Source organism: Odocoileus virginianus, chromosome 9 (assembly GCF_023699985.2).
Source record: "Odocoileus virginianus isolate 20LAN1187 ecotype Illinois chromosome 9, Ovbor_1.2, whole genome shotgun sequence".
Classification (NCBI taxonomy): Eukaryota; Metazoa; Chordata; class Mammalia; order Artiodactyla; family Cervidae; genus Odocoileus; species Odocoileus virginianus.
In genome coordinates, this window is record NC_069682.1 from 38751536 (window position 1) to 38853024 (window position 101489).

Sequence of the window (101489 nt, forward strand, 5' to 3'; positions counted from 1 at the left end):
GTCGGCCTTGAGCATCTCTAGCTGCAAGAGCGCTTCAGGAAGCCCATTCCACTTTGGTGTGATGCAAAGTACTTTCGCACCCTTTGATCGCAGTGCTGGCAGAAAATAGATTTCCACTCGGACGTTTAGGGCAAAACCTTTCATGGAGGGAGATGCAGATGGGTGTGGGAAAACACACCTGAGGCTGTTGACACCCTAAGGCCGAGGAAGGGCTGTGTTCCTGCAGCCCCATGGGACCGGAGCCTCAAGGACAGACCCACTATGAGATGTGGTACCAGCCAGGGGTTAAGTTAAGGATGCAATCTGCAGGGCATCAACCAGGACTGGGACAGATGGGAGTGGAGAGCAGAGAGCAGCATCCAAGCAGCAAACTGCTACGTCCCTTCCTTGGTGCCCACTACGGGTTCCTGGGCATCTCCCCTGCTGCGGTCCTCATTTTGCATCGACCCATGATTCCCCCAATAGTTACTCTTAGATTCAGGCCAAGACTCACTTTCTCACTTTCCCCACCAGCTCTGGGTTCACGCTCTAGGCCTTGTGATGAAGCACAGGGGCCCCCACCCAACACACCCCACTCTCCACCGGGGCCCCTCGTGCCGTCAGCTGAAGTCAGACAGAGGGTATGGCACCGAGTGGGACCCTGCACTCGTCTCCCTGCAAACACAGTGGGATTGGGGTGGAAACCTTGGCTGCCCAAACATGTCTACTAACCACAGCACCCTGTGGACTCCTCTTGACAGTTGCTGATTCCACAAGTCAGGGACCGCCCAAGCCTGCCTCATTCCATCGACTGCTTGTGGTTAAAACTTGTTTTCCAGTTGACCACAGCCCAGCTCTCCCCACGCCAAGCTTGCATATCCACTTAACGTCTTGAGACCAGAACCAGAGGCCAAGGCGATTTCACCATCACTGCAAAATATATGAAAAATATGCAAAGTATCTGAAACATACAGAAGTCCAGATTTGCTCCACATATCTCAAGGGAGTCAGTTGCTTAACTATTGCAGTTGATGTTGGGTGGCCATGAGACCCATCACACCTGAATCTATCGGGCAGTGGCAGCTCCACTGATGCATTGTTCCAAACACAATGCCCCCGCTCTGTCACACAAAAGCTGAGGAGCCATGAATACAGGATTGGGAATAAAGGACCCTCTTAATCAGCACAACATCCCAGGCTGTGTGACTCTCCTACTGCAGAATCGGGGCTTAAAAGTACAGCTTTAAGCTTTTTATTCTGAAAACCGTATGACAATATTACAGACAGTGTTGAAAAATAAGAAGAGGCTTTGATTTTTAGTGGAAGTCTCTGACAATTCTTTTCCAGACACACATTGGCTACAGAAAGAAAGAACACCCCAAATCAGCCCCCTAACTCCACCCTGGGGGTGACGTGGGTTTTCCAGGAGCTAAGGATCAGTGAGTAAAAGCAGAAGTGGCCCCACCAACTGGGGACTCAAACCACAGCTGCCCCCGGACCCTGGAGAAGCGTGTGTCTCGCTCTGTCCCTCGGTCTCTCCCTCCCAACCTGTCCCCCACCCCCAGGCTCGTGCCTCCACGCAGAGGTCTAGTGGGACCCCGCCCCCCACCACTGAGAGCCAGCAGCCCCTGGGGGCTTGTGGGTGGGTGCCTTCAGGAGAATCTCTTTCCCTCACAACTCCCAGCCAAGGCCTCATCCTGGAGCAAACACAAGCCGTCCTGTGTTGCATCTGAGTTTCTGACCTGGGGTCACAGCAGCAGACAGTAAATGGTCATTGCTGTTTCAAGGCCAGAGTTTGGGGGATGTGTTGTGTGGCGACAGATAACTGCCTGGGCAGAGGGGAGATGGTCAACAAGCATCTCCAAGCTTTAGCTGGCCACTCCGTCCCTCTAACCTCCTCCTAGCGGCCCTTACTGACCTGCCGCTCTCCCCATACTCCGTCCCCTCTGCCTAAAGGCCCAACGTCACAGGCCCAATGCTTTCCCCATCAGTCTGCTGGTCTGTCTGTGGCTGGTTATGCCATTTCTTGCCTCAGCATCCCTGTGGCCATGGTCCCACCACCGGGTGTGGTCCAGGATCCCAATCAGAGGTGGCATGTCTGATGGAAGGCCTGAGGTGGGGCTCTGCCTCTGCACCCATCTCACCAGGGGGAATTACGATGACAAAGAAGTGACTTGTAGAAAAAGTCACCCCCTGGGAGGCTCCCCATACTACAGAATATAATTCAACTGCTCCAGCCTGACACCCACCACTCACATCCTCCAGCTTATTCCCTCCATCAGTGCCCCACCGCCCTGTGGAGCTTCAGCCAGATGCCAGCCACCCTCCCACCATGCCTCACCCAAAACACTCTTTCTTACCCCTTGAAATTCCCACTGCAGACAAGCTCTTCTACTCCTGTGAGTGGGAATGACCCAGTTAACCACGAGAACTCAGGGCCGATTCTTTCCCCAACCTCCAGTTTTCATTGTCCAGCTGCCTTGTAATCACCCATTCAGGTGCCCTATGGACCTCACACCCCAAACGGGTGAGCTGGGGCTCCCACGTCCTCCAAGATGGAGACCCCAAGCCCTCCCTCTCCTAGCCCATGAGGCAGTCCTGTCCACATGGCCCCCATGCGCACCTCTCCCATGGCCCCTTGGCCCCGTTTCTCTGCCAGGATCTCCCCCAGCCACCGTGACCTCTTTCCTCAACTACTTCAAATGTCACTAAGTTGAGCATCTGCCTTGGGTCAAGCACCAAGCTCCAGCCTGAGAAACAGGAGTGACCAAGACACCCACTGCCCTCCAAAAACTTGTCTGTACCTGGAACTGGTATTACCCTCGGGGCTGGTGAGGACTGCAAGGGCAGAGGTGGAGATGGAGGGGAGGGCTCCAGAAAACTCCATCTGGGAGGAGGAGGAGGAGGTTCGTGACGTCGGGTTAGGCAGGAATGGAGTTAAGCAGACCACCTAGCCTCTTGGCTCTAGGACTGGCATCTGTAGGAACCCTTGGCTCTGTCAGGGTCTCTCACCTTCTCTCTGCAGAGCACTCAGCTGAGACTTGGTCTCATTTCTTGTTATGTCCCCAGAGGACTTGGGAAGCTGTTTCCTTTCCACAGTCCCCCAAACATCTGTGAGGAGAACCCCAGCTGGGATCTGGGGCGTGTGTGAGGTGTGAAGGTGAGGAAGTTGTCAGCAACCAGGGCAACAGCTGAGCAGCCCTGGAGGCCAAGCCCACCTTCAGAGTGAGTGTAGCAGGAGCACCAGAGTGGTTATTGGGTGTTTCTTCTCCCTCTTTGTCTTTCCTCCTAAACTCCAGCCTATGGCACCTTTGGGGGAACACACCCCCAGGAGATGGAGAGGGTTTCCGGGAAGTGTGACCCCAAATCACAATAACTTCTCAACATCATCATGTTTAGTAGATGTCCATAAACTCTTGAAAAAAATATTTTAATGATTGTGATAACTTTATTTATTTACTTATTTTAAACTTTTTGTATTGGGGTATAGCTGGTTAACAATGCTGTGATAGTTTCAGGTGGACAACAAAGGGACTCAGCCATACTTACCGTGTATCCATTCTCCCCCAAACTCCCGTCCCATCCAGGCTGCCACAAAACATTGAGCAGAGTTCCCTGTGCTGTACACTAGATCCTGGTTGATTATCCATTTTAAATATAGTAGTGTGTACATGTCCATCCCAAACTCCCTAACTATCCCTTCCCCCATTCTTTCCTCCACAACCGTAATGTGATAACTCTAGAGTATGCAGTGAAGTCTTTTTTAAAATAATTGCTAAATATATAAAGCAACCCCCAAGAACTTCTCCAGTAGTCCAGTGATTAAGAACTTGCCTTACAAGCCAGGGGACGTGGGTTTGACTCCTGCTCAGGAACGAAGCCCGTGTGCAACTAGAGAACACCCCCACCACAACAGGAGAAAATCCGTGTGCCACAATGAAGAGCCTGAGAACAGCAACAAAGTTCCAGAACAGCAAAAAAAAAAAAAAAAACTCCATTATTTATGGCAAAAATCAGTAGTTTGTTAATCCTCACTCCAATTTTAAAAAAAGCAACCCCCAGATGTCATGATATGTCACCCCTAAATGTCTGTCATGAAGGGGTGTGGATGCAAGACGGCAACTCACTGAGATTGACTGGGGTCCCATGGCAACCACCTCTTGTGTGTCGAGCGGAGCATGTGTAGAGTTCTAATGAAGGTTTGTAGAAAGGCAGATGACCCCAGAGAGGATCCCGAGTGCCCAGGCGATGGGCGGCTACACCTGGGAGGGGAGCCACAAGGCCACACCTTTACCTCGTGTCTCAGGGGCCTGTTAGCGGCTCCTTCAAAGTCTGAAGTAAAGGGCCCAGGGGCACTTTCTGTGACACTGCCTGAGGCTCCATCACTCAGAAGTGCTCTTGCAAACCTGTTGGCCCGGAAGACACACCCCAACTAGACTGTCTGGTTGGCTCAGCGAACAGGTCTCGGAGAAAGCACCCTTTCCTGGCCTGGATTTGGGGTGAAGGTCCGATGTCCCCTGCTATTTAGGGGGAGAACAGGACCGCCGGAGGCGCCCGTGGACCCTGGCTGACCCACACAAACATGCTGTTCTTGGCGAACCCAAAACTCCTGCCTCTGCAGACTGCTCTCTGGATTGAGGCTTTTCATGCTCCGGTTCCAGGCTCAGTCCACGGGGGAAATTGCTCAAGACTCTTGAGCAAACTTGCAGAACAGCCAGAGGTCTGACAGGGACAGACCGCCCCCCACCCCACCCACCCACCAACAACTTCAACTTGAGCCACCTGGCGACAAAGGTGAGAAACAGCACCAGGTGCCACCTCCTGACCATCCTACGGGATCAGGGACCTTGTCCTGCTTCCTGGGCAGGCTCCCTAAGCACACAGCATTCTGCGAGTCACCAGCCCCGGGCCCCATGCCGGCCAAGCCCACTGCTGCACATCTCCATGTCCTGCCCTGTGCATCCCCTCTCCTCCTCCCAGACCGACTCTTCCACGGGAAATAGTCAGGGGTCTGGTGTGCAAGCAACAGAACATGAAGTCGAACAACTTAGGCCAAAAGGGAAATTTCATGGAAGGCTACCAGAGTTCAAGAACTGGACCGGAAGCTGAGAACTGCTATTTCACGTGCTTGCTACACTCAGGACCCCTGGTGGCTGAGAGGCTCCAGGAAGCCTTCCCAGTTGATGACCCCTGAACCAAGACCTGAGGATGAACCAGAGTGGCATGCCCACTTGCCCTGCCCACCATCGCTCCCAAGCTGGACTTTGTAACAAAAGAAAACCAGTCATGCAGGCCTGAAGGTGACTTGGGTGGCCTCCTCTGGTCTGATCTTGGAGGGGGATGGAGAGGGGAAGAGCACACTTTGGGGCCAGGAGGTGGGGATTTTTTGGTCTGAGACCCTGGGAATGACACCTCGCAGCTCTGGGCCCTGGTTCCCTCACAGTCAGGTAGCAGCAGTTCCCAGTGAATCTCAGGCCTGTCCCATTTCACACCCTATTCGGCCGCAGAGGGTCCAGGCTCTCCGGCCTCTGATGTCAGCTTTGTAGGATCATGGCCAGGTTTGCAGAGCCTTCGTCACAGCAGTGCCTATCTCCTGAGCACCTGTGGAGCTTCGCTCCTGCCTTGTGATCTCAACACTGAGGCTCTGAGCCTTCCAGCCCTGGACTCCCATTAACCTGGCTTCAGAAAGCTCTCAGGGGACCAGCATAGCCATGTGCCAGTAGAAGGGCTCAGATACCCCCAAACACACACACATACACACATACCTGGGCCCACAGGCTGTGGTGCACAGCATCTGTCCACTACACCCCTTATCCCCTCTGTAGCTATTCCTTGTCTCCTGCTGTTCACAAACCACTGCCACGGAAAGAGCCCTGCAGGCACCCCACAATCTATTCCCGGCCTCCCACACTATTTGGATGCTGGAGCGGGCCTGGGCTTTCATGCAGTGATGGTCCCCTCTTTCAACCCTATCTCATACTCAATCACTTGGTCCCCAAAGCAGCTGGGCCTTTGTCCCTGAATCACATGAGTCCTTGTCTTAGGAGCATCTTGGCCTCTGGCCTTGCTCAAGCCTGTCCACCGTGCTGAGTTCAGAGGTCATGCCCACTTCTTTCAGGGTCCCTGGGCCCAATCCAATCCCTCCTTCCTCCTCTGGTAGAAAATCAAAGCCCCAGGAAGAAGGGTTACAGGATCTGCTGGGTCCAGGGCAGGCTGAAAACCTAGCTCAAGGCCTTCTAAATGCAGGGCCCTGTGTGACGGCCAGGTCACATGCTGGGATGCTGACTGTGGACGGGCATCCACTGGCAGAGGAAAGGCCCCAGAACAGCGTTGGGTGCCATGCAGAGGGGGAACCGAGGCCACATCTGTGTGACCTGTGCACCTGCCCAGTTTCCTCCACTCACCCCTCAAGAGTGCTCAGCAAGTGGTCCCAACAGCTGAAGAAGGGAGGGAGGAGTTGAGAGACAGAGAATCAGAAGTGGGGCTGGGTGTTGATGGCTCCTTCACTTTTCCACTCTTCTCAACACAGAGCCATGTTGTGGAAAAGTCTCTGTGTTTATCATATATAGAGGTTGGAGGCACCCTCCTCTCCTAAACTTGCCAGGGGCTTGGGCCCCACCCTCTCAATTGACCTTCCGAAAGTATTCTGAGAATGGCCTCAGATTCCAAGACCTCAAAAAATCAAAAGCCTTTGACTGTGTGGATCACAACACACTGTGGAAAATTCTTCAAGAGATGGGAATATTAGACCACCTTACCTGTCTCCTGAGAAATCTGTATGCAGGTCAAGAAACAACAGTTAGAACTGGACATGGAATAACAGACTGGTTCCAAATCAGGAACGGAGTACGGCAAGGCTGTATATTGTCACCCTGCTTATTTAACTTACATGCAGAGTACATCACGCAAAGTGCCAGGCTGGATGAAGCACAAGCTGGAATCAAGATTGCTGGGAGAAATATCAATAATCTCAGATCCACAGATGACACTTGGGCGCAGCAAGGTCTGGGAGTTCAGTTCAGTGACTCAGTCATGTCCTATTCTTTGCAACCCCATGGACTGCAGCACGCCAGGCTTCCCTGTCCTCTTTCTCCTCCTGCCTTCAGTCTTTCCCAGCATCAGGATCTTTTCAAATGAGTCAGTTCTTCACATCCAAAGTATTGGAGTTTCAGCTTCAGTATCAGTCCTTCCAATGAATATACAGGACTGATTTCCTTTAGGAGTGACTGGTTGGATCTCCTTGCAGTCCAAGGGACTCTCAAGAGTCTTCTCCAACACCACAGCTCAAAAGCATCAATTCTTCAGTGCTCAGCTTTCTTTAGAGTCCAACTCTCACATCCATACATGACTACTGGAAAAACCATAGCCTTGACTAGATGGACCTTTGTTGGCAAAGTAATGTCTCTGCTTTTTAGTATGCTGTCTAGGTCAGTCATAGCTTTTCTTCCAAGGAGCAAGCATCTTTTAATTTCATGGCTGCAGTCACCATCTGCAGTGATTTTGGAGCTCCAAAAAATAAAGTCTGTCACTGTTTTCATTGTTTCCCCATCTATTTGCCATGAAGTGATGGGATCAGATGCCATGATCTTAGTTTTCTGAATACTGAGTTTTAAGCCAACTTTTTCACTCTCCTCTTTCACTTTCATCAAGAGGCTCTTCAGTGCTTCTTCGTTTTCTGCCATTAGGGTGGTGTCATCTGCATATCTGAGGTTATTGATATTTCTCTCAGCAATCTTGATTCCAGCTTGTGCTTCATCTAGGCTGGCATTTCACATGATGTACTCTGCATATAAGTGACAAAATAAGCAGGGTGTTTCACTCAAGTTTTTCTGCACAACGTTATAGAAAAGTCCAATGAACTTTTGGCCAACCCAATACTTTGTTACAGCAGTCAAGCTGACTAATACCTCACCCTTCCAGCCTGAGTCTCCTCCTGTATAAAATATCAACACTCATAAAACCCCTCTCACAGAAGTGTTGTGGGGGTTTTCGGATAAGGCCATACACAGATGGAAGCAGTTATTCTCTGAGACAGTAAAAACAGCTTCTCACCCAGAATCTTGAAAAACAGTTTTCGGTTTGGAGCATCCATTTGCCTTCCCTCCCTCCGAAAAAATCTCTGCTATTTGGGAGCTGCCATCAGACATGATCCTGACGGTGAGCGATGATAAGTCTGCAGTCCTTCTACACAGTTCTGATGATGCTACACAGCATCATCTGACTTGACTTCCAAATCACAAAGTTCATTCCTAAGCAATGAGCATGGGCTGGAAGAACAACTGAGAGAATCCAGAGCTTTGGGAAGATCTTGGGCTGTTGGTGGGGGTTGTGCCAGCAAGGATCATCTGTGGTCCAGCATGCCCACCGTCGTCACCATCAAGCCCTCTTCTCTGGGACACCTTTTCCTCTTTTTCTGGGAGGCAGCAGACCTCACACTGGTGGACTATTTCTTTGAGCTCACCTTCCAGGATGGCTCTGCTGCTACAGGAGGGCACAGGGCATCCACTTTCCCAAAGGTTTCCAACACTTCCTTCCAGTAAAGAAAAACCCAAAGCCCCTCAGTGACCCACTGCCAAGGCACAAGAAATATTCTTGGACTTCTCCACGTTTTCCTGGGTTTGCTCTAGAGCCGCTTTGTCATCACAGGCCTGAAGCCACAGAGCTGAGCAGACGTGCGGGCAGAGGCTCTTTCCAAAGTCTGGACCACACTCGTGTGGCCGTTTCTTGAATAGCAGCTCAGAATTTAAGGGCTGGAAAGTCCATCTGTGAGGTATGGAAATCAGGAGTGCAGTCAGGTCTGAACTAACTGCCGGGGGGCGGAGAGGTGGGGTGGAAAGTAAAGCCCAATTCAAGGTGCTAAGATCACAAGAGACACAAGAATCCTGGGTATGGGCTGGGGGGTCATTGCCATCAGCAGAATCTAGTAGGCCTCCGCTTCTGGGGACTTCTCCCCCAGCCTTCACCCTGCAGCCCCTCGGAGACCCATCCCCCAGCACGTCCTCTGGTCAGGAAGACGGTCACTGCATGGTCGCTGCTCCAGCAAGCCCTGGGACTTAGTTACTAATGAAAACCCAGGCCTCACCCATCCTCCGAAGCAGAAAACGAGGCCAAGGCTCCAGCATCTGTGAGTTACAGATGCCCTCCAGAGGGTCCCGATGCCCATGCTCTGTTAGGTGTGTTTGAGTTTTTTGCTGTCTTTTGCTACTGCCGCAACACACCTGGACCCCAAGGGACTGAGCCCGCAAGCATCAGGAGGACCCCCTGCAGACTCCGCAGGATGATTCATGTTGAGGCAGTCCTGTCTTCTCATTCACCGCTGGGGCTGGGCTCCCCCAGCAGCAACCCCAACAATCACTCCAGTGCGAGAGGAGCCCCCAGGACAGACATGCTGGGCGAGGGGAGGAGTCAGCACACGGGGTGTGGTGAACAGGCCAGCACTGAGGGTGATGGAGACGATGCAGGCAGCCTCAGAGATGTCCCTCCCAGGGCTCAGGAGCTGGGCCATCAGTCCTCCAGCCCCTGTGTGTCATGGTTGAGGGCGGCTCTGGGGTGTTTACCCCCGGGTATACTGCCGCACCCTGGATGAGGCTGGAGTCTGTGGCTGGAGGACCCATATCCAGAAAGGACAGCATGGAAGCCCCCATCGTCAGCTCCACCAAGCTTCCCTGGGCTGCCAGGGAGAAGGAAGATTCAGAGACTCTGGTTCCTTATTCAGTTTCCCCACGTTGGCCGAGGCATCTCGAGTTCCCTCTTCCCCTGGACACCTTGTCATCTCCAGATGGGGCACTGCCGCTTCAGACACGCATCTCCACTGATTCTGAGCCTTGTCAATTCTTGGACCAGAAGGGTCCCTCCACAGGTGACCAGATGCTGTATGGAAACACCTCAGAGGGAGTGAAGTGGGGCCCAGGGGACAGGCAGTTTTACCAGGCCACCTCCCCCTGACGACCTCACACGGATGGTCAGCTCACTGAGAGTGGGGCCCAAGAAACACTACATTCTCCCCGGGGTGGTCAGCTCGGAGCAGCTGTGGCTTAAGGAAGGACACAGCCAGATGACCCAGCTGGGCATCTAGGAGTGGTAACACTGGCACCAGTCACCTCACAGGCCCACCACCAAGGGGTGGCCTGTGAAGGACATGGAGTATGAGGGTCACCACCCTCTTGCAATGCCTGCCTCTTCAACTCCACTGTCCCCACCACAGCCAGGGGTCCCCCACGTCAGACGCTCCAACTAACTTCCAAGTGCCCGAGGGCTTTTCCAGAACTTGGTGCCAGGAAACGACACCCTCCCGCAGCCCGGGATCCTCAGAAGTTGGATGCAGATACCCCAGCTCTGTCCCCTCTCTGGCCTCCAAGGTGGGACTGTTACCTGAAAAACTGGGTCCTCCTCTTGGTGGGTGTCAGGCCAAAAGACACACTCAAGCCAACGAGTGGGAGGAGGAGGGATGTATTACTTGCAGGAAATAAAAAGAACACTGGGGGTCTTCCCCAAAAGAGTGTTTGCCTGGCAGTGAGAGTGGGTACATGTGTGTTCGTGAAGGGGCTCAGGCAGGAGAATTCAGCACAGCATTAGGGCAAAGGTTGACAGAACCCAAGCTTTAGTTGACTGCAGTCACAAGAGTCAGAAAAGTCAACATCACCATCCTTGAGGTTCACTGGAGTGGGAGTCTTCACAACTGGTGTCCAACAACTCCACACAATGCTTTCTACCAGGAGATGGTGTCAGGCCTCCCAGGCTAAGGGCTCAGTCAGGCAAAATTCCCCAGATGCCAGACACAAGTCCAGGTGGTCACCTGTGCTTCTGACCACTGGTTGTAGATCAGAGGTTCCTACGAGCCCCCTCCCCCATGCCCTCAGGCGGACTTGCTGGAGTGACTCACAGAAATCAGTCCTCACTAGACCACTGCTTTATGAAAGAATGTTACTGTCCCCACTTCCTGAGTTACATTCTTTCATAATACATGGCAGGGGTCAGAGAGGGGACAATGCATTACAAAAGAATGTAACTCAGGAAGTCAACTGGAAGAGATGCTGAGGGCTGGATGAGGAGAAAGGGCGGAGCTTCCCTGCCCCCTCCAAGCTCACCAGCCTCCTTCTTCTGGGTGTTCATCAACCCAGAAGCTCTCAGGATCCCATCCTTTTGGGTACTTCAGTTCAGTTCAGTTGCTCAGTCATATCCAACTCTTTGCAACCCCAAGGACTGCAGCATGCCAAGCTTCTCTGTCCATCACCAAGTCCCAAAGTTTACTCAAACTCATGTCCATTGAGTTGGTGATGCCATCCAACCATCTCATCCTTTGTCATCCCCTTCTCCTGCCACCTTCAATCTTTCCCAGCTTCAGGATCTTTGCTAATGAGTCAGTTCTTTGCATCAGGTGGCCAAAGGATTGAAGTTTCAGCTTCAGCATCAGTCAAAGTTTTCTGAATGTTGAGCTTGAAACCAGCTTTTTCACTTTCACTTTCATCAAGAGGCTCTTTAGTTCTTTGCTTTCTGCCATAAGGGTGGTGTCGTTTGCATATCTGAGGTTATTGATATTTCTCCTGACAATTTGATTACAGCTTGTGCTTCATCCAGTTCAGCATTTTGCATGATGTACTCTGCATATAAGTTAAACAAGCAAGGTGACAGTATACAACCTTGACATACTCCTTTTCCTATTTGGAACCAGTCTGTTATTATGTACATAGGCATGATTGGTTCAATCTTTGGTCATTGGTGATTGAGCTCAACCTCCAAGCTTCTCCCCTCCTCAGAGGTCCACACCTGGGGCTGAAAGTTCTACCCTCTAAACCTCTCATCACCATGTTGGTTCTTTTGGAAATCAGCTCCACCCTTAGGTTTGATCCCAAAGTCAGCTTATCAACATAACAAAAGGCAAATTTACTGTTCACTTAGGAAATTCCAAGGGATTTAGGAGCTCTGTGCAAGGAACAGGATGAAGAGGAAATCTGTACCTTTTATAAAACCACTGCAATGATGTAAAGTAATTAGCCTCCAACTAATAAAAATAAATGGAAAAAAATAAATAAATAAATCTTGGTACCGTACCTGCCCTGTCTCAACTCTCCCTCCCCTACGCTCCCACACCTCCCACACCTACCACCTTCACTGCATCCCTGTATCCACTTCCTGAATGATCCAGATCAGGACACTAGCCACGGACCAACACTTTGTACACCGTGAGGGAAGATGCTAAGACGCAGAGGAATCAGATAGTCCTGAGAGTTCTGACTGTAGCGGACACAAGCTACAGTCCCATCAGTTCAGTTCAGTTCGGTTCAGTCGCTCAGTCGTGTCCGAATCTTTGCGACCCCATGGAATGAAGCACGCCAAGCCTCGTTGTCCATCACCAAGTCCCAGAGTTTACTCAAACTCATGTCCATTGAGTTGGTGATGCCATCCAATCATCTCATCCTCTGTCGTCCCCTTCTGCTCCTGCCTCCAATCTTTCCCAGCATTAGAGTCTTTTCTAATGAGTCAGTTCTTCACATCAGGTGGCCAAAGGACTGGAGCTTCAGCTTCAGCCTCAGTCCTTCCAATGAATATTCAGGACTGATTTCCTTTAGGATGGACTGGTTGGATCTCCTTTTAGTCCAAGGGATTCTCAAGAGTCTTCTCCAGCACCACAGTTCAAAAGCATCAATTCTTTGGTGCTCGGCTTTCTTTACAGTCCAGCTCTCACATCAATACATGACTACTGGAAATGACTAGACAGGGGCTTGCCTCATAGCTCAGTTGGTAAAGAATCCACCTGCAATGCAGGAGACACTGGTTTGATTCCTAGGTCAGGAAGATCCACTGGAGAAGGGATAGACTACCCAGTCCAGTATACCCGGGGGCTTCCCTTGTGGCTCAGCTGGTAAAGAATCCACCTGCAATGTGGGAGACCTGGGTTCAATCCCTGGGTTGGGAAGATCCCCTGGTGAAGAGAGAGGTAATCCATTCCAATATTCTGGCCTAGAGAATTCCATGGATGGTATAGCCCATGGGGTCGCAAAGAGTCGGACACAACTGAGCGACTTTCACTTTCACCTGACTAGATGGACCTTTGTTGGCAAAGTAATGTCTCTGCTTTTTAGTATACTGTCTAGGTCGGTCATAGCTTTCCTTCCAAGGAGTAAGCGTCTTTTAATTTCATGGCTGCAGTCACCATCTGCAGTGATTTTGGAGCCCAAAAATATAAAGTCTGTCACTGTTTCCACTGTTTCCCCATCTATTTGCCATGAAATGATGGGACTGGATGCCATGATCTTAGTTTTCTGAATGTTGAGTTTTAAGCCAACATTTTCACTGTCCTCTTTCACTTTCATCGAGAAGTTCTTTCTTTCTTCTTCACTTTCTGCCATTAAGGTGGTGTCATCTGCATATCTGAGGTTATTGATATTTCTCCCAGCAATCTTGATTCTAGCTTGTGCTTCTTCCAGCCCAGCATTTCTCATGATGTACTCTGCATATAAGTTAAATATGCAGGGTGACAATACACAGCCTTGATGTACTCCTTTCCCGATTTGGAACCAGTCTGTTGTTCCATGTCCAGTTCTAACTGTTGCTTCCTGACCTGCATACAGATTTCTCAAGAGGCAGGTCAGGTGGCCTGGTAGTCCCATCTCTGTAAGAATTTTCCAGAGCTTGTTGTGGTCCACACAGTCAAAGGCTTTGGCATAGCCAATAAAGCAGAAGATGTTTTTCTGGAACTCTCTTGCTTTTTCAATGATCCAACAGATGTTGGCAAGTTGATCTCTGGTTCCTTTGCCTTTTCTAAATCCAGCTTGAACATCTGGAATTTCACAGTTCATGTACTGCTGAAGCCTGGCTTGGAAAATTTTGAGCATTACTGTACTACCATATGAGATGAGTGTGATTGTGTGGCAGTTTGAGCATTCTTTGGCATTGCCTTTCTTTGGGATTGGAATGAAAACTGACCTTTTCCAGTCCTGCAACCACTGCTGAGTTTTCCAAATTTGCTGGCATATTCAGTGCAGCACTCTCAGAGCATCATATTTTAGGATTTGAAATAGAACTGGAATTCCATCACCTCCACTAGCTTTGTTCATAGTGATGCTTCCTAAGCCCACTTGACTTCGCATTCCAGGATGTCTGGCTCCAGGCTAGTGATCACACCATCATGACTATCTGAGTCGTGAAGATCTTTTTTGTATAGTTCTTCTGTGTATTCTTGCCACCTCTTCTTATTATCTTCTGTTTCTGTTAGGTCCATACCATTTCTGTCCTTTCTTGTGCCCATCTTTGCATGATATGTTCCCTTGGGATCTCTAATTTTCTTGAAAAGATCTCTAGACTTTCCCATTCTGTTGTTTTCCTCTATTTCTTTGCATTGATCACTGAGGAAGACTTTTTTTTTCTCTCTCCTTGCTATTCTTTGGAACTCTGCATTCAAATGGGTATATTTTTCCTTTTTGTCTTTGCCTTTCATTTCTCTACTATTCACAGCTATTTGTAAGGCCTCCTCAGACAACCATTGTGCCTTTTTGTATTTTTTTTCCTTGGGGATGGTCTTGATCCGTGCCTCCTGTACAATGTCATCCATAAGAAAAAGGAAGCTCCAGGCTAGTCTGGCTATGATCCAGTGGCCCAGTGGGAGACACCAAAGCAGGTGGGAAGCTTATGGGACGAGCGTGGGCAGTACCGCTGGAGAGAGCTGTGCTCAGGGGGCCACGTCTGGTCCTCCCTGGTGACACTTTCCCTCCTGGGAATGCAGACCCTCCAGATCACATCATCCACCATCACCCCTGGTCCTGGTCGCGGCTCCAGACCCCCACCTCCTCTGCTCCCTCAGAGCCTGTACTGGTCTCATGGGGTGCTCTAGTACCCAGGACACAGCTTCAGGCCGCAGATGATCAAACTTTCATCTGGGGGCAATTTCAGAGATAAGGAGGGTGCCATTTCGGACTGTGGGCAGCTCCTTGAGGCGGTGTCACTAGGAAAGGCCTGGAGGGGCTTTGTCTTCAGGGTCCCTTTAGCGGCAAGTGGCCCACCCAGGTCATACAGTTGTGAGGTGCTATTCCAGAGGCTTTCCTCGGGCCTCTGTGCGGGGCTTCAGTGGGCCTCCGAGAGTGCTGCACAGACCACACAATCCTCAGTGCATCCCAGGGGACCAGCCATTTATTTGTTCAGGAGTCTGCCACCTATCAGGGCAGTTGGCAGGGAGGCATATGTCTGCCCTGAGCCACACCAGCCCCAGCAGCCCGACCAGAACTGGAGGGTACATTTCTAAGGCAGCCCACTCCCAGGACTGCTTCCTCTGTAGTTCTACTGTTCCTCTCTGGGGTGTGTGTGTGTGTGTGTGTGTGTGCGCGCGCACACACACACTACACTCCTGCTCCCCTTCTCCATCCCTACCTCTCTCTTGCTCACACCTCCCCTCTGGGCTCCTGGTCACACACAGCTCCTAAACTAATGGACTTCTGTTATCCCTGCTTTCCGAGGACCCCCAGAAAAGACAGGTCCAAAGTGACCTTCCAGAAATGCAGTCCCAGCTCGCTCTGGTCCAGCAGCAGTTAGGATGATTCCTCCAGTGGTAGGGGTGGGGGTGGGAGAAGGGGATAGCTACCCACTCCAGTATTCTTCCTTGAAGAATTCCATGGACAGAGGAGCCTGGTGGGCTACAGTCCAAGGGGTTGCAAAGAATAAGACATGACTGAACAACTAAAATTATGTTTGTTTATGCTCAATTTTTAATAGTTCCTCTAGTGGGGGGGGGTGAAGGGGTGGGGGGGTGGTAGGGGGGAGAGAACAGCACATGATGGTGCTGCTCATCCTGTTTTGCAGGCACAACTGCCCAGCCTTCACCATGGACCATGGAGATCAGATCCAAGGAGATCAGATCCAAGTCACGCAGCTTTACCAAGCAAACAAACGCCATCAGATCCTGCAGCAGAGAACTATGCCGATAAGGGGAGCAGCTCAGTCCCGGGTTTACAGACCCAAGGATACCAGCCTGTCTTCAGAGCTGCCAGCGGCTCGGCACGTCTGACCAGCTGCGTCCTTCCTCCCTGGACAGACTCCATGAGGCAAACAGGCCACTGGCTCCATGGTTGTTCAAGCCAGACTCATTTTCCAGAAGGCGCCCATGTGGTTTGGTGACAAATCCCACCAATTTGTCGGTACACTTGTTCCAAGTTTAAAAGCCAGTTGTTGGAAGGATCATTGGCAAATAAGGAAGCTGTTGTCAATGCAAAATGTCAAAGCACACCAATGATTCCTGGATGCTTGCTTTGTGCCTGGCCCTGGGCTAAGCACTGACCACACCCTCTTCCAGTCGCACCTGACCGAAGGAAATGAGGACATTACTCTCCCTCTTCTACACGCGAGGCACTGAACCTCAAGAAGGTTAACTCACTTGCACAATCACTCTGCTAGTGCAGGAAGCCACACTAATTAACTTACAAGCAGGTTTGTTTACAGGCTTCCCTGATAGCTTAGTTGCTAAAGAATTCACCTGCAATGCAGGAGACCCAGATTCAATCCCTGGGTTGGGAAAATCGCCTGGAGAAGGGAATGGCTACCCACTCCAGTATTCTTGCCTGGAGAATTCCATGGACAGAGGAACCTGGTGGACTACAGTCCATGGGGTTGCAGAGTAAGACACAACTAAACAACTAACACTGTGTTTGTTTATGCCCAAATTTTAACAGTACTGATAATAAAGGGGATTTACTGACTCTTGAAACTAGAAAGCCTAAACTTCAGGGTTGATTTGGTTCCCCAAACAGTCATCAAAGTCTGCTTTCTCCCCCTCTTTCTGGTCTGCCTCATGGTACAAGGGTGCCCCCCTTGGCATAGGAAGATGGCTGGAGCAGCACCACCACACATCACGTGTCCAGAAGGAAAAAGAGAAATAGCATCTTTTCCAAAACCCCCGGGAAACTCCTCTAGGTTCAGCGGCCCTAGTCAGGCAGCCCACCACCCCAGAATTGCTGCCTTAGAGCCAGGAGTGTTTCTAACTTTCTAAACTCAAGAAGCACCGGAGAGTATAAAACAGGCTTGCTTGCAAGCCTACTAGAATGTTGTGGAGCAATGATTTGAACTCTGCTCATTCAAACAGTATTTACCGAGCCCTTGCTGTGGATCAGGCACAGTTTAGATGGTAGAGACTAATCTGAAAGCTCCCGACCTCCCATCTTCCTGCTGCTGGCGGGGCTGCCTCTCAGGATTAAACTCTGGTTTTCATCAGAACCTAGTGCTGGTTAAATATCCTCCCGACCAGTGCTTCTAGGACTGAAGAGGCTCTGTGACTCCAGGCTGTCACTTAATTTCTGTCTCTCGACCTCCTAGTTTATAAAATCGGGAACAATGATGTCTCCCTGAAATTATGAGAATGAAATGAAACGGGTTTACAAGGGAAACATACGAAAACTTAAAGGCGACATCCAACCCAGTGGGCATGCAGGAGGTCAACTCTCGTTTTTATACTAGTGATGCTGGGATTCGGAGTTTTGTAGATTAAATCCCAATTTCACTGGATCGGGTTTTGTAAAGACATTGTCTTGTGAATACGGTTCCAAAGACACTAGTTCAATTCAACGTTCTACTCAACCTGCAACTTATTTGTTTATAAACCACATTTTTCACTGGGGTGGGGGGGCGCGGGAGCCGACACTGAAGAGCCCATCCACTTTCTAAACCGGTCCTGAGCTCTGAGAGAAACCGTTTCGTTAGGAAAGCAGGCAAAGAAGCGCCCTAGTTGTCAAGGTGGACACACCCAGAACAGACGACAGGGTCAGTTAACGCCTGCCTGGAGGCTTCCGCGCAGCCGCGAGACGGCCCCAGAGCATTACAACCCCCCCCTCCACCCCGCCCAGAGCCAGGGACCTGCGAGGCTTCGTCCAATCAGAGGCCGCACCTAACCTCGGACCGGCGTCTATAGACCAATGAAGACTCGAGCGCGCGGTCTTCTGGGAACGTGCCTCTCCCGGAAGCTGCCCTTCCCGTGCCACACTTAGGCGGGGCTAGCCTTACGGTCGTCCGCCCCACTGGCTGGAACGGCTATCCGTCGGGCGGCGGAGGCGGAGCCGGGCGCTCGAGTCTGCGCGTTTCTGGCCGGCCGCGCGCGGGAACCCGCAGAGGCTCTGGCTGGACCCGGCAGGTCCCCGGAGGGAGGCGTGCGGCGGAGGCGGCTCTTCCCGGCCCGCCTTGGGCAGGCGGCAGAGAACCGCGGAGCCTCGGCTGGCCCGGCCTGCGGTCACAGGGGGCTCCGCGTAGCCGCGTGAACGGAGCCGCCCACGCCGACCCTTGCGGTGATTTCCCCCGCACCTGCCCGGCCAACTGAGGCCCCCGTTGACCCGGTCATCTCCCGCACTGAGCAGGGCGGTCACTCCCGCGCAGGTAGGTGCCCCTGCGCAGGTCGGCGCTCCCTGGTCTCGTAGATGAACCCCGCGCAGGTGAGATGATCCCCGCGTACGTAGGAGGTGCCCCACCGTCCGTGGCCCCCGCATGGCGTGGATGCCGCCTGGTCTCGCCGCGAGTCTGGGGCGGTCGCAGCCCCGCAGAAACTACCGCTCCCTGAGGACGCCCGGGCGGGCAGCTGGTTGAGCTGCGGAGGCCCGAGATGCCTGTGATCGGCTTGGACGCCGGCTGATGGGGGCTCGGCTAGGGGCGAGGGGGTGGTGTCCAGCGAGGGAGACGGGCCCGGAGTGGGAGGTTACAAACTGGCCATCCTGGAACCCTGCGCCCCCAGACTGGACCCCAGAGAGGCGGGAGCCGGTGAAACGACCGCGCAGTCCCGGCAGGCAGAGTGTTCTAGTAGAGGACAGATCAGGGGCGTGTCCACCCGCGACCTCGTCCACACTTGGGTTTTCTTTCCTCGTTGCGAAGTTGTTACAGTAACGCTTCATCAGTTCGCGGTGACCATTGAATGACGAGGTGTATATAAAGCTCTGGGAAGTAGAGTTTGGAGCGAGTGTTTACGAGGCTGGACTTGAGGCCCCACCCCCGCCCCGAGGGGGTGGTGGGACCCGCGTAGTCGCCTGGCCCTCAGCGCTCTTTTCAAGGCCGAAGCTCTCCCCGCCTACCCCGTCTTCCTCCTGGCCAGTTCTCCACCTTCCTCTCCCTGACTGCCTCTTATCCTTGCCTGGGATCTTATCTCTTTCATAAGCTGTTTTTTTTTTTTAAGTTAGACACTCCCCTCGGCTCTCGTAAAGAATCCGCCTGCAGTGCAGGAAATAAGAGATGCGGGTTCGATCCCTCAGTTGAGACGATCCCCTGGAGAAGGAAATGGCAACCCACTCCAGGATTCTTGCCTGGAGAATCCCATGGAGAGAAGAGCCTGGTGGGCTACAATCCATGGGGTCGCAAAGAGTCGAAAGAACACTGCTGAGCATGCAGGCACAACGTTGAAATGAAAAAAAAAAAAATACTCAGTATTTAAGTTTGTAAATCTAAATGCATCCAATATTTTAGTAATGTTGTCCTCTGTTGGATTTTTGTGTAGTGAAATATTTTAATCAGGCAAAAAAGAATACAACTACAATAGTTATTGTATACTCTGAAAAAAAAAAGCAAATAATTTTTCCTTATGCTTTTGGACCTTTTTTTTTTTTTTAAGGAAATGTTTCATTTTGGCTAAAGCTGAAATTCTTCCTTGCTGTGACCACCCCCTCACCCCACAGAGTCTCTTCCTTCTGTCTGTCCTTTCTTGGCTCACGGGACTCCCCTGTGCTCCCTGGAGCTCTTGAGTCTTCGCTCATTCCAGTCAACTCCAGCCTTGCTCCTTAGATAGAGCCCATAGTGAGAACTGTGGCCACCAGTATTGGTCCTGTCCTGTCCTCACGACATTTGTTCTTTTGCCCTGTTAGGAAACCCACCTTCTCTTCACCCTCCCAGGCCCGGTAGGTGAACTCATGATAGATCGGCCTTCACTGGGCCACTGTTCCCTTCTCCAGAGTGTGGTGTCTTGCACCAGACACATGAGGGCAGTCACAGCTGTTCCACGCTTCCAGGAAAAAGCAGCCTTCCACAGTCAGTTGTACTACAGCTTATAAAATAAGATTGTTAAAATTCATAGTAATAGCTGTCATTGCTGACCGTGTGGGTCTCAGGCTTTTTAACTGAGTGCGTGGTGTCCCCTGCTTCCTTTCATCCTGCGCTGCAGTCATGCACAGGTAGGGATGTTCCTGTCTCAAATGAGCAAGCTGGGGCCCAGGCGGACAAGGCGTCGGCAGCAGGGTGCGCCTAGAAGTTCGCTTCTCCACAGTGGGAGGACTGGTCCCTTGTGGAGCGTGATGGTCATCAGCATTCACACAGGGTCTCTTCCACCTTCCAGCCCCCTCAGGTACAGGAGGCACCTGGGCCAAGGCCTCCCTTGGCGGGGCCAATGATGGCGTCCGTGGACTTCAAGACCTACGTGGACCAGGCATGCCGCGCGGCTGAGGAGTTCGTGAACGTGTACTACAGCACCATGGACAAGCGGCGGCGGCTGCTGTCCCGCCTGTACATGGGCACGGCCACCCTGGTGTGGAACGGCAACGCCGTCTCTGGGCAAGAGTCCCTGAGTGAGTTTTTTGAGATGCTGCCTTCCAGCGAGTTCCAGATCAATGTGGTAGACTGCCAGCCTGTCCACGATGAAGCCACCCCGAGCCAGACCACAGTCCTTGTGGTGATCTGTGGGACAGTGAAGTTTGAGGGCAACAAACAGCGGGACTTCAACCAGAACTTCATCCTGACGGCACAGGCCTCACCCAGCAACACAGTGTGGAAGATCGCCAGCGACTGCTTCCGGTTCCAGGACTGGGCCTGCTAGCGGGGTGGCAGGACACCCCAGCCTGAACCCTGGGCTCACTCAAGCTTGAGGGGCCCCTGTCTGGGCATACAGTTGTTTGTCACAGCTGCCTTTTTGAAGTAGTAAAATATTCTATTTTTCTATTTGCCCAGTAGAGACTCTGGTTCTGGAAATTCTGATGAATAAAAGTTCATACAAATGTTGCTTCTTTTCCCCTTGGCGGATGTGTTTGGGAAATACTGGGGAGAGGGGCCCAGGGGAACGAGGGTTAAAGCTGCAAGGCCAGCAGAAGGTACCGCAGAGACTGAGATCCAAGGCTGAGCACCTGCCCCAGACACAGGTGTGTACACAGGTGTACCAGAGCCACACTCAGCCCGCACACAGAGGACACCCTTGGGACTCTTCGAAAATCACCAGGCACACATCTTCGTTGAACTACTCCTGAATCTCAGAGGGTGGGCCTGAGCGTTTTTGGCCTTTTACAAAAGCCCCCTAGCTGTCTATTAATAAGAGAACTCCCTACCTAGGTGGCTGGACCAGCACTGGGACTTCGCACCTTTGCTGGGAGTTACATAGATGAAAACAGGTAAGATACCTGGAGTTAGCTAATAACTGCTTGTAAACAAGGAAGCTCCATTGACTACTCCCTTACAAAGAGGAGAACTGCTTTTAAGAGGAAGAAGTACTGAGGTGGGGCCAGGGGGCATCAGAATTAGATGCTGGTTTTACTGACCCTGAGGACCAACTCACCCCATTTCGCCAAAAAAATGAGCCATTTCCATCATCCTTTGATTAATAGATGAGCTCTTGGCGGACATGCGGCTTCCCCAGGTAAATCTGTAATCAAAGGTCGGGCTTGGGGGCTGTGGGTTAGGATTAGGAATGGGGGACTTGTGTAGGCTGCACAGATGGTAGGGACCTCTAGGCCTGAGCTATGGTGTCTTATCAGGGATGGCTGGGCAAGGTGGGCATTGCTGCCGAGTCAGGAAGGATCTCACTCCACTCTGATAGAGGAAAAGGGGCCTGACCTTGGGGACTGGACTGGGAGCTGGTGGGACAGAGGGACAGGGCAGGAGGTTGTTTGTTGGCTGCTGCACAGAGGGTGGGGGGCAGCGGCAGCCTGTACTTCAGGGCAAGCCCCGGTCAGTGTACCAGGCTGAGATGCAGGCCTGAACACAGAGCCCCGTGAGTGTGTGTGGCAGGTGGGGTGGGGGGTGGTGGTAGGGTGTCTCAGATGCCTGATCATTGGGCCTCTGGGAGAAGCCAAGCAGAGTGGACAGGGTCCTCAGGACTCAGAATTGCTAGGGGAGCAAGAACCCTCCAGTGTAGGAGGTCTGTTTTCTAAGGCCAGATCTAAGCAGTCTTGGGCTCCCCAGGTGGCGCTAGTGGTAAAGAACCTACCTGCCAATGCGGGAGATGTAAGAAAGGCGGTTTGATCCCTGGGTTGGGAAGATTCCCTGAGGAGGGCATGACAACCACTCCAGTATTCTTGCCTGGAGAATCCCATGGAAGAGAAGCCTGGAGGGCTACAACCCATAGGGTCGCAGAGTCAGACACAACTGAAGTGACTTAGCACACACAAACTAAGCAGTGCTGAGGCCTCAGAAAACCCACTCCAGTGCCCCAAGAGAAAAAAGATCCAGGTTCAGAGAAAGCCAACTCCTCTTACAGAATGCTCCCCTCCAAAGGCTTGTGACAGAAACTCAGCAATGACGGAGGTTGGTGCAGGGGGCTAGAGGTGCATCAACTTGGCTGAGGGAGGGTCCAGACACAGAGCCTTCTAACCCTCGAGGCTTTGAGGGGCTTTAGGTGAATGCAGGACTGTCTCATCTACAAGTGAGTGCCACATGTCATCAGGGTGCCCCACTGAAGGGCATCAGCTGCTCTCTGACCCAAGTCCAGTGAGGGCTAGGTCAGACATCACTTGCTCTGTGGGTCTTCGCTAGTGCAGCTAGCATGCAGGCCTGCACTTCAGTGTAGCAGGGGCTCACAGCCCCTCTGAAGGGGGCTTGAAGAGGCAGACCTGCCTGTGATACAAATATGAAAAATCTTTGAGAGTCTCTGAAGTTCAAATACTAGGTAGAACATTAACAACAGTTGTTACAGGCAGCAAGAACAACACCCCAAGAACAGCTCAAAATACTTTGCACTATTTTCAGCCCCATTTTACAAATGAGGAAACTTGCTTTGTGTTTAAAAAGATAAAAAGATTCCATATAGGCTTGCCCTATATGCACAGACCGCTGGAAGGATTGGCAAAACCGTTAAGTACGGCTGTCCTTAGGGACTGGGTTCTAGAGTTTTAACCCAGAGACAAGGCACTTGATGCCGAATGTCCTCGTCGATTTTCATACAATGTGCGCATCATGTTTTTTAAGTTAAAGCCTCATTTAATAATCAAGGCTGTTTTCACAGCCAGAAATAGGGGCATTTAAGTTGCGGACACCTCGAGGAGTGGCTTCCCCCGCCCCAGAGCGTCCCGACCTGAGCCTGACCCTACCAGTGAAGTATCCAAGTAGATACCACTTTGAAACATCCTGGATTCTCGGGGGGAAAAAAAGCGGGGGGGGTGGGGGGTGGGGGTGTGTGTTTTATTATAGATCACCACCTAGCCCTGTGAGAAGTTAGTCTGGAAACGCTGCCCAAATTTAAGGCAGGTGAAGACGTGCCTCATCTCATTGATGATAGAGCCCCAGCTGACCCAATACAGCTTGGCCTGGCCCAGTTGAACCGGATCTCGCAGTGGACCGTACAGCCGGACCGCGCTAGAAAACCTCTGCCCGGCCCCGCCGCCCCGAGGGTAGGACAGAGGGCCGGGCCCCCACCCTGAACCCAAACCTCGAGGCCACCAGCCTCAGGCACAGACGCCCGATCCGCCTCCGCCCACCCGCCGGCCATTAAGCCGCGCATCCCAGCGCACGAAGGGCGGCCAACAGCCTCACTGGCGACGTCCGAAGACCCAATGGAACCCGAGGCTCCAGCCCCGCCCCTCGTCAGCGCCGGGTGGGCGGAGTGGGCAGCTCCGGCTACCTTCCCTGGGCAGTTTAGAATTTGATGTGGGGAGCTGCTTAAGGTCTGGTTCCAAAGATTCGCTTTTAAATCAGATCATTTCCTGGGTAAAACAGCATACCTTCCTTATTCATTACAGTATAGTGAGGGTTTCCTCAAACATTTTTCCAGCTTTAAGTATAATTGACAAACTGTCTTAAAAGTGTACATGATGATTTGATAAACATACATTGTGGAATAATTACGAGTTCCATTAAACTCTTTTTAAAACGTTGTTTTAATGACTGCATAATAAACCAGTGCATGGATATATTCAGTTGTATCCTTTTGGGCAAGTAGGTTGTTTCCTAATTTTCACTAACATAATTACCTGAAAGTTGTTCATTCCACTTCCTCAGGATGACTACAGGGCGTTACATAGAGATAAATATCTATTCCCCTGAGACTGCATTTCCCATGCAAACTTCTGCTGCTTCACAGGTTGTGTTTAACTTTGGGTCAGTTTGTCCTATTCATTATCATTGCTTTGTCCTATTCATTATCATTGCTTTTTATAGTGATGGCTCTGCCATGCGTACATGTATGTGAGTTGTCCATTTGTATTTTGTTTTGTATTAAGCTGTTGGTGTTTCTTCATTTTCTAAAGCTTCTTTGAATAGCCTGCTGTAATTTCTACCTTGGAACCTGATCAGGTAGCGTTTCTAAAGGGAACTGAAGATAAAGCTTATAATAATCACATCCAGTTTCTTCACTTTAATCATTAAAGCTATTATGACCCTGAATAAAGAAGTCCTTTCAGCACTGAACACTAACCAACTTGGGTAGAACACAGAATTTTGGCTGTTTTCCCACATATCCTGCTTCTATGTCTACTTGGACTTTTAACAATTCTAAATACTTAATGTGCTCTTTTAAACACTTAGACTCTTTGTTAGTGACAAAGTAAGATTGCAATGGTGTTACATTTTATATGAACTTGTCCTATAAAAAGTGGTGCATCACCTATTTTGACATCTTGTGTTAAAGCAAAGTTGATTTCAAAATGTGTGTGGCCACATTAAATTTATCCAAATGTGGTGCTCATGATAAGAGGATATATGTATTTTTAAAACATACATGGCTTAATGGAATCTGAACTCTTCCCACAAATAAGGTGCTATTTGTTTGTATGTTTCCTATCTCCTATCATTAGCATGTACACTTTTCTTGGAAACATTTTATTTGGGCATATATCTTGAAGACTGAAAACTATTTTTTTAAACTATTGAGAGTTTTAATAAACAGAACATCATGCTGAAGACACTGTATGTGTAAAAATCCCTTGTTTAAAGTTGTTTCCATCCATCAGTGAGCATGTGAAGTTGGAATCCCCATGCACTGCTGGTGGGAATGGAAAATGGTGTGGTTGTCATGGAAAACAGGTTGGGGGTTCCTCAAAAAATTAAAAGAGAATTACCATATGATCTAGCAATTCTAGTTCTAGATACATTCCCCAAAGAAATGAAAGCACAGACTCAGATTCTTGTACACCAGTATTCATAGCAGTCACTGGCAGACCAATACCAGGAGAGCACATAGGTGAGAGATAGCAGCAATGTGGCCAGGCAGCAGGGCTGGATTGCTGGACTTTAATGGGAAGCCCCGCCATGTCCCCCCAGCACCTTAGAAACCACACTTTTCAGTATTCACTTTTGGATTCACGCAAACCAGACATGGAACTTCTAGGATGCTATTGATACTTAATCATACCCTCTCTGGTTCCCATTTGATGTCTACCTGATCCAACAAGAGACAGCTCTGTTCTGTAGCGGCAGAGGCATGTGGCCAGCACAGAGCTGAGTTATGGAAGTTCAATCCTGGCTGTCTTGCTCTCCCTGTGTGATCCTGGATAGGTTGGCCAACCTCCCTCTGCCTCAGTCTCCTCATTCATATAATGGGGGTAATAATACTACCCCCTCAGTTTTGTGAGCAGTGACTAACATCAGTAATGGGGGAATGGTGTAGTAGCAGCCCACCTTCTGTAACCATGAAGCATGCTCTGTTGTTATTATCCTGAGATTTGAGACCAGTTTGGGTGAAGTTGCTGGGAGGAGATCTGTTTGCAGGAGGAAGTCAGGGCCCCTGGTGATGGAGGAAAGGAGACTCCCAGGCTGGAGAGAGACTAAACTCTCAGGACTTGCACCTGGGCCTGAGACCAACCTCCAGAAACTGGGATGACTTCTGGAAAACCTCTTGAGAAGGAGAACAACTGTGGGATCCACTTCCTAGTGCACCTGGAGGAAGGAAGAACCCACAAGTGTGTGAGGAGGGCAGGGAACTGGCAGAGTCATCATGTTTTTTTAGCTGCAGTAGAAAGCAGAGATTGTGCGTTACCTACAAATCAGAAGCTAGAAAGTAGGGTGGAACAGATGGTGGAAATACTTATCTTGTTTGGGCTTCACTGTGAACAGAGGCTGGCCCATTTCCCCAAGGTCACGGGCTTCTGCACTGACTGCAGCCAGGGAGGGCAGGTGGGCACAGTGCCAGGTGGCAGGAAGGCCGTGTGACATGTGCCCTGTATGGAGGAAGCGTCGGGCCATGGCAATCTGAGCTGTCTTCTGCCACAGGACCTCCAGGCTCCCTGGTACTGGGCTCCTTCCACTAGTGACACTGCGATCGTCAGGGCGAGGCCTCCCACTCTGTGATGGACTTGAGCGCTTATAGTCCTAAACATGGAAGCTGAAGGATGATAAATAGTTATTTTCAATGGCTCCCATTCCTCCTGCCCTGACAACATGGAAAAGAGGCTGCTACCTAAGCTGCCCTTGCCTGGACCCTGGCATCCGGGCCCGCTACCCGGGTCCACACTACATCCCAGCCACTTCAGGCAGATGTTTTCCAGACTGGTACAGAGACAGTAAGAGAGGGCTTGTTCTAGACGAGGACCATGCAGAGGATCTGCCTCGTTTCTGGACGTTGTCTACACCGTGCAAACTGAACCAGAAGACACCGGATGAGAGGTCGGCCCAGGATATGCCGGGCCTCTGGGACAAATGAAGACAAAGGGAGGTTCGGAGCGGCGACGTGAAGCCTCCGGAATGGGGCGGGTGGGCGGGGGGCAGCCCAGGTCCCGGGATCGCCTGCGGACAGCCGAATGCGCGCACACGCCCGGGAGCGATGGCCCAAGTGCGAGGCTCGCGGGCTCTCAGAGCACAGGAGGCTCCGGCTCAACTCATGGCCGTCCGCGCGCCGGCTGCCCGCGCGCCCACAGCGACCCCAACCCCGACTCCGCCGGGCGCTGCCCAACTAGACCTACAGATTCCTGCGGCACGTGGCGGCGCCCCGCCCCCTCCAGGTACCACGCCCATCCTGGCTCCTCCCCACCGCGCCCGCCCTCTCCCGGCGCCCCGCCCTCCAGGCCCCGCCCCTCCGCCCCGCCCTCTCCCGACGCCACGCCCCCTCCTGGTTCCTCCCCACCGGCTCTCCCCCTTTGACCCCACCCACCAGACGCTCCGTCCCAAGCGGTGTCCCGCCCTCCTGCCGTCCCGCCCACCCGGCTGGGCCCCCCCCCCCCCATGGGTCACGTGACTCTCCTGGCCCTTCCCCCTCGCCCTGCTTCCGGCACAGTGTTCTGCGCAGGCGCAGACTCTACTTCGCGGCGGGTGACGCAATCCCGCGCAGCCGGCGGGGCGCGCGGCGGCACCGTGCGTCGGATCACGTAACTTCTTCGAACGGCTTCCACCGTCTCCAGTGCGTGCGCAGGCCCTCCCCTCTACCAGCTGGGGGCGGGGCCTGGCCTGACGCGGCCAATCGGCGTCACCCTCTCCGGCTCTGCGCCCCGCCCCCCGTCCGTCGGGCCGCCTGTCTGTCCGTCTATTAGTGTCCGGGCCTAGTCCTCGGAAGCACGTCTGAGGCGGCGGGTACGCGGCCAGCGGGGCGCGGGCGGCAGGCCTGGCCCCCGCCTCGCGCTCAGTGGCCACCCGCGGGCTGGGAAGCCGCCGAGGAGTCGGGGTCGGTTCAGCGGGCGGCGGGCTAGGGGAGAGGCGGCCACGGCCCCTGCGTCCGGCGGGCGCTGAGGGGCTGGACCGGGACCGGCAAGGCCGGCCTAGGGACCCGATCGCACCGGGGGGACGGAGGCCGGGTCTGGGCGGACGGACCCGACTGGAAGGCGGTGTGCTGGGGGGAGGCCCAAGTCTGGCCCGGCCGCTCTGTGATCGTGTCAGCCCGCCCCCACCCCCCGCCCCGCGAAGCCTACCCCGGGGTCGCCGGCCGGCGTGGCTGCCACCCCCACGGCGCCCTGTCCAGCCTCAGCCCAGGAGCCTCTGTGGCCGGAGGGGCTGAGGGCCCTGCTTCAGGTAGCACAGCTGGACCCCAGCGCTGTGTCCCCGATCGCTCCAGTGCAGTAGGACGGGCATCCGGGGGTGGAGATGCCGTGGATCGTCCGCTACTTTCTTGGAAGTTTTCTTCGTAGAAAGATATTTTCTTCAATCGGTTGTTTTCAAAGTCAGACAGGATTTGCTCTCCTAACCGTCGTGGCCATGTATTTTATCTGGTTTCCAGATCAAAGTGTTTGTGTTTTGGTCGCTAAGTCGTGTGTCCGACTCTTTTGCAACCCCGGGGACTCTAGCCGGCCAGGTTCCCGTCCATGGGATTTCCCAGGCGAGAATACTGGAGTGAGTTGCCATTTCCTCCTCCTGATGAAAGCAGCACACCTTATTTATTGTTGCTTTAAATTCTGTTTAGGGGGTCTGGGTCTGCAGGCAAATAACAATCACCTCGAGAAGCAAATCGTTGCTTTAACATATTTCATTAATAATAACTTTAGGGCAGCCTTAGTCTTTTTTCATACAAATGTCTCTGGAGGTACATTGGGACTTCAGAAAAAATGCTGAGACCTGATGTGTGACATGAAAGTGTACGGGAGGAAAGTTAGGTTTTTTAGGTCTTTAATCAGTTTATATCCTCTAAAGAACTGATGCGTAATCCTCACAATTCTAATTTCTTCTGCTTTGGAGGGTGCTCATGCATTAATAATTCTTGGTTTGTGTTCAAAGGTGTTTCTGGGAAGAAGCAACATGGAGAGTGGTGCGGTCCTGCTGGAATCCAAGTCCTCCCCAATCAACCTCCTGCATGAGATGCATCAGCTCCGCCTGCTGGGTCACCTGTGTGACGTGACCGTCAGCGTGGAATACCAGGGCGTCCGGGAGGAATTCATGGCCCACAAGGCAGTACTGGCAGCCACCAGCAAGTTTTTTAAGGAAGTGTTCCTTAACGAGAAGACTGTGGATGGTGCCAGGACTAATGTCTACTTAGATGAAGTGCAGGTAGCCGACTTCGCTTCGTTTCTTGAGTTTGTCTACACAGCCAAGGTACAGGTTGAGGAAGATCGGGTACAGCGGATGCTGGAAATGGCGGAAAAGCTGAAGTGTTTGGACTTATCCGAAACTTGTTTTCAGCTGAAGAAGCAGATGTTAGAGTCGGTACTTTTGGAATTGCAGAATTTCTCAGAGTCTCAGGAGGCAGAAGGGAGTAGCGGCTCCCAGGTTACCGCTGCTCTAGCCCCAGAGGCCTGGGCAGGGGTGGCCCCTGATGGCCCTCTGGCCAACGGGGTTGCCGGTTCTTTGGATCCCCCAGCAGAGAGAATCAGCAATGGCCTGTTGCCAGATTTGCCCCCGAGGAAGTCCAGGGAGAAGCCAGACAAGAGGAAAGAGGTGGCTAAGCCCCCCTACCCCAAGCTCAGAAGGGCCAGTGGGCGGCTGGCTGGGAGGAAGGTGTTCGTGGAAATCCCTAAAAAGAAGTACACTCGTCGACTCCGGGAGCAGCAGAAGAGTGCTGAGCAGGACATGGTGGACTGCGGGGGGCCCCAGGAGCCCAGCCCAGAAGCCCTGGAAACCGAGAAAGAAGCAGTCACGAAGGACGAGGAGGACAGCGGCGCCGGGGCAGGAGCGGAGGCTGTGCTGCCCAAAGTGGGGCGAGGGGAGGAGGGGGACGAGGAGGAGGAGGAGGGGGAGGAGGGCCCGGGTCGGCGGAGGAGCAACTTCCAGTGCACGCGCTGCGAGAAGGCCTTCCTGTATGAGAAGAGCTTCCTGAAGCACGTGCGGCTCCACCACGGCGTGGCCACCGAGGTGGTGCACCGCTGCGACACCTGCGGCCAGACCTTCGCCAACCGCTGCAACCTGAAGGGCCACCAGCGGCACGTGCACAGCAGCGAGCGCCACTTCCCGTGCGAGCTGTGCGGCAAGAAGTTCAAGAGGAAGAAGGACGTGAAGCGGCACGTGGTGCAGGTGCACGAGGGGGGCGGCGAGCGGCACCAGTGCCAGCAGTGCGGCAAGGGCCTGAGCTCCAAGACGGCGCTGCGGCTGCACGAGCGCACGCACACCGGCCACAAGCCCTACGGCTGCTCCGAGTGCCCGGCCACCTTCTCGCAGCCCTCGGCCCTCAAGACCCACCTGAGGTAGGCCCGGGCTGCGCCTTCCCCGGGTGGGCGTGGAGGCGTTGGCTGCCGGTGTGGTCCCCTCTCCCGGGAGGGGTCACTGTTTGGTTGCTCCTTCTCGAAGTCGGGGGCTGCTTCCCTCGTCTGGGTTCTCCCTGGAGACCCAGGGAGATGTGGGGATGGCGCTCCCTGGGTCGGGCCTGGGCTTATGGGGACCCCAGCCTCTCATTCAGGCTCAGGGGCCCCTCCCCACCCCTTATAGCCCCACCCCACCCCCCACCCCTGCTGAGTCAGGCCAGAGACCCCAGCCCCGTTCCTTTGGGACCCAGCCTGAGATCAGCCTGGTGGCATGGTCCCCCTGGAGACCTCAGTGGAGGGACACTTCTCTGGGCTTGGAGAGTGCCTGCCACCTGTCAGTCTGATAAGCTCCAGGGTTAGGACAGATAGGGATTCTGTGTTTTGATTCTGAAGTACAAGAAGGTGACTTTCAGTTTTTAAATTCCTTTCTGGTGCTCAATACTTGAAATTCAGACAAAGAAGTTTTCTACTCTCCCCGAGATCTGCCCTCACCCTGGGCCAGTCTGGGGGTGGTAGGTGGGTGTTCATTGTCCTTTTCCTGCCCCAGCCCGGCTCAGGAAGGACTCAGGAAACGCTGTGATGGTCACTCCGTCCTCGCCCTGAGATGCAGGGCTGACGTGTGTGCCCCGGGGACCAGCTAGCTTCACGTGTTAACAGTTCTTTCTAGACTGTTAGTTGAACTGAAAAAGGACAGTAAAGGTTTTGATCACATGGTTCTTTGTCAGTCTAGGTGACTGTTCTCAATGAGGCAGTTTTATAAATACCATGTGGTGCTATTGAGCATCTTAACCTATGGAGGTGCGGCCTCTGCCTGCATGTGGGGCAGCACTAACCACACAGTGTATTTCGGGGGCTCTGTGTCTGGCGGGACTTGGCAGTCTTGCCTCAGGCAGAGACTGACTTGGGGGTGAGAGTCCTGGTTCTCACTACCTTTCAGTCCTTCACATGCGGGCTCGTGGAGCAAAGTGTTTCTGCAGGTGAGGGAGGAGCTGGTGATGCCGAGTGAGCTTTGGAACACAATCTGAATTACTATGTTATGCTTTCAGAATTCACACGGGGGAAAAACCTTTTGTCTGTGATGAATGTGGTGCAAGATTCACTCAGAACCACATGCTGATTTATCATAAAAGGTGTCACACAGGTAAATATGCTGTTGTGATTGAATGTTTTTCCTGGCTGTAGAAGGGAAACTGCAGTTTATTAGTTTAGATGTTGCTGTCTGCCTGGGGTTCAGGTTAAAGCCCAGATTTGCTTTCTCATCTAGTAAGTGAGCACAAGTAAATTAATAAAATATGCCCACTGCCCCAGTGCCTCCAGTACTGTCTGCCCATGGCCATGACCTTTGTCATGTGTCTTAGTGTCATGGTCCTGTGTCTTAGGCATCCAGAGGTACCCTGATGTTTCAGCCCCAAGTTCCCTTTCCAGGACTCTTTCTGAAGGAAACTGCTCAGAATGTGGGGAAAGCCATATACTATTATCTCCATTCTTACTGTTTCTAATAATACAGCATCAGGAACAAATTGACTGTCCAGCCCCAAGAAAGTGGTTCAATAATCGGGTAAATCCACCCTGTCCCACCCTTAGCCTTTCAGCCTAAGGTCTCTGAATATTATGAAAAATGCCAGTGCTTGGTTGTCAGCTTGAGAAATGGACAGTGAAGCATACAGTGAATCCCAGTTTTACTGAAAATCTGCAGACTTAGAGTTATATGATGTGTTGAAGTAGTGGAACTATGGGGTTCTTAGAAGTTTTGTGGTATGATTTCATCAGGTGAGGGAGAACGTTTAAGCTCTCCATTCTGATTCTGCGCAGTGCTCCTGGGGTCAGAGCCCCAGCGAGTCCAGCTGCTCGGTACTGTGCTTATCATACTAGCCCAGTTCCTTCCTGCCTGCATTTAAAACTGTTTACTTCTCTGCACTGTCCTGTGAGCCTCAAGTTCAGATGGTGAGATAGGTGAGCCACTTAATGATGTGAACTACTAGACTGAAAAAGCAGTAGGGTCTGATGAGAGTAGGGGAGGGGAGGTCAGGTCACACTGAGGCATTCAGTTAGAATCGGTCATTTGATGGACATGCTAATATGTTCAGATTTTATTGAAGCCAGTTTTGGCATTTGAGAAATCAGGGCAAACCTAACAGCATGGAGGGTGGACGCCCTCCTGGTCCTCACCTGGCCAGGTGGGCGGGCACGGCTCCAGGACAGCCATGTGTGTTCACGGCAGACTCCGCTCCCTTCCGGAAGGGCTTCTGCTAGAGACCCACCGCAGCCCTGTGGAAAAGTCCAACTCTTCCAGCAGGCTGTTCTTGTTTGGGAATGACTGAATTTCCAAAATGTGAGCTGGCTGGACGTGCTCTTTCATCCTGATCTACTGGAATCTTTCTGGAGATTTCCAGGGGGCATTTCTACCAACTTTGAGCGGGTAGCAAGCACCAAACATGAGTAGATGTTTCCGGGTAGTTTTCACGAGAGAAGGTAACCCGCAGCCTGTTGGGGCACTTGGGAGGGTGGACCCAGTCCTTCCGCCTGTGTCACGTCTAACTCCTTGTCTCCTCTCTCTGTGTAGGTGAGAGGCCTTTCATGTGTGAAACGTGTGGCAAGAGTTTTGCTTCCAAGGAGTATTTAAAACATCACAATAGGATACATACTGGGTCCAAACCCTTTAAATGTGAAGTTTGTTTCAGGACTTTTGCTCAGCGGAATTCACTTTATCAGCATATCAAAGTCCACACAGGTATGGCTGGAGTGTTGCCAGAGATGGGAGGTCAGTATGCAAGAAAACATCTTGAAGGTTTTATTGAAAAATTATTTGTAATTTAACTTTACATTGTGTGACTTAATAGCATTTAAAAATTTCCTGAGTTTCTAGTTTCTCTGACAAACTGGAAAGGTCTGAACATGTGTATACAGATGTGGACATGTGAACGTTTTCAAACCTTCAGATTAGAATTAGGGGTGACGGTGTGCATGTCCTTTTGGGACACCACATGTGTGCATGGTCAGGTGTGACTAGAAAGTAGGTGAGCTGCCTGCAGCCATCGCGCCGGCTATGGGTGAGGCCACGGCCCCAGGGGCCCCATGTGGCAGTGGGGGGCGTGTGCTCCTGCGGCCCTGCTATGGCGGGGGCGGGGCGGGGCGTGCCGCCGTGTGGCCACAGAGCAATAGGCAGCCCCATGTCCTCCGTCCCTTCCTCTCAGGGGAGCGGCCCTACTGCTGCGACCAGTGCGGCAAGCAGTTCACACAGCTCAACGCTCTCCAGCGCCACCACCGGATTCACACGGGGGAGAAGCCATTCATGTGCAACGCATGCGGGCGGGCGTTCACCGACAAGTCCACGCTTCGGCGGCACACCTCGGTGAGCCAGGCTGGCCCTGGGGGCGCTGCTTCCAGCTGCGCGGCCTGGATGGCAGAGTGCCCGAACTTCTGCCTTGGGGCCCTCTGTCCGGGAGGGGGGCCTCTGCCGGCTGAGTCCGTTCTGACCAGGACCACGGTGAAGACAGGGGTCTGATGGGTGGAGAAGGCTGTTGGGCCCAATGACACATGGCTGTGAACCGGGGGTCTGCAGACCCTGGGCAGGGAAACGTGGGTGACCGCCGTTGTGCGCTTGCTTCACAGATCCATGACAAGACAACTCCGTGGAAGTCCTTCCTGGTCATCGTGGACGGCTCTCCCAAGAACGGCGACGGCCACAAGACTGAGCAGCCTGATGACGAGTATGCACCATCCAAACTCTCCGATAAATTGCTGTCTTTTGCAGAAAATGGCCATTTTCACAACCTGGCCACCGTCCAGGGCAGCATGCCTGCCATGCATGAGGACAGTCCCGCAGACCCGGCCTGCAAGTCTGACAGTCCTGTGGGGTCCCAGGACACACTGCTGGCCACTGCCATCAGTGAGCTTAGCGAGCTGACACCACAGACAGAGCCGGGCCCACATAGCTCTGCTCTCTGACCCACGTGGACTGGAGCGGGGTCACCTGCCTGGAGGGTTCCAGCCTGCACTTGCACGGGAGGGCTGGATGTGAGCTTTGTCAAGGGCCAAGAAGAACTGCAGGCAAAGAAGCGGGCAGGGATGGCTTCCAGTTTCCTGAACTGCTACTTGCATGTTGCTATCAAGTCATTTCTCAAGCTTTCCCTTAGAAATCCTGACCCGCATGACCTCAGTCACACTTCATCAGCAAACAAGGCAGTTAGCGTCGCCTCACTGACCTCTGGTGGCAGTGCCCTGATGCCCAGCAACCCTGACGCTCACAAGGCCACGCTTACTGCTCAGCTTCGTCATGGAGCAGAGCGCCAACCCTGCTCCCAGAGCTGTGCACCAGCTCGCTGCCTTAGGCTTTGTGTAGGTTTGTTTCTGATACTTTAAAGCTATTTTTCTACCAAGGTGAAAGAAAACTGGGACCACGTATTTATTTTCAGCTGTTTCTTTCCTGTCAAACTGAAGCCCATCAGAGATGCTCTGGGCTGAAGAGATGAATGACAGCACTTGGCCCCTGCCCCTGCTTGTAGGCACTAAACTGAATACTTGTTAAGTAGCTGCTCGTAGCACACATGCAACTAGGAAGTTGGTCATTAAAATGACATGAAGTGACTGTGGCCATCAGGTTTCCTTCTGAAAAACCCAATTAGGTAAAAGCTGTCCTACCAAAGACTAGCAGAAAACAGTGGAGTAGTTTTTGCAGAGGTATGAAAAAAGCCAGGGGCTGAGAACACTTGAAACATAGTGTAGTTATTTTATCCATAAGTAGCAATGCAGTGGTTGTGGCAAATCTAAGAACACAAGAGTATTGGTAGTTTTGCTAGACCTTTTTTACTTTATTTCTGTGATTTTCAGAAACCCAGTGTTTTCCATTAACCCGTGAGGAGCCTGACACAGGCGTTCCCTTGGGAGCATGTGTAGATTGGGCAGCAGGGACCAAGCACCTTGGCACGCTCCTTCCTCTTTGATTAGCCTTAACAGTGGACCACGGAACGGCCAGTCTTGTCTTAAATGTGCCTGTCTCACGCTGGCCACTCTTGCTCAAGTGGCATTTGCATCCCGCCCCGCCTGGTTCTTGACCCATTGGCAAGGGCAGTTCACCGTGCGCACAGTGCTTTGACTCACAGGTGACCCAGATCAAAAGCAAAGAATTCCTCTGTCACTAGTCGCTCTTTTTCTTATATCTTAATTTATTAAACTTGCTGTGAAAACACTCATTTTCTAAGAGAAAGGTACTTTATGTGTAAGTCCAAGATGGAGACACAAGTGCACAAAATGCCAGAGGAAGACCCAAGATGCTTTCTTCCCCATGAGATGCTGACAGTGCCCGGGGGGCTGACACAGGCCACACGCCTGCTCCTGGGGTACTGAGTCCCATGTCTGTCTCTTGCTATGACAGCATCACCCTCTTGTATTTACAGAAGTTATTTTCACACACGTTTTACTCTCAACAGAATGAACCTACCCACTGATGAACTGTTTCATGGGATAAAGTCATCTTAATAAGAAGGAATTTAAATAATAGATTATTTTGTTACCTACTGGAATTTTTGTCTTGAATTTGTTTTAGAGATTCTACAAAAGTTTTATGTGTTAATAAATGTTTGTTTTGTAAAAATAGTTTTGCGAGGCTGTTTATTTCCATGATTAGAATTCACCTTCTGTAGAAGTCAGATTCCTGATTGAAACAGGTAGTTGCATTTTCTGGTCCTTGGAGAGTCTCGCCAACTCTGTCTGCTGCACTTGTGTTCTGAGATGTGACTGGCCTGGCCCAGTGCACAGGCCCGGCCTTGTCATGGCCATGGTGAGTCTGCTCCACAGGGCCTCCTCTGTCTACGGTCACTTCTCTGTTTGCTTCTGGGGAGCAGAGGGGAGGGGAGGGCTGCTCCCTAAACCCTGCTGAAGGTGCATCTCAGGATTTGGGGACATTTCCGTTTCTCCCATCTGGGTGCTGTGTTGCCAAGTCAGTGTCAGCCCCAGACCCACAGGACATGCTACCCAGTTTTGCACCTTCTGGCCTTCGTGTGGAAGACGAAGTCAGCCCAAACTCCAAAGCTCCCCTGCCTCTGCCTTTACCCAAAATTTGTTGTACAGACTGAAAAAAAAAAAATTAGCCAGGTCTTACCAGCTTTCTTAAAGATGACCTTCACAGAAATGTGGTTTTGCCAAAGGTGGTCATCTAAACTGACCAATCTGAGTGTGAGTTACAATTTAAACTCCAACCTGCATGTTGCATGCCTTGCCACAGCAGGGACATTTTTGGAGACCAAAAGAGTGCCCGTCCCCTTTACTTGATGGTGTTCCTGTCGCTTAAGGTGAAAGGCGATTTGTCCACAGGCACAGGACCAGCTAGCACATCATCCCAGCTGATGCCTGGGAACTGCCCACTTCCCTCCACCAGCAAGGGACCGTGGGACCCTCCCCGAGGCCGGCAAAACCCACCACGAGAGCTTCTATTAGTACACAAAGATTCTGAGAGGCATCTGAATGAGAAACTAACCTTGAGGATCAACCATGGGGCAGAGCTCCTAAATGGGACCACCTGTTAGACCATACATTGTGGGTTGAATGATCTTTGAGGGACCTGAACAAGGCCCTGACAGCACCAAGTCAATGTGGCTCCGCCAAGATAGACCGACCACTGGCCTCCGCCACCAAGGGGCCGCTCCTCCCTGAACCTTGTTGTGAGCTCCCTGACCTGGCAGCAGCAAGGATGGGAATGCGGGGCCTGCAGAGCCTGGATGGCTGTGCCCACTGCCCGGAGACACCTTCCAGGACGAGAAGCCAGCCCTGACCTGTGCAAACCAGCCAGGAAAGACGTACCACGCTGCTCATAACTGGGACTTTATTTACTGCATAGGTTCACACAAAATACACTGACTCTGCGAAGGTGGATTTATCATCCAGGGTGAGTTTTCATAATACACCCTCCCTGACAGCCCTGGGGAAGAGAGTCCCAGGCCCCCGTGGAAGCCATGGGGGTTGACTCCGGGCATCTGAAATGCATGGTGTCAGAGGAAACAATAAACACACACACTGTGGCTACAGGGGGCACTGTCACACGTGGTCACAACTGTGCAAAGACACTGCTTCCAAATCATTCAATAAAAAAGTTCACACAAGCTATAAAAATGTTGCCACAAAAAGCAAAGCTTTCCCATAAGAAATTTTAACACTTTTGACAATGAACTAAACATGACTCGCTAAAATACAAAGACTGTAACATAGTCATTATATTTTGTTCATAAATAACAATTTATAAATGCTGGAAATCACAGCACTACCCACTCTAATGGAACGTTTCTAGGGACGAAGCCTGAAGCTGTTCCTGGGACTTTTTCCTTTTCATGTTCCAGTGGTCTGTTCTAGCCAGTACAATTATTTTTTCATGTGAAATATTAAAAACAAAAGCATCTTAACTCAGTCACTGGTCCTAGTGTTCATTTCAACACAACTCTGATGTGAAGAAAATCAAAGTGGCTCAGTCATGTCCGACTCTTTGCAACCCCATGGACAATATAGTCCATAGAATTATCCAGGCCAGAATACTGGAGTAGGTAGCTGTTCCTTTCTCCAGGGGATCTTCCCATCCCAGGGACTGAAAATGCTGCCAATAGTATTTCTCAAAACCCCAGGTCTTCAGACAGGAGTCTGTCAGGGGATCAGGATAAAAAGCTAATAAGCAAAACATTCAGTTTTTTCTTTACATGGTCAGACCACAAGTTTCCTTAACAAGTGGGAGCAGACTTTCCAGACCAGCAACAAAGTGCATGGCTGGCAGGAAGGGTTACTGTCCCCCTGCAGCCAGAGGACCCACGCTCCTCTCACCCACATGCTTCTGACAGGCTGGGCACTGAATCAGGTAGAGCAACAAAACCGCACTTCTCTTAAGAGTTTTTTTCCTAAGAGGTTCCGATAGGATGTGAAGAAGTACCAAGTGGGCGGCTCTGTTCCAAAATGGACCATAACCAACAGCCAGCTTTCTTTTAAGGATCCCAAACCTTTCAAGGAAAGAAGGAATCCTCACTGGACGCCAGGGGCCAGGGTCAGAGTACCCATGTCTCCTGGTCCACTGCAACTGCCCTATGGGCTGGGACAGAGCCACCACTGCCCCACCTCTCCACCAGCCCAAGCCGCACAGATGACCCCGCAACTACAGCCACTGAATCCTCACGGCTGCCCACAGGGCTGCTCCACGATCAAGCCTCTGCTGATCCTTCTCAGCCTCCTTTCTGCCACTTTCTCCTCCCTCCTAGTCGGACTTGTTCCCCATCCCCAAACCTTCCTCCCAGCTCAGCCCTCAACCTGGACTCACTCTCTGTTTCTGCCCAACGGCACCTTCAAATCCCAGTTGCTGGCCATCCAAAAATGCAACACCTTTCAAATACCAGTTAACATCTGACAGGACATAGGAAATCCCATTTATCTGTCAACGCTGCCATTACCTAGCAATAAACGCATATCGAACAAATCACTTAGAAGAGATTCAGGAAACAAGAGCACATCTAAGCACAAGGTTATTAGTACGTAACATAAAGGGCAGAAATTAAGTTCACAGGTCAATAGGGCACATGTATAAATCAAAACAATAGGATAGAATTCAAACACACCAGATAAAACAATCCATTGGCTAAGGGCAGGTCCCCTCAGAAGCTCACTGGGGCTCTTTCCCGACGGTGCAGTAAATGGTACTGTACTCAGCCCACCAAGCCCATCGTGTCCATTAACAGATAAAATGAATGACAGACAATTAAAAATGAAAATGAATGACATATAAGCTTCGACTGAGATAACCTCCCGGCTCTGCTGAGGATGTACACGAGGGGGCACACGGGGTGCCCTCTCAACGTGGGAAAGTGTGTGAACATGAAAGGAAAGGGATATGCCAGTTCAAACACCCTTCTGTGAAGGTGAAGCAAGGGTCCTGTCCCAACTAGAAGTAGACACTCCCTCCAGGAAAGGAAGACGCCTGTCTCTCCAAGATCTCACGCACGGTGCACTTGTGAGCTCAAGTTCACCTCCACACGGCCACACACGTCAGCGGGCCATTGTCAGGAAGCTCCCTCACCCCACCGCAAGCAGCCAGCAGGCCTGGCTGACCTGAGTTCTCACATGCACGTCAGCTACAGAACAATACACAAAAGCAGGGAAATGGGTCACTGGCGCTGTCAAAAGAATCACGAGATAACAAAAAGGATAAATAATTCTAATGAGGAAAGCCATAAATGCATTCCGAACAACCATCCTACACTAAACACACACGTTTAGAGAATCCACCAAGGTGCAAGTTCACAGAGAACATGCAAAGCATCTATTAGAACAACTGGGTTGGGTACGCAAGTCCAAGAAAAGGGACATAAAAACATGTGGCAAAATGAAACACGAGCTCTGCACATACTGAAATAACGAGGAGGAAGATTCTGAAGGAGTTCTTGGAAAACTCTGGGGACTCTGACAAGCGGGAGACAGCCCGTCACACACTCACAGTATGCACAGGAGCAGCCCACCCACCCACAGCACGGTGACACACATGGCAGCTTAAACACACACACACATTGTCAGGCTCATGTGCAACGAAATGAAGCCGTTGAATGGGCGTCCCACAATGATCACTGGCCCTAACACGAAATGAACGAGGACTCGGCGGCATGCCACAGGGACACTGCGCCTCACTTGAGGTCTCCATCCCCCTCCCCGTCCCCCTGGATGGATTTCTTGATGCGCAGCAGCATGGTGGTCAGCCACTGGTCCAGGCGGGAGATGGAATCAAACTCCTTCACCTGGTGAAGGGAAGAGAAGCAGAAAGTGGTCCATGGAAACATAGTCAAACACAGAATTACACCACACTATAAGATCATTCATTCTAGGTTACAACTTTCTTCATTAAGAGCTTTTTACATTGCCCTTATGCTAACATGCTATGGCAAAAATCCACAGCAGCCTTTGTAACTGGACAAAGAGCACGTTTAACGTGACAAAGGACATGAGCCTTTGTATAAGGACAAGGGGACAAGGAAAATTAATGTGGCCCCAGTCTCCCATGAACACAAAACACAGCTGCAGAGAGAGACCAAAAGGAAAAATTCCTTCAACTCATTTCCATGAGTCATTAAAGAATGGACTTTCACAGGGTGAAAACGGTTTTGTAGCAAAAGTTAAAGGGGGAAACTCGCTTCCCACCATGGCTTCAAAGCCAGGTTGAATGAATTACTTAAGGGCACTAAGAAATTCACTTTGATTCTAAACCTAAGATGAAAAAGATGGGAAAACAGGAAATTGGTGAATGTAAAAATTTTTTTCCCATTTTATGCCAAGAATATAACAAACTCTCACTGCTTTATTTTTATGTTTTAAATTTAACTGATTTAACTGATAGTACTTCTCATTTATTTATGGATCAGATTATTTCCATAGAAAATATCCAAATACATTTGTAACTGTATGTGATATATATTTGCCTTGCAGCTAAAGTCAGCTGAGCTCGTAGACTGTCTTAATTTAGATTCCACCAAATCTAAAAACATTTCTTTTGGAAAACAACACAGGTATAGCACAATAATGTCCAAATAGATGTTTAGCATTTACATGATGAAAAAGAGAAGTTGTATCTATAATGTAATCTTTCAGAGAACGCACTAAATCCCAAAGGGGAACTTACTGCTTCTGTGTAAGCTTCACTGTTCTGTTCTTCATGAGCTTCTAGAAGTTTCTGGGAACATAAATACAGAAAAATTATCTTGGTTGGCTAAGAAGTTCCATCTATGAGTGAATACTTTAAACAGTGAAACAGCCTTCTTACTACACTAACTGATGTTGCCAAATGACTTACAAAAATGGCGAAGTTTTCAAATACAAGAGGCACCCAGGTCAGAGATCCAGCCTTGTGCTAACATTTCTGATCCACCCAATTCAGAGCATGGTGCGCACCCAACCCTAATGGCATCTGAAGCCTAGCGTGCAAGAGCAGGACTCACGGCTTCACAGGGTTAAAACGTTGCTGGATTCCAATCCCACTTACTCACTTTCAGTAATTTGCATTCTCTAGAGTCAGTGAATGCTGGAAACATTTCCTCGTATTTCTCAAGAGCAAGCTGGAGAAGAAAACCACTTGTTAACATCTGAGTCACTGAGCCAGAAAATGAAGCTTTGATGTTCTATTAACATCAACACAATTTATTTACATCCTGTTTAATTGTTACACTCAACGTACACTCAACATCAAAAGCAACCTGTACTGACCAAATCTACTTATTTTGAATTTCAATTTCAGTTAAGAGTAAACTTCTAAACCAGTTTTCCTGAAAGAGACTGCTGTGGAGAAGGCCACATGAGACAGACATCATCGCCACACCTGCCGGGGCAGGCGTCTAATCTCGTGCTCTGGATGGATGCCGCACCTGGACAGCAAGGCCCAGATGCCAACCCTGTCCCCGCCTGCCTCCAGACTCCACTCTGCTTTTCACTTCTCCCAATCCTCACTCCAACTCCACTTCTGAGTTTAAAAAAGATGTGATTCTACTTTTCCTGTCTCCCCTCAGCCCCGATTTCTTTAAACCAAACTCCTGAATGAGGTGTGGCCCCTGGGTTGCTTTAACTTAAGAGCCTTGACAGCTGGGATTCCAGCAGCTGCAGGACAGCCAGGATGGGGTCAGGGACTCATCCTTGTCTTGTTTTTCATGGATGTACCGCAGTTTTGCTCCAGATGAGGGCTGAGCACCCGTGTTCGGGGTGAATGAAGCACATCAAAAGCTGTGCCTCAGGGTGCCTCACCTTGGCGTTCAGCTCATCCACTATGAAGTGGCAGAGGGCGGCTTTAAAGAAGTAATCCTTTGCACTGTACTTCAACAGAGGGTTATCCATGGTGTTGGCCCCAATCTAGGCAAGAAAGTGGGATCAGAGTGAAAAGGTTGGCTTTCCTACAAAAAGCATGCTGACCCTCACTGGCTCTTTAGCAAGTGCTCTCTCTGTATCTTATGTTAGAGAAGCTAAGAAATCCATTCTTTTAACCCAAAGTCATGTACCAGAACTGTTACTAGACAGGAAACAGTATCTGAAACATAAAGTGCTGAACCTGTTTAAAGCAACTCAGAATTCCATGTCCAGGAGGATCGAACAGACATGCTGTCTTCTGTCCCTCCTGCTAAGAACAACTAAAAGCCTTGATCCTTTTATAGAAAACTAATGTCAGGAGACTAAAAGGTAGAGCGAAGAGCAGATCAGCATGGGGCACAGGGCAAATGGCTGGGAGTTGCCTGCTTTTTCTTGCATAAATCCCTGACTTAGAACAGAGAAAGCCAACAACCCATAAATGCCAGTGGGTGTGGCAAAGAAAAAATAAAAAAGTGAGGAAATAGATGGAAGCCTGCTTTCTCCAGCCAGAGGACCAGGAGAGGAGCAGTGTACAAGACAGGGAAGGTTAGGATGGCACCTGCTCTGATCCACCCCACCCACAGCAATAAAAGCCAGAGAGAGACGGGACGGCCTGTCCTCCTGGGACTGGGCGGAGAGCTCAACCCTCCTGCCAAGGGAACCAGCTAGGAGCCAGTCTGTGCCCCCACCACAGAGGCCTTGGGTGCACCATGGCCTCCTAGGCTTGCACCATGCCTCCTAGAGGGAATGAGGTGTCCTCGCCTCCCAGCACGCCTGGCTTTACCATCACCTGTTAGGAACCAGGAGGGTGGGTGGGGAGCCTGGTCCTATCTATACCTGGCAGGAACAGGTCATACCCCTTAAGTGTCAAAGAAGACCAGCTGAGAGAGGAAGTTTAAACAAGATCCTGTCCTATAACACAATGTGAAAATACCCAGTTTTCAAGGAAAACTCACTTGCAATACCAAGAAAAGGGAATAACTCAGACTGAATGAAAAAGACCGGTAACTAATACAACAGTTCTCACACGGAAGAGATGTTAGAATTATCTAACAGATGTTAAAGGAATCCTCCTAAAATGTTTCCACCGGAAATTACAAAAGTGCTTGAGACCAGAGGGAAAACCCAAGCATCAGTGAAGTAAGAAAAAAAAATTCTCGGCAAAAACCCCTAGAAGATACAAAGAAGAAATGAGCAGAAACTTCAGAACTGAAATACATAATACCTGACATAAAAAATGGATGGGTTCAACAGCAGAACCCATGGAAGAGACGGAGGACTCAGGGAACTGATGGTAGACATTACAAATTACTCGGTCTGAACAGCAGAGAGAAGAGACTGAGAAAAGAGGAACAGAGCATTGGGATGTATGTGATGATAAAATAAGGCCTGACATCTGGGCCGTCTGAGTCCCAGAAGGGGAGAGAAAGGAGTTGCTAAAAATCACTTGAAAATATAGTAGCTGAAAATTCCCTAAATTTAGCAAGAAACATAAACCACAGATTCCAGAAGTTTAGTGACTCCAAATAGCATCAAAGCAAAAACACCCTTGCTAAGCCATAAAAACTTCTGAAAATTGAAGACAAAGGAAAACATTTTGAAAGAGACAGAGAAACACCACCACACCTCCAGGGAAAACAGCCTGAATGACAGTAAACCTCTCATCAGAAACTAAGCCAGTCATAAGGGCACATTTCTCAAGTGCTGAAAAAGAGCTGTCAACCCAGAATTGTATACCCAGGGAAAACTGTATATCCAGCTTCAGGAAAGAAGGGGAAATCAAAACATTCACAGGTGAAGAAACACCAGGAGAATGTGTCACCAGCAGACATACCCTAAAAGAATGGCAAATATTGCTGTCTAAGTAGAACAAAATACAGGAAGAGATCCTGAAACATTGGGAAAGAACACAGTAAGCAAGATATGGGAAAATACAATGGGCCTTTGTTCTCCTCTTCAGTTTTGTAAATTAAACTGGGTGATTGAAGTAAAAATTGTAATGGTGACTGGTGTGTTTCTAAAAGTGTATGGAGAAAATACTAAAGACAATTATATATTGAAAGGGGGAGGATAAAGGAACAGAAAGTAAGGTCAGGTTTCTATATTTCATTGGAACTGAAAAAAATGACATCATTACCCTGTGATACATTATGTAAATACAACACCTAGAGCAAACACTACAAAGGCAATTTAGAGAGAGATACTAAAAAATACTATAGGTAATCAAGCAACCCCTTAGAAGGCAGGAAAAAAAGAAACAGAAAAACAAAAAACACAATAAACAGAAAACAAAAAAATAAAATGGCAGACTTCAATTCTAATATGTCAATAATTACATTAAATGTGGATGGGCCAAATACACCAATTAAAAGAAAGTGGCAGAGTAGATTTAAAAACAAGACCTAACTCTATGCTGTCTACAACAAACTTACTTCAACTGTAACAACATAGGCAGGGTGAAAGAAAAAGAATGCATAAAGATATGTCATATACACATTAATCAAAAGAAAGCAGGAGAGGCTATATTTAGTAGCAGATAAAGACTTCAGAGCAAAGAGAATTACCAGAGACAGAAGGGGGCATTATATGATAAAAGGGCCAATGCAGCAAGACACAGCAACCCTAAATAAGTATGCAGCAAACAGAGCTGCAAAATAACATGAATCAAAAACTGATAGAAATGCAAGCTAGACAAATCCACAATGATAGAGACTGCAACACTCCACTCTCAACAACAGAAACAGAAAACCGGCAAGTATACGGAAGAACCCAACACTATCAACCACGAGCAGCTTATCAACATTTGTAGAACATGTCACCCAGTAACAGCAGCACCACAGAACATAAACTTATAAGGACTGAAATCACACAGACTGTGCTTTCCAGCCACAACAGGATCAAACTAGAAACCAAAAACAAAGATAACAGGGACATCTCCAAACACCTGGAAACCAAACAAAACACTTATTAAAAAAACCCAGGGAAATCAGTAAATTATTTATTGCTATGTAACAGAATGTACATTATTTACATTATTGTATGTAAACAATGTAACAGAATCATGACAGACAGTCAAAGCAGCACTTAGAGGGAAACTGATAGCACTAAAAATGCCCATATAACAAAGAGGAAAATCAGTAAATTAAGCTTCCACCATCAACGCCCTAAAAAAGAAGAGCAAAATAAATCCAAAGAAAGTAGAGGATAGAAATCAGAATAACAGAAGGATCGATGAAAATAGAAAAACAGTACAGAAAACCACTGAATTCTACCAAATATCTAAAGAATTAACATCAATTCTCTACAAACTCTTCCAAAAAACAGAAGAGGAATGAACTCTTTCTAACTCATTCTGAGGCCAGTTTTACCTTGTTACCGAAGTGAAAGACGTCACAAGAGAAATTAAAGATCAACAGCCCGTATGAATACATGATGCAAAATCCTGAACAAAATACTAGCACACGAACTCCAGCAGGCCTTCTGCTCGAAGCTGCGCAGACAGCAGCCTCACCTGCTCGAAGATCTCGATGGCCTTCTGGTACTGCTCCAGCTGGGCGGCGTACGCGGCCACTTTCAGCAAACACTTGTTAGCCGAGCTGAAACCAAGAACCAGGGCAGGGTGACAGTCACAAAGAAAAATGACAAGGCACCTTGGCGCACCTTCACTAGGTCCAGTGCAAGAGACTCCCAGAGAAAAAGCGGAGGTTTGCCTTTCATCACACATCACAAAACTGTCAGACCCTTTCATCACACGTCACACAACTGTCAGAACCTTTCATCAAACGTCACAAATCTATCAGAACCTTTCATCACACGACACAAATCTATCAGAATCTTTCACTGCATCACAAAACTGTCAGAACCTTTCATCACATGTACAAAATTGTTAAAACCTTTCATCATGTCACAAAACTGTCAGAACCTTTCATCACATGACACCAAACTGTCACAACTTTTCATCACATGACACAAAACTGTCAGAACCTTTCATCACATGACACAAAACTGTCAGAACCTTTCACCACACAACACAACAAATCTATCAGAACCTTTCATCACACGACACCAATCTGTCAGAATCTTTCATCACATGCCACAAATCTATCAGAACCTTTCACCACATGACACAAATCTATCAGAACCTTTCATCACACACCAATATGTCAGAACCTTTCCTCACACAAAACTATCAGAACCTTTCATCACATATCACAAAATTGTAAAAAAAAAAAAAACAATACTTGCCTGTTGGATTCCTCCCCCTTGTAATAATCAGCTGATTGTTCGTAATGGGCGATAGCCTGAAAACACACACGTTTTATTCAAACTACTTGTTTGAAGAGTTGCATTTACATTTGCACAAGTATTTTTCCTATAAAGAAACCCTTTTCAGCAGTACAACTTTCAAAACCCGGCTTGCTTTATTTTGGGAACACAAGAAAGCATGTGCTTCCAGAAAACTGGTGGCAGGTAGCTTGCTGTCCACCAGACTCTCTTCTTCCTGACCCCTGACCCAAATGCCCACCACCCCATTTCCCCAGGTCTGTGGCAGTCAGGGGCAGCCACGTGACCCATCCTCTCCAAGGGGATGTCAGCAGACACGCTGTGGCCCACCTCCAGGCGTGGTCCATACAGCTGACTCTGCAGCCTTCTCCAGGCCTGTCCCCTTCCTATGAGCTGTGACCACGTCTAGTGATGCTGGAAGCCATAAACTGAAGAAGATGGCAGCCCTCTGTCAGCCTGGTTCCCAAGTGGTGTCCCCACCACTGCCAAACCCTAAGGGGTGACAGAGCTGAGCTATTCCACTCAGCTCTATGGCTTGCTGCAGCAGCACAGACATTCCTACGAGACCTAGGGATCCTGTAGAATCAGGATGTTGCCTTCCATCTAGATGGGGATGCTGTGAACTGTCAGGTGGAGAGGAAACAGGCTGCAGTCTGGAGAGCTAGAAGCCCTGGTCATGTTGCGGCATAAGACACAGTGAAATAAAGCACCCAACGACTCAGAAAGCAGAACCCATGCTGCTGGAGCAGGAACTCTAGGGGAAGAGACAGGCAACAGTGCCTGGTTTTCAGCAAGGTTTCATAAGAGAGAACTCTGGAAATATCAGCTAGTTTGTAGGCAATTATACAAGGACAGAACCTCATAAGATTGAAAAGGCCAATGTCTTCTATACCCCAACTGGCAAGAGAAGCCAAATTGGCATTTTCAGCAGGGGTGGGCCAAGCGCGTCTGCAGCAGGCCTCATGAGGCACACAACGGCTTCAGGAGCCATTCCATCCGTTGCCCCCGGGGCTCTCCCACAGCAGCACAGAGGCCGCCACCAAGGACACAGGCGTGAAGAGGCAGGGCTGTGCCTGGAGACCTGACTGTGGATGGTGGGATTTCAACCCCACACACTTTATGTGCCATGCAATGTTCTTCCCACCAGTGGTCACAAAATGTAAGGACCGTCCTTAGTTTGTGGGCGTAAATAGGCAATTGATGAGCACACTCCTGCCTTAAACATCCAGATTCACCCAAGGAGTGGAGAGGAGGCGAGGCCTGATGTGGACTCGGGCCAGCAGCTGAGTGCCTGCAGGGCAGCCCCAAGGATCTGAGAGGGGGGTGTGGGGATGCAGGGGAACCCCATCAGAAGAGCCCTCCAGCTGGGGTCACTGGGAACCCCCCAAGAGCTGACTACAGAGCCTTGGGCCCTCTCCCGCAGGTGGTGGCAGAACGACCAGGGAGCAGAGCCACCTCTGGAGCCACGTCAGCCTCGACTGGACTGCAGGGCACCGGGGCCCATTTGTGAAGCACACACTTCTGTGTGGAGTCACGATATTTGGGGTCTACGGGTCAGCCATGCAGCCCTCCCTCACTAACACGCTCCCATACAAGTTTTCTGAGTATAACTGATAATAGGAGAAAAACTGGGAACAATTTAAGTGATTAAATATAATGGGCTACTGTGCTAAGATGAAGAATAATGACAGGAAGTATCAATATTAAAAGTTCTTTATGAAATAGCACATTTAAAAACAGCCATAGAACATATACCTGAAAGAAACACCTGGAATCCACTCCTTGGGAGCAGGGGCAGAGCCATCACACACACACACTCCCAAGGACTTTCCTCTCCCACTACCCTGTGAGCGCTGAGGGTAGGGAGGCCCAGTGCGATGCCTGTCACAGCAAGTGCTCAGCAAACAGGTGCTGAGCAGACAAAGGCAGCTGCACTTCACCGGCAGTCCTGGTTACGATACCACCAGGTTTTCCATGAATTTCTAACTAATCAAACATCGTCTCTGAATGGTCTGCATCCTCTAATGAGCACTCCTTCCCATTGTAATGATGGGATAAGTATGGGAAACAAGACCAAGTCACCATGCAGGGAACCAGGCTGTGTGCCCTCTCTCCAAGGAGGGAACAAACTACTCACCTTTCTGCTCTCACTGCCCAAAATCTGAGGAGCGGGGCTGGCCTGGAGCAGTGGGACTGCTGCTCTGCAGGGTGTGCCTGTGTGCTCAGTCGCTTCAGTCATGTCTGACTCTGCGACCCCATAGACTGTAGCTCTCCAAGCATTTCAGTCCATGGAATTCCCCAGGCAAGAACACTGGAGTGGGTTGCCACGTCCTTCTCCAGGGGATCTTTCCAACTCAAGGATTGAACCCACATCTCTTGCGCCTCCTGCATTGGCAGGAGGATTCTTTACCACTGGAAACACCTGGGAGGCCTTCAGGGATAATAAATATCAAAAGTAGAACACAACTATCAAGAACAACAGTGTATGTAACAATGAATCCAGACAAAATTATTACACTCTAATTTGGATAAAGCAAACACTATACTCCTCCCTGGGGAGCCTGATAAGCCACAGCATGCTGGAGAGCACTGGGCCCTAAAGACAGAGATGGGACTCCAGGACCGCGGTCACCACCAGGGCTTTACAAACAACACAGTGGCTGAGAGTCAAGCTCTAGAGCCCACTGTGTAGGTAAAACAGCCTTCAGATGAATCATTCTTTTAGAACCTACACCCTAAGAAGCCTACCCTACCTTATAGACACCTACCCTATGCTAACACAGACAAGAGAAACCCCGTTCTCCAGGGACCTGAACCAGGGCTCCTCTGGGTCACTGATCATCACGGACTGTTATCATATTAATGTTTTACTTGAAATCAAAGGAGAAATGTAAGTTTACAGAACTTCACACGTCCCTGTTCACCGGCTAAAATCCGAGTGAACCAGGGACACACTGTGGCCACATTAACAGGGAAGAAACTCACTCGTGAATGAATCAGACACAAGGTGCCTTAGTGTAACTGATTTTTCAAACAAATGTTGTGCGCCACCGACCCAATCTGAAGAGTCCCTCCAGGGAGGCAAGGGCAAGGACATTTCTAGATACAGGAGCCCAAAGTGGAGGCAAGCTGCTCCACGTGCCTTCAACCCACACCGTTGACACCCCTGACCCTGACACCCCCCACCCTGTCAGGGCCCATGAGCAACCTGCAAAACAGCAGGAGCACTAGAGGTGACGTGATGGGCTGCAGAAACTCCCGTGACAAACTGTCAGCATTGTTTAACAAAAAGAAAAACAGGAGTTCACCACAGATCAAATTAGCTGCCCTAAATCTTACAGAGACGCATGTGGTGAAGAGGCTGCCCGAGACCTCGCCCTTCAGACTGAAAACTGAACGCTAAGGTCAGGAGAGGACACAGCAGCCTTGGCTGGCCGGACGCTCTGCCCACCAGCACTCATCCTTCTCAGGACAGCTCAGACGCTACAGTAAAGACCAAGCCCGCTCCAGACACCCTGACCAGACAAGCATACTGGCCCCACTACTCCGGCTCTGCCATCGACTCTGCAGACTCAGAGTCGCAAAGACAGGCTCAAGACTGGGGTTTACCACCTGCTCCTGGGTCAGAGAAGACCTCCCCAGGAGACAGGGCACATGGCCCTGATGTGGTCAAGGTCTGAGGGTAGCCTGAGAAGAGTAGGGCACAGTACGACAATGGCCCAGAGACAGTCCATGACACAAACCAGTGAGTTCTGAGCCACGTGACCACCAGAGGCATCCCCGTGAAGTCAGACGGGGAAGCAGCCTGTCCCACGGCAGTCCTGAGGGGCGCCCCACCCGGGACCCCATCTGCTCTGGTGGGGAAGGCACCCTCGGCTCACTCAGCAGAGCCAGGGTCTCGGACACACTGGTATACCAGAGGCAGGCTCAGGCTGGAGTAGGGCACCCACTGCAGTGGAGGGAGACAGCGAGACGAGGGTGGTGAGCGGGCCGTCAAAGCGCCTGTAAGGAGGCCCTGAGGTGGGGGCTACGGGTGTGTCCTGGAGAAGGCGGAGGTCCCAGTTTTCATGAAGTGGCTGGGACAGTTTCCATCACAGTATCAAATGGGCAAAGCTCTGCCGGAGAACTGACGTGTGGGGGAAGAGCTCAGAGCAGAGTGAACAGCAGTCACAGGCCCTGAGGCAGCACACGCCTGACACGTAAGAGGCTCTGGAGTGGCTACCACACGAGGAACAGGGGAGCACAGCGGGGAGAGGTGTTGGGTGAGGAGGCGGGCCCCGTGGCTGTGAGTAGTGGAGAAACCGCCTGATTCACTGCTGATGCGGATAAGCTGCTGCCAGACACAGCACTTCATGCTGTGAAGCTATGTGAGCAGCGAGGATCACAGGAGCGAGGGCAGGGAGGGGATGAGAGCCCAGCCCCCAGGGAAGAGGAGCAAGCAGCCACGGCAGGGGTGTGAGCAGCAGGCAGGACCATGCTCCAGAGGCCAAGGGAGGTGAAACAGGAAGCAAGAGTGACAGCAGTCCGGGGAGGAAGCAGGCATGGGATGAAGGGACCTCTGAGCTCAGCGTCCACCACCAACAGAACCAGACATTCCTCCCTGATGCGTGCCTGCTGCCCACGGTGCTCGGTCTTATGTAAACACTGTCCCAAATCTGAGCAAAGGCAGCCTGGGGCCCTGGCAAGGGGTTTCCCTCCCGCCACCACCCGAGGTCTCCACGGGACCCCACCTACGCGTGCTTCCCTCTGCCCTTGCGTCCCCACCACAGGGGCGCCTGGGGTCCCCGCCCACCAGCTTCCCCCATCTGCGCACCTTCTCAATGTCCACCAGCTCTGTCTCGTAGATCTCTGCGATGGTGATGTGGTGCTTGGCCGCAATTGTGAACCTTCCCTGGGGAGGAAACACAGCGGTCACATCCCAGTTAACCGTGAGCCGTCTCAAGGCTCCACCCCACGGCCGCTCAAGCAAGGCAGGTCTTACCATGTCTGTGTAAATGTCGATGGCTGCATTTAAGCAGTTGATAGCCTCTGAAGCGAAGGCATTCAAGAGAAACAATGAAAAATCCATTCAGTCAGAGGGTTTGCTAAGCCTGTCTTCCTGGGGGCTTCTAGACCACTAATGGGGCTCCGCTGGGGCGAAGGGGAGGCAGGGTGGTTGATAAGAAGCAAACACGCATCTGCATATGCCTGGCCCCTCCACAAGCTAGTACACAGCGGCTGCAGCATCAGAGAGGAGGGCAGGGTGGGGAGGGGAGGCTGGCTCAGTGACACCTACCCTGATGCTGAGGACCTCATGGGGGAGCCTGCATCACGAAGACAGAACAATGGAGCCGGAGCCAGCAACAACACCCATCCACCTATCCACTAAAACCTGAGGGCAGCTCCTTCCTTACTGGTATCACATGTACGCAGTGATTTGGAAGACAATTACTTTTTGTACAGCGTTAGAAGAAGCTAACTTTCGGTGTACTAACAAATATCAACAGGAAGAAAAAGTCTAATAAATGAGAGAGCTCATGAATAACATCGATCTCCCAGACCAGTGAGCCTCACAGAACAGAGGCATGTACAGCGCGGGCACGCAGGGCCATGAATGCCCCCCTCACAGAGCAGAGGCGTTCACAGCTCGGGCACACAGGGCCAACAAGTGTCCACCTCACAGAGCAGAGGCGTTGACAACGTGGGCAGGCAGCTGGCAGCACCCAGGGCACCACTTCTGCTCTGGAGAGGCAGCAAAGCAAAAAGATCCAACGGAAGAATCAGGAAAGTAAGTAAATTAGTGACGATGAAAGCGATTTCCCCCAACCTGCCTAAGAAATATGGATAGTTGTGCCTTCAAAAATACAGGAAAATTGAAGAGCTACCCACAAAATCCCACTCAATACCCCTGCGAGGAATTTGATGCCCTTTTCCTCCATTTTCTGGACGCATTTCCATGAGCACACGCTTTTTGTGAACCTGAGATTTCAGCTTCCTGTGGTCCTTCAGTTGCCGTGCAAACATGTCCCAGTCACAGGGCCTCCTGGACGTCAGGGCTTCAGTGCCTGCACCACATGGGTGTGGCACTAAACGCTGATGTTCAGTAACTCTACTGTGCACTTGGGCTGTGCCCAGTTTTTCCCTTTGGAAATAAGCTACGGCTAATTCTTATACCACAGCCCTTATTTCAGTGTGAGACTGTCAGGAAACTTGGGATTTCTGTGTTAAAATGGGCTGCTGAAACAGGAGGGCAATCCCACAACCATAGGGCAAGTGTGGAGTGAGGGCAGGCCTTCAACTGCAGAGTGTACACTTCTCCAACTCAAAAACAAGGACATCTCTGGAGTAGGAAATGGCAACCCACTCCAGTATCCTTGCCTGGAAGACTCCAGGGACAGAGGAGCCTGGAGGGCTACAGAGTTTGCAAAGACTCAGACACGACTGAGCATGCACACAAGAACAAATAAAGTACATTTTTATGATATTAAAAAAAAAAAAAAAAACAAGGACATCTGAAAAACTTCACCACTTCAAATACCCAAGATCATTCTCTCCTCAAAACCAACACTTGGAAAAATGCTTTTTAAAATAGTCAGATAGTACTCGCTTTGGCAGCATGTATACTAAAAAAGTCAGATGAATGCTGTGTGTATAAACTGTTTGTAATTACTGGATTTTACGACCTCCCGTTCACTGCATCTCCACATAAACTATTCAGAAGTAAGGGAACGAGCCTCTGTTTCCCTTAGTGAGCGAGGTACACATTCATGACATTAACATTAGAAGACTTAGATACAGCTAAAGCTTATTTCAAAAAAACTGTCCACAATGCAGCATAGATGGTGTTTAAGATGGTATTGACAACAGGATAAATTTAACAGATTTTCTCCACAGAAACTTCAGATGATCAGAGTTAAAAATCTCCAAATCCACACCGTCTGGGAGTGCGTCTCCCTCCAGCAGCAGAACTCGCGGGAGGTCTGGGGGGTGTGAGGCTCACCTTGGGGGTCTGCCTTCTTGTAGGCGTTCCCGGCATCCACAAAGCTGGTGGCTGAGTCGTGTTTGCTCTGCAGCTGCATGTGGAGCTTGGCGGCCTGACAGAATGCATTTCCTGCAGCTGAAGACGACATGTGGGTGAGTCAACACAGGGGCAGCCACCCCCAGGGCAGCCCCGCTCCAGCCCACGCCTGCGGAAGGCCCCATCCTGATGGCGGCACATGTGCATGTGACCCAGTCACCTCTGGTGGCCACAAAGACGCCCGGGACCCAATGGGCCAGCAACAAGGGCCGCTCTTAGCCTCAGGCCTCCTTCCACACTGACTGTGCATTCAGTGTTCAGCTCCGTCCCCAGTGCAGGCCCCACACTGATGGGGCGTCTCCAAGAAGGCATGAGGCTGGGAGGGTCCATTTCCACGGACTCGGCTGGCAAAGCAAGAGAAACGGCTACACAAGAAGAGGCAGCACAAGCCCCCAGATCAGACCACCCAGCTTCAAGTCTTGCTCTGCACAGGACGAGAGAACGCCCCGGCACTTCTGAAGATACGGACCCACCAGTGTGGCCTGGGCCCTGCCAGTCTGAGCCAACGCTGGCCCAAGACTGGAGGTAGGACCAGAGAAACCTGCCCACCAGGCTTGACCCATACCTTTGTGGATCATGAACCTGGCGGCCCAGAGGAGGGTCCAAGCTTCTGCCAAGTGGTGGGCAGGCACCCAGGGCCTCTGGGCAGCTGGAAACTTTCCACCACAGTTCAGGAATGTGACAGCCCAAAAGCAGCTCTGATGAGTTGGGTCTCAGAAGTATGTAGCATCACTCGGACCTTCTAGGCAAAGTGCTCAGGACAGCATGGCTCCAGAAACACATTCACGTGCTGGCCATTTTCATAACCACATATATATCTGCCCTCAGAGCACCTGTGCTTTGCCAGGTTGCAATGTCATCATTTCTTTATAACTTAATCCTCCTCCTCCCACCAGTAATTTCATTTTTTGACAGTTTATCTATGCTGGCCATCCCAGAACCAATGGTGTTCCAGCCCTTCCTGGCTGGGGGTAACAGCATAGCACCCAGGCTCTCCCAGGCTGGCTCCACTTCCCTGGACAGTATTGAAAGTGCTGATTTGACAATTTCATGCTCCCACATTCCAAAACAAGCTGCTAGCTCACCTTTTCAACCTGAGCACTCACTCCAAACACCACTAACTTCCGTCTCTACCAATGTGGAAGTATCTTTAAAAGAGTATATTATCAAAATAAAGTTACACATCTTGTCAGACTCAGTTTCCTCAACTGTAAACATCTAATTCCTGCTAGGATGATCTCTCAAAAGCAGAGTAGCAGACAAATCAAATGAATTCTTTTATCCTCATAAAATAACTTTTAAAACTATAAAGAGATGAGATGCAGTGGTATCATGATCACCACCACAGCAACACGGAAACGATTTCAAAGAACCTAATTTTCTTTCAGTTTATTATTTCCTTTTTTAACCACTTTTAAAATTGAGGTATAGTAGATTCACAATGTTGTGTTAGTTTCAGATGTACAGCAAACTGTTTCAGTTATGTGTGTGTGTGTGTGTGTGTGTGTGTGTATTCATTTTCAGACTCTTTTCCTTTATAGGCTATTACAAAATATCTAGTATAGTTCCTTGTAATATATGGTAGGTCCTTGTTTATTTTATAAACAGTGGTATCTGTTAGTCCCAAACGCAAGGAACCTAATACTCCATAAAATACACTAAGCACCTTCCACTGTGCTGCTCACATGGGTCCAGGCCCTGCAGGCAGGGCAGAGAGAACGCACAGAAACACGCTGGCCTTCCAAGGTTTATGTGCCGGGGAGGGACAGCACATCATAAAAGCACAGACAATACAAATGAACAAATGGACTTATTTTTGCTAGATGGTGGTAAGGGCATTGGGGAAGAGGAGAAGGGGCTTCCCAGAAGAGTGGACTGCCAGGGATGGCCAGGAGAGACCTCACTAAAAGGATGATGACATCTGTAGAAGGGCCTGGAGGAAAACAGGGACCAGCCACACCCTACCGCGGGGAAGACAGTATCAGAGGGAGGGCACAGCACAGGCAGAGTCAGAGGAGGGAGCTGGGGAAGGAGTGGGCGGACAGAAGAGTCCAGAGTGAGGAGAGGATGGGAGACCAGTTAGACTCTGAAGGCCACCTTGAAGGATCATAGCTCTGCTCTGAGATAACATGACCTGACTAGAGATTTAACAGGGCTACGTTGATTTCTTCATTAAAACAAACAGGTAAAGTCAAGAGGCAGGGCGATATCAGCCTAGGCAAGAGATCACAAGGGTGATGGTGAGGATACACATATATCCCCTTCAGTTACATAAACAATAACGCTCCTCTGAAAGGAATTTTCAAAGGTTAGACCATCTGGTCCCAAGATAAAGGAAGGAAAAGGTCTTTTTAGATAAGATCACTTTTTACTTATTACAGGATCTGAACCTGGTTTTTCCAACAGTCATGTATGGATGTGAAAGTTGGACCATAAAGAAGGCTGAGCCCTGAAGAACTGATGCTTTTGAACTGTGGTGTTGGAAAAGATTCTTGAGAGTCCCTTGGATAGCAAAGAGATCCAACTAGTTCATCCTAAAGGAAATCAAACCTTAATATTCACTGGAAAGACTGATGATGAACCTGAAGCTTCAATACTTTAGCCACCTGAAGCGAAGAGCTGACTCATTAGAAAAGACCCTGATGCTGGGAAAGATTGAGGACAGGAGAACGGGACAACAGAAGATGAGATGGCTGGATGGCATCACTGACTCAATGGACACGAGTTTGAGCAGGCTCCAGGAGATGGTGAAGGACAGGGAAGCCTGGTGTGCTGCAGTCCGTGGGGTCACAAGGAGGTAAGACACGACTGAGCAACTGAACAATAACGCTGACAGGACCTGAACCAAAAAAAGAGGTGAACGCTGATCTTCTTTTCTCCTCTCTTTTAAAATACATTATAATTCAGGGGCAAAGGCACTTTGGAAACAGAACATACCTTTCTTATCTGTTTTAAAAAGAATTTTACAGCCAGAAAGGACCTTTCAGGGCCATTTGCACAACACCATCTACTTCATGGAACTGACTTGGAAACAAGTGGACAGATCGTACACCTTACGTTCACATGACTCGGCGTGGCAGACATCTCCACCAAGCTGGGAGAGCCCCGGGGGAAACAAACGCACTTTGGGAGGGAAAGGCCCCCACCTCAGGTCAACTGCAGGCTCAAAGGGCCAGAGACCCACATCCTGCCTGGTCAAAAGCCATGTCCACTTTCACTACAGAAAAACCCCTTCATGTAACCTCTTTATTCCAGGGGTAGAAGATGAATCTGCTTCTTGAATCAGTGTTGGAAAAGAGCCACCCTCTCTCACAATAATGAAAACAATTCTGATTTCATTTTGTGTACCTTCCCTGCATAAAAGTATTATGTTAGAAAATGAAGAGTCTGTCAGGGTTTAGAAGTAACACCCCCACTGCCTCATTTCTCAGGGGACCACAATCAGTTATCAGGGTAAGGTATGGTTAGAAAGTCTCCACCAAGGTTTAGCCAAAGAAAAGCAGGCATTCCTATTTATCTAACATTTTTTTCAGTAACTTTTATTTCAACTTTTACTCCTTGTACTAATTTAAGCACATGAGTAAACAGCAAAGGTTACCCTTCGTAACTCCAAATAATAGTAAGTCTTTTTAATTACCACATGCCCACTGTAGTAAGTATTTTGCAGACATTAAAGCAGACACGCCTTTATGCCTAAACTTCAATCAGTATTTCAAGCTTTGCTCCCTTGGATCAACAGCCCCCCTCCCCCACCCCACCCACACAGCCAGCAGTTTTTCTAAGGGGAAGGTGGACAGTCAAGTCCTTCTTCAAAGTGATTTTAAAGTTATTTGCCTGGAAAGCAAACAAACAACACCTTCGTACATACCACTCCAGTTCTTGGCCATCTTGAACATGTTCGCAGCTCTGGTATACATTTCACAAGCCTCTTCTATTCTTGTGTTTCCTCTGAGAAAAATGTAAAGACGAGGTTAAGTTTTACAGTAACAACCATCCACGTCCCTAAATACCCCTCAAGTAATGGACATCTACCAAGCACTTAGGACGTGCCAGACCAGCGCCAGAGAACCTTGCCAGCTGCTCAGACGGGACACTCTGATCACCCTTGCTGCCCCAGGTGAGGGAATCGAGATCTAAGAGAGTAAACGCCACCCTGCGAGCAGGCCAGAGCACTGAGACACAAACACCGCTGAGGCGGGACCCAGGGCCTACACCCTCAAGAGCATCCTTTCCATGCGTGTGGACAGAAGTTTTACTCGTCCCGAGGAATGAGAAGTATATTTTTCAGAGGCTGAATTTTGAAGGAAAAAGACGTGTTGACACTTTTAATGTCCAAGAGCTTAGCACTGTTTGTGTTCAGACTTAAAAGTAAAAACAAAACCCGAAGCAGGAGCAGCAATGCACCAGGCTGTTCAAGGACTGTAATACCTGACGAGAAAGGGGCCGTGGGGTCCGGCCCCCACCCTGTGGAAATGCACTCTACAACATCCCGTGGGGGGAACCTCACTGCTTACAGCGTTTTCACTGCACCAAGCTGAGGCCCCTACACCTGCTGCTCCTCTGTCTCGTGTGTCTACTCTATACACAAGAGAGAGAACCAGAACAAGATGGGCTCTGCACAACACACACCACACACCATGGGGAACTCCCAGTGGAAAACAGATGTAAGGACTAAGTGAGGGCGAGGCCAAGGCTGACTGCAGTCTGGAGGGGGGGCACCCCTGTGCCACGAAGCTTGCAGAGGGCAGGCACGGACCACGTGTGACTCTACCTGGGGCAGTCACCACTGAGAGTCTGACTCCAGACTAGTTCTTTAACTTCTTTGTGTCTCCAATCTTGCATGTGTAAACTGAGGGTAATACACAGTCTCTACCTCTGGGTTATTATGAAGATCAGAAGAAATAATCCACACGGAGTTGTCACTGTAGGGCTGGACCCAGAGTCAGTCAGGATGATCACTGTAACTAGATTCGTGTACTGAAGGCAGACAAACTCTGGAATATACACATCACCTCGTAAGTGATCTGCATCTAGAATATATAAAGAACCCTTACAACTCAATAACAGAAAGACTAACAATTCAAGTAAAAATGGGCGAAAGATCTGAATAGACACTTCCCCAAGGAAGATTAAAAAAAAGACATAACCAATAAGCCCTTGAAAAGCTACTCAACATCATTGAACATCAGAGAAATACAAATCAAAACCACAAATGAGATAGCACTTGACTCCCACCAGGCTGGTTAGAATCAAAAGCGAGGACTAAGGAATGTTAGGGAGGATGCAGGAAACTGGCCCCCTCATTTACTGCCAGTACAAGTGGCAAACTGTATAAAAAGCTACTCTGGGTAAGTGTGGCAGCTGCTCAAAAGGTTAAACATAGTTACTGTATGACCCCAAATTCTACACCAAGGCACATACCTAAGAGAGATGAAAACATCAGTCCACACACAAATGTTCACAGAAGCAATGCTTTTGACAGACAAAAGTGGAAACAACCCACATGTCCATCAACTGACAAATGATAACTGAAGGTGGTGCACACAGTGGAGCAGATCAGACAATAAAAAGGAATGACGGGCTGAAGGAAGCACTGACTGTGCTACAAAGCAGACAGCCTTCACGACATCGCGTGGAGTGAAGGGCCAGTCCCAGGGGAGCCCACCATTCACTGGAAAGGGCTGCAACAGGCTAGTTCTAGAGCTGGGAGTGCTGGAGAGAAATAGAGGGGGTAGGCAGAGCTTCTTTCTGGGGTGACGAAAACGTGCTAAAACCACTTGTTGTGATAACTACATCGTTTAGCGAATACGCTTAAAAACTACTCAACTGGACACTCTGGATGGGTGAAGAGTATAGTATGTGAATTACATATCAGTAAAGCTGTCTCTCTCTCCTCTAAAAAAATCCCCTGTGGGTGGGTATGTCATACAGCCAGGGACAGGATGGCAACAAACCACGCCAACAATAAAGGGGCAGAAGGAGCAAAGACTTCTCGCTCACACCTTCACGCTCCTTTTTCTTCACTTCAAAGCTACATTTAAAAAAAGCTAATTAGCAGAGGTGGCTGGCTGGTGGGATGGCAGAAGAAGAGGAGGATCCCACCTTTGAAGAAGAAAATGAAGAAATTGGAGGAGGTGCAGAAGGTGGACATGGTAAAAGACTTTTTTCTAAAGAATTACGGTGTATGATGTATGGGTTTGGAGATGACCAGAATCCTTATACTGAATCAGTAGATATGAAGACCTTGTCATAGAGTTCATCACTGAAATGACTCATAAGGCAATGTCAATTGGAAGACAAGCTTGGGTACAAGTTAAAGATATCGTCTTCTTGATTCGAAAGGACCCAAGAAAGTTTGCTAGGGTTAAAGACTTGCTTACTATGAATGAAGAATTGAGACGTGCTAGAAAAGCATTTGATGAAGCAAACTACGGATCTTGACACCTTTTGTACTTTCTGAAGCTTCATTATCTTCTGGGGAAACCATACTTAATAACTGTATTTTCCACAGTAAGGCCCTACCTAATACCTAACCATGTGAATGAAAAATGGAGAACCACAAAGTTTTCAGGCTTTATTTTCACGTTTTCAATTTTAGAGTGATATATGAGCCTTTAATTGCCTGCCATTACATTACCCTACTTGAATTACATATTAGATTTTAATGACCACATGTAAGTCAAAGTACCTTGGGCTTGCAAGCCATTCAGTTTCTTCTGACTCTTGACCATCTCAATGATGAATTAGTATTTGTGTACTTGTGCCATTGTAGGTTGTACTGTAGCTGTTTAATATGTGAAATCTAAATGGCACCTTTGACTTTGATAGCTAAGATGTGTTTCATGTATTTCTAAAGCTTTTAGACCACAGTAGTGTAAGTTATTAAAAGATGGTGAACTGGTTTGTGTTTAAGAAGAAAATGATATTAGAAAATACAGCCTTTTGTAGGAGTGTTTATTTGTCTTAAGACAATTTGTTTTAATACTCTTTAGATAACAAGAGTGATTTAATTTTTTATTTTTTGAGAAACTAAGAATTTCCTATAAATGGTTCTGTGTTGGAAGACATACTGGATTAAAAATCTTTGGGGTTTATAATATACTGTTTGTCAGGTTTTAAAAGAACTCATTTCCCCAGATCAGATTAAAACTTCTGAAAGTGATTTCAGTAGCAGGAATGGCATTGCTGAAGAAAGTTGATGGCAGATAAGCATTTGGGGTAGTGTTTTATTAACATATTTGTTAGTATTTATTTATTGTGAAAATGTTTACTTGACTAAAACCATGTGTGGCTATGGAAACCACTTTGTAGTTCAGGATATACAAGTTTTGTGTGTATTTAGCTCATTTTATTAGTCTTGCACTTAGCTGAAAGTAAGGACTAAAATTGCATTTAAAGGGATCACTGGATATTACTCTGTGAAACTGAATGTTTTGTGTGTCGCTTATAAGCATTATCTGTGAATCAGTACTTAGGAAGATTTCACTTTCTTAACCTATCAATATAGAGAATAAAGTATGAAAAATTAAAAAGATGAAAAAAAAATAAAAAAAAATAAAAAAGCTAATTATTCTGATGAACATTCCTAACTCAAGAAAGATTTCAATCTTAGCCACAGCTCCTTGAAGCTAACAAAGGGCTTGCCACTTTCTGTGTCTTATTTTTCTAAAGTGTACCAGGAATCTTGAACTGTAATTACAGTGCAATCATCCTTATTAGAGGTTTCCAAATAAAACTAGCTTAATTAAAATGTATTTTATCCTATTATTTTCAGAAGCAGGTTCAGCTAAGAATAACAGAACACCTACAACATGCTAAGTTTTATGCTGCTGTTTCCATGTGCCTTATGCCACCTTCAGTATTACAACGACCACAAAAGATGACATCTCCATGTTGTTGTTGTCCAGTTGCGAAATCATGTCTGACTCTTTGTGACCCTATGGACTGCAGAATGCAGCCTCCATATTACAGAAGGGAAAACACTGTACCTGGAGGTCAATGGCTTGTCATCCAGCCAAGGTCAGTGGTCGGAGCGGACACCTGATGTCAGGTTCAGCGATCTTTACAAAACTAATGAATGAGCTCTGAGAGACTCAAGACCCTCACCTCTCACTAAACAGAATCACCAGAAAAATCCTGACGTTAACAGCACCAGAGAACTCACATGTCATAAACAGACACAACTTAAAAGAATTCATGAAAAAATTGTCACCCTGCTTATTTAACTTATATGCAGAGTATATCATGAGAAACGCTGGACTGGGTGAAGCACAAGCTGGAATCAAGATTGCTGGGAGAAATATCAGTAACTTCAGATATGCAGATGATGATACCACCCTTATGGCAGAAAGTGAAGAGGAGCTAAAGATGAAAGTGAAAGAGGAGACTGAAAAAGTTGGCTTAAAGCTCAACATTCAGAAAACTAAGATCATGGCATCTGGCCCCATCACTTCATGACAAATAGATGGGGAAACAGTGAAAGACTTTATTTTTGGGGGCTCCATGCAGCCGTGAAATTAGAAGACGCTTACTCCTTGAAAGGAAAGTTATGACCAACCTAGACAGCATATTAAAAAGCAGAGACATTAATTTGCCAACAAAGATCTGTCTAGCCAAGGCTATGGTTTTTCCAGTAGTCATGTATGGATTTGAGAGTTGGACTATAAAGAAAACTGAGCGCCAAAGAATTGATGCTTTTGAACTGTGGTGTTGGAGAAGACTCCTGAAGAGTCCCTTGGCCTGCAAGAAGATCCAACCAGTCCATCCTAAAGGAGATCAGTCCTGGGTGTTCACTGGAAGGTCTGATGTTGAAGCTGAAATTCCAATACTTTGGCCACCTGATGTGAAGAGCTGACTCAATTGAAAAGACCCTGATGCTGGGAAAGATTGAGGGCAGGAGGAGAAGGGGACGACAGAGGGTGTGATGGTTGGATGGCATCACCGACACAATGGACATGAGTTTGGGTAGGCTCTGGGAGTTGGTGTTGGACAGGGAGGCCTCGCATGCTGCTGCTCATGGGGTCGCAAAGAGTCGGACACGACTGAGCGAGACTGAACTGAACTTGAACTGAAAAAATTTACTTTTAAGTCACTCCAAATGCCTACTGTCTTCTGTGAAAGTTGATTTTTGTGAATTTTAAAGAGAAGTATTTTTGACTGATTGTTATCCAGAGCACCTAGAACTGAGGGAGAAGATCCCTGAAAACAGAAACAAGTTTCAGTGAGGAGTCTACATTATAAGTGATACGGTACAGCACACGGAAGGCTTCCCGGGTAGCTCAGTGGTAAAGAATTTGTCTGCCAGTGCAGCAGATGCGGAAGATTAGGGTTTGATCTCTGGGTCAGCAAGATCGCCTGGAGAAGAAAATGGCAACCCACTCCAGTATTCTTGCCTGGGAAATCCCAGGGACAAAGGAGCCGAGCGGGCTATAGTTCGTAAGGTCGCAGAAGAGTTGGACACGACTTAGCAACTAAACAAAAACAGCACATGGCATTAACCTGCCAGAAAACATTAAGAAAATAAGGTTCTTACCAAGGAGGTCAAAATGCTGAGAAAATAATATTTAACTGCAGGCTGGAAAAATTTGATTGCCTGACACCCCACCTCCACCCCAGGTTCCACAGAGGAGGTGGGGTGAGAGCGACATGCGCACTCCACCCCGCCCCCACCACCCAGGAGCCCAGAACAGCAGAGCTAGGTCCAAGTCCCTGACTCTCCTCCCTGCCCCTTCCTGTTTAGGAGGGAAAAACTGAGCCTGGGAAAATCACAGCCTATTAGTCCAGACAGCTCAGATGACATCTACAAGCAGACAAGACTATTAGGCCTTGACTCATCCAAAATCCTGCATTTTCCTCGTGATGAGTGAAAGCTATCTGGAAGCCCCAGCAAACTGTAACTGAGCACGTGGACGGTGAGGGTGGGGAGGTACCAAGGCAAGAGCCGTGGGCACCAATGGCCCATGGTGCCTCTAACTGCCTGACTCAAATCGTTTGCTTTTTCACAAACCAGTAACAAGAGGTGTAGCTGCAAGGAGGTAAGCTTTGGAGTCAGACTGCGACAGACAAATGCAAGTATCCATCAGCTCCTGACCCTTTGCCCGCAAGAACAAGTGCAGCCCCCAGATCCATAGCACTCCCAGAGCAACCAGCAGAAGCTGAGCAGGGGGTTCAACCTCAACCACCATGTACTCTGCCTTGGATCCTGGGATTCCACCTTCCGAGAACGGCTCACTTTATTTGTATTTAACAAAAAAGAATCACAGATTCTCAAATGCAGGAAACAATCTGAGATGTTTAAGGACTGTCTGACCCAAGTATTTGCATTTAAGCATAACTTCTTGAAATAAAGTTACAAGAACAGGTACAGCACAGAAAGCTGGTGGGACTTTTATCACGAGGAGTCAAGTGTGACGAGGGGTCACGCTTCCTGTAGGGGGGAGACATGTATAGATTGGAACTTTTAGTAAAACAAACCGAGATACTTAAACATTACAAGGAAGCTAAGAATAAGAATTACTGGATAAACTCAGAAATGACTCATACACAACATGACTTGTCAAGGGAAACTTTTATATTTAATTTCAATCTTCATAAAACTTTAATTTTTTTAAACAAAATTTAATCATTGAGACCTGAGATTCCTACAGGACAATGGTAGCTACCTAAATACAAAAACACATCCTTGTATCTTCTGGAACCACACACATCAACAAGGAGTGGATGTAACCAACGGATTGGATCCACTCAACAAACTGGAGACCATTGAGTCAGAAGTCAACACGATTTCATTTAAGAAAGCTGGGGCAGTAAAAACCCTGAACCAGCAGAGCTAGGGGCTTCCCAGGTGGCGCTAGTGGTAAAGAACCCCCCTGCAGGAGACATAAGAGTCGCAGGTTCAATCGCTGGGTCAGGAAGATCCCCTGGAGGAGGGCATGGCAACCCACTCCAGTATTCTTGCCTGAAGAATCTCATGGACAGAGGAGCCTGGCAGGCGACAGTCCATAGGGTCACACAGAATCAGACACAACTAAAGCGACTGAGCATGCACGCAACACAGCTAAGGAGACAGTCCCTGCTACCAATCAGGAGGGGAGACTTAGACACAAGACAGGGTGCAGCAGGGTCCCACAAGTGCAGTTCACAGGCAGCAACACCCCTTTAGACAGGGCTGCAGTGTGGGATCCAGGAGGCAAGTATGAGACCTGGAGGGCATGGGGGCCTGGAAGGGGGGCCTGGCTAGAGGTGTCAGGCTCCAGAAGATGTGCTTCTGGGGGAGGGAAGGAGAGAGGAGGCTTGGCAGTTAGCGAAAGAAAGCAAAGCTGGGAATAAACTCAGGTTTTGGGAAACAGTGGAGGCAGAGCTGGAGTGGCAGCAAGCCCGAACCCACCCCCAAAATCCTAGGCATCAAGGAAACCACACCAAGGTATGGACAGAAGACGCTGCAAAGGTTAACATGCGTTCAGGAGAAAGCACACTTCCAATGCTGGCCCTTCCCCAGCTGAGAGGTCTGCAGTAGACCCTCCCTCGTGACGGGCCTGGCAAGGGCACCACCTGAGCTCGCAGTCAGGCATGTGCTCACTGACACACTCACAATCATTCTGGACCAGACACTCACTCTACCTTCATGTTCAGTACTGTATTCAAGGAATTATATGAGACAGTCAACACTCTACTATAAAACAGGCTCTGTGCTAGATTGTTTTGCCCAACTGTAGGCTAATGGAAGCGTTCTGGTAGGCCAGGTAGGTGTGTTAAACACATTTTCGACTTACAATGGGTTTATGGGGACATAACCCTACTGTAGGCAGAGAGAGACCTATACAAATACCTGAATCCCCCTGACACACACACAGCCTGAATAGAGGGGTAAGTAGAGCACGCTCACTGACTGGCACACAGGTAGGTAATGCGTGTTTCCCAGAGCAGACAAAACACTAGATTCCCAAGTAAGGAAATCAGGCAAAGGGTACTAAAGAAGATTCTCGGGGTAATAGCGTACTCCTCTTGTGACAAGACAGCACAGACGACCCCTGCAGCTTCTGCTCCCACTCCCTCCCTCCAAGTCAGCCCTGGTCACTGTGCCCGGACTCGATAAGGGAGGGAAGCTGCCCTCTCCCTGGGGCCGGGCAGCACAGGCCACGTGGCCACAGGCATCAGATAATCCTCTTACCTAACATAGCCCCAAAACAGGCAATCACAGTAACAAGAAAGCAAAGACTGCTACCCTGGCATTAGATGAGGTAGAATTTGGGCTCAAAAGTATCAAATGAAATAGAGAAATTCACTTCATAATACTAACGATACAATTCAAATGAAAGTATACTGGTTGTGAACATCTAGGCACCCAAACACAGCAGCCATCTTTCTTTATAAAGCAAAAATCACAGGAGCCCTGAAAGCCAAAATAATCTTGAAACAGAAGAACAAACTGGAGGGCTCACACTTCCTGATTTCAAAACTTACTGCAAAGCTATAGTAATCAAAACAGTGTGGTAATGGCAATAACAACAAACATACAGACCAGTTGCCCATGAACAAATCTTTGCATTTATGGTCAAATGATTTTCAACAAAGGTGTCAAAAATATTCAACAAGGAATAGACAGTCTTTTCAACAAACTGTGCTGGAAAAATCAAATACTGACTTGCCAAAGGATGAAGCTGGAGCCTTACGTATGGTGGTGGTGGTGGTTCAGCTGCTAAGTCGTGTCTGACTCTTGTCACCCCATGGACTGTATGCAGCCTGCTAGGCGCCTCTGTTCATGGGATTTCCCAGGCAAGAGTGCTGGAGAGGGTTACCATTTTCTTTTCCAGGGGACCTTCCCCACCCAGGAATAGAACCCAGGTCTCCCACCGTGCAGACAGATTCTTTACTGACTGAGCTATGAGGGAAGGCCCAGCCTTATGCATGAAGTGAAGTGAAGTGAAGTGAAGTCGCTCAGTTGTGTCCAACTCTTTGCTACCCCATGGACTGTAGCCCACCAGGATCCTCAGTCCATGGGATTTTCCAGGCAAGAATACTGGAACGGGTTGCCATTTCCTTCTCCAGGGGATCTTCCTAACCCAGGGATCAAACCCGGGTCTCCCGCATTGTAGGCAGATGCTTTACCGTCTGAGCTACCAGGGAAGCCCTGCCTTGTGCAAAAATTAACTCAAAATGGATCAAGGACCTAAATGTGACACTTAAAACAGCAAAAACTCTTAAAAGAAAACAGAGAAAAAGCTTCATGACACTAGATTTGCCAATGGTATCTTGGATATGACACTAAAGGCACAGGTTAAAAAAGAGAGACAAACTGAACTTCATGAAAATGAAAAAACTGTGCATCACAGACACTATTCATAGAGAAGACAGGCAACATACAGAATGGGAGAAAATATCCTCAAATCACATACCTGATAAGGGATTAACATCAAGAATATATAGCAAACTCCTAAAACTCAATAACAACAAAAAAAAGTCAATCCAAAAATGGATGGCCAATGGGAATTTGCTGTGTGGCTTAGGAAACCCAAACAGGGGCTCTGTATCAACCTAGAGGGCAGGGAGGTGGGAGGGAGTTTCAAAAAGGAGGGGATATATGTATACCTATGGCTGATTCATGTTGAGGTTTGACAGAAAACAGCAAAATTCTGTAAAGCAATTATCCTGCAATAAAAAATAAATTAATTTTTTAAAAAATGGGCAAAGGACTTGAATAGACATTTCTCCAAAGAACATATATGAATGGCCAATAGGCATAAAGATGCATTAATAATGAGGGAAATGCAAATCAAAGCTACAATGAGATATAACCTCAGACCTGTTAGAATGGGCATTATTTATAAAATACCAAGTGCTAGAAGGAAGCGTGTAAAGAAATTAGCATCTGTGTGCATTGTTGGAAGGAATGTAAAATGGTACAACCGCTGTGGACAACAGTATGGCAGTTCCTCAAAAAATTAAAAATGGGATTACTACATAATCCAGCAATTTCATTTTGGGGCACATACAAGAGAGAATGAAAAGCAGGATCTTGAAGAGATATCTGTACAATCATGTTCATGGGTGAAATGAATAATTTCCTTAAAAATACAATTTACCAAAACTGACCTCAGTAGAGATAGGAAGTTTAAACATTTCCAGGGGAAAAAAGAAAAGTATCAAGGAAACTAACACCAAAAAGCCCAACATGACTTCACTTAAGAGGATTTGATTTAAAAATGCAGAGACCAGAGCATGGGAAAAAAAAAAAGAAAAACTTAACAAATTCTTTTTATGAGGCCCCTGTGACATCAGTACTTCAATCTGAAAAAGACAGTGTGTATACACATACACACACTGTAAATAAAAGAACTTGAAATAAAATAATTTAGAACAGTATCCAACAGCCCATTAAAAAATTCATGCATTATAACTCAGGGGGTTATTCAAGGGATGCCAGGACAGTTCAGTATGAGGATATCCCTTGGTTAATGTACTAATAACTAAAGGAAAAAAGTCATGCTTACCTCACAGTTATCGAAAAGGCCTTAAAATATAAGTCCTTCATTCAATCCATAATGAAAACACCCATTAAAACCAGAATTGGCAACCTCCTTACTGTGAAAAACATGTATTTTAATCCAATAAAGTACTGATCTTTTAACTTGTTAGATTTTAATTAAACTAACATTCCCAAGATACTTTCTATTAATATTCAAATAGACATGATTAACATTCTGAAATTCTGCTTACAAAATCTCCTTACTGTGAACTCCTACGTATCACTCACCAAAAATTCTTAAGATACAAAAGTCCTGCTGATTTTATATGCTGATCAAATGAACTCAAAGTGAAAGCATAAAAATGAATTATAAAGTCTCCTTTAACTAGGATAATCCTCTGTCTTGGTTGCAGGGACACTCTTGGTTTATACCCATCTTCTTGGCATCTCAAAAATATCCCAGTTTGAACACTATCTTCACGGTCACTCTATAGCTCACAGATACGGGGAAATATCTGAAAAAAGTTTAAAGTAGAATTATATAAAGTTTAAATGCTATTTACATATAAAAGATAGTATTTAGAGATTGAGAAATCACGAAAATCAGAAGAAGATGCACTGTCACGTAAGCCATGCTACCTTCTTCATTTTCAGCAGAATCAACAAACAGTACCTAAATTAATAAGGTAGCAAAAGTATTCTAAAATTATTTAGAATCATGGTAGCAACCATCAGAAGAATCAAAAGGAAAGTTAAAAACAGTTATGTCTGCTGAGTAAGATTTAGGAGCATGAGCATTCAGAGAAAACTCTACTTTTCAACTGAAACCATTCTGTACTCCTTGCAGTTATTGCCCTTTCCTACCATACGTAGCTGCTACATTTACAATGAACAGGTATTGAAGGAAACACAGAAGAAAGAAACATGGATTCCCCTTCACTTTGTTACCTTTGCTCTTCAAATTAAACAAAAGAGCACAAGAAAACAAATCAGCATCTGTAAGGCATTCAGTGGAGTCCCCTGAAGTGCCAGGGAGGTGCTGGGCCACAGCCACCAAACAAGGTAGACCTCCAGGACCTTACACCCGCGAGCTGCAGGCCACATCAGTCCTGGTCCTCCCTACCACTGGTAAAGGACTCTGCACCTCACAGAGCTCACAGGAATGAGAGGATATGGTGAACGCTGCAAAAATGCAAACAGAGAAAGGCCAATCGTGACTATCATTTGATATACGGAATAACCGACACTAAAAATCAAAAAACCAAATGATTATAATATAGCTCTGCGCAGCACCTCATTCAATCCTTACAGCTCTGACAAGTAAATTCTTTCCCTTTCCCCATGAGAAAGCTAAACAAAACAAACAAACAAAAAAAACAGAAGCTCTGAGTATGATTTGCTTGGCCAGGGTCACCAAGCCAGTAAACTAGAACCTGAATTTGGCCTTCTTACATATATATATATATAAAACACACACACACACTCACAGAGTGTGTGTACATATTATTACGGCTCACATATAATATACATTATATATTACATAAAAATAGAATAAAACATATACATTTCTTACACTATACCACCTGTCTCTAAATCTGAGCTTAATAATAATTTTTTTTTTTTTAAGTTCAATCTGCATCTGAATATCTACTGTAACTGAGGTGGACCTAAATGCTTTACAAATGCCATTATATGTCCCCATCATAATTTGGCGAAATTTAAACACAGTCTTTGCCAAAATAAAGCTGAGTGAAAAATACTGATAATTAATGACCCACAATGCTTAAGAAACACTCCCAATTTTCACAAGTAGCTAAGAAATATAGATTCAGTTATTTCTGAGCAAACCTATAAGAGGCTTCTCAGATGGCACAGTGGTGAAGAATCTGCCTGCCAATGCATGAGACATGGGTCTGATCCTTGTGTGGGGAAGATCCCCTGGAGCAGGAAACGGCAACTCAGTTCCATATTCTTCCCTGGAAAATTCCATGGGAGCTTGGTGGGCTACAGTCCAGGAGATCACAAAGAGTCAGATATGACTGAGCATGAACACAACCCTATAGGGCCTTTCATTAAATTTACTTTGACACTGCCAGATTTATGGCTCTTTACAAGCTTTGAGCCTGGGGAACAGTCAAGAGCATGGGAAGATAGGGTTAACCACCCAGAACCTGCTCCCACAGTCAGTCTTAAGCCCCTCTCTTCCACAGGCAGTATTCCCCACTGTGGTCTCCTAAAACAGGATGGCAGAGACAGTACAGGCTGTAGAAATGCAAAGCCATCTTGCTGTCAGACCTAGGTTGGCTGACTATCAGTTCATTAAGATGGTAAACTAAAATTTGAAGTTAACTACAAAATTCAATAGCTCATCTTTGAAAACAAAATCAAAGCACAGCCCTTTCGGTGGCAATTTTGCTACACTAAGCTAAGCCAGCGAAGGAGTTAACTTTTAATTGAATTCCACGGACGACTCCAAGAACACATCACTGTTGATCTGTCTGTCAAGCAGCAAGACTGACCATCCTGACAGCGGTTTCTTGCAATGGCTCAGCAGGTCCTTTCCTGCAGGGAAATGCGGGCAAGGAACACAGACATCTCTCGGGTGAGCCTGGACTTGTGCCTTATGTACAGAAGAATGCATGACTGACTTCTTCATATTTTTGGCTAATTTTACTGAAAGCAACAAAAAAGAGTCACAGAAGAGCAGTGAGAAGGCGGCATTGCCACAAAACTAGCACAGTGTGTGGATCGACACTGAGCAAAGGGGATCCTCTCTTACACAGGTTTTAATCTGCAGTTGGGTGAAGCAGCCCCAGGCGTGAAACACCTGCAGTAAAGTAGGCTGAGCGCCTGTAACGACCACCAGAGCCCCAAACAGCATCACCTGCCCCAGCAAAGTGCCATCAGCTCTTACACAGGTGGGCTCAGTGACACCGATGACGCTCATGTGGGCCTGTGCTGTCAACTAAGGAGTCTGACATGCAGAGGGACTGCGCTGTGGTTTAAATAAAGGCAAACAAGTAGAGGGGAAAATTCTCTGGCTAAGGGAGCTAGAGCAGGGAGGATTAACACACGTATCCCAGCCCAGAAAGGTGAAGACAGGTGCAAGTGACGCCCGATGTAAGGTAAGATTCTGAACACCTAAAACTGACACAGAATCTGTCTTCCCATTGTCACTGACAAGAGAAACGAGACCTAGCTGTTGGCTTCAAAGAATTACATAACACTATTAAAGCTCAAAGAACTCTGAGTACCCTTCTTCCCCAAGCTTTTCCGGAGACAAGCATTACTAAAAACACAGTCCTCCATGGTATAAATAACCCTTATGTGGTGCAAAGCTCTTTCAAATATTGATATTTTACTTCATTAAAAGCCCCAAGGATGCAGTCCAAAAAGTCTGACTCTGAAATCCTGGCAAAGTCAACTTGATCTATTTGGTTCTCTGTTTCCTTGATAAATAACCGGGCCTGATAATTCTGATGAAGATGCTAATTAATAATCCTCATCTTTAAGATTAAATGTTTTACAAGCATATATTCATGGAACCTTCACTCACTTCTCCTACACTCATCTTATAGCACAGGGAACGGAGGCACGGAGGGGCTAAGGAACTTGCCCCTGGTCCTAGACCAAGGACAGAACACCGACCTGCTGGATCCAGGTCAGTCCTAAGACGCAATGACTTTCGTGCAAACTGAGGCTGAATGCTGAGGATGAAGTCTTCCTACAATGCTCCTCAACGAAACAGGTGGTCAACAGTCAAGAAGAAGAAGAAAAGATGTTTCTCTAAAGACAAAAAGCATTTCTAAAATCCTTTTAGGATTACTGGTTCAAGATGTGATTAAATTTCACAAGAAGAACAACGCAACACCTCTTCGCAGAAAGGAGCCAGAAGGGAGCATCCCTCTGAGAATCATCAAGTGCTGTCAGGTGCTTTTTTCTCTATCGATTACAGATTCTCTTCCAGCGAAGCGAATCTGGACTGGAAATGCTGTGCCATTAAGATCACCTCCCAGTTTGAGGTGCTATGACATTAAATTTTACTGGAATAAACTGTAATTGTTTTGTGAACCAGAGAAAGGAGTTACTGCTTGGTGTTAATTAAGGTCAGGTATTAAGACAGGATTCCTTATAGTACTGTCATAACTTTTAAAGGAGTACAAATTTGTAACTCATGGCTATACTCTAAACCATACATCACATGATAAATTTAGAAACCACCTGGGATAAATGCTTAGAGAGGTTCTTGAAGGCAGGAACCTTTATCTTCCTGCATCTTTGCATCCTATACTACACACAGCATGAAACCTGCATTTAAGCCTTTCCTGGAGATTATCAACACTGGTAAAATATCACAACTCAAACAACGAAGGTGGCAAAACAAGGAGATTCCGAAATGAATTTGCAAATGCTCTGGGTGTTGGCCAAGGGCCTTTCGCTTCCATAAGAAAATACAGAAAACCACCAGGAATTTTCTGCCTCCCTCATCCTAAACAGCTGAATCATTCACCTACTCAACCGCCCAGAATTCTTCCAAGAACTGTCAGTGCAGGCTCTGCTTTTTGGGAAGTCCGAATCTAAGGCCTTCCCTAGGAGGGGGCAAAAGAATTAAGTGGAAATGAACGGGATTTCCAAGAGACGCAGACTTCGAGGAGCTGCGTTATCCCTAGGTCAACCGGAGACCCTGGCTATCTCAGCAACCTCTGCTGAAGTAATGGCACCGGGTTGAGAGCACGTCCTCACTCACCCCACGGCTATTACCCGTGTGCTTGGCGCAAGGCGCGCGGGCACAGGGCGGCGGACTGCGGGCCGGGCGCAGGAGCCGGGGTCTGGGGCCCGCCTCTCCCCGAGCCTCACGCCCACGCGGGGCTCCCGAGAGGGGCGGGCCGACTCCAGGCGAAAGAACAAACAGGTGTGGCCGCCGCGGGATCATGCACACTCGTGCTCGGCCAGTGGGACCCGGGACTCGCCACCCGCCCGGCGAGGTCGTAGAAGATCTCTTAAGGGCATGTGGGGGACCCTGGGGTCGTCCTGAAGGGTTCTAGTGGGCGCGTGGGGGGCCCTCCGGAGATTCTAGGGGGCCCCTGGAGGGAAGGTGGGGGACTCCGGGGATTCTAGGGGCTCCCTGGAAGCAAGGTGGGGGGCTCCGGGGATTCTAGGGGGTCCCTGGAGGCAAGGTGGGGAACTCCGTGGATCCTAGGGCCATCCCTGGAAGGGTTTTTGGGTTTCGGGGATCCCTGGTGGGTGTGGGGGGTGCTCCGGGGATTCTAGGAGCCCCTGGAGGCAAGATGGGAGGCTTTGGGGATCCTAGGGGATCCCTGGAGGGCGTGGGGGGCCCTGCGGCGTTCTGGGGGCCCCAGGGGGAGCCGGGGAGACTAGGGGAATTTCTGGAGGGTGTGTGGGGATTAGAGGGTCCCCGGGGCGCTCTGGGGGCCGCCAGGCCGGGACGGAAACCCTCCCCAGGGCACGCGCAGTCAGGCGCTCACCCAAACAGCCCTCGGAGGAAGGAGTGAGAGGCCTTGACTCGCTTCTCGGCTTCGGCCATTAGCTGCACCGCCTCTCTCTCCTTCCCCGCGTTGTCCATGTCGCCGGCCTCGATCCCCGCCACAAGCTCCTCAGCAGGCCGGACTTGCCGCCCGCACCTCCTAGCCTTCTCGCAGCGGCCTGGCGCAGAGGCGCGGCGCGCGACCTCTTGGGAGTTGTAGTCCAAGCGGTGCCACGGCCGTCCTCTCGCAGCGGCTGGGCGCAGAGGCGCGGCGCGCGGCCTGTCGGGAGTTGTAGTCCGCGCTCTGTCCGCGGGAGCCCGCGAGACGTCCGCTCTCGTTTCCTGAAGGGCGCACAGCCGGCGGGCAGCTGGAGCTTGGAGGCCGGTGCCTGACTCTCTCTTTAGGACCTTCGGACCAGGAGAGCGTTTGGCATTTAAAGATGCGGGAGATGGAAAAGGGCCCGCGGCTTCCAGGGAAGACGGCCTGAAACGGCAGCATCCCGTTACATCAGGAGTCCCTGCCCAGCACGACAGACCGTGGCCAGGGGTTGGTCGGGGGCGCGGGATAACGGAGCGGGTGAGGACACCGCGGGTGCCCGGGTACCAGCAGGAAAGCTCGACCGCACGCGAACTCCGCGAGAGATGCAGGACGGCCGCGGGAAACAGGGGCCCTAACCCTGCGAGGGTCACGCGCTCACCGCACAGCTCCAGGGAGTACCCAGTTTATCTGGAGAGCCAGGCAGTTAAGAAGGAAGCATTTGCCCCAAGACAAATTCAGAGTTGGTTTTCGGTCTCCATGTGAATGTCTGTCTTCTTCCTTGGTTACCGAAGACTTCCATATATAGGGTCTGTGCATAATCCTCTATTGACTGGATTCTTTTCAGTGGACGCAAGCCATTGAGCTCTCTTATTCTTGGCATAATGCTGGCCACAGTGTGGAGTGGATCTCTTAGGACACAGCTCTGCCTGCCAGGACGACCTTTATTCTCCTAGGAGAAGTATTCACAGACAGACGCTCTCCAGTGCCAGTGATTTCCTGGCCTGTCCCAGAGGGAGTTATTCTGTAATGCAAAGTCTAGACCATTTATATTTGGTAATACTACAGCAGGGGTGGTGATGCAATTATGAGAGTCACTGCCAAAGGAAAACTTGTGACAGCTTCAAACTATTGATACATACACTGTGGGCACTGGCACACAAAATACATCTAAGAAAATGAAGCCTGTCTTGACAGAGCAAGGCAAACGGGATCAAACTCGTAGAAAGAAAGGTCACTAAAGCATATGTCACAGAGTTCCTACAGTGCAGGCGCTTCAGAGGCGGAAGGAAACCTTAGATTCTCAGGTGGAGTTTATTTAATTTCACTACATCCATTATTCTGACTTCCAAAAGCTAATTTCGAGCAGGAATGGGAAAGGAGGCAGGAAATTAGAGGCAGTACTCAATGTGGAGTAAAGAGAAAAACTGCAAAAAGTGGGCATGAGCATCTGAGAAGCAGAGCAGCCTCTGTGGATTTGGTGGCGGGACCAACCCAGAAGCTCCAAGGGCAGCATCAGCGTGTTGATTAAAGCAGTTCCCAAAGGATGTTCAAGAAATACCAATCTCTAACCCCCTAGCTCTCTGTGTCAGCATCTCCTGAAGCTAGAATCTAGGAAATGTGTGTTTAAGAAACATGTAGGAAATGGACTGGTAGACATGGAGTGGTGAGGAGTGGGATGAACTGTGAGATTGGGATTGATGTATGTGCACTGCTGTGTGTAAAACAGGTAGCAGGAAGCTGCTGCATAACCCAAGGAGCTCAGCTTGGGGCTCTATGATGGCCTAGATGGATGGGATGCAGCGGGTGGGAGGGAGACCCAAGAGGGAGGGGATATATGTGTACATCTAGCTCATTCACTTTGCTGTAAGGCAGAAACTGACACAACATTGTAGAACAACTATATGCCTATAAAAAAAGAAAGAACACTACTATTCTAGAGCATCCAGTTCATGCACCGAATGTAACATATCAGTACACCATTGTGGCATATTTGAGTTTTGTCACATTTGGCTGTTACCAAAATACTCAAGTCCACCCCAAGATGCAAGAAAGGCTTTCCCAGAAGCAGTCACATGGACCTGGCTGCTCTAGGATGTGGGGTCTCTTCCCGTCCATGCTCTGCACAGGTGACAGGATCAGGAAACGCTTATTGTGACGCTTGTTGCCCACGGATTCCATACTTGCCGCTATGCCTACTCCCTAACATCTGTTTGTAACCAAATCAATACCAGGGTACTTTTGCAGTCATTTGTGGACATGGGCAGAGCAGGAGACCTTGACATGCCCTATGCTCACGAGGACAAGACCATGCTGCTCTCTTGTTACAAATCAATGTCCTTCTCATCGTCTATTTAGTGCCATGTTTTCCCCACTTTGTACTTTCTGTTGGTGATTTCACTATTTAAACTAACCCCCAAGCATCATGCCGAAGTGCTGTGTAGTGTCTTCAGGGGAGAAGGCTGGACTGTGCCCTCCAGAGAAAACACATGTGTTGGATGAGCTCCATTCAGGCATGAGTTGTGGGGTTGTGGGCTGTAAGTCCATGTTAACAAGTCACCGAGATGTCAAATCAAACGAAATATGTTGTGTGCAAGAAGGTTACATACTGATGGGTGACCAACACGGGAAGCAAACCTACATTTCCCTGGGGGTTGAAAGGTGGGGCAGGGTGATGTTTCAGTCTTCGTTAATTCAGGATCTCTACTGACTTTACAGAACTACCTCTAATGGTGAGAATTGACCACTTTGGGAGGGTGTCTGGTAGACAATGAAGTCAGATCAGGGAATCTCTCTTCCCATTCCCAAAAGAAATGGACAAAAATAAAAAATTAGCAACTCTTCCCAAGAAGGAAAGCAGGGAAATCGCTCCATGTCAGACCACCTTGCCCCCAGCCCCACTCACCAGCCGCCTCGTGGTGCTATTTGCTCTGCAGTTCTGACCTACGTGGACTGCATCCATGGGGCTGTGACCTCTGACTTCCTGTTGCATTTGGCCAAAAGATGCCCAGCCAGAGGTGGAGGGCAGAAGGTAAGAAACATCATGGCAGTTTTCCTTGGTCTCCTGGTCAGATGACCATCTGAGGCTCCCTTCATCCTGCAGGAAATGATAGTCCTGTGCCCTGGGCTCCTTCACCCACAGCATTGCAGGTACCCGCATAACTAGTGTGTCCTGCAGGGACCCAGATAGGCATGCTCCCCGGGTCGTTGTCTGAAGCCCGTATAAGCTTGAAACCCAGAACAGGAAAGGTCAGTGTGAGAAAGGACAATTTGGAGCCGGTCTCACTTATGAACATGGATACAAATATTAGTAAATATTAAACAAATATTAGTAAACACACCATGCACAAAAGAAGAAAATCTTGATAGTTATGGACATAAATATGAAATGCTAAACTTCAAGAAGTTTTAAGTGAAAATAGAGGAAAATAGCTTTATGATCTTAATTTCCTAAATAGACATCAGAACTGCAAACCGTAAGAGAAAAAGTTGATACATTCACTCCATCAAGGATTTCTCTATAGCTCTAACGGGAAAGAATCTGCCTGCAATGCAGGAGACCAGAGTTTGATCCCTGGATCAGGAAGACCCTCTGGAGAAGGAAATGGCAATCCATTCCAGTATTCTTTACTGGAGAATCCCATGGACAGAGAAGCGTGGCTGGCTACAGTCCATGGGGTCACAAAGAGTCGGACACGACTGAGCGACTAACACACACACACACATCATTAACAGTAAAGATGTATTTTTACCAACTTAGCATAGCTCAAACAGAAAGAGGTAACCACAACCCAGGAAAGGATATTTGCAGCACACCTACCTGCAAATCATTATTATTAAGGATAAAGAAATTCTACAAATCAGTGGAAGACCGACAACCAAATAGAAAACACGGGCAAAGGGCTTGAAGATCTGAAGGTTACAGCCACAAAGTCTGGATCCTCTTCAGCTTTTGCTGCTGTTTGCCTGGGGAGAATGGAGGTATGTTCACAGAAAACCAGGCGACGGCAGCCAGTGGCCTTCGGGGCCTGGGTGCCCTTTCTTTGTTTTCAGGATGGGTCTTGACCACTATTTAAGCGACATAGCCTGCTTTGTTGGTGGTGTTCAGTGGCTAAGTCATGTCCGACTCTTTGTGACCCCGTGAACTGCAGCACGCCAGGCTTCCCTGTCCTTCACTATAGCCTGCTTAGGAGCTGATAAACCAACATCACAGGATTATGGACGCCATCTGTAGAAAGACTGCATGAGGACAATGGCATGTGAAAAACCCACCACCCCAGGCAGAAGTCCCATGGAGGCAAAATGCCTGGCCCTGTGACCTCTGACCTCCGGAGCCCCGCAGTTTCTTAGGTGTCTTAGGAAAGCGCACACGTCCCCTGGGCCTTTCAGGGTGGCGCCTTGTCACCGCTGTCACTCTGCTGCTGGCCTGCACATGGGGGACCAGCAAGCTTCTAGCCAGCATCAGCCACGTCCTTCTGCCTCAGCCCAGGGACCAGAGCAGCCGCTGCCAGCCGGCAGTGCCTTCTATAGCCTCCATTGGGAGTGTTCTGGGCAGGCATTCATCTACCCCTGGCTGCTCCTTGCTGGGCTTTCTTTGAAGGGCTTCTGGCAGCAGGATGAACCGCGAATCGATTGGCTTCCTGCCTGGGTTCTATCCAGGTCAGCAGCCAGGCCAGAGCAGAACTGTTCAGAGAACAAGGAGGAGCTTGTCAAACACAAACCAAACAAGAAGATGGTGGAAAGCAGAACCCAGAGCGGGCGAGCCTTTTGTTCGGAGGAGCTCATTTGTTCCCCCAAAGTGAGGAGGGGAGGCTCAGGAGTGCCGGGGTCCAGCCTCAGCAGGATCCAGGGGGCACCCTCAGGAAGAACGGCGTCAGCGAGAGAGAAAGAAGACACGTGAGACCAGCCTTGATAGGGCCAAGTCTGCGAGGGAGAGAGAGAGAGACAGAGAGAGAGAGTGACCAGACCGGGGGTGCAGCAGAGTCTGGCAGAGTCTAGCAATCCTTTATTTTTTACCATAGCTTTTATACCCTAAGTTAGTACATTTCTAAGGGGAAGATAGTTTAACATTACGTCAGCTTGTCCTTCATGAAACCAGGGTGTTTTCTGCATACTTCTTTGTTTATGAGGGTCTTGTACATTATCTACTGGCCTTGGGGCCTATTAACATTTTATGCAGGTCAGGTGAATGTAAACCTTTTTTCTGTTTCTATGGTGACTGAAAGGTAGCAGTTTCATAGGGCAACAGTACAGACTAGAAGTATAACCTTGTTAACACAAAAATTAATCCTTCTGCAGAAGTTGTCAGTTACGTTTATCTAAGAAGTTTACCCCAGGCTGACTCTGCGCTTTGGTGAGGCAGCTTCTGCCTAGCACTGTTGGCTGACAATTAACAACCATCTCATTGTTACCACACTAGGGCTAAGTTCTTATTTCTCTAGATCTTTAACTACATTAACAATGGTTTCTATAACACAACCTTAGCACATTAAAAGCAAAAACACTAGAACTGATTCAAATGAATTCTTTTTAATGGCTGAGTAATATTCCATGGTGTATATGTACCACAGCTTCCTCATCCATTCGTCTGCTGATGGGCATCTGGGTTGCTTCCATGTCCTGGCTATTATAAACAGTGCTGCGATGAACATTGGGGTGCATGTGTCTCTTTCAGATCTGGTTTCCTTGGTGTGTATGCCCAGAAGTGGGATTGCTGGGTCATGTGGCAGTTCTATTTCCAGCTTTTTAAGAAATCTCCACACTGTTTTCCATGGTGGCTGTACTAATTTGCATTCCCACCAACAGTGTTAAGAGGGTTCCCTTTTCTCCACACCCTCTCCAGGATGAAACTGGAGCCCATTATACAGAGCGAAGTAAGCCAGAAAGATAAAGACCATTACAGTATACTAACACATATATATGGAATTTAGAAAGATGGTAACGATAACCCTATATGCAAAACAGAAAAAGAGACTCAGATGTATAGAACAGACTTGTGGACTCTGGGAGAAGGCGAGGGTGGGATGTTTCAAGAGAACAGCATTGAAACATGCATATTATCTAGGGTGAAACAGATCACCAGCCCAGGTTGGGTGCATGAGACAAGTGCTCGGGCCTGGTGCACTGGGAAGACCCAGAGGGATCGGGTGGAGAGGGAGGTGGGAGGGGGGACCGGGATGGGGAATACATGTAAATCCATGGCTAATTCATTTCAATGTATGACAAAAACTACTGTAATGATGTAAAGTAATTAGCCTCCAACTAATAAACATAAATGGAAAAAAAAATAAAGCCATGTTCTGCTGAAAAATAAATAAATAAATAAAATAAAAGCAAAAACACAGCAAGCAAAACACAGCAAGCAAATGTTAACCCAATAGCTACTTTTAGAATATTTTTTCTTATGTTTTCTAATAGGACTCCTTCACCCCTCAAAAATGCTCTATGTCTATTAGGGCTTTTATATAATCAGGTTCTTTATACTATTTTATGATTAGGATATTATAAGCAATTATGCATATTAGTACCAAGGGCATAAATGCATTTGGCTAACAAACTACCAGCAAAGGAGTTTAAATTAAAACACTCCTTTCACCCTGGATAATCTCATAAAATACCACCACCTGGGAAACTTACTGATTAAAGTTCTAAATTGATTCTTATTTGGGAAGAGATCGGGGAAGGCCTTCTGCCTGTGTCACAGAAATTAGGGAGTAGTCTATTGAGGCAGGCATCAGAAAGACAGATACCATCTTTAAGATGAGCGCCAGGGGCAGCTTTTCGAAATCCCTGAAAACCTGATCTGCCTTGCCTGTCAGGCTTTCTCCTCGTGACCTTGTCATGGGTGGGATCTCGTGTGCCGGCTCCCAGCACAGGAGCAATGCAGGTCTCTAGGAGAGTGTAACACTGTGACCCATGTCCCAGTCCCAGGCCAGTCATTCCAGAGGGATGGAGGGAAGGAATGGCCGGCAGCCCAGGGCCGTTCTACCTGCCTCACCTCCTTCTTGTGCAAACAGCCCCAGGCACTGTGCCGACACTTCTGTACCTTTTATGATTCAATGTCCACAATCTTCCAAGCTGTTTTACTGTGACCTGACTTTACATACTCAGAAGGTGAAGCTTGGCCAAGCAACAGTGGCAAGGCCTCCCCACCTCGACTCTCGGCTCCTGCTGGGCGGTGTCCCCCTCACAGTGGCCCATGGTGAGACCAGACCAACTGCCTACCCATGGGACATCTGCACCCAGCCTGGCCAGGCAGGAGTGTCCTCTATCTGCCTGCCTGCTCCCGAACAGCCTGTCCTGGAACCTGCCAGGCACCCTAGGGCTTCGGTTCTCACCAGCCATGTGATTCCCCCCGCCCCAGGACCCGCACTACTTCGGGGACCAAAGGCACCCCCACTTCAGATGTCCAGTCAGACCATAGTGTGATGAGCAGTGGTTTTGCCCAGTGTGGTCTATTCAGGCTCTGTCACTGGATGTGATCAGGCCCCTTCCTCTGACCTTGTGGACGTGCCCAGGCTTCAGATTCTCCCTTATTCCCCTGCCATGGCCATATTCTTCTCTTCTGTTTTCACCCAACTGTCCCATGACCACACACAGCAATTGGGGCCTCAGGCTTTCCCTTTCTGGGGGTTTTATGAGTCTCTCTTTTTCTCCTGCTAGTTGTACCATGTTTCATGGACATGATGAGCCCCCATTTCCCCTTATTTTATGGACATTATGTTGTTGCTTTTCCCCGCAGCATGTTCCACATTTCCTCCTATTCCATGGTCTTCACCAAGCCCTGATTTCCCCTTCTACCATGGACAGAACCACCCCTGCTTTCCACTTATCACATGGACATGACTAAGCCCTCAACTTCTCCCTCAACTGTGGAAACAGCCCATCTCAGCCCTCTGATTTGTGGATGGAACACTGCTGCCTGACTCGTCTTGCCCTAGGGATGTCGTCCAGTCCCTGTTCCTCACTTTCTGTGGACAGGACATTGGTCCACGATCATGCCCTGTTTCATCCTTACTCTTGGAAAGAGCTAGAGTGCTGCTACTTCCTCCTTTCACAGATGTGACCAAGGCTCTTGTTTTTCCCTTAGGCATAGACTTAATGAAGCCTCCTACTTCATCCCACTACCTCCTTTTCCTTGGATGTATTCATTCTCCTTTTCCCTTTCCTGGCATTTGACCAGGGCCCCTATACTCCCCTTATTCCATGCATATAATCAGCCCACATTTCTTAAGCAGATCTATTTGGTATGTTTGTGGGTTTCCTAACACGGCCCGTGGATATCACCTTCCCCTCCCCAGGTCCACAGACTGGTGGTGTATCCAGGTAGCTGTACATCTAGATGACTGGGGAGGGCTGAGCTGGTCCAGGCCCAAGCACTCTCGCACATCACTCAGAATCCTTCTGTATCTGTTTCATGATTGCACTCCTGCCATCCGGGCTCAAGTGTTCTAAAGCAGCTGCCTCCCCAAGCTGGAGGAATCATGAAGCCATGGGGTCTGGGAGGACACCCTGCCAGGTATAGTTAGACTTTCACACTGGAGGGTGGCCTAGGTTCCAGGACACCTGGGGTCCAACGGGCCATGGGCGTGTGTGTTTAGAGTCATGGCAGAATGATGGAGGAGGGTGTTCTTGCCTGGCTTGAGAACAGGTTCCTCCCTTCATTGTCTCCACCCTAATCTGAGTCTTTTTCCCTGTTTTCATCTTATAGATGAAGAATCTGAAGCTGAGGAGATGAACTAGCTCCCCTAGAACCCAGCAAAGACCCCAGCAGAACCAATTACAAGCCTGGGTCTCCCTCACCATATCAAGCTGCTTCTCAAGGACTAAGATCCTATGTATTTATTTTTGAACATTTTAATCTTTATTTTGAAGTCAGTTCAGACTTACAAAAAGGTTACAACAGTAGCATCAAGTTCTCCCATCCCTGCATGCTAACATCCTCTTAATTCTAGGATGACGGTGGAAACCAAATAGTTAACATTTGTATTCACAAAAGAAATGTTCACATATTGAGGTAGGAGTTAGTCATTCTGGCTTATATATGAGTTGTGTTGAATTTTATGCTAATGAAAACAGCCTGTTTGTGGCCCATCAGACATACATTGTATATCTGCTTTAATTGCTAAAGAAAAGGGCAGACTGTCCAGAATTTTATAATGCCTGAAGATAAGAGATAAATGCCTCCTTTGTAGGATGCCAATGCTGAGACTCCTTGATGATAAGACTCCTCTCCCAGGGACAAGGCTGAACTGACTCTGTATACTTGCTGATCCAGTTTTTTTGAAACCCTGCAGGCATGTATCCCTGACTGGTTTGATGTTCTTTGTTCTGATATGACATAAAACTGCTGACAGCCGTGCTTCTTCCCAGAAGTTCCTCAGAGTCATCGGAGGTGTTGTGTCTCTGGCTATACACCTCAGTTTGTCTCAAATAAAGCCCTTTTCTATCTCCATTATAGATGGGTTATTGGTTATCCATGTCAGCAGTTTTATGCTATTAGTCTACAGACTTTACCCACATTTCATAATTGTCCGACTAGCGTTCTTTGTCTGGAGCAAAGTGCCATTCAGGATCCCACTTCGATGAGTGTTTTAAGCACAGGGAGCTCTTATGGGCTTATGGGTGCTGGTGATGGGGTTCAGGACAAGCTATCCCCAAATATGGCACCTTGGCCCAAAGACGGTCTTAAGCCGGAGGAATCTGAGAAAATGGCAGAAGCAGGAAGGTCACTCTGACCTCCCCACTAGTCCTTCCTTCCTGAAGCAGGAGATAAGTGTCCCAAGTGAAACCATCCCCTCCTTGCACGTGAGAATAGAGATTGTCCTGGTAACTGGAGACGAACGCAGAGCCAAGGAGACTGCATAAACTAACCTGTTACCCTTCACCACGGGGCGCCCTGAACTCAGCCCCTTCGTCTTGGCTACTTCACAGTTTTACTGTGTCTACAAGTTACAAAATCTCCCTGCTCTGGTCACTCTCTGGGGCTTCACTTTCTTGCAGAGGCTCCCAGGTACTCGTGAAAGCCCAGAAAGTTGGTAGCCTTTCTCCTGTTAATCTGGCTTCTGTCAGTTTAATTCTTAGGCCCAGACAGAAACCCAAAGAGTGGAGAGGAAATTTCCCCTCCTGCACAGGTAACACCTAACCTCCGGGGGACGGCAGGATTTAATTTCTGAACAAGGCTCACAGCTCAATGCTCCCTCACAGAAAGGCCAGGGTTACCTCACAAAGCTCTGCTGGGGTCACACCAAGATGGTAAGGGCTAGCGCTGGGGCCTGCAGGCACAGTTGGATCCAGCAGCAGAACTCTGTGGTCAGTGGATGGCAGAGAACCAGTGCCAAAAGGGAAGCACAGGAAATAGTGGATCACTGGCCTAGACAGCTGGAACCCACTATAGGTACGTGGAATGTATCAGGCCCTCATCCCTTGCATCCCAGTTCAAGCATCACCTTCTCTGTAACCTTCCCCCAGTCCTGCAGACAGCCTCTTTTCCATCTGATGAAAGAAAGTGAAAGGAGTTGGTCACGTCTGAGTCTTTGTGACCCCATGGACTATAGCCTGCCAGGCTCCTCTGTCCATGGAATTCTCTAGGCAAGAATACTGGAGTGAGTAGCTATTCCCTTCTCCAGGGGCTCTTCCCGAGCCAGGGATCCAACCCACATCTCCTGCATTGCAGGCGCATTCTTTACTGTCTGAACCACCAGGGGAGCCCCTTCTCTGTCTGATACATCACCTTTTCTTGCCTGCAGGGTCTGTCCTGGGGGCTTTCCTCCTCGTAGGGTATGACAGGGGAGAGAGGCATTTAGAAATCATACTTGCCTCAGTTACTGAGGAACCCAGGGGGTGAGAAAAGTGAATGACCCTCTGCAGGTCCCTCACAGGTCCTCCAGTCAAGTCACGGGCAAGCCCCAGAAAGAGGGGGGTCAAGGTCTCAGTTCTCTGTTTCACGCAGACAGCAGAACTGGAACCTGCATTGACGAGGGTAGTGGGGAGAGCAAGTGAGTGGACGTGGCTGGCACCTTCCTACCTGGAAAGCCCCGTGGAGAGGAGACCACAGAGATGGGAGCTGGACGCTGGGGGAACCCTCTGCTGCTGCTGGCGGCCCTGGCACTGGTGCTGGGTCGGCATCAACAGTGGCCTGGCTTCCAGGATTCCGAGAGCCCAAAGAACGTGAATGCCACGCTCGCCTTCTTCTTGGAGAGCTACAACAACAACAGCAACGACTCCTACCTGTTCGGCGTGGACAGGCTGCTCCGCAGCCAGGTGCAGGTGAGACAGCGGCACAGGTGTGGCTCCCAGAGAAGGCTGGGGTGGGGGCGGCCTCCTGGGAGCCGGCCCCGCAGGGCCCTTCAGCCCCCGACCCCCCTGAATACCCCCTGAGCTTCTCAGCTGCTCTTCTCCCGGAAGAATTGCTTTCATTCAGAAATTTGCCAGAGGGACAGCAGCCGAGGATAGTTTCATTGCCTTTATTATTCCTCTCTTTTGCAAAATATAAGCATTCACAACCAGGGCTTGAAATCTGGATCTGGAGATCGTAGCTGTGTCCTTGAGAAGCCCAGAATGATACAGAAGGCCTCTAGTCGGGTCCTTTCAGAACCTGGAGTTACCCATCCTCTCTCCTTTTGTTTAACATATAAAGTTTCTCTGAAATACATCAGTTGAAGGATAATAGAGGAAAGCAAAGCTGTTTAAGAAACACTTCTGTTGGTCCAACCTGCCCTCAAGGTTAGACGGTAAACTCTATGAGTTAGGGCGGCAATAATAAACCGTGGTTCGATTTGCTGGATTTGAGAAAATGACTGACTTGGAGATCAAGGCTCTGGTTAGAGAGGGGGGTGGCAGGAATGGAGACCAGGGTGGGGCGGGCCCTCAGGCAGCGCTGGTGTGACCCGAAGGGCCTCACCGGGCGTGGACAGCAGCCGGTCCACCTGTCACTTCTGCTGCGTGAAGGCAGCACACAGGCCCGAGGACATTGAGGTGACGTGGCCACGAGGTGGCAGCCACTCACCAAATTCTGCCCAAATTGGCCTTTTCTTCCCCCTCTTGGTCTCTGGGATAAAGCTGGAACTCCAGGAGGCCAGTAACAGAGTTGCTGAAAGTGAAGAGAAAGTGAAAGTCGCTCAGTCGTGTCCGACTCTTTGGGACCCCATGGACTCTCGGTCCTTTATCATTAACAGTTAACTGAAGTAATTGCTTACAAGCGAACTTCTGATATCATTCAGCCAGATTAGTGGACAGAGAGTGTGTGCCCTTGAGGGGCTGGGTGACCTGGGGCCAGGCCCCTGGGCAGTCCGGGACCTGCCGCGCATTGACTGTTTCCATCCGTACCTCACAAAGGGCAGGGAGGGGACACAGTGCCCGTCTTTGCTGGGCTCCCGGTGCCCCTTCTGGTTTTGACACCCAGCTCCTCCTAATTGTGGGGTCTTGGTCAAGCGCCATCCAGACTCTCCAGGCCTCAGCTTCCTGACCTTCGAAGTGGGCTAAATCAGAGTGAAGTAGCACCTGTGAAAACATTTGTATCATCACGATCATTCCTATTATGATTTAACAAATAAGTCTAACAATAAATAAGAAAATGCCGATCACACTGAAGCTCCCCTGGTGGCTCAGATGGTAAAGAATCTGCTTGCACGTAGAAAAAGAGAGTCTGCCTGCAATGGAGGAGACCTGGCTTCAGTCCTTGGGTTGAGAAGATCCCCTGGAGAAGGAAATGGCAACCCACTGCAGTATTCTTGCCTGGAGAATCCTGTGGCCAGAGGAGCCTGGGCGGTTACAGTCCATGGCGTCGCAAAGAGTTAGACATGACTGAGCAACTGAGCATGCGGGCATGAGCACACTAAAAGATTAGTTAACTTTGCAGCCAGCGTTCTAGTTTCTTCACACGTGCAAGGTGTGCTGAGGGTCAGTGAGAAAACTCTTGGTACCAGTCCTGCTAGCTGGTTGGAGCGATCCTTAGATGAAGGGCCAGAAGCCCTGAATCCTGATGTTGGACCAGGCCCACGTCCTGACATCCTTCCAGGGGATGCCGGGATCAGGGTGGTGGTCATACCCCAGTCCCCTTCCCCTGCTGCTCTGCCCTGAGATTTTCTGGGGGCTGTCCTCCCAGGAGCCACCCCACAGAGTGCCCAGCCTTCTCACCGCTTTGACCACTAACTTTGAGACAAGGAAGCAGGGAGGGAAGATGAGGACAGAGGCAGAGCCCAGGAACTAGACTAGCCCATACGGCTCCATCCACATGTTCTGAGGACCACGGTGCAGACTTGAGTGCATGATGGGAGTGCAGCCAGGTTGCCTCCCTGGTCCCAAGGATGAGAGGGAGACAGGTAAGAAGCCACCTGTGGCTGCAGCAGTAGAGTGGATACAGAGCAAGGACTGGGCATCACACATCCCAGGTGGTGATCAGGGGGCACTGGGCATCCTCCGGCAGGTAGGGAGGAGGCTGAGCCCCAGGAACAAACCAGGGTGGAGGCTCCTGAAGCTCCTCTCCTGTCCTAGCTCTTCTCGGAGAGCATCAGCCATGCTGGGAGTCAAAGCTAACAGCCTTTTCTTCTTGGTAGCTGACGACGGGCGTGGAGTACCTGATTACCGTGAAGCTTAGCCGGACCAAGTGCAAGAGGAATAGCACGAAAAAGCGCTCGTGCCCCATTCAGACCAAGAAGAATCTAAAGAAGGTGTGTGCTGACAACCAGCTGCCGGGGGGGCTCCAGTCTAGGGGACAGTAAACATTGCACAAGGAAACGTGGATAGGCGTCAGGGGCCCTGTGCCTGGGGCGGAGCCAGGACGCGGCCACGGGGCTGCCTGACGCCGTGGGCAGCACCCGGGGCGGGGAGGGGAAAAGGAAAGTGTTGTCACTGGGCATCTCTGCACCCCCGGCTGGCACCGCCCCGGCCCCAGGTCTCTGGGCTGCCGGACCCCTTGCCCATCTGGTCCACACCCGAACCTCAGGTGGAAGTGGCTTTACTTTCCTTGGGGACCTTGTTCTATCTTGGTCCGCATCCCCGGGACCCTCTGGATTGTCCAGTCACCTCCTTGTCTCCCAACCTCTGCCCTCCTCCTGGTCCCTCCTGCAAGTTCTCAGGCCTGAGGGTCTCTCTCTCTCTGTGCCCGGGAGGGAAGTGCAGGAGGACTGGGTGGAGGAGCCCAGGATGACATTCCTATGCTGACTCAAACACCCTCTTAGCCCCCAGCATGTGCCAGTGAGCAAAACCCACCTCGCCCATGTGGTCAGGCCTCCGCGTCAGCGCAGGGTCCAGACTCCCCAAGCAGGGACAGGGGGCAGGGGCAGAAACTTCTTGTCATCTTCAAGAACCATTTCCCTGAAAGCTGACTGTTTTCTTTCTTCTCCCACAGAGTTTCATTTGCGACTTTTTGGTGTACACTCTACCCTGGATGAACCATTACCAGCTCTGGAATAACTCATGCCTGGATGTGTAGATGCAGGTGTGTAAAGATCCTTGATGGAACCTGGGGCCACTGTGCTTTGTACTTTGTGCTGTAGAATCCGCCAGGCCCTTATATCCCTCATCGAGATCTTGTCTGCACTCACACACATGTGCACACTCACAGCCACCCAAAACTCTCCCATGTGCACTCACACTCATGCACAGAGTCAATGGTCTTTAGGCAGCTGATGCCATTTGAGCCGAAGGCGGTTAATTCTTTGGGGGAACCTCATAACTTAGTTCCCACCCTCAGTCACATCTCTGAGGCTTTTCTTAGTTCAGGTACCTCCTGAACTGGCCTGAGCTTGGAGGGCCCAGTTTCTGCCCCATGTATGGATAACTCTATGACTGACACTGGTCTCTGTGAGTACGTCAAGGGTCCCAGTGCCCACCTCTAGGCTCAGGAATTCACTGGGAGGACTCTCAGGGTGCTCAGGGATGTAATTATTACAGTGATGGATACAGGACAAAATCAGCACAGGGAAGAGGCTCTGGGGGAGATGTCACAGACATCAGGCACAGGATTCCAGCATCCCCTCTCAGGGCCACCTTTTGGGACACCCCTCATTCCTCTAGGAATTCGATGGAATGTGCCGGGGAATCTCCCCGGGGACTTAGTGCTGTTCACATGGGCAGCCTCTGCCCAGCATGTACCGAAATTGCAGATTTGCAGAAAGAAAACAAGTGCTCAGCATAAACCCCATTGTTTGTATAAACATTGTAGACATAGTGAGGCCCTCTTCTCACTGAGTGAAAGTTTTATATCAGCATCGGAATGGTTTATCATCCAAGTTCCCAGGCTCCAGCCAAGGCCAGCTTTGCCAGCAGGCCTTTCCAAGAACCCCATCTTGGGCTGGCCTTGGGAGCTTTTCTTGACAGAGGGTTCTGGAGTCTCTCTCAGGCTCACGGCTGGGGGAGTGAGACCCATGGTGTCTTCCCTCATGTGACTCACAAGTCGAGCAGAAAAGGTGTGCCCTCAACCACCAGTGGATAGGCTGTGGGCTGAGCGCTGCCCCCCAACCAGCTGGCCTCCGCCCTGGGGACCGGTCTCACCAGCACAGTCATAATGGCAACTGGATAGAGTGTTCTCAAAGGGGAAGAGTAAACACACGAGCAAGAACCTCACATTTGCCGGAAGGTCCTGAGGCAGAAGAGAGAATGGAGGTAAAAGGTTAAAGGTGGTGAAATTGCTGTGCAAAAAAGGAGGGATGTCCAGTTTTGCAAATCTGATGTCCCAGGGTGCTGCCTGAGGACCTGGCACTGCCTGCTACCCTTGCTCCCTCATTGATCAGAGTGAGAGTCCTTTGAAATGGCATCTTATCACCCTGCCACAGGCCAAGAGCCTCCAGGAAACCTCTGTGTCCAGATCCTAACATCCCAGCCGAGTTTGGCCAAGTGGCTGACTTCTAGAAATGGAATGTAAATGGAGATAAACTGTCTACATGTCTCTCAAACTGGTAGAATATTGATACGAGTAGACCAAATTATACATATGTAAAGTAATATCTAGAGTGACCACTAAAAAGTGTATGTAGAGACACATAGCAAAAACAGTATAAAAATATATGAAAAAAACCAAAAACAGTATAGATACTGTTTTTGGAATTCTTTTAAAAAATGTTCAAGAAACTCACAGGAAAAATAAAGAAAACAGAAATAAAAAGCAGAGAGAACAGAGAACAAATAGCAAAATAGACATAATCACTGACATATTAATAATTATATGCATGGTACATACAAGTCACATGTAAATTGTCTCAATGAGCCAATCAAAAGGCAGAGATTGATAGAGTGGATTTAGAAAATGACCCAACTGTGGGCTGTCTACAAGAAACTTTCCTTAAACATAATGATATAGGTAGGTTGAAAATAAAAGGCTGAAAAAAGTTTTATTATGCAAGCATTCATTGAAAGCAGGAGAGCCTACATTAGTATCAAATGAAGTTGACCTCAGAGCAAAGATTGTCACCAGAGATGATATTGCTGTTTAGTCTCTAAGTTGTGTCTGACTCTTTTACACCCCTGTGGTCTATAGCCCACCAGGTTCCCCTGCCCATGGGATTTCTCAGGCAAGAATACTGGAGTGGGTTGCCATTTCCTCCTCCAGGGGATCTTCTCGACCCAGAGATCGAACCCGCATCTCCTGTGTCTTCTGCGTTGGCAGGGGAAATCTTTACCACTGGGCCACCAGAGAAGCCCATCACCAGAGACAGAGAGGAACATTATAATACATCCACTCTGGAAAAGCTTGGCAGTTTCTTTCTTTTTTTTTTTTTTAATACTAAAATATGCTTCACCACATAACTCAGCAGTTGTGCTCCTGGGCATTTAACCTAGAGAAATGAAAATTTAGTTCCACACATAAATCTTACATCAATGGTCCCTAACCTCCAGGATCTAATGCCTGATGATCTGAGGTGGAGCTGATGTAATAAAATAATAATAAAGTGCACCATAAATGTAATGCCCTTGAATCATCCTGAAACATCCCCCACCCCTCCTCAGCCCATGGAAAAATTGTTTTCCACGAAACTGGTCCCTGAAGTCAAAAAGGTTGGGGACCACTGCCTTACATGATTCCCCATAAAAGCTTCTTTTGTAATAGCCCAAAACTTGAACAGCTAACACAGCTGCAACCAGTAAATAGTTAACTCTGATACTGGGTACACCATGGAATGCCGCTCAGGAGTTTAAAGGCACTCACTGCTAAGGATCCCAAGGACATTGTTACCAGTTCCCAAAGAGCCCTGTATGATTCCATTTACACAATATGTTTTAATTGGTGCAGGGATAGAGATGGAGAAGAAGTTAGTGATTTCTGGAAATATGAGAGGGTGAAGAAAGCGTGAGACTGCCGTGGAGTTTGGGCAGGTCTTTGTGGAGGTGGCCACACAAATCTACATATATGATGAAAGGACACACACACACTGTATGGTGTCAATTTCCTGCCTGTGATATTTTTCTATAATTACAAAAGATGTAACCATGGTGGGGGACGGGGAGCTAAATGAAGGGTAAAGGGACCATTCTGTATTCTAACTTCCTCTGAATCTACAGTGATTTCAAAATAAGAAATTTCAAAAACCCACTGGGCTGGGAAGTCCAAGGTCAATGAGCACACATGTCTTGCCTTTCCTTTATTCTTCAACCCACCCCCACCCCAGCCCCCAGCTCCAGACAAAGTAGTCAGAAGAGATTTGACAGCGATTAATGTTAGATTACACTGCTACTGCCGGTGTTCTTACAAATCGCTAATGTTTGAATATTGGCTTTGTGTTAGGCATTGTGTTGAGCAACTTAGATACATTTATCATCATTAATCTTTACAATGATTCTGAGAAATATGTACTGCCATTCTTGTTTAAGGATAAAGAGACTGTAGGTTAGCATTTTCCCAGACAGTTGGTAGAGGGGACTTTCACCTTGGGCACCACCTGAAATGGAGCCCTGAGGACTCCAGAACTTTCAATGGGAGAATGGAAGTTGAAAAAAAAAGAATTGTTCTTTCAAAGCTACAGCCTTCTCCAGCTGTTGGGGACATGGCGGCTGCTGTCAGCTCACAGATCACCCATGCCATGTCCCCTCAGTATCTGCCCATGTCTTCTCACTTCTCATCCTTCTGTGCACACCGGTTCCAAATGCCAACACCTGTTCTCATCACCTCTGGCTGCTTGCTTTGCCCTCGAGCCACCAAGAGCCAGAGGTTCCAGGGAATTAATGCCTGGCAGCCTGAATCTGGAGATAAATGCCCCAGCTGCCTCTCTCTCTGCCAGCCAATGTCTGCTGTGTGGGCCTGTGAGTCTCCCACAGAGTCCCTAGAATTCCCTGAAGACATTAAACCCCAAGGCTTTTGCTCAAACTCTTGGGGAGGCTCATCCTTCCCCTACCTTGTGTGAACCATGGCGGATGTGACTCAGTGAACTGCAGGTGCCGTCTTGAGACCACACGGGGGAAGTCAAGTGGGGAGCTGAGCCTGGTGACATTACTTGACATCCTGAATCAAGCTGGTAGGTGGGGGTGCTTATTTCTCACTGCTAATGTGACATCCGTGAAAGGGCACCCTTTTAATGCAGCATTCCTGGTTTCTCTCCTCCCTCAAACACTGCCTTCCCGGAGGAATTCATCTGATGGGTTTGTTGGGAAGAATAAATGGGGCATGACAGCCCACATCCTCCTCCTCCCACAGGAAGGAAAACAAGAAACCAAACATCATTGTGGTTAGTTTGCCAATTGTGGGAGAGAAATCCTTCCAAGAAGAGACCTTCTCTGGTCCAGTGCTGCTGATGCTGGGGTATGAGTCTAATTCTGAAGTCTGGTATCAGAAAGTGCTCATGCATGCAAAAATAAGGCACGTTCCCTCCTCTTTTCAATTACTTGCATTGTTTGTCCTTGTTTCTTCTTGTTTCACGCTTTGGACAAGAAAGACTGGGCATCTCGGAGATGTCATCACAGGCATTCTTGCCAGTATCTTTTAGCTGTTCAGTTAAGTAATTAGAGCATCTTCCTTTGTTCTCCTCCCTTTTCTCAACTTATTTTAAAGTCTAAACAATCCTACTTGATATAAAGATGAGGTTGAAGTTCTGCTATCATGAAGGTGTATAGACTATAAGGACAAGAATTATACATGTCATCTCACTTAGACCCCAACCTTCCCTAGCCCAGAAGAACTCCAGATCATTTTATTGTAAGTTAAAGAATCTGGGGGGAAAAGAGTGGAATCATAAGCATCAGAGCATGAAGAACACAGGTTGACCGACATTTATTTTCTCCACTGAGAGTTCCTGTTGGGTGCAGGGCTCCTTGATGCACAGTATCTGTGGGCTGCACTCCGAGACACCTAGACATCTGTGCAGTTTTGGGCCAGAACTTTATACTTTTCAAACCAGGGAATAACAAATACTGAGAAGTAGCAACTGATTTTCTAAAATAAACACAAAACAAAATGTAGAAAAGATCAACACACAAGGTAAACATTTTAAAGGGGAAAGAAGAAGGTGTTAGACATGTGGAAGGGGAAATGACAGCCCCCCAACCCACCTCCAGACAACTTGTGGGTCCATCTTTATTTCGATTTTAAGATTTTGATAGTGTCCCTGCTGAAACCACCCCCACAAAACCGCCTTCTGCTAGTGGTTGGAATCAGAGACTGGAGATAAAGTGTCTGTCCGCCTACATAACTGTGGGAACGACTGACTTTTTCTTCCTCTTCTCTTCTACTCATGCACTGTTCATGTCACACTTGCCCTCGCTTGGTTCCCTCCTTTCTCCCTCCCCCCACTCTCCTACCTCGCCCCTTCATGCTTTGCTTCACCTCCCTCCCATGTGACCCATCCCCTCTCCTTCCCTCCTCCTGTCCTTCCTTCCTTCATCTGTCCATCCAGCTGTCATCACACCTTCGCCTCCCCCTTCCTGGTTCTCTCCCAAGATCCCATTTCTTTTCCAACAACGAAAGCTCAATCAACAGATTTTGTACATTATTATCATTTCATAGTGTGATTTTGCTTTCCTGCTCTTGCTTGGAAATCCCAGGGCGAGGACACGGTAGGGTGGGAGGCTTAAACATTGACATTTCTCCTAAGATAGAATTCAGAATACTGACTCCACAATTCAATCTCTCACAGTGACAAGACTAAGTTTACTGTAATCATCAGTTACTCTTTTCATAGACTTCATGATCTTCTTCACCAACAAGTCTAACTTGCTAAATTTTGAAGACTTTTCCATGGGAGGAGAAGCCTGTGGATGGACATGTTTGTGTCCAGAACATGCAGGCCACTAGAACTAGGGTGAACAGAAATCTAGGAACCAAACTAGGACACGTTGTAAGCAAATGGGGATGGTATTAACAATGACACTAGGAAGTCAGACACCAACCAGGACTGTCCAAGGCAAGATCGCTACGTGATCACCCTCAGGTAGTCCCTTTGGGTAAAGAGCTATGTCCTGCAGGCCTGTAGGACTTGAGGTCTTCAAGGCCCCTAAGCACATGGGCCCTTCTGTGTGTGTGTGTGTGTGTGTGTGTGTGTGTGTGTGTGTGATGGCCCACCTTCTGAGTGATGATGGCCCAGGTGACCTTCCCAGTATGAGAAAACTGGGTGGGGATGAAGCCATTTTTGGGGAGGTGGCTCCTTCACCAGGTCACGTGCCTGCAGGCTTCTCCCCTCCCTGACCCACTCCACCTCTGGTTGAACTATTTCTGACCCATTTTCCTATCGCTTCCTCCTGTTTGCCTCAACACTGCTGGTGAAAGGAACAGAGCCTACAGCCTAGTGACTGTGTGTTCGCAACAGGCTGATGTTCAGATATTCAGTGGGTGCACCAGCAAAGTCCCCCAGCTGCTAAAATATTACTATAACCAGCTACTTGCCTGGGGCCAGAGTGCTCCACCCCAACCCTGCAGTTCAGCCACTTCTGCTCCCCGATCTGGGCCCCTTGCCTCCCCATCATTCTTCTAACAACTGAGGAGCAGAGTCCCGGGAAGTGAGCCCTTTCTTGGTGATGCACCCAGTACCTTGTAGAGCTTCCCTTCCTGGAAGGAGCAGTTGGTCAGCTCCGACTTGAGGCAGGTAGTCCGCCGCATCTCCAGGTTGACCTGATACTCTAGGTGGTCGGTCGTCTGTGGGAGGCAAGGACGATGGATAAAGGACCCCTCTCCCATCTCTGGCGCTTCCGGGGGTGGGAACTCCTCATGGGGCACCCAAGGTTGAAGGCCCTCCTTGGACAGACCTATGGGTTCCCCTCTCCCCTTCTTGGTTGTGTCCCCTGGCCCCTCTGCCATTTGAGCAGAATTCCCCAGAAGCCACTCCGTGGGCAAAGTCACCCTTAGTGATCCATGTGTTGCTGATGTATAGGGCAGAGAGCAGCAGGCTAGACTCTGAGGGCCAGCCTGTCTCAACTGTGGGTGCTGAGTGCTGGGTGCTGCTGCCCTGCATGGAGACAGCCCCCGACGTGCACACACACGGTCTCCCGGTGCCCAGGAGTCCCCTTCCTGCAGCTCAGGCCCTTGAACCAGGATGTGCAGCCCTTGTCTTGGATATCATTTAAGCGACTGCACTTCATCCACTCCCGGAGATTTCTGCTTCTCTTGAAACACCCACTTGGGACTAAACAAGACTGAGTTCACTTGCATGGCTGCCCTGAGCCCACAGATTCCCAGAGAGGGGCACGAGGGGAGGGGGGGCACTGACCCTCTTCACGGCCTTCAGGACACGGACGATCCTGAAGTTGTACAGGTCCTCATTCTTCTTGTTGAAGTCCTCGGTCAAAAAGTCCATGGTGGTCACTACCACAGGGTCTGACACAGGCACCTCGTAGACAAGTATGAAGCTCTTCCGCTTTGATTGATAGCTGAGGGCCACCAGAGCCCCCAAAACAGCCAGCAGCAGCCGGGGGCCCTGCCGGGGTCTGACCATCGTGGCCCACCTGCCTGGGGCCGCTCTGCCCAGTGGTTTCAAGGCAGCCGGGCTCCACCCATACCCACAGCCCTTCTCCTCCTCTTGATCTCACAGGTGAGAGCCCGCTGGGAGAGCTGGGCAGACTCGCGTCCTCCTCCCAGGCCTCCTCGTCTCAAATACACACACACCAAACCCCCTGTCTCTCTGGGGTGCTGCTCTCTGGGCAGGCTAGACCCTCCTGCTAGCCTAGTGTCTCTGAGTGGGAGCCAGCCTGGTGTTTCCGTCCACTGAGTTCAGCCCAGCCAGGCCGTGGGAGGCCTGGAGGGGCAGGAAGCGATGGGGACACGGGGGCGCTGGGTCCCAGGGCAGTGGAACGAGGTGGAGCCCCAAACATCATGTTCTGTCTCTGTGATCATCCTCAGACTTTCCCCCGGTGGGTCCCCTCTCCACTTCCTGGGCTGGCCAGGATGCAAGCTTGTCCATGAGCCCAAACCTTGGCATCTTCCTCCTGCTATTTCTTAGCTGTGAGAGGTGTCTGGGACTCCCCGGAAAAGCTGAGGTTCCCCAGAAAATGGAGGGTGTGCCCCGTAAGGAAACTTGCAGGTGTGGCCTCGACGCAGTTCTGTGTTCACGTCCTGCTGTCCCTGTGGATGGGCCAGCAGTGTTGCCCGTCCCTGCGACCCTCTGAGGCACTCGGACAGTACACACATAGCCTCCATCCGGTACCACCATCTGGGCAGGGTCTTCAGATGCCCAGAGCTTAGAAGGCATTTGGAGATGCGGTTCTCCAAATCAGAGGCCTGCCTGTGGGAGGGAGACACGTCTTCTTTCTCTGGCGGCCCTCAATCTGCCCTGCCTCCTGTCTCACCACATGTCCTGGACTTTCCTGGTCTGGAGGAGGAGAGAAAGGGGAGAGACGAAGAAGCCCCCGCTGCAGGGCTCCAGCCTCAGCAGGTCCCTTCAGGCTCTCCCCCAGCCTCCTTGTCAGTGACCTCTCCTGTCTGGGCAGCTGGTTAGCTCCCGGGGGCTGTGTGACAAACTACCACCAACAATGGCTTAAGAGGACATAAATTTATTATCTCATAGCTCTGAATATCAGAGGCATGGGCAGGGCCGCTGTCCTTCCAGAAGCTGCTGTATCACTCACATGGAACCCCTTCCTCCATCCTCCCAAACAAAATTACCAACTTTCCCCATAGGAGATAAGTAAGACAGAGTCTCATAATACAATTTTCATATGCCCAGAATGCAATCCAAGGTTACTCAGCCCATGAAGAACTCAGAAAATTTCTCCCTGTTGAAGAATTCCCTTAGCCCTTCTTCCAGAGCAAGTCTGCTGGCAATGAGATATCATAAACCTGTCCTCAGCTGATAACATCTTCATATCATGATTATTCCTAACATATATTTCCCCTGACTATGGGATTCTGGTTTGGCAGTTCTTATCTCTCAGAATTCAAAGTCTTATTCCACTTTCTTCTAGCTTCTCTGTTCCTGGTGAGAAATTTGCAGTTGTTCAAATCTTTGTTCTTCTGTAAATTATGTCTTTTGTCTAAAGGCTCTCAGGTTTTTTTTTTCCTTTGTCTTTAGTTTTTTAGCAGTACCTTGATGTGGATTTCTTAGAATTTACTTGTTTTGGGGTTCAATGAGTTTCATAAACCTGTGTCTTTTACAAATTTGGGAAAGTCTCAGCCATTATCTCTTCTTTTTCTTCCTTTGTCTCCCCCTTCTTCTTTTTCTGTAACACTTTCTCATTTCCCTCTGGAAGTCCAATGACAGGAAAGACTTTTGAAATTGTCCCATAGACTGCTGAAACTCTATTCATGCTTGTAAACATTTTCTTCCTCTTTAGTGTTTGTAATGGATAATTTCTATTGATCTGTCCTCAAGTTCATAAGCCCTTTTTGCCGACATCTTCAGTCTGCTCTTGAGTTCACTAATGAGATTTTTATTTTGGTTATTTAATTTTCCAGGATATCAGTAAAATTACCATTTGGTTTTTAAGGCTATCTTCTATTTCTTACTAATAGTTCCTACCTTTCCAATCTTTGAAAAGTGCCTACTCCCACTTGGAACTTTCATTTTTTTCTTTTGGCCACACAGCATGTGGGATCTTAGTTTCCCAACCAGGGATTGAACCTGGGCCCCCTGCATTAGAAGCACGGAGTCTTAACCATTGGACTGCCAGGGAAGTCCCTGGAATTTTTGGATAATACCTTCTTTGAAGTCTGTCAGATATTTCCAATACCTGAGTTATCTCAGCACTGGCATCTGTTGATTGTTTCCCCACCCCCCGCCCCAGGAAAGCTGAAATTTTCTTGGTTCTCTGTATACTGAGTAATCTTGGGTCATATCCTGGATGTTCTGAAAATTGTATTATGAGAGTCTGTATCTTATTTGCGCTCTCTGGGGAATGTCGGTATTTTTGTTTCAGTGGGTGATTCACCCAGCTGCATTCAGGGCGCAAATTCTGACCAGCGTTCTGTGGGTTGTGGTTTCAGGGTCAGGTCAGCTCCGTGTCAGTCCTGCAGGGCTGTGGGTCTGTGCATGTGTGTTTTGCAGGAGCCAGGCTGGCTGGGTGGTGGTCTGCCCCTTCCTTCCGTTCACATCTTCCTTGTGCCATTAGGGTTAGAACCACACTCATGCCATTCAGGTTCACTTTGTTGAGCTCCCATGATCCATCTGGTCCTTTCTGGTTCCCTGATCTTCCCTTTCTTGCTTGGCTTTGCAAACCCACATCTACACTAATGCTGGGGCCACAGAGTGGGAGGACAGAGACAGGAGAAAGCAGTGGAGGTTTGTCTCACCACCTTAGACCCACAGCGCTTCTGATAGGAGGGGACGCTCCACTCCCTCAATATTTGTGTGGCTGAAGTTCAGCCGTCCCTGCTCTGCTGTCCATCCTGCTGCTATAGACCGTCTGGGAGCTGGAACAGAAGAGGTCCGAGGAGGAAAGAGAAAGGGTTTCTGCCCCCAACCCTCCCACTCCCCAGACCCCTGGTTTTCAAGCTTCCCGTCTTGCTCTTGCAGGGCTTCTCCCAGAGGTGTCAGTTCAGACCCGGCTACATACACAGGGATGGGCACCCCTGCCTGGCTCCCAGGAGCCATGGGGGAGAGGGGGGTGTGTGCTGGAGGCCCTCCCCGGAGCCCTCCCAGAAAGCCCCCATCCTCCCCACTCTCCCCTCGCAGGGGCTGGAGCCAGGGCACGAGACCGGGCCAGTGCAGCCATCCTGCCCCAAGGCAGCGCCAGGTGAGGGACAGGGCCCGCCCCACCGGGGCACAGAACAGCAGAGGGGCTCGACCTGCTCCCCAGGCCTCCCACCACGGGTCCCTGAGCTGGCCTGCACTTCCCTGGCCACAGGCACCTGTGCCCACCGGTGGGACAGGCTGAAGCAGTGGAGAGTGGGAGCAATTTCCACACAGGATAGATGGAGCTGGGCACTTGATGCCCTGCTCAGGGGACCCCTCACCACAAGGCGCAAGCTCCACACTGTCTTCCAGGCAACCCAGTGGAATGGAGCCCTGTTGGCCATATCACTGGCTCACCAGCATCGCTGGACTGCCTACACTTTCCCACAGCGTTGCGTGCCCTGGACACCACCAGCACTGTGGGGTCCCCTCTGACGGCCCGGGCACTTCGGCCAGAAATGCCCACATGGACCTCTGCCCCCTTCTCCAGGCAGTGGTGCTGGGCTGCATTTAAGGCATCTCCAGCTGCGACAACGTGCGATTCTGTGTCACAATCGCCAAAGCTTGTTCCTATTGCCGGATTGGGAGCGCTGGCCCAGGACTTCCAAGGCACACCCCACACTTCCCCGGGGCAGTTGGGGTCCCCTGGTGCTGTGCCAGGCCCACCCTGCTGGACTTACCTACCCTCTTCTGATCCGACTCCATGTGCTGAGGCAACTGCTGTGCCCCAATGCTGCTGTGTTTTAAAAACTAGTTTTCATCTCAAAGAATCTCCAACTTAGGGGAATGCTGTAATTACAATGCAAAGAACTGTTTCCCCTGAGATGTTGGAGAGGAGGTTGCCAGCATGATGCCCATCACCCTCAGCGTGTGCATGAGCGACGCCCACACACAGGTGGGTCCTCCTCTCCAACCATGGTGCAACCAAGGACTCCGGGATAGAACACAGAGGCATCCCCTGTTGGTGCTCAGCCCCATCAGGGGTCGAGGACAGGCACACACTCTGCTTCAGCCAGTAAGTGGGCATCAGGATGTGGAAGTACCTGTCCTGCCAGATGCTCCTGGAGAAAGGGGCATCTTCATCTCCTTCCATCGGGGCCACTCCTCAGACTCTCACTGACCTCATGACGTGACCTTTTTGCAGGGTCACTATTTTGTAGAGCTTCCTTCAATTTGTATTTGCCTGACATGTACAGCAGCCTGGCTGCATGGCACGTGTCCTTCTGGGGGCAGAGGGCAGTCTGGGCATCTCTCCTTCCTGTGACCCCACCCCCGACATTGCCCAACCCGCCTCCCCCCCTACCCCGCCCCAACCCTGACCCACTGCTCTGAAAAATGGCAGCTCTGTTCTCCCAGCGGGTGCCAGGCCAGCCATCCTGGTCCCTCTCAACTTCTGAAATAGCAACAGTCAGACCTGCTAAGGGCTAAGGAGTAGTCATGTTCTATAGTTGCCTGTTTAGTTATGGGTCTGTCATCCCAGGGTCAAGGTCAGAGGTGTGGGGTGAAGCAAAGGCCTGCTGACCTTGGTCTGCTCCTTGGGCTTTCATATGGCCTTCGCCAGCATCTCTGTCTTCTCCAGTCCCCAGGTTCCCTTCCATCAAGGTTCCCTATGATGCCCACAGTGGTATTTTGCCAGATGCCGGGGAGAAATGCCGCTGAAGAAAAGGCATCTTCTCTGTATTAACTTGAGGAACAAAACCTAGAGTGCGGTACCTGCCAAAGAGGGCTGTGATGAATATCCCAGGATTTCAGTGGAGACCATGAAGAGTTGCATCTTAAGAGTGAAAGTCAACTGGAAATACATCGTTTTCAGAAGCCCTACTTTGAATGTGTAAAGAGATCAAAAAGGTAACAACCAAGAATTCTACAGTCAGCAAAAATATTCTCAAAAATGAAGACAAAATAAAAACATTTCAGCCAGCCAAAGAGAAAAGAAATCTCAAAAATTTCAAAAGATTGACATAGTTCAGAGTGTGTTTTCTGTTCGCCGTAAACGACAGTAAAAACTTAGTGTGATAACGTCTGTGCTGTGCTCTGCTTAGTCACTCAGTCGTGTCTGACTCTTTGAGACTCCATGGACTGTAGCCTGCCAGGCTCTTCTGTCCATGGACTTTTCCAAGCAAGAAGACTGGCGTGGGTTGCCATATCCTACTCTAGAGGATCTTCCCCACCCAAGGATCGAACCCATATGTCTTGTGTCTCCTGCACTGGGAGGCAGATTCTTTACCAGTAGCACCGCCTGGGAGGTCATGAACATACAGCCAAGTGATACTCAACATAAGTAATAGGAGTCATCACACATGGGCTAAATCCTCCAAATACAAGAATGTTAGACTGATTTTAAAACCTACATGCTGTTTACCAAGATACATACTTAATGATTAAGGCTCTATCTGCAAGTTAAAAGATGGATAAAGATACATCATGGAAACGCTAGTGAAAGCATTGCGGGAGTGGCTACTCTGATGTCAGACAAGGCTGACTCCACAGTGAGAGCATCACTGGGATGTAAGGGGATCATTGATGAGAATAAAATGGCCCCGTAGCTCTGTTTGCACAAGCAGTTAATGACAATGTCTCAAATGTACACAGTTATGAGAAAAGGAGACTAGACACATCCACAATTATCATCACAGTGAGAGATCTTAATACCTCTCAGTAATGGGCAGAAAAACAGATCCAAACACAAACCTACACCAAATAAAAAATAAAACAAAGTAAAGACAGTCCATATGTGAAAAGCCTGGTTACACAGGTGACCCGAGATACATCAGTATCTGCTAGAGCCTGATGGAGGTGAGACACGTCAATACCTAATGCTGCACCTGAAAAATGCAGAGCATACTGTCTTTTCAAGAACCTGTGGAATATTGGTTGTAAAACAAACCTCAGTAAGTTTCAAGACGAGACATAATAGGAAAGATATTCTCTGACTATCATGGATGTGAGCTGGTAGCCAATAACAGAGAAGATGGCTAGGAGATCAACTACGGTTAGAAACTCCTATCAGGGAGAAGGCAACGGCAACCCACTCCAGTATTCCTGCCTGGAGAATCCCATGAACGGAGGGGCCTG

The 101489-nt window shown here is 49.2% G+C and overlaps 5 protein-coding genes and 1 pseudogene across 10 annotated transcripts; 4 read left to right on the top strand and 2 right to left on the bottom strand.

The window, feature by feature from the left end:
- Window positions 1-18047: 18047 nt before the first annotated feature.
- NXT1 (nuclear transport factor 2 like export factor 1) lies at window positions 18048-20922 on the top strand. The gene is made up of 2 exons (XM_020879330.2): window positions 18048-18327; window positions 20264-20922. The coding sequence occupies exon 2, from the start codon at window positions 20315-20317 to the stop codon at window positions 20738-20740; it is 426 nt and encodes a 141-aa protein (XP_020734989.1). The 5' UTR covers window positions 18048-18327; window positions 20264-20314; the 3' UTR covers window positions 20741-20922.
- A 6516-nt stretch (window positions 20923-27438) lies between these two features.
- GZF1 (GDNF inducible zinc finger protein 1) lies at window positions 27439-35811 on the top strand. 5 transcript variants are annotated; one of them, XM_070472240.1, is made up of 6 exons: window positions 27439-27457; window positions 28762-30161; window positions 31265-31359; window positions 32782-32949; window positions 33413-33570; window positions 33831-35811. In XM_070472240.1, the coding sequence occupies exons 2-6, from the start codon at window positions 28783-28785 to the stop codon at window positions 34164-34166; spliced, it is 2136 nt and encodes a 711-aa protein (XP_070328341.1). In that variant the 5' UTR covers window positions 27439-27457; window positions 28762-28782; the 3' UTR covers window positions 34167-35811. The 5 variants fall into 5 exon arrangements, with proteins under 5 accessions (XP_070328341.1, XP_020733913.2, XP_020733893.2 ...); XM_020878254.2 differs by lacking the exon at window positions 27439-27457 and adding an exon at window positions 27520-27718; XM_020878234.2 differs by lacking the exon at window positions 27439-27457 and adding an exon at window positions 27523-27627.
- A 1210-nt stretch (window positions 35812-37021) lies between these two features.
- NAPB (NSF attachment protein beta) lies at window positions 37022-73575 on the bottom strand. 2 transcript variants are annotated; one of them, XM_020878267.2, is made up of 11 exons: window positions 73354-73575; window positions 57272-57351; window positions 53326-53442; window positions 51328-51374; window positions 51160-51237; window positions 46308-46363; window positions 45574-45658; window positions 41964-42068; window positions 41216-41284; window positions 40852-40902; window positions 37022-39973 (listed from the first exon to the last, which is right to left on the bottom strand). In XM_020878267.2, exons 1-11 carry the CDS (start codon window positions 73449-73451, stop codon window positions 39863-39865), a joined length of 897 nt encoding a protein of 298 aa, XP_020733926.1. In that variant the 5' UTR covers window positions 73452-73575; the 3' UTR covers window positions 37022-39862. The 2 variants fall into 2 exon arrangements, with proteins under 2 accessions (XP_020733926.1, XP_070328342.1); XM_070472241.1 differs by lacking the exons at window positions 51328-51374; window positions 73354-73575.
- LOC110127874 (transcription initiation factor TFIID subunit 13 pseudogene) lies at window positions 59480-60028 on the top strand (annotated as a pseudogene).
- A 10076-nt stretch (window positions 73576-83651) lies between the features above and the next one.
- Window positions 83652-87857, top strand: CSTL1 (cystatin like 1). The gene is made up of 4 exons (XM_020879309.2): window positions 83652-83785; window positions 84341-84657; window positions 86946-87059; window positions 87740-87857. The coding sequence occupies exons 2-4, from the start codon at window positions 84448-84450 to the stop codon at window positions 87821-87823; spliced, it is 408 nt and encodes a 135-aa protein (XP_020734968.1). The 5' UTR covers window positions 83652-83785; window positions 84341-84447; the 3' UTR covers window positions 87824-87857.
- Window positions 87858-92668: 4811 nt separating this feature from the next.
- CST11 (cystatin 11) lies at window positions 92669-95243 on the bottom strand. The gene is made up of 3 exons (XM_020879119.2): window positions 95019-95243; window positions 94343-94447; window positions 92669-92752 (listed from the first exon to the last, which is right to left on the bottom strand). Exons 1-3 carry the CDS (start codon window positions 95241-95243, stop codon window positions 92669-92671), a joined length of 414 nt encoding a protein of 137 aa, XP_020734778.2.
- Window positions 95244-101489: the final 6246 nt, after the last annotated feature.

Coding starts and splice junctions, on each gene's coding strand:
- NXT1 (XM_020879330.2), top strand. CDS start 20,315: ATGATGGCGTCCGTGGACTTCAAGACCTACGTGGACCAGGCATGCCGC.
- GZF1 (XM_020878225.2), top strand. CDS start 28,135: ATGCCGTGGATCGTCCGCTACTTTCTTGGAAGTTTTCTTCGTAGAAAG. Junction 30,162..31,264: donor GCCCTCAAGACCCACCTGAG/GTAGGCCCGGGC, acceptor TTATGCTTTCAG/AATTCACACGGGGGAAAAAC. Junction 32,950..33,412: donor GCATATCAAAGTCCACACAG/GTATGGCTGGAG, acceptor CCTTCCTCTCAG/GGGAGCGGCCCTACTGCTGC.
- NAPB (XM_020878267.2), bottom strand. CDS start 73,451: ATGGACAACGCGGGGAAGGAGAGAGAGGCGGTGCAGCTAATGGCCGAA. Junction 57,352..73,353: donor TTCCTCCGAGGGCTGTTTGG/GTGAGCGCCTGA, acceptor CATTTTTCTCAG/AGGAAACACAAGAATAGAAG. Junction 51,238..51,327: donor TCGACATTTACACAGACATG/GTAAGACCTGCC, acceptor TTTCCTCCCCAG/GGAAGGTTCACAATTGCGGC.
- CSTL1 (XM_020879309.2), top strand. CDS start 84,448: ATGGGAGCTGGACGCTGGGGGAACCCTCTGCTGCTGCTGGCGGCCCTG. Junction 84,658..86,945: donor TGCTCCGCAGCCAGGTGCAG/GTGAGACAGCGG, acceptor TCTTCTTGGTAG/CTGACGACGGGCGTGGAGTA. Junction 87,060..87,739: donor CCAAGAAGAATCTAAAGAAG/GTGTGTGCTGAC, acceptor CTTCTCCCACAG/AGTTTCATTTGCGACTTTTT.
- CST11 (XM_020879119.2), bottom strand. CDS start 95,243: ATGGTCAGACCCCGGCAGGGCCCCCGGCTGCTGCTGGCTGTTTTGGGG. Junction 94,448..95,018: donor TCCTGAAGGCCGTGAAGAGG/GTCAGTGCCCCC, acceptor TGCCTCCCACAG/ACGACCGACCACCTAGAGTA. Junction 92,753..94,342: donor AGGAAGGGAAGCTCTACAAG/GTACTGGGTGCA, acceptor TGTTTATTTTAG/AAAATCAGTTGCTACTTCTC.